The following is a 144,179-nucleotide window of genomic DNA, read 5'->3' as shown; positions in this document are numbered from 1 at the left end:
ATGCTCTCCTTAGTTGTGCTAATCTCCTTAGGAATTACAGAACTTTCCACCCCCTTCTCGTCTGTTACTTTAATCTTGCTCACTCTCCTTTTCTCTCCAAACTGCACATTTTTTTCATATCTTTCTACCCTCTCAGTGTAAATGTAGAAAGCACAGTAAGTGGTAACTGTACCACAGCCTGAATGCTGTGTACTGCAGCCTGAATGCTGTGTGCCGCAGCCTGAATGCTGTGCTGCCTTGGATTTCCTCCACCCAATAACTTGATCCATCACTTTTGAATTCAGGTTTGCTCAAGTTTTTAGGATATGGACAAAATGAGGTAAGTTCTCCAAAATGTAACAGAAATGACCTCTAGCTCAGTTCCAATATTGAATCCTTATTCTGCTCTGAGACATCGTGAGTAGTTTTTACTATCAGCCTTTTTGCCCACATTCTAGTTTTCCACAGTCCACTAGAATGGCCCATTAAGCTCCGCTAGAGTATTATGGGGTTTAGCTAGCCCACAGATCCAAGCTCTTCCACATCCCTTCCACAAACCAATTCCACAGGCCTACGAACCACTTGGTCAGGTTTATCATTTGAGGGTGCCACTTCTCAGTACAACTCACTGTATTCAGCCTTTTTCACATCGCTGCGACAATCCTGATAACAACTTATGGGAGAAAAGACCTCTTTTATTTATGGTTGGAGATATTACAGTCCATCACAGCAGAGAAGGCTTTGTGTTGGGGCATTTCCTCACATCTGGGCAAAGCAGGAAGTGGAAAGAGATACATGTTCTCATTCTCTGGGTTCTCACCTCCCTTCCTCTTTATTCAGGCTGGGCCATCAGCCTTTGGCATGGTGCTATCCACATGTGAGGAGAGTCTTCCCTCCTTAGTTAAACCACTCAGGAATCAGCCTCACAGACAATCCTGGAGGTTTATCTTCCAGACGATTCTAAATCTCATCAAGGTGACAGAGAAGATTAACCATCATAACCTCCGAGTGTACTTCAAAGACAAAAATAAAAATGACCTTGGTGAGCAAGTATTCAGAACATGTTTGTTTAGATACAATTCTATTCTCATTGACCTTTACAGTGTAACTCAGAAATACAAGGACAGAAATGTAATACAGAAATGTAGATAATTAAAAGATGCATTTTAAATCTTCTGTAAGTATACATTGATAGTATAATCAGAAAGATTATTCAGCTCTAAGGTCCCACTGTTCATGCTCACTTTTTTTTTTCTTTTCGAGACAGGGTTTCTCTGTGTAGCTTCAAGACAGGTTCTCTCTGTGTAGCTCTGGCTGTCCTGGAACTCAATTGTAGGCCAGCCTTGAACTCACAGAGATCCGCCTGTCTTTGCCTCCTGAGTGCTGTGATTAGAGATGTGTGCCACCATTAGCCAGTTTATGCTCACATCTTCATTCAACTAAAATCATATAACATCCCCAGCCACAAAAAACATAACAACGAGTAATGTAGTCTAAAGTTTGTGAGAAAGATTCTTTTGTGGAATAACCTGGCACTTGGAACCAAGCAGACTGCATTTCTGTGGTCAACTTAAAGCCTTTCCACTAACTAATCTCTAAATAATCAGTGAGATTATTTTTGCAGAACACTTGCATTCCACAGCAGCTTTGAGAAATGATGCTGTATATATAGAAATAGGTACCTACTACTGCTGACACATTTAGCAAGTTTGGCTATGTGTACTAGGTTTTAAAGAGAAAGATATGATAAAAAACCACAGACCTAAATCCATACTTGGTATTACATAGATTTGGATGACAAATCCTATGTTTGAGTCTAAACTATAACCTAAGTGATCAAAGCCTGCTACAGCATGATTTGCTTGTAAAGCAGGTACAAGATGTCCTACATCCAGTACAATGAAAGGAGCCTACTCCATTTCTTTCTGTAATATGACAGGAAATTCTGGCAGATTTCTATTTAAGGCCGCAGGCGGTATTGTCTCTTAACGGAAGACAGGAAGTTGACAGAAGCCACATATTCCTAAGAGTGAATAGTGTAATTCCCTCTGTGGTACAAATGGAAGAGGCTCAATGGAAAAGACCCCAGTTAACGGATAATAAAGTGTAAAGCACTCTGAGAAGTGTCGGAGGTAAGACCTCAACCCTACAAGCTGATAAGCCAGCCCTGACTTTTATTTAGTGACATGAGTGACATTTATCTGCCTTTCACTAGAACATCTAATCCACTTGTCAAGGTGTGACTTTAAACGGAGACCTGATTTCTGGTCAGAGTTGGCAGGCTTCGAATACAAATGGGACTGCCCTGGCTGAAATTTCTTATTGGAAAAAAGGGATCATGGAGACACGAAATCCTCCTGGAATTTACTACAGCAACACCAGTTTGCCTCTAAAAGATAGTCTCTGAAGAAATTCTGGGATAGTCTCTGGGTCCTGGGATTGAAATTATGTTTTTCCAGTTAAATAATGAATTACCAAAGGGCTTACAAATCTCACTACTCCCTCTTTGGTCCCTAAGTAGAATCATGATTGTAGATCTCTTCTCCTTATTTCCAAATTGTTTGCCCAAACCAGTTTTGGAAACTGAAAATCAAGGATGACTTAAGAACATCTAGACTTGCCTAGCTCTACATGAAGGAACTATGGGAGACCCAGGGTCCAATGTCACCATAAGGAGCTTATGTTCCAAGTGAGTAAGCATAAATACATTTAAAATTGAGTAACATTAAGCGGTTTGTGAAGGGGGAGACTACAAATATTTACAGATAAACACAACTTAGCATATGAGTTCAAGAGAGAGAAAAAGGCTTAATATGCATGCTGATGAAGTGAAGCAAGAATTGGTAGAGGAAGTGGGAGGTGAAATAGATCTTCTTGGAGTAGTGGGATAAGTGAGACTTCCATTAAAATGATGTATCATTAACTACAAGAAATGATGTTCTTTCTCTCCCATCTTCCTCTGCCTACTCTTCCCTTTTCTCTTTCTCTCCTCTGCTTCTTGTCCATGTTTTTCTGGTCACTTAATTCATTCTGTCCTACAATGACCCCGTGTCATGAGTTTGCCTAGCCTCATCCTAAGTCATAAACACGTCAACAAAGTCTCTTTTGTTTGTTTTGTTTTGAAACAGGTTTTCACTCTGTAGCCCAGGCTGACTTAAAACTCACAGCCATCTTTCTAACTCAGCTTTCCAAGTGCTAGGATTACAGAAGTGAGTAACTGTGAGCTTGCAAAGCCTCCTGTTTCCACTTCTGTTCTTTTGTTTAAATGTTTTATTTTAATTTTGTGTGTGTGTGTGTGTGTGTGTGTGTGTGTGTGTGTGTGTGTTGTGCACGTGCATGCACACACAAATATTGGTGCCCAAGAAGGTCAGAGGCATGGGATCTTACTGGAGCTGGGTTCTTGACTACCTATGTGGGTACTGGGAACTAAACTTGGGTTCCCTGGAAGACCAGGACATGTCTTAAGTGCTGAGCTATCTCTCCAACCTGTTTTGTTTTGTTGTTATGACAGGGTCTCACTATGTATCTCTAGTTGGCCTGGAACTTGCTGTGTATACCAAGCTAGCTTCAGATTCACAGAGTTCTGCCTGCCTCTGCCTTCTGAGTGCTGCAATTAAAGGTGCGCACTACCTTGCCTTGTGTCCAGCTATGCCCAGTTATGGTTCTTTTTATATTATAACATTTATTTATTTTTTTTTTCAGACAAGGTTTTTCTGTATAACTTCCCTGGCTGTCCTCAGAACTTGCTCTGTAGACCAGGATGAGCTCGAATTCAGAGATCCATCTGCTTCTGCCTCCCGAGTGCTGGGATTAAAGGCATGTGCTATCATCACCTAGCCATTTTTTTTTTGTTTTTGTTTTTAATTAACTTTAGGGAACAGAGAGATGGTTCAGCAGTTAAGAGTACCGGATGCTCTTCCAGAGGACATGGGACTTGATTTCTAGCACCCACGTGGGGACTAACAATTGTATCTCAAGCTTCATGGAATCCAGTGCCCTCTTCTGGCCTCTACGGGCATTGCATGTATGTAGTGCACAGACAAACATGTAGGCAAAACACCCACACACATAAATTAAAAATAAACAAATCTAAAATAATAATAATAAACTAGCTTATTGAGGTACTTGCATTACTTAGGTACAGCTACACACACGTTAAAATGTGTTTCAACTGCTAGGCCTGGCGGACTCTGGAAGACAAGCACATCTCTGGGGTGGGAAGAATTTCGCCCATGAATCGCTGGGCATTTCTAGGCCTGACGGACTCTGGAGGACAAGCACAAGGACAAGAATTTCACTTATGAGCCCACCTGGGCAGTCAGGCACCATTATGGTGAATAAGTACAGGGTAGCGAAATGGGAGAGAGAGGGGGGCAGAATGATTCATGTGCTGGAAGAGAGGCAGATATGTAGAGGCAAGGGTGGTGAGGAATGGGCTGAGGTAGATGTCCTGCTTGCCACCCAGGAGCATGGTGATGTCTGGGCATGGTCTGCTGCCAAGGTCCATGACTTGGTTCATGGCTGTGATGCAGCTGGGAGATTTGTATTGATGTCAGTGGCTCCTGTTACCTTTGAAAACCTGGTGTCTGGGCTGCCATCTGGGGAAATGTTGGTGTTTGGGGGCCACAACACCACTTGGGCCATGCTTATCTGGGCAGTCTGCAATACCAACTAGGGCCAGGATGACATCTGGGCCCAGGCTGTTGCCATGGACCATGTCCGTCCGGGTCCATGGTCCTACTACAGCCTGACTCTGTGCTGATGTCTGTGGCCCATGTGGCTATCAAAGACCACACTGATGCCTGGATGTGGGCCTCCACCTGTGGACTTCTTGGTGCCCAAGGGCTGTGCTACTTCCAGACCCATATAGACCTGAGTAACATGCGCTGCCATCCGGGGCCAGGATGTCATATGGCCTGAGCTGAACCTGTGCCATGTCTGGGTCTGTGGCCCTGCTGTAGACAGTACCTGCACTGATGTCCAAGGCTCCTGTCACCATCAAAGGCAGTGTGGATGCTGGGGTTTGGGTCCACACCTGGGGCCATGTGGAGGTTCAAGGGAGAAAAGGAAATGGGAGTCAGGATTAAATTTGCATTGAATAAGCTGGGGTGCAGAAAGGTTTAGGGCTCTCATTCTTGTAGACTTTCAAGCCTTGGAGGGAAATCAAGGGGAGCCCAATAGTTGTAGTTGAATTGGCACAGGACCGTCTGAGTGGGAGACTGACTGCAGTAAGAGGAGATTAAATTAAACTGTTAAGTGCACATGGTCCAACGATTAAAATTATAACAGACATAACCCATTTCCACATAAGAACCCAGAAATCTGTTTCCAAAGCTGTTTGCTAATAGAATGGTAGTGTTTGGTGTGGCCTTGGCCAGATTTTGTAGATCTTGTAAAACAAAGGGGATATTATCAGGAATGTTACAAATATCATTTTGTTTACAGTTAGGAAGGTCAAGAGAGTCATTAATCTGATTACATCTGGGGAGGCTGATAACTCTACCTGGCATGTCAGTAGCCCATACTCAGGGTTTAATGGGGAAGCCTTTAAGACATAGAGCATTGATTATGTGTAGTTGGACTTTCCTTGGACTGCCAGCCTGCAAATGACATGGAGACTTATTATTAATTATGAAAGCTTGGCCTTAGCTTAGGCTTGTTCTCAACTAGCCCTTATAATTTAAATTAACCCATTTATATTAATCTATGTTCTGCCATGTGATATTAGTTGCTTCATCTCTCTGATATGCCCATCCTGCTTCCTCCACATCTGGCTGGCAACTCCCATGTGCCTAGACTCATTTGTCTCTGATTTCCTCTCTGTGCCTGGAAGCCCCACCTATTCTCTCCTGCCTAGTTATTGGCTATTCAGCTTCTTATTACACTGATCACAGCAACACATTTTTACACAATATACAAATATCCCACAACAGTTATGTTTTTAAAAGTCTTTTTTAGATTTTGTTTGTATGTTTTATAATCTACCAATAATTTTAATCTTTGGTTATTTGGGTATTTAAAACCATGTGGGTGGCCAAAACTGACATTTTGTTTTGTTTTGTTTGGTTTGTTGGTTTGGTTTGGTTAAGGGCATTTAGGGTCTGGTCCTCAGTATAGGTGGAGTTTTTCTGTGTCCCAGCAGTTGCTCCCAAATAACCACAAGAGACTTAATATAAATTATAAATACTCAGCCTATATCTCATGCTTATTACTAACTAGCTCTTACAACTTAAATTAACCCATTTCTATTCATCTACATTCTGCCACGTGGCTTTTACCTCTATCCCATTTTGTGTGTCTGGCTGGCGACTCCTCTTGTTCTGCCCTTCTTCATCCCAGCATCCTTAGTCTGGTTGTCCTGCCTATACTTCCTGTCTGGCTACCAGCCAATCAGCATTTTGTTAAACCACTCGAGTGACAAATCTTTACAGTGTACAAAAGAATTATTCCCAGCACCTCAGGGGCTGCTTGGGCTTGGTAAGTGCCTCTGGCTGCTTTAATCTTTCTTTTGCTAATTGTGCCATCTGTTGGGATGGGTCAGGGCTTCGCTGTGGGAGACATTCCCCTCTGGGTTGTCTCTATCCTTCGCAGAATGTACATTGGTTACAGTCTCCTATCTGGATCTCCGTGCCATGGCTTCCCATTTCGGGAAAACAGGTGACTAGTTAGAGCTGTGTTACAGGACTTCTCAAGACATGCACCATGGTTCCCTGGAAACTGCTTGACCTTGGAGGGCAAGGAGCAAAATACTGGCTGTCCTGTTTGTCCTCTGTTCATATTGGTTTAGGCTTTCAAGTATGGTTATTAAATACCCATATGGTTAGTTACAATGGCATTGAAGAACAAATCATGCCTTAAAAACTAGCTGTTGTAGAACACGTAGATAAAACCTGATGGACACAGACTGTTAAGTAAACCTGACTTAAAACTCAGTTCTTAATAAGAAGCCTGACACATATGGTAGAAACTATAAGAAATTATGTTGATAAAATGTAAAACCTTTTTTAAAAAAGTGTTATTTAATGAAAGCTGAAAGCACAGGGCTAAGACATTTAATTTTTTTTTTTAAGATTCCAAGAACAGCAGAGCCTAAAAGTTTGTCCCACAGATGAAGACAATTGTCCATGAAGGTGAAGTTACACCCTGAAGCAAAAACCATCATGTTCTGAGAGCCAGTCTGCTTTTCCAAGTAATAGGAACATCTGCAGGCCTCTGTGAATATTAGTGTGTGAGTCTTTGTGACTGTGTTACCATGTCTTTCAGGCAAACACCTGGGAATAATGGTTGCATGGTAGGAATATGTTGAACTTCATAAGAACTACCGACTGGTTTCGAAAGGACTTGTCCCACTTTTTCTACATGTGATGTGTCGTATTTCTAGGGACATCGTTAGAGCCATGTTCAGGAACTGTGGAAGCCTCTGGTTTCTCTAGGGTTGAATTCACACTGCTGTGCTCAGCTCTTGGCTGTCCTCCATCTGCCCTATTTCCCTTTTCAGATTTTATCCTCTACTGTGCTTACTCCATTCACTCATACATCATTGGCCACTTGCTGGTCCACAGCTGAGCCATACCTCAGCACAGTGCTTCCACTAGCTGTACAGCTGCCCATGTGGTCATGACATAATTACTAGCCACAGGGGTCAGTAGAGTTCAACAGGGCCAGTGCTGCACACCACAGTGGAGGTATGACTCATCATGTTCTTATGCCAAATTTCACAGATATGATCACCATACCAAACCTGTTTCTTGGATTTTAGGCTCTCATTTTTCTAAGGGAGAAGAGTACAGAGTATTCATCCGTCTTTAGAGATTCAGTTACTCAACACTCAGGGAGCATCTACTACATGCGAAGCTTTGGGAAGGGGTAGCAGGGTTTACAAATGTGCAGCATCTCTGTCTGGTGGGACTCACTGCAGTACTTGGGAGAGCCTAGCAGATTACTGTTAGAGAGCCTGGGATGACCAAGTAGGTTGATGTGATTTTAGCTGAAACAGGAACTGGAGAATTGGAATGTATGGCTCATGACAATTACAGAGTGAAAGAAGATAGACAACCGCAACAACAATCCTGTCATGTTATTAATTTGCTGCTTAAGCGACTAATTATAAATCATAATTTAGGTGCTGCTGAGTATGCATGAAGTCTGTGCCTTCATCACGGGTGACATTTGGACCCAAATCTCTTGGGCTCAGTTAGTGGTGTCTTTAAGGTAATACTGAGGACGAAGTGGAAAACAAGGATGGGTGAGAAAAAAAATGTGCATTTTAAAAATCACCAGTAGCTTATTTTGCTTAGTAATATGATGCTATCAACTTGAAGGCTACAACTCACTAATAATTTAAGGCCATTTGTCATTTTTGCTGTTTCTCAAAACTGATGTATGCCATCCTGCAAATCTCTATACTTTTCTGAAATTAATCTTCCACGAGAACTAGTGTGTTTCTTTGTCCCAATGTGGGTTTCTTAAATAGAGTCATTCAAGAAACTTGAATAAGAACTAAAACACAGGATTGAACACTTGTGTTCTGCAAAGGCACGCCATTATCTGGCTTGTGCTGCACAATGCAGGAGCGCCTCACAATAGGAGAATGCCTGAAATTAATTAGTGTTTCCAGCATGCAACAAAGATAAGATCCAGAAGCTTTTCTTACAGTGAGTGGCAGGAACATGTTCATATCTTCCTATCATGGGATCAGTTGTTGAGCGAGAGCTGGCTTAGAAACCTTTACCTTTTACAGAGTGCACATCGGTTACAAGGGGACAGGAGGATGCAATGACACTGAGTGACCAAAAATATTTTTCCATGGCTGGTCTCACCACCAAAGGCAAATTAAATCACCCAAAACTAAAAATAATTTTAAAAATATATAAATAAATCATGTTCTCTCCATGTAGTGTAAAGTGTGAGCTTTACATTGATAGTGTGATTCAGTCTCATTTATTTCCTATCTAGCCGCAGGAGCAGACGAGAAGTCAACTTCCTGAGGAGGCTGCGTGGGGAGTAGTGCTGAGCCTGTCTCAGGACCCAGATCACATGGTCTGACTTTCAAACCTGCTGCTGTGTGCCCTATAACAAGCTCCTCATCTCTGTTAGATTCTCACAGTCCTCAAAAATGGAGGATCCAGGCTGGGTGGTGGCGCAATGTCTTTAATCCCAGTACTCCAGAGGCAGAGCCAGGAAGATCTCTGAGTTTGAGGCCAGCCTGGTCTACCAAGTGAGTTCCAGGACAGCCAGGGCTACATAGAGAAACCCTGTCTTGAAAAACCAAGATCAACAAACAATCAAACAAACAAACAAAGAGGAACCAAACCAATTTGCCTCCAAGGACCCTTCTAGACCTGGAGGTCCAAGGGAGATGCTCTCTCCCTTGTTCCATCTGAATGTGACATCTGAGACCTGCATTCAATACTGTTAGGGAGGACGCTAGTTCCAGGACATACAGAAAAACAGATTCCCCCCAAATAAGATGTAAAGAACAATGAGTGGACCAGCTCAATGGCCTGAAAAGGGTTGTAAAGATAACTGTGGTGGTCAACTTCAGCTGGGCCAGCTCAGAGCCTCAAAAACAAGATATAAAGGGCAAGAGCTGACAGTGGCCAGTGCAGCTTAAAGCAATTTCAAGACAACGATGATGGGGGAATGTCTTTCTGTAGGCTGCGCATATGTGTTACTCTGATTGGTTGATAAATAAAGCTGTTTGGCCTATGGCAAGGCAGCTTAGAGGCAGGCAGGAAATTCAAAGAGAGACAGGAAGAAGCCAGCGAGCTGCCCAGGGAGCTACATGTAATGGGATGTAGGCAAAGCCATGGAACATGCGGCAATACATAGATTAATAGTTATGGGCTAACTTAAGATATAAGAGCTAGCTAGCAAAAAGCTTGAGCCATGGCTATGCAGTTATAATTAATATAAGCCTCTGTGTGTTTACTTGGGGGATGTGAGTAGGAGAGATTTGTCCCAACATCTGGCAGGCTGAGACACAGGAAATCTTCCGGCTACACAACAACTCCAGGGAAGCATGTGGCCAAGTGTTGTTGCTCCTTACTCTACTAAAGTTTTCAGCTTTAGGGATACTTTAAGCCGTACATGTGCCTTGCATCTTATATATATTCATTTATAACAGCCTGAATTCTGGGCAAAATGGGCTTCTGGGAAAAAGCATGTCCCTTTCCCCAAAGTGATGACCCTGAGGGAGAAAAGGGAGGGGACAACAGGAAGAGTATAAGCCCGTAGACTGTCAGCATCCAGCAGATGCTTCTCTGCTCAGCCTACTCTTTTTCTGCAGTGTATTCTTAGTGGGGGGCTATAGGGTAGATTTTTCTGTCCCACCTGCCAGCTCCCAAATAACCACATGGAGACTTATTATTAATTATGAAAGCTGGCTTACATGTTATGCTTCCTCTGTGTCTCACTGGCAACTCCACCTTCTTCCCAGCATTCTCACTGCCCTGAAAATTGTGCCTAGATCTTGGCCATTTAGCTTTTTATTAAACCAATCACAGTGACGTATCTTCACACAGTGTAAAGGAATATTCCATAACAGAGTGCTCCCTGTGTCCTACCCGTAGCTGAGAGCTAGTGGCAATTGGTGACTGCCATAAAAAAAAAAAAAAAAGAGGATCTGAATTTGGAAGGGGAGAAGAGTGGGAGGGGGAAGTGTATGTATGTGGAGGGGATGTGGCCAAGATGTAGTGTATAACTATATGAAAATTTACAAAGAAAATAGAGTATATTCTTGCTTCCTTGCCGCTAGTTAAACTCTTGACTGTTTGACATACTGATGTGTTCTGTCTGAATCTATTCAGGAGCCCAAGAACCAAGAACATTGGGGTCAAGAGTGAAGGAAACTAGAGACCTGCTCATAATGAGTGATAAATGGATATAAACAGACTTACTATTGCTTGTTTTGCTTTTAGAATTGTGTGTGCACATGTGCACACATATGAATTTGTGTGTCATGTGGGTGCAAGAGGAAGTCAAAGAACCAATTCAGGTGTAAATCTCCAGGCACTGTCCACCTTTTAAAGATTTTGCTTTTATTTATGTGTATCTGTATGAATGCATGACATTCATACATTCATATGTAAATGTGCATGACCACAGAGGCCAGAAGCTCCTGTGGAGCTGGAGTTTCAGGTGGCTGGGAAACACCTGACGTGGATGCTGGGAACTGAACTCACATCCTCCAGGAGAGCAGGAAGGGCTCTAAACCACTGAGCAATCTCCCCAGCCTCTAGCTGCAATACACTTTTGAAGTTAACACACTCTTTTTCTTTTACATTTTTTTCCTTTACATTTTATAGGATCTCTCACCTGCCTGGAACTCCACAATTAGACTTGGTAGGCTGACCAGAGAGGCCCGGGGATCTGCTGAGCCTGGCTTTTTAACCGTGGGTTCTGGGGATTGAGCTTAGCTCCTCTTGTAAGCACTTTGTTGACTGAGCTATCTCAGGAGCCCAGGTTTGGTCTGGTCAGATGTTTTGTTTTGAGACTGTATCTTACTGTGTAACTCACTGGTTATTTTCACATTACTGCTGACTAAGCAGCAGTAAAGGCCCATTAAAGGACGGAGTGTCTGGCCTAGGTTATCCAAGACATAAAAGAATTAATCCAGACAGGCTGGCCAATCACCTGGCCAAGGGACCACCCCTCAGGAAGGCAGAGCCACCCCAGGAAAGTGGGCTCACCTTAAGTCATGCTACAGAGAGAGGCAGAATAATCCCTTTAAAGGGACAATGCGTTTTCCTTCCCAGAGTTCTTGCCCCCTAGTCCAGCCATGCAAGCTGCCATACGGTTGTGGTTCCACCTACCTCTCTGAGTCAGAAAGAGGCAACTTTTCCTTTCTCCCTCTTTATGTTTTTGCTTTGGATGGTGGCCTGAACGTTTGCTTTTTCCAGTCCTTTCGGCTTCCCTTACTCTTTCTCTAAAGCTCCTTTGCTCACGAAGTGGTTGCTTGTCCACCACAGAGCCCCTCCTTGCCAGCATAACTCACGTGACATGAGTTTTTAGTCCCCTTTCTTTGTTCTCCAGAGAGCTACAGCTTACCATGAGGTTTTTCCTTTTAAACTTAATAAAAATAGTTATTTTTAATAAACGTTGGCTGTGCTTGACTTTCAAACATTTCCTGCTTAATACTCCCTCACTTTCTCTTTTGTTACTTTTCATTCTGTCTGAAACTCTGGCCCATGGGACGGTGTCACCCACATGCAAAGTGGGTTCTCCTTCCTCCATTAACACTTTTTAGAAACATTCTTGCAGACGTGCCCAGAGGTTTATCTCCTCAGTGATGCTAAGTCCAGTGAAGTTGACAAGGCAGATGAACCATCCTGGGAGCCCAGGCTGAACTTGACCTGGAGATCCTCCTACTTTGCCTCCTCGGTGCTGGTGGTACAGGTGTGCACCTCCATGCCTACCTGACTCCTGTTTTCAATTGTGTAAGTCTCCACTTTCCTTCCTGGAGCCGTCCTGTGCATTCCATAAATGCTGACCGAGGAGCTGCCATGTTCAGGACCCAGGTTAGTATTTAGCATAAAATGCTCACTGTCCTAGACTTTATGATCATGTTGGGGTGGTGAGGGGGAGTGGGAGGCAGAGAGCAAATAAATGATGACATCAGTACGCAACACTGTGATGGATTGGGACAAGCGCTATGAAGTAAAATGAGGCAAAGAGACTATGGTGGTGGGGGTCTCATTTTAGGGTTTGGGGTTACCATGTTTGTTTCTACTTTTAAAAAATAGAGGCTGACTGGGGCTACATAGTGAGATCATATCTCAAAAAAAAAGTATAATTGGCATACTGCAAGATGCACACAGGTTAAGTGTTCAGTCAGGGAGCTCCGGCAATCGTATAGGCCTGAGGGGATTTAAAAGCTTGTTGAAGGGGAAGAGGGATGTCTCAGTGGTTAGAAGCAACTATTACTGTTCCAGATGAGCTGGGTTTGATTCCCACCACCCATGTGATGGCTCATACCTGTCTGTAACTCGGTTCTAAAAGGTCCAATGTCCTCTTCTATACCTGTCCTCTCCTGGGTACCAGGAACACACATGGTACGCAGGCATACATACAGGCATAACACACAAACACATAAAATAAAAATAAGTCTAAAAATATAAATAAAATAGATAAACATCTGCAAATTATATGCCACTCTCTCCATTCCTTTTTCTCAAATTTGAACTGGCATTAGTGACTTTCTTCCATTGATATGATTTCTAAAACTAAAACACCACGACATTGACTCCGCCTAGAAGTGTTTCTTATTCATGTCTTCTCTCTTCTGCCCCGAGTCTCTCTCTCTGTCCCTCCCTTCCCCTCTTTCCTCTCTCCCTTCTTCCTTCCTTTGCATCTCTCCTTCCCTCTTTCCATCCGTCTGTTCCTCAAAATCCATCCACTGCACTGTAGAGGAAATCAAGAAGCCACAAGGAGAAACCATGTGTAGATGATCTTGCTGACAGCTTGCTATACTTTGGTTCTGAAGTGCCCCAAAGGTCCACGTGTTAAAAGTTTTAATGTCCTGTCCATAACACCACTGAAAGATGCTTAAGAGGTGGGACCTACATAGAAGGCTCTTAAGAGGTGGTGCTTACAGGACCCTGGAGATGTGCCTTTGAAGAGGATGTTGAGATGCTTGCCCCTTACTCTCTCTTATTTGTTTAAATATTAAGGCCACTCCACGTAGTTAAAAGGGAGGTTTGTTTCGTGGGGTAACTTACAAGAGAAGGGATAGGTTACAGGGTCTGGGAAAGGTGAAGCGCAGTCCAGCAGTGTTCTCTGGAGAACTCTGCTCGGTCTACCTCCAGAGAGAGCTGGCCCATCCGGTCTTCAGGGGTCCTCTCTTGGCTCTGCCTTGTGGACATGACAGCTGCCTAAGCCTCAAAGGGGGTGGTACTTCCAGGTCAAAGCTGGAACAGCTACCCACTACACTCTCTCTTCCTATTGCTTCCTGGCCACCATAAGGTGAACAATCTTCTCCACTATGGGTTTCTACCATGATGTACTGTGCAGCCATAGGCCCAAAGCAACAGGACCAAGCACCATGTGTTGGAAACTCTGAAGCCGTGAGCCAACATCAACCCCTCTTCTTTGTAAGCTGATTATTCCAGGAACTTTGCTACAGTGGTGGGAAACTAATTAATGCATGGAGGCAGCCTAGGATGCAGGCAACAGCCAAAGTTGGGAGTAAGTCATCAGAAAATTTCAGCCCCAAGGCCTTTAAGATTTTCAGCCGAGGCCCCGGGCATCACAGACTTCAGTCTTTGTGGCACTCTGTCTAAGTTCCTCTTCCACAGGAATCCTAAGAATATAGTTGTTTTGAATAACTAAGTCTGAGGGCAATTTATATTTCAGCAATAGACAACAGAGACAATGCCCATGTAATTGTGATGGGACATTCAGAACATTTTCAGCATTCTAGAAAGTTCCTCTGGGCCTATCTCAGTCAGTTCCCCAGACAGCTCTTACTTTTTCTTTTACCAGTACAGTTTAATTTTGCTGATTACAGAGAAGAAAGAGCCTTTGAACAAAATATGTTTATAACTAGAGTTTTCCTGCCTTGCCCACAGTCAGGACAAATCTCTCTCACCCGCCAGTCCCACAGCCACTCAGACCCAACCAAGTAAACACAGAAACTTATATTGCTTACAAACTGTATGGCCGTGGCAGGCTTCTTGCTAACTGTTCTTTTAGCTTAAATTAATCCATTTCCATAAATCTATACCTTGCCACATGGCTCGTGGCTTACCGGCATCTTCACATGCTGCTTGTCATGGCGGTGGCTGGCAGTGACTCCTTCTGCCTTCCTGTTCTTTCTTTTCTCCTCTGTTAGTCCCGCCTATACTTCCTGCCTAGCCACTGGCCAATCAGTGTTTTATTTATTGACCAATTAGAGTAATTTGACATACAGACCATCCCACAGCATACGTTTTATTAGATGGCTTAAAAGAGTAAGAAGGCAATTGATCCATGCAAAAAGCCATGAGACAAACAGAGACAATATCCAAAGATCCATGAGATGGAACAGAGGCAACATCCAAAGCAAGGCTACAGGTGGGAGTGTGATTGGTGAGGGCAAAATAGACACCTAATATCAACCTTTAGACTCCAGAGCATGCATGGGTGCTACTGTGTGCACGAACACACACACCTACAAAAGTGAAAATGCACATGCCACACAGACATGCACAGGCAAAGAAAGAGGAGGAGGAAAAGAACTTACTGAAGAAAAAAAAATCAATAAGAAACACTGGAAATGAACAATGTGATTCATTAAATAAAACACACATCAGAACACTTCACTGACAGAATGAACTAAGGGCAGGGAAGAGTGTCCAAGGTTGAAGACAGTGGAAGAATTGACACATTTCGTTAAGGACTGGTACATTTTTCAAATACATAAACAGAACACATAAGATCTTTGAGATATCATGAGAAGATCAAATCCACAATTATGGCCATAGAAGGAGGAGAAGACCTCCCTACCAAAAGCATAGAAAACATATTAAATACAATTGAAGCAGAAAATTTCCCAAACCTAGGGTTAGAGGGGCCCATCCAGGTGTAAAAGGCACACAGAGCACCAAGTAGGCAGGACCAGAAAAGAAACACTCACATCATATTGAAGTGAAAAGTGCTAAATTTGCAGAACAAGAAAGTGTGTTGAAAGCTGCTAGGAAGGAACACCAAATCATGTATAAAGGTGGCACAATAAGACTCCACCAAAAAATTCTTCAATGACTAAAAACTTTCAGCAAAGTGGCAGGAATCAAAATTAACATGAGAAAAAGATGTCTAGAAAGAAATTAGGGGAACAATCCCGTTCATGATTGCCACATGCACAAAAACCTAAGTGGGGATGTGAAAGGGCTTTGCACTGAAAAATTTTAAAACAACTCAAGAGGAAAATGGAAGAAAACACTCAGAAGATGAAAAGACTTCCCATGCTCAGGGGTTGGGAGAATCAATATTGTGAAAACAGCTGTCTTACCAAAAGCCATCTGCAGACTCAGTGCAATCCGCCTCAAAATTCTAATGCCATCCTTTACAGAAACATACAAAATGAATCATTTTAAAGTTTTTTAAAGATTATATTAAAATTTAAATCTTGACAATCAGGTTCGTTTTGTGTAGTCTAGATGTTTATCCCCTTTCATGTGTATATCTGCTAAAGATTCTCTCCCATTCAGTAGACTTCCTCTTCACCCCATTAACCCTTTTCTTTGCTGTAAAGCCTTTTAATTTCATCAAGTCCCATTTGTCAATTGTTGGCAATATTTCCTGAGCGACTAGCATCTCATTCAGAAAGTCCTTACCTTTAAAGATTTATATTATATTAAAAATAAAAATACATTTATTTTTAATCATGTGGATTTGGGGGGGGAGGGTAGAGTCACGTGGAGTCCATAAGAGGATGTCAGATCCCCTGGAACTGGAGTTACAGACAGTTGTGAGCTGTAGGTACTGGGCACTGAACTTGGGTCCTCTGCAAGGGCAGTACATGCTCTTCACCACTCACTCATCTCTCCAGCTCCATTTTTTTCCAAACAGAGTTTCTCTGTGTAGCCCTGGCTGTCTTGGAACTCCCTCTGTACACAAGTCTGGTCTTGAACTCAGAGATCAGCCTGCTTCTGCCTCCCTAGTGTTAGGATTGAAGGAGTGAGCCACTCCTGCCTGGCTTCAAAATAATTTTAAAAGTCTCTTGGAACCACAATAAACATCAGAGATAAAAGGTAATCCTGAGGGGATGAGGGAAGTTTGGAGGTATCATCAAACCTAATTTCAAGGTATATTACAGAGCCACAGTAACAAAATAATCAAACAAACATGGTAATGGCACACACACACACACACACACACACACACACACACACACACACACCAATAAACCAAAAAGCAAAACAAAACAAACAAAAACTAGACACATAAATGAATGGAACAGAATAGAAAAAGCAAATAAAAACTCCTGTAGCTATAGCCATTTGGGTTTGAGAGCCAAAAAAAAAAAAAAAAAAAAAAAAAAAAATACTCACAGGAGAAAAGAGAGCCTCTTTACCAAATGTGCTGGGAAAAATGGGTTATCTATAATGTAGAAGATTGAAACTAGATACTCATCTCTCACACCACACAAAAATCAACTTCACATGCATTAAAGATCTTAATGCAACCTCTGAAACTCTGAAACTGCTAAAAGAAAACACTTCAAGATATAGACATAGGTGAGGACTTTCTGAATGAGATGCTAGTCGCTCAGGAAATATTGCCAACAATTGACAAATGGGACTTGATGAAATTAAAAGGCTTTACAGCAAAGAAAAGGGTTAATGGGGTGAAGAGGAAGTCTACTGAATGGGAGAGAATCTTTAGCAAATATACACATGAAAGGGGATAAATATCTAGACTACACAAAACGAACCTGATTGTCAAGAAAATAATCCAATCAAAAGATAGGCTGTGTAGCTGAACACAGAACTCCTAAAAGAATAAATACAAATGGCCAGTAAATAGTATTCAGTGTCCCTAGCCATCAGGGAAGTGCAAATTAAAATTGCTTTTAGATTCTAATTCACCCTAGTCAGACTGGTTATTCTCAAGAAAACAAAGGATAATAAATGCTGTTATAGACATGTGGGAAGGGAAATCATCATTCATTGTTGGTGGGATTACGAACTGGTGCAGCCACTACAGAAATCAGTGTGGAGGTTTCTCAAAAAAACTAAGAGAGGGGCTGGAGAAGTGGCTCAGAAGTTAAGAACACTGGCTGTTCTTCCAGAGGTCCTGAGTTCAATTCCCAGCACCTACATGGTGGCTCACAACCATCTGTAATGAGATCTAGCTCCCTCTTCTGGCCTGCAGGGATACATGCAAACAGAACACTGTATACATAATAAATAAATAAATCTTAAAAAAAAACTAAGAGAAATGCCACATGACCCAGGTATACCACTCCTAGACATGCACACAGTGGACTGTGCTGTGGAATAATCCTTTTGTGAAGATTTGTCACTTCAGATTGGTTTAATAAAGAAGCTGACTGACCAATAGCTGAGCAAATAAAGTTAGGTAGGAGAGCCAGACTACGAGAATTCTGGGAGGAAGAAGGGCAGAGTTGGAGGAGGGAGACATAGAGAGTAGCAAAATGGCCATGCCATGCTGAGAGAAGGTACCAAGCCACGTGGCAACGTGTAGATAAGAAATGTGGGTTAATTTAAATATAAGAGTTAGCTAGTAACAAGCCCGAGCTATTGGCCAAGCATTTGTAATAAATATAAGCCTCAGTGTGTTTTTATTTGGGAGCTGGTGGCAGGACAGAAACTTCAGCCTACAGGACTCTACATCCTAGCACAGAGTTACCTACTCATTCCTATTTGTTACAGCTCCTCACAATAGCTAGAAAATGGAATCAGCCGAGATTTCCAGAAACAGATGAGTGGATAACGAAAATGTTATACATATATATATTATTCTGCTGTAATGAAAAATGAAATTATAAACGTTGCAGAAGAATTGATGGAACTGGGAAATACACTAAACGAGGATCCAGGCTCAGAGAGACAGTCATTGCTTCTCTCTCATATGTGGATCAGAGGTTTGAAGTTTCAGATTTATATGTTTAAGTTGGAGTGACTGTAGGGCAAGGAGCCTAGATGGGGTGATGATGGGAGAAGGCACTAAGGAAGGGTATAGTAGAACATAATGTAATAGGAAAGTAGAGGGAAAGAATACTGGGGTGGAGATGTTTAAGTGAGGATGGGGTTAGGAGGGAAGAAGGAGATAAGGAGATGAGAGTTAACCAAAACAAGGATGCATGAAAGTGTTCTATGGAAACCTATTACTTTGTAAACTGTTAAAAATGAACTTAAATGGTGGGGTAAAGGACCACAGCTCTTGGTTGAGACAGCACCTCTCCTTATTCCAATGCTAGGGGCTCTTAAACGGGACCTGAGGAGTTAGTGTTTACCTCTTTCTTTTCAAAGAAACAGTTTTGCCAGAAAACTGGGGGAAGGCTTCATTGAAAGAGAAGACAGAAGAACAGCTCACTGCTCAATCTTCATGGCCTGTGGAAAGAACCATTGATTAAAAGCCACAAGGACAGTATTGTCCATGTTGAGCAGACTTGGGATCCTTGAAAAACCACTCAGCCTGGGAGGACTATCAAACCCAGATCTGGAGTGAACTGGAATAATGCGGTCTACATATTGAGGGGTTTTGTGTGATCTCAGGGTCTGTTTTGGCTGTTTTCCTAGCTCCCAGCTTGGACTGTCACCCACACTTCAGCTTCATAAAGAGACAGTCCACTAGCTTGTGGCATGAGAAAATTCTAATGGCTTATTGGAAAAAATGATGTACTAGTTATGTACATTCCATGGTTCACACATGCACAAGGTGACTCAACTCCCAGATGTCCTCTTGCTGAACTCTGGCCTTTTGAGATTCAGCCCAAAGGCTATGTCCTTATCTAAGCTTGATAATATCTATTATCAAGCAGCCTAGGCAATCTGTCAAGTATCTTCAGATGCTGGATAACACGCCTAGTTCTAGGATTCCAGTGTGTATGTTTGCATGGTCCTGAACCTGAACATTTAACCACTACATGGCTCAGCCTCTCTGGGGATGCTCCTCTTTCAATACTGAGCACATGGCATGGTATAGCAAACTATCAGTTGTCCTGCAAGGCTCCTTACTCTTCTTAGCAGCATGTGTCAAGATGGAGATGGTTTCCCAACATATTTTAAGCAAGCTGTTGCTACATAACAGAATATGAGAAGGAACTCTCCTTTCTAGGACTTCTACTTTTACTGCCTATGGGCCCAGCTTGGCCACACACACCAGTATGGTACCCTGGTGATGGTGGAAGAGCAAAATGGAAAGAACTCTGGCTTCTGAGTTCTGAAGTCAATCTAAACCAAGTGAACAGAGCCACCTGCTAACCCTGGGACTAATCTGTGGTTAGAGAACAAGTTTCAGGATTCCCCAAGTCACTGTATTTGACTGCCCATTTGTCCTGGCTGTTGAAACACCACTCTAAACAATTCACATTCAGGTGATCTATTCCTCCCCCCACCCCCATGAGACAGACAAGTCCATGAGGGCAGAGACCGAATCCATCTTTTTGTATCTGGCCTGGAGTAGAACCTGGCACAAGATAAGTCCTCTTTGATGGATGCACCTATGGAATGAGTGGTTGAATAAATGATTACTATACTGTTGCAGAAATGCCAACGAGAAGTGTTTGTGCATTAAGACTAGATGCAGGCATAGAAAGACTGGTCCTCAGCCAGATTCCAGACCACATGCGTAACTGGCAGCATCTTTGTGGGACTGGAGGGAGGGATGCAGCAGATTTTGGTGGATTTTGAAAGGTGGTAATGTGTGGACTTGCCAGTGCTAGGAAGGCCTGCCAGCAGAACACCCTGAGTGCTGTTTAGTGACCACTGTGGTGATTAAATACAGCATACTGCACAGTGGTTCCCTAGCTCTTTTTCCAACATGTTCTCCTGGTTGAGTAGCTTTGAATCCGGGAAAGCAAGAGATGGCAGAGGTACTGTCCATCAGTATCATCTGTAGCCATCTTCGAGCTGCCAGCATGACAGCTGGGGAAGAGTAGGATCAAGTTGACTGGCAGAATGCTTTAATCTAATGAGTTTGTGCACAATGATAGTATAATAAATAAGGCTCTAGAGGAACTTGGTTATCACTTGCATTCCAAAAGTGAGATATGGCCTTACCAGAAGCTCACAGAGCCATCTGTCATCAAATATCAGTCTCTGTGTCAATGGCTGGCCTGGCCTGGGAAATGGAAAACATCAGCAGAGGGAGGTACATGATGACACCATGTCTTTCAGAAAGACTTAAAGGGAGCTACCTCAAGGAGCCAGAGATTTCCAGATGATTTTGAAGTAAATATCTACAGCCACTACCTAAAGCAGTTGGACTTGAAATCTTAGCTGCTGAATGCCAATGAGCCTTTCCGTTGGACAAGTTCTGCCTGTCAGTTGGGTTAAGTTATTGAGTAATATCATTCTTATCTGCCTGGATTTGGGGCTGGAATTATTGCGATCATTTTTAATGTGTTTTTGCCAGCTTTATCCAACGGATCCGATGAAATCTGACTGTCACCAGAACACTTTGCTAAGGACACAACCATTGGTGACAGGAATATCGAAAGTGGACAGAAGCTTGAGAATTAAATAAAAGCTGTTAGGACGTTCAGTTGCTTGGCTTTTGTCTTTTTTGTTGTTTGGGGAAAAAGAAAGAAAGAAAACTGGAGCCAAAATGAATCTTGTCAGTCAATAACACAACTAAATGCTGAGCATAGCAAACCCAATGGTAATGAGGAAAGTCAGAGAGGAAAGGGTGGTACATTGATCATTTTAAAAGAATTTGAAAGTAAAATAACAATTGATTAAAAGGAAAAACATTCAAGAATAACCAAGATCTAGTGGCAGCAAATACAGGTGACTGTGTGGGGCTTAAGGTCTCCAGCCAAGACTCATCTTCTTAGGATTTATGCCTAGACAAAGTGGGGGCAGTTACAGGGATGGATTTCTAGGGACAGGATTCAATGAACTTAATTTTAGTGATTTATAGATTTCACTTTGGAATTGGTTTCTCTGTTGAGAACAACTGTTGTATGATACTATGCCTGAGAAGATGAAAACTAACGTCTATTCACTCAGACAGGAAATTAATGACAGGTAAAAGCCAGGATTGGTGAACCAATATTTTATTATGGAAAGTTTCTTATAAGAGTATGGGTGAGGGGTTACTTACAGGAGCAAGAATGACTCAAAGACAGTTGCATCACCAAAGCCCACCCATCATAACGGGTGACAGCTCACAGAAGCTGGAAATCTGGAGTTCACTGCACCACCTGCAGGCGGCATGGCGGGTTAGAGAGGTGACTCTTCAGGTAGTTTAGCTGGTCTGAGCCACTGTCAGGAGGCTCAGCAGGACTGAGACTCTCAGATTCTAGCTGCTTATATAACCTTGGGAGTAGAGGAGATTAGTGAATCTGCTCAGTTTCAGGGACTTTCTGAAGCTTTTGAGTTGTTCACCTACCCTGTAGGATGGAATGTTTCATCTCCCCCATCTCCCCCTTAACATAATTATATATATCCTTTTCTTCCCTCCAAACCCTCCCAGATACCCCTTCACACACACACACACACACACACACACACACACACACACACACTCCTAAATTTAACTTGTTGAATGTATATAATGTTATTTGCACATGTGTTTTCAGGGCTCTTTGACACTGAACACCCATCAGTGTGCTCTTCCTTGGAGAAGACCACTTCTCCTCCCAGCTTTCCTCAGTTTCCTATAGTTCTTTGTGTAGGGTTGAGGTTTTGTGAGTTTTTCCCCATCCACTTTGGTATGTTCATTAGTATCATCCACATCTGGGCAGCCATTTTGGTGAGACTTTATGGGTGTAGCTTCTCATGTTACTAAGTGATAACTATTAAAATCACCTTTAGGAAGGGAGATAGGAAGGAAGAAGCAGAGGGAAGTGAGGCAGGAGATGGTAGATAATGTACAGAAGCTGTGCATTCAGGGTTTTGATCACTTTTTCACAACATAGTTATTTCTTCTATATTTTACTAACTAGACAGTATAGTAAAAAGAGAGTGCTAAGCCAGTTTCATAAATACTGTATGTGTAGTTTGAATGTAATTGGCCCCCATAATCTCAGAGGGAGTGGCACTATTAGTAGGTGTGGCCTTGTTGAATTAGGTGTGGCCTTTTTGGAGGAAGTGTGTCACTGTGGGGGCAAGCTTTGAGGTCTCCTCAAGCTTCACTCAGTGTGATACTCAGTCTACTTCCTGTTACCTTCTAATAAAGATATAGCCAGCACCATGTCTGCCTAAATGCTGTCATGCTCCCCACCATGATGATAATGGACTGAACCTCTGAACTGTAAGTGAGCCACCCCAATTAAATGTTTTCCTTATAAGAGTTTCTGTGCCCATGGTGTCTCTTCACAGCAATAGTAATCCTAACTAAGAGACTGTAATTCTAATTATAAAGTCCCTACATCTGTACATTTTCATAGATTAACAAATCACACAAACTCAGGGAGTCTTCTGTTAGCAGTTAACAGTACCTAGATGTACTATCATCACAAATACTTTAGAAAGTAAACACAGATACTACAACTTTGGATCCTATCCAAGTTAAGAGAGAGAGAGAGAGAGAGAGAGAGAGAGAGAGAGAGAAGAGAGAGCAGCAACTCCACAGATGAACACTTTACTTTCTTTTTACTCTTGATATGTTTGATAAACAATACAAACAGACATGAGATTTTCTACATATTGTCTAAGAAATTTGTTTTCTGATTTTAGCTTCAGATTTTCTTAATTGCATCTACTCTCCAAGTGTACTGGAGTTTTGACACCTGGTTAATAAAGCAGCCTTTTTATTCCAGGTCCATCTGGTGTTCGGCATCACCTGCACCCATGTCAGCATCATCTTGGGAAACAAATTTTCAAGACTTGGATACAAAATCCTTCATGAATGATCTTCATCGGAGGCTCTGGGAGCAGCTGAGGTAGGCAGGACACCTCAGGTCAGGACTTTTCGTAATGTAATGTAAAAAAACTTGAAAAAGTCAACTCATAATCAAATTGTTAGATGATCCAGCAATCCTACTTCTGGATATGACCACCCGCTAGAGTGGGGGAAAAATCAGGAATAGCAAAGAGATATTTGTACGTTTACAGTCATAGCATCATTCTTCACAAGTCAAAATGTAGAAGGAGCTTGGCTGTTCATCCATGGACAAATGGCTACATACAATATGGTCTGCATGTGGGACAGAATGTTCTTCAGCCTCAGAAAGGCGATTCTGCTTCAACATAAATGAAACTTGAACACATTGTGCAGGGTGAAATAGGCCACAGAAAGGAACAGGTACTGGATAACTGTCAGATACCTAGGGTGGGAAGACTCAGAAAGACAGCAAGTTGTCAAGAGGTGAACAGAAGTTACAGCTGAACTCTGGTGAAAGTTCTGTAAAGTGAATGTCTCAACCCCGACTCTATACTTTGTAGTGGTTAAATAAGTAAAGTGTACATTTGATCAAAGTTTTTTTTTTTTTTTTTTTTTTTTATTGTTGTTGTTTTGAAACGGTTTCACATAGCCCAGGTTGGCCTCAAACTTACCATGTACCCAAGGATTCCTTTGAGTGCCTGGTGATACTGCCACTCCACCTCCCAAGTGCTGGGATTATAGGCATGTATCACCATGCCGGATTTATGTCACATTGAGGATTGAACCAGGGTGTCACGCATGCTGGGCAAGCAAGCACTCATCCAACCCCTCACGCCTTCAGGGCTGGCCTACCTGTGCCTCTGTCTACAGCGTTAACTCTCCTGTGCTGCCCAGGCAAGGCACAGGGCCCATTCTCCCGAGTGCTGCCGCTGGTTATCGGGTTGGATCAGGTCCCCCACCTGCTGCAGGTGCTGAGGTGCGATGGGAGGAGGGCATCTTTCCCTCACCCATGCCACCACATGGCAGACGAGAGGGGCATGACCTGTTCTCCAATTCTCACACCTTGAGGGCCGATGGCCCAGGCCCCTGAGAACAGGGTCAGCTCTATTGTGTTGCCCAGGTGAGGTGTAGGATCCGCTCTCCTGAGTTCTTCAGCTAGTGAGGGGCAGGCTCAGTTCTCCCTAGTGTTGCAGCCAGTGAGGGGCGGGGCCAACACTGTACAACCCTACCTCTCGGCCTTCGGTGGTATCGGAACCTCGGACCGTGACTGCATTCAGGGCTATGAACCCAGACATAGGCCCTGGCAGTAGCCTGGGCAAGACATCACCAAGGCCCTGGGTGGCAATCAAGCCACCCACTTCAGCCTGCTCTTCACCTTTTTCACCTCTTCAGATATGCCTCTGTCCACAGGACATGAACCATTCTCTTTCTCTACCATACCACTCCATACGTTTACTCACCATAATATTGCCCATCCTCCTCGTGCCACAAGGCACTGGGTAGGCCGTGTTTTCTCCTTGGAGCCCAGGACAGTCTGCCCCAGACCTGTGTGTGGGTCTTTTTGCTTCATTCAATCCATAATGTGGATTGATGGAAGTTGAATTTCTTAATGGAACTGCAAAAACAATGACTTTTTTTTTTTTTTTTTTTTTAAATAAAGGATCCAGTTCTTGTTTTAAAAGTTGTGTTCACAGGTTTGATAGTTGTTCAGTGAGGACTTAGGAAACTTTCAGTCTTACCACTCTAAATTTAAGTTGTACATGACAAGCTGACTATGCATAAAAGGAAGAGTACTGGTCAGGCTGGGCTAACATTTACTCTCTGTTACAGCCTTCCTGTTAAGTGGCTTGATTGTCTATCAGCAAGGGAGATCTGCTCATTCTGGTCACTTACGGCCAGGGCTGTCTCCATTTTGTTACACATGTCCATGACTAGTAATCTAGAACATGGAGACTCACACAGGGTTCTTAAAAATCTTAAATTTTAATTCACAGTTGTTGAAAGCGAGTTAAACATTTCCCTTCAATACTTGCCAACTCTTCCCACTTCCTTGTTTTCTTTTTGCATCTAAGCTGTTTTCTCTTGGATGCCTGTCTTAGGGTTTCTAAGTGTGATAAAACACCATGGCCAAAAGAAAGTTGCAGAGGAAGGAGTTCATCTGGCTGACTCTTCCACATCACAGTCCATCATCTAAGGAAGTCAGGGCAGGAACTCAAGCCAAGAACGTGGAGGCAGGAGCTGATGCAGAGACCATAAAGCAATGCTGCTTCCTGGCTTGCTTTCCGTGGTAACACTTATTCCACAGACTTTAAAAAATTCAAATAGTTAGAAAGTTGTATCTTTAAAGCATCTGAAGTCTCTTTCAACATTCAGTCTCTCTGAAAATCCAGTCTCTTTAAAAGTTCAAAGTCTCTCAACTGTGGGATCCTTAAAAAAAAAATAAGTTAGAAACTTTCTTATTCCGGGAGGGAATAACCAGGGCACAGTCACAGTCAAAGCAAAATCAAAATCCAACAGTGTGAAGCTCAGGTCAGACTTCTGGGACACTCACAGGCGTGGCCGTTCTGCTTCTCCAACTCTGCACACACAGCTCATCTCATTAGCTCAAGCTGGCTCTACGCCACACCTGCTGCTGTGTGGGGTCATTGTCTCATAACACTGGCATCTCCAACATGCTGTGGTCGCCGGCTCCAACTGGGCTGCACAGTCACCACCAGCCTCTTCTGAGTTCTCTTCAGAGACTCTGACCTTGCCACATGGTGCCAAAGCCTCAACTTCTCTCCATTCTGGAGCCTCTACTACACCTTTAGCAGTGGCTTCTCCTGATCTCTCCCTGTGTCAAACCTCAGCTGCTCTCCATGACCCATTCATGCTTTCAAAGCAGTACTACCTGGGAGTGAGTCTATTAGACATGACCACGTTTGACTGCCAGCACAAGGTACAGCTTTGACTCTCTCTGGATTACAGACTCTGTGTGCTGACTTTGAGGAAATAATTCCCAGAAGATTGTGCCTCAATAATGATGGTTGTAGCATGAATCTTAAAAGTTCTTATTAATAAAATCAGACCCGAGCCGAGTTATTGGGGTCCATGCTGGTAGATCAGAGAGACAGAACAAGCCACAGCTATGTCATCTCACCTCGCCGGATCCTCAGCTGGTCTTGTCTCCTCAGACTGGAGGCCTCTGAGTCCTCATCCGGAATGGCTCTCAGCTGAATTGCTGCTAGAAGCCTGAATGCTTAACCAGCCAAATGCTTAACCAGCCAAATGCTTCTAGTTTCTGGTTCTCACGCCTTATATACCTTATATACCACCACTCCCTGGGATTAAAGGCTGGCTTTCTGGGATTAAAGGCGTGTGTCACCATGTTTGGCTATTTCCAATGTGGCCTTGAACTCACAGAGATCCAGAGGGATTTCTATCTCTGGAATGCTAGGATTAAAGGTGTGAGTGCCACCATTTTCTAGCCTTTGTATCTAGTGGCTGTCTGTTCTCTGACCCCAGATAAATTTATTAGAGTACACAATATTTTGGAGAACATAATACCACCACAGATGGTCTCTTCTTAATCACAGATGATTCTTCAGGCTGAACTTACCAGCGTCCTCCATTGCAAAGGTTTCACTTTAGTGATTCTGCTCTCTTGTAATTCACAGCAGGTTATCCAACCCTAGCTGCCTAGAGCCACATGTTCTTAATGCAAAACACCACACAAATGGCTCCAGTAGTCTTTACTTCCCTCCAAAACATCATAAGCCAGGCCAGCGTCATCTGCATCACTCTGAACCTTTGTATCTTCTAAGCTCCCAGACTAGGCCATTAAACCCTGAGTGCTCAATGGCCTTTCTAGCTCTAAGTTTCACAATACTTCCACAGTCCTCCCCAAACATGGTCAGGTCTATCATAGCAATATCCCACAGATCTGGTGCCAATTTCTGTCTTAGAGATTCTATGGCTGTGATAGAACATCATGACCAAAAGCAACTTGGGAGGAAGGGATTTATTTCATCTTACGGCTTATAGCCCATCATCCAGGGAAGTCAGGGCAGGGATGTGGAGGCCAGGATGGAAGCAGACACCATGAAGGAATGATGCTGGGTTAAAGCACTCCCACTCTCCCCTCAACTTACTGCTCAGTTGCTCTACCATATGACACAATATAAAGACCTTACCATACGCTGACACCCACAAAGCTCTAAGAATTTCTGTTCTGCATGTTATTCCCCATAGTTTTCTCAGTAGACTTTCTTATATCACGCAGGACCATGTGGGATGCCACCTCTGTGGGATCCCAACCACAGTGGGATGTGCCCTCCCACGTCAATGTTAATAAAGAAAATGCCCCACAAGCTTGCCTACAGGCAATCCGATGGAGGTATTTTCTCAATTGATATTCTTCTTCCAAGATGACTCTAGTTTGTGACAAGGTGATAAAAACCTAGCCAAAGACTACTTTTGACCAATGTTCCTAAAATGAGAGACTTTGATGATGTGGTCCCCTTCTGACTCAAAACACTTGAGAAAGTAATGTCTAGAAAGCTTTTCCAGTTCTAAAACAATCCAATTCTTTCCATTGTGTTTGGTAGGCAGGCCATAATGTACTCTTATGTACTTTGTCTGTCTGTCTTAGGCCCTTTCTGCTGCTATCATAGAATACCTGACTCTAGGTAACATGTAGAACAGAAATTCTTACAGTTCTGCAGGGGCCAGCATCTGGCAAGGTCTTCATGCTGTAGAGCGACTAAATAGTCAGTCAGAGCGGTGTGGTCCAAACTTAATTCTTTAATTGAAAACTCATTTCCAAGAAAATGTCATTAATCTATGACCTGAGCTCTAATGGTTTCCATTCTTAAATCTATTTCAAAGATGTCAAATTTCAACGCAGGTTTTAGAGAGAGCATGCAAACTATAGCAACAATTAAAAAGACTTAACTCTCAGTTTCCCATGATAGTGAAAAGAAGGAAAAAAAAATGTTGGAGATGAAGCTAAAGTGTTCTGAAAAATAATAAGGTGCTGTGTAAGTCAGGGTCTCTGGATGAAAAGAACTGATAGAGTGAAGACACACACACACACACACACACACACACACACACACACACACACAGAGGATTTATTAGAGTGGTTTACAGGCTGTGGTCCAACTAGTCCAACAAAGGCTGTCTACCAACTGAAGGCCCAAGAATTCAGTATTTGCTCAGTTCACGAGGCTGGATGACTCAGCTGGTCTTCAGTATACACTAGAATCCCAAAGAAGTAGGTTTGAATGCCAGTGAAGGAATAGATTTGTTAATGAAAGCAAGCAGGTGAAGAGAGCTTCCTTCTTCCATGTCCTCTAGAGACTGCCTCAGGTGTGGCCCAGATCAAAGGTCTATCTTCTCACCTCACCTAGATTAAAAGTGGGTCATCCCACTTCCAATGACTTAATTAAAAATCCACACAAGTGTACCCAGCTGCTTGAAGTTTTAGTTAATTCTAGATATAGTCAAGGTGACAACTAAGAATAACCATCACAGATAATTTTTTAATATATGCCTCACTATATAGCCCAACCTAGCCAGGAATTGCCTATGTAGACCAGGGTAGCCTTGAATACATTTCATGTAAGCAAATTATAAACTATGCAGTCTTTTTTGGTGTGCTTTCATTTAGCATTGTATTTTTAAGGTTTACCCATGTAACACACATCAGTTTCCATTCCTTTTTATGGCATGCTGACATTTCATTTGTTGGATAGATCTCACTGTTTATTGCTGTGGATATCGTTCTGTATAAATAAAACACTGATTGGCCAGTGGCCAGGTAGGAAGTATAGGCGGGACAAGGAGAGAGGAGAAATCTGGCAAGTGGAAGGCTGAGTCAGGGAGTCATAGCCTGCCGCAGTCAGGACAAGCAGAATGTGAAGCTGCCGGTAAGCCACAAGCCGCGTGGCAGGGTATAGATTTGTGGAAATGGATTAATTTAAGCTATAAGAACAGTTAGCAAGAAGCCTGCCACGGCCATACAGTTTGTAAGAAATATAAGTCTCAGTGTTTACTTGGTTGAGTCTGAGCAGCTGTGGGACTGGTGGGTGACAGAGATTTGTCCTGACTGTGGGCCAGGCAGGAAAACTCTAGCTACAGTTTATCACTTACGAGGTGATGGGCATTTATTTCCACAATTTAGTTGCTATGATTAACACTTCTATGGACATTTTAAAACACATTTTGGGGTAGATATAATTTCTCTTGGAGTGAAATGGCTAGATGACAGGGCAGGTCTGTGTCTAACTCTTTGAGGGCTGTTTTCCAAAACTGCTCTACAATAGCCTATCCAACCCTACCAGCAGCCTGTGTGATTTCTTCACATCTAAACCAACACTTGTATTGTTTCTTTAGATCCCAGTGGTATCTCTCTGAGGTTTTGACTTGAGTTTTCCTAAAGACTGAAAGCTTTTTAGTGTGCTTACTGGCCAACTATATCTTCGGAGAGATGTCTAATCAAACCCTGTGTCCATCTGAGACAGGGTCTGTCTTAGTTACTTTTTTATTGCTATAACAAAACATAATGATCAAAGCAACTAATAAAAGAAAGCATTTAATTTGGGGCTCATGGTTCTAGAGGGTAGTAGAGTCTATGACCATCATGGCTGGAAGCATGGCAGCCAGCAGGCAGGCAGGGTGCTGGAGCAGTAGCTGAAAACTTACATAGTTGAGATAACAACCATGAAGGAGAGAGAGAGTGTGAGAGCAAGAACGAGAGTGAGTGAGTGTGAGCAAGCGAGAGAGAGAGAGACAGAGACAGAGACAGAGAAAACAGGGTCAAACACAAGCTAACTAGGAATGGCATGGACTTTAGAAACCTCATATCCCTACCACAGGAACATCATCTCCTCCAACAAGGCCACACCTTTCAACCCTTCCCAAACAGTTCCACCAACTAGGGACCAAGCATTCAAATATATTAGCTTATGGGAGTCATTCTCTTTCACTACAGGGTCTTATGTAGCTGATCCTGGCCTTGAACTTCCGATCCTCTTACCTCCATCTCCCAAGTGCTGAAATGACAGGGTGGCTGGACAGCTCAGGATGGCCGGGAAACCACCATCCTGCTTTTGCCATGCGCCATTACACTGGCTCCCCATAGCACTCCCTGGTGCTGGGGTTAAGGCTCCTGAGCTTCTCTCAGCTAGGCAAGTGCTGTACTACTCAACTACTCCCCAGCCCATGTTCACATTTCTATCACGCAATTTCACTTGAATAATAGTCTCCGTTTTCCCCTTTAATGATGAGCAAACTTAGAAGGGTATTTTTATGTTGGAATTTATAAATACACAGTGACAATTTGTTTAAAGACTTTATTTCCAGCATGTAACAGCTTATGTGTCATAAAAATCATCGAAGTCATCAGACATGTTATGGTCTCTAGGACGAAGAGCAGCTTCGATTTCAGAGTTACTGTCATCAGACTCCCCCCAGAAGGCTGGAAGAGAAAAATCCATGGCTCATTAACGGTTTTGCACTCTAATAGAGGGTCTTCAAAACAGCAAGGTAACTGCTTAGTTGGAGCACTGGCCTGCCGAAGGCCTGACTACACCGCGTCACCTGCACAAATGTACACACTGCATGCTGTGCTCTTCACATTATTCCAGAGCAATCCTTGAAGACTCTTTTTTTAACCTTCGTTATGTCCGACTATTATGGCATAGACATTAAAACCTAGGCTCCCTGGAATGACACCGACCCACTGCGGCTGCTGCTTCACTTTGATCTCCCTGGTTTTGTTTTTGTAAGAGTAGATTAGAAAAGGGGAAGACTTGGAAAAACAAAAATAAGCAGTAGTGATTGGTTGATCTGAACACTTATCATTTATTTGGGAGGAGATCTTAGTAACCTTGGTGAGGAGAATGGGAGAGTGACCCAGGAAGAGTGGAAGCTGGTGAAAGGTATGGGTGCTGGCAGTGGACAACTGGGATTCACTCCTTTTGAGGATCCTCTGGAAGACTGTATAGAGCTTTCCTCACAGTGTTTACTGACCCATTATCTCCTAACCCTAGCTGCGAACTCTCTGGTCCTCTGTAAGGGCTTCACATGTTTGTATTGCCAACAAAAGCCCTGGGTCAGAGATACAACTGTCTTATGTAGAAGGCCACAGGCACACCTGTCTGTTGGAGCTGACAGGGTGTGGTAGGGCATCATCAGCATCTTCTGCCTTGCAATCAGATAATTGACATCTACAGAGAATAACCAGGCAGCTTTGAGATGGCTTCTTTTAGAGGACCCCAGTTGATCCTTTCACCAAGCTGGTTAGAACACTATTAATGTCTGTACATTACTGAGCAAACCGAAGCTCAAAAAGGGTAAGCATCTGGCTACAATCATAGCATCAGTGGTGGTCCAGCTCAGTTATACCCAGGCCATCTGATTCATACCTGTGCTCTCCATCATCCAGTGGGTGATGAGAGGAAAGGAGACCAGAGAACAGAGCCCAGGCATGGGAGGGAAGTGTCCCACTGTATTATGGGAAGAGGGCTAGAGCACCACTGTAGGTTGGGTGTTGAAGGATGAAGAGGAGTATTATAACTGTAATTCTTGCTACATAACTGTTTTGTTATATGTAATTTTACTATGTTAAAGTTAAAATTTTCCTTTTATTTAGACAGAAAAGGGGAAGTGATAGGGGAATGTCTCTTTGTATGCTGTGAATATGTGTTGCTCTGACTGACTGATAAATAAAAATGCTGATTGGCCAGTAGCCAGGCAGGAAGTATAGGCGGGACAAGAGATGAAGAGAATTCTGCGAAGAGGAAGGCTGAGTCAGTAGATGCCAGCCTGCCATCCAGGGAGCAGCATGTAACTGCACACAGGTAAAGTCACAGAACACGTGGCAACATATAGATTAACAGAAATGAGCTGAGTTTAAATGTAAGAGCTAGTCAGTGGTAGGCCTGAGCTAATGGCCGAGCAGTTTTAATTAATATAAGCTTCTGAGTGATTATTTTACAAGTGGCTGCAGGATCTGTGGGGCTGGGCAGGACAGGAGAAAACATCAGCTACAGAGGAGCTCAGAGTTTAAGAGGAAAGAAAAAGAACTTCATATAAAGGAATAGCATGAGCAAAGGCATAGAGGCAGGGGCATAACAAAGTCAGAAGCAGGTGTGGTCTTGTAAGGAAAGAACTGGCACCAGGATACCATGGGAGGAAATTATAATTATGTGCCACTGCAATTTGTGAGAGATGGTGGAATTGGTAAGTAGCAAGTGAAGAGAGTAAATCCAGGTTAAATGCTAGTGGCCAAGTAGGGACAGGAGGGACTGGGTGTGGAGAAGTCAGCTAAGGTTACTGCAAGAGTCCTACAATAGATGCTCATGGACCCTGCCTTGGGGGCAGGGAAAGAGAGGTAAAACACTCCGTAGGCAGAAAGCACCAATTCTGACAATCAATCCCAAATAAACTGTACTACCATGTGACTCATGGCACTTCCACGATCCTTGCACTGAAAACCTTGTTCATGGGCAGCTGTATGGGCTGTCCCTGAACTCACAGGACATGTCACAGTCTTCACACAAGGACACAGAAGACAAATACACAACACAACTCTTTTGGTTAAGATGAGAAATGGCAATTGGTGTCTGTTTATTTCTTACCATTCGACTTTATAGTGGTTACTGGGTCCCTTTTGCTTTCATGCCTATAAAAGAAGAAAGTGAAAATTGACAGCCGGTCTAACAGTTTCACAGGGAGCTGTTTGGGAAGAAGCAGTGGTGGTTATGGTAAGAAGAGAAGTTTTATACTTCCTTCCCAGGCTTGAAAAGCATAAAAGTGTCAAAGCTCAGAGTGGCCAGAGGCATCTGCTGGGGGAGCACTGAATTGCCAGCCTCCCCAGCCTCCAGGGTGCTCCTCTTGGCAGCCCTGCCCTGGGGGAGCCCTGCGTGCTGTGGGTCCTGCTGGAGGGTGATCACAACAGCATGAGGCAGAGGGTGATATCTGTTCGACAGTCCTCTGGGAAACACTATGTATGAAGTATCAGTGCTTCTGAGCAGACTCAAAGTGGAATAGCTGAAGAGAATTCAAGATGTTGGGGAGGATGTTATATAATACCTCAGTCAAATCAGCAACAACAACGCTAACAGCTTAACAAAAGCAGTCACAGTAAACACTGTGGGAAACAGCAAGTGCTTTGGGCATCCAAGTTTAGGTTTCTGAGTATCCACTGAGACAAATGCTTGCATCTATGGCTTTTGGTACCTACTGGCCTCCTCTGATGAATATAAGAGGGCAAGATAGTGGCTCCCTGGAATGGGATTTCTCAGTGTGCCTTTCCAGGGATGTATGCTATTTAATGAATGTAAAGAGCCTTTCTGGGAGCATCACTTACGTTCTGTATTGTACCTAGCAAGTGTCATGCCAAGAGACAAATGGTCAATGGAGACATTAGGGGAGAAATTTACCTTTTCTATACAAACTATCACCATTGCCCTCTCATGGCCAGGGCCCTGTTCACCTTGATGGGAGAACTTTTCAAATTCATTCCCACTTGGTCCAAGTCTTGACAACTACAGCTTATACATATGCTTTCCAACACAGCCACCACAGCAAAACGGGCTCCACTAAAGGTCCATTTTCCATGCTCTACAATACCATATAACACTAGCTTGGCATTTGGTGCCTGCTGCTGACCAGGATCTAGCAGTAGAGCCCATGGCCATTCTCTACAAAGAGCACAACACCCTTGTGACCATTAGAAAGGGGCCACCAGGTAGTTAATAGTCAAGCTACCATGGGGGCTGGATCAACAAAGTGAGCCTCAAGAATATCCTTTTTATGTAAGGTATGTACACACACAATGAATCCAACGTGTGCTGTGATACTGTTTACCTACTCCCATTACCTAAGTGCTAGCTAGATAGCTGGGCTAGGTGCCGGGAGGCAGAGGTAGATTGTACAAACTCTGGGAGACAGACAGGCTTCAGACAGTTGTGGTATGAATAATAAGGGGAATAGGAAGAGGGTCACGCCTCTTGCTGGATGGGACTGAGAGGACAGAGAGCTGTAGGGTCCCCAGAGGGCAAGAAAGCCCAGACTGCAGGCCTGGACTGAGGAATGGGATGTGGTGGGATGTGGCAGCTGAATGTCTAATGCAGGGACAAAAGTATAGAGGCAGGCAAGCCCAGGCCAGGTCCCCACAGCTTCGGTGACTACTCTAAGTTCCAGAAACATGTCCAGTGTACATTTGGCAGCTCTACTTGCCCGCCTCCAAAGTAATTTGTAGTCAAACTCATCATCATTCTAGTGTGGACTTGAGACAGTCCTTTCCCCTGCCTCAGCAAGTGGCAACCCCAACTTTCTGATTCCCCCCAGTGTCCCTTAACAAATACAGTCAATAACTACATCCTGCCAACTTGACCTCCTAGTAATTCCCAAGCCCTTACCAATTCCTTACGTACTTTCGCCACACCTGCAAGCAAACTAACAACTCCTATCCAGATGTTTGCAACGGCTTCCCTGATGACACTGCAGCTGATTTGTTCCTCTATCGTCCACCTTCTGCTTGTGAGATGCTGGACACACAAAGCTTATATTTTCTGATGAAAAACGCTTTAATGTCTTCCCACTGGTTTTGGCATAAAGACCAACATGCTGAATGGTACTTCCTAAGGTGAGCTCCCAAACAATGTTGGGCTTCCTGATTCTGTATCCCCATCCACTTGTACTGCAGTCCTCATCAAAGTTGCTGTCTTCCATCCATTCCCTCTGCTAACTGATAATAAGCTGCTCCTTACCTTCTAGGCTGCAAGCAGAGACCATATCTGTTCCAGCTCACTTGGATAACCCAATGCTTAGCAATCAGCAGTTGCTCAGGGTAGAATGAATAAATGACCTTTATTAAGCACTAGGCCCAACTGAAAGGCTCATGATCAACATTCAATGATACAAAATGTGATCTACATGTTATGATTTGCATGTGACTCCAGTATCAGGTTGAGTTTCTTTGTCTTCTCAACAAAGGGGGAAATATCCAGGAGAGGAAAAAGAAGAAAGAAAAGAAAAAAAATGCCTCACACAATGCTGCTAATGTGGCCATGGCCATGTCAATATCCTCCATGTAAGTAAGTGTTTGTAATCACCCAACTCATCAAGAGCAAGTGAACTGAGCCAGCAGTAAGGTCAGGTCCCACCACAATGAGGTGACCCACTGAGCATGCCAGGGACCCTCTTACTTTGTGCAAAGTTTTCTAGGCATGTTATGTCTCCATGAGGCCATTTGAACTTACTCTTTCTGCTGGATCAGTGGCCATGCTGTGTGACTTTGAATCATTTAAATGATTGGGAGCAGAAAACAACATCAATGAAATATGAATTAATTGTACAGTGGTTCTTGATTGTCAGTTTTATTAGACTTCTTACAAGAAATCTATTTCAGAACTACATATACCACAGTTCATCATTGAGAAAGATGGAGGATGTTTTCAAGTGCTCTCCACTCTACCTTGAGATCTTAGGAACAATCTTTTTTTTTTTTTTTTGAATCCATCTCTAAAAATTGATGTGATACTATAATTCAAGGTCAACTTTTATTACGTACAGTTCTCAGGGTCAACATTTCTTTCATGGGTCTCACCAAACATGCAAAGAAAGCTGACAGACACAGAGGAATGACTGTCCATGGAGTGCTGAGCAGAGTCAACTAGTTTAGTTGTACAGGGAAAGGTGGATATGAACTCCCCTTTCAGAGTAAGAAATTGAGTTTTAAGTTCGAGGCCACACACTTGGGACATCACTCCATCAAAGTGCTTGGAAGTGAACTGACTAATCTCCAAAGGTGTGAAAGGAATGCTTCTAACTTGTCAGGCTAAGGTTGGCCAAGGATTTCTGTAAGGCACTAGACAGTGAAAAGTTCAGGCTGTGAGGGCCATGTGGCCTTTTACAACTACTTAGTCTGTGGCCATAGATGGACATAAATGAATGGATACGGCTGTACCTCAATGAAACTTCATGTAGAGACAATGGCACTCCAATCTCATGCACTTTCATATGTCATCAAACAGAACTCTTCTTTGGGCTCTTTTTACAACCAATCAGAAGTATAAAAACTACTGGGTATGGTGGTTAATCCCAGCACTTGGGAGGCAGAGGCAGGCAGATCTCTGTGAGTTCAAGCCTAGCCTGATCTACATAGTGAGTTCTAGGACAGCCAGGGCTACAGAGAGAAATCCTGTCTCAACAAGAACAAATGAAGCAAAAAGGAGAAGTATAAAATCCACTCAGCTCATAGGACAGAACCACTCCTGCCTGTCTTTTACATATCTGAGGCATATCAGCTTAGAGGTTCCAACACCCAACTCTGCTCACCATGTGCCTGGGCCAGTTCCCTACCCTTCTGAGAATCAGTCTGGTTGTCTATAAAATGGGTCAGCAATGCCGTCCTTCTAGTATTCTGGCAAGTTTACAGATGATCCTACATGAGAGCCTGTATAAGGTGGACTTTAGCAAGCAGAGGCAGGGCATTTGGCACATGTGGATGAACAAAAGCCCCTGGTCATACTGGTGTGCAGGGATGAATTCTAAATAGAGATGACACATCAGGCCCAGAGCAAAGGAAAACTAAGGTTTGGGATAGACTGAGAGGAGACAGGCTTGACACAGATTTCCTTCTTAAGTTGCCCAATATGTAAGAGCACTGAAGGTGACCTGTTAGACTTCCTCCAAGAGGTGGAAAACTGCTCCAGCTTCTCTCCTCCAGCAGCGCTGGACATGACATCTAGTCTGAGTTTGTGCACTGATTCTGTCATTCTCTAAGCAAGAACAAATAAATCAAATGTTCTGAGCTTGGGCCACAGGGAACAAAATCCCAGGCACCTTCCAAGAAGAGAATGAGACTCATTGGGAACTAGTCCACAGAGGAATAATGAAGACTACCGTTTTGCTGTTATTGAAAGTTGCAGTGTGAGGATTCTGAGAGAATAGTCCTAGCACCATTGCAATTACATGCAGACTGTCTCTTTAAGTAAAGGTGTAAGTTGTAATACTAAAGCAGGAAAGACGGTGGAAGCAACATCCATAAGGATCCACATGAGTAAGATCTCACCTAGCACTTCACATTACCTCCTGAATTTTATAAACACTCACCACTGTAAGATGCTACAAATGTACAAGCATGTGATCTAAAGAAGACAGGTCAAAACCAGAAGCAATAAAGTGTAAGAGTACACAGTGACACAAAGCCCAGGCAAGAGAGTGCCTCCTGGTAAAAGAGGACTCCTACTAGATTACAGATGACCTTAATCAGCCATTACTGGTCAGCCCAGAAAGCAATGTTTGCAGAGATAGTCCATCTCCCAAAATAAGCTGTCCTGCTTGAAGCAGACAATTCCAGGAAAGAGACTGTGAACACACACAGTTACAACACTTTCCTCATTTCCAAGCAGCCCCCCTCCCCCCCGTCCAAATCCCTTGCTGGGTGCTAATACACAGTCTGTTGAAAGTCAGCCTCTGGTCTTGTTCTGACCAGTGGCTGCAGACTGGGGGTGAGAACAAGGTGGTGAGTTCAAGGGCCTGTAGGCAAGTCTGTGGGGGCATTTTCTCTCTTTTTCTTTATTAAGAAACCTTCCATTCATTTTACATACCAATCACAGATCCCCCTCTTCCTTCCTCCCGCCCCTCCAGCCTTCCCTCCCAACCCACCCTATAAGAAGGTAAGGCCTCCCATGGGGAGTCAGCAGAGTACATTTAGTAGAGGCAGGTCCAAGCCCCTCCCCCTGCCTCAAGGCTGTGGGAGGTGTCCCACCATAGGCAGTGGGCTCAAAAAGTCAGCTCATGTACCAGGGATGAACTCCAATCCCACTGCCAGGGGGCCGCGCAAGCAGATCAAGCTACACAACTGTCTCATCCACACAGAGGGCCCAGTCGAGTCCTGTGGAGGCTCCACAGGTGTTGTCTGAACTTCCTGAGTCCCCACTAGTTTGGTCTATTTTCTTGATTAGGGACTGATGTGGGAGGGCCCAACCTACTGTGGGCAGTACCACCCCTGGACAAGTGCTTACAGTTGCATAAGAAAGCAGGGCAAGCCCTGGAAAGCAACCCACTAAGCTGCATTTCCCATGGCCTCTGCTTCAGTGTTGTCTCCGGGTTCCTGCTGTGAGCTTCAGCCCTGATTTCCTTAAGTGATAGACTGTGGTTTTATTTGGATGTGTAACCAAATAAACCCTTTCTTTCCCAAGTTGCTTTTGGTCATGGTGTTTATCAAAGCAAACTAGGACACTCGCTAGGCTGGAAAAACCTAACAGAAATAGATGAGTTTCTCAATATATGTGGCCTACTAAAATTGACTAGTCATGTGGTTGTGGTTATTAGTGGTCACTTTTATGCAGATCTTCAATGAAAGGGAGCAAGTGAAATAAGGAGAAATACAAAATGTACTATGTGAGGAGAAAAGAAGAGAAGGATGCTGGAGTCAAGTCCTGTACTCAAAGAGACAAAAAGTTTAAAGAAAAGACTAATGCGAAATGGAATAAAGGGAATGGTGACCCCAGGGCAAGACCCGACCTAGCTAACTTGTGAGAAGAAATGAAAGGAGCACTGAAGCAGTGAAGGGAACCATCCACAAAAGAAAGCTGGTGCAAAGGTAACTGAAAGAGGGGACAAGTTCCAGCCCCAGCAAGCAGGAGAACTTGGCAGCTTCCGGTGTGTGGCTCTGGCTTTAGAAATCTCCCTCTACAGCAAGGAAAGCCCCTGAGGCCAGGTGTGTGTCAGGGGTGTCCCTGAATGGAGACTGGGAGAGGCCACTGCATGAAGCTGTGAAGGTGAAGTCTGGATTGTGTTGGAGACGCCTAAGATGTTGGAGATGCCAGATTTGTGAGATATTTGTCAAGGAGAGCTGCAGACTGGGTGTGGGACCAGCCCAAGAGAGGAGCATGTTACAGTCAACAAAGATGAAAAGAGTTTTACATCACACATGAAGATACAGAATCTGGAGTCTGCCCAGATGGCTTTTGGTCTTGCTTTGGTCCAGTATTTCCTCACTATGCTCCCTCACTTCCTTTTGCAATGGCAATGTATATTCTGTGCCATTATATGCTGGAAGTATGTGATCTGCTTTTTGATTTTGATTTACAGGAGTTACAGCAAAGAGATTGCCATGAGTCTCAAAAGAGACTTTGGACTTTTAAACAGAATTGAGACTGGGGTAGACTATGGGGGCTTCTGTAGTTGGACTGAATGCATTTTTTTGCATTATAATATGGCTATAAGCCTATGGAGGCCAGGGAGTAGAAGGTAGTAGTTGAATAAGAATGCCCCCATTGGCTCATATATTTGAATGCTTAGTAACTTGGGAGTGGAATGGTTTGAAAGGATTAGAAGGATTAGGGGATATGGCCTTGTTGGAGTAGGTATGGCCTTGTTGGCAGGAATGTGTCACTGGGGTTGGCTTTGAAGTTTCAAAAGACCACGCCGGGACCAGTTTCCTTTCTTGTACTCTGCTTTCAGATCAAGAAGCATTGACACTATACTCTGCCATGATCATAATGGACTAAACCTCTGAAACTGTAAGCAAACCCCCGATTAAATGCTTTCTTTTAACATTTGCCTTGGTCACTGTGTCTCTTCACAGAAATAGAACAGTGACTAAGACAGTGAGACTGACTGAAACAAAACAAAACAAAACCCCTGAGCAGCTGCAGAGACTGGTCATCAGTTAAGAGCACTTGCTGCTCTTGCAAAGGAGCAGGGTATCACTCTCAGCTCCTGCAAGGTACTCACAAACATATATAATTCCACTTCCAGAGGACCTGACACCCTCTTCTGACCTCTGAAGGCACCAGGCACACATATGGTACACATACATACATGAAAGCAAACACTCACACACACACACAAAAAAAAAAAACATAATAAACACATCTAAAAAATCTGATTTAACAATGGCCAGGCCCAAATGGAGTCATTACCACTTTCAAAGGAGAACTCACACCAATGCATCTCAAACTATTCCAAAAAAAACAGGAGGGAGCACTTCCAAACTCTAAGATGCCATTATTCTCCTGGAACCAAAATCAATAAAGCTACAACAACAAAATGAAATGATAGACCAGTCTCCCTGAACGCAGGCAATGAAATGCTTGTGAACCAAATTCAATAGAATGTCAAAAGAAATACAAAACCAAAACATTCAGCCCAATAAAGCTCAACATATATAAAACAATAAATTTAACTTATCAATAAATAGACTCAAAAGACACAAATCACATGGTAACCTTGGTAGATACAGAAAAGGCTTTTGACAAAAATCCACCATCCTTTCATGACAAAAGTGCCGCAGACCCAGAAACAGAAGGAATGCATTTCAATCCAATAAAGGCTGTTCCACATCCCTGACATGTGCTAAGAGTCTACACATCCTCATCCAGGTCAAAACGAAGACAAGTCTTCCATCAGTAGACAGGAAGGGAGTCAGGAAGGATCCCATCAGGCTTTCTGTAAACCTGCTCACCTAGTTCCTGTTTCTTGAGACTGAATGCAGATGGTATTGGGACAGTCTGGGAAGAGGACCTAGCCTGAGGTGAGGTAATATTTCCCTTTGCAAATGTAAACATATCCCTTGCAGATAATTGTATAGAATGCACACTGCCCTTTAGCTCAGAAATGTGATGCCAGACTGAGGTGAGGCACTTTTGCTTAAAGAAGGTTGAGTGAATGGTAGAGCACACTCTCAGAAAAGTTCAGCAGTTATCTGGCTCTGCGGATAAACCTGCCATGCCAGTAAGAAGCTCATGTGGGGAAGGGAGACAAGGTACACGAACAGCTTTCATACCTAGCTAGGTGGTGACAGAAATACCATAGGGCCTCTGGAGGGGCAACTGGCACAGGCACCCTCCGCTCAGAAAGCATTTGAAAGAGCTATCAACAAAAACACCCAACATTAACCTCTGTTCCCCCTCCACACACATAAGCATGTCCCCCTCTGACAAACACAGAGTGAGGGGACATTAAAAAACTAGCTATGAGAAGATGTGGTATCAGTCTGCGAATCACAAAAATTTCTGTGGATTTGAAATCAGTATCAAAATTTTTCAAATAGCATCTTTAGCTGGATTTTTCTTCAAAATAGACATATTTCTGGAAAAATGTAGGGCAAAAAGCATTCCAGAAAGAAAGAAAAATAAGTACAAATGACCATACCAACCAATCTCCATGAATACCAATTTTAAGTTTTAAAAGGCCACTGAAGTCCAAGGCTGTTTGAATTTGACAAAGTCTGAGCGCCCCCTGATGGCTAGTTGGAGCTCCTACAGCACATGCTGTAATTTTAGCTGACCTGGGGTCAATTTATTTACATCTTTCCTTCAAATAATCAAGTGATTATTCTTAAACAAAAGTGTTGTGTGCAAGAAAAAACAAAGTGTATGGGTTTATGACAGTAAATAGGGATTGTTTAAGACGCTTCTAATTTAGTAAAATTTAAGGTCAACGCAGATTTCCTAAGCTAGAGATGAATCGTGCACTTTTATAAGGGTACATAAAGGACTGCCAGGCAATTTTTGTTTTTATTTCACGGAACTAGTGTCTAAGTATCTTTATACCATTCCAGGGAAATAACACAAATGATCAGCCGAGAAAGAAAAGCTGCGGCCACCATCTGAGCATCAGCTGCAGGCTGGCGCCCTCCGCTGGCCGCTCCCATGGCTGCAGGGCTGGCAAGGAATGCCACCCACGGCGGCCCTGCTAAGGGGTGCGGGTGGCCTGGTGACTTTTAGTACCTTTCCCCCAGGCAATTGTGTCGCAAGCACATACTCTTTTCTTTCGACAAAAATCTTATCTCGATTCAACCCGAAGGCTGGCGTCACAAGGGAATTGGTAAGCCGAAGTTATAAGGGAGCTGTGAAGATAGATTCTCCATTGAATAAATGGATCCTGGAGAATGAAACCGCTTCCTGGGGAAGGTAAAGAGAGACAATGTTTGCAGAGGAGAGGAAGCTCTGGCATGCACCCCGGAACAAAAGGGAACAAGTGGTCTTTACTCAGAGAACAGCTTCCTATTAGGACTCACTCCTTCGTACATCATGCCTTTCATCCCCACTCAAGCACAAAATGATTTTACTGAAGCAAATACAATGGTAGAAAAAGATTTACACTGAAAGAATCTTTAATAATAAACTGTTGCCGATCGGCCTACTTGCCCGTGATTTATAATACAATAAACATCGGATTCTATTACGGCTCATGCACTGAAGCCTCTGCTCTGAAAAACGGAATATGAAAGCGCGGGGACCCCACCATCATCACAATGAAATGAGCATGTATAAATGTGCTAAGAGTATCTCTTTGCATCTTTTATAGCTTGTGTGTATTAATCTGTAACGCTTATTAAGAGAGTCATTGCTATGCAAAGCAGCACCCAATCCCTTTCTCTGGCTTTTCAACAGTGTGCACTGTTTAGCCAATAGGAGGGACCCTCTGGCCCTCATTCTGCATTCATCACAGGCAACATTTGCACAATGTATCTCTCAAAGGCGGCTGAAAAGAAGGCCTTAATACTCATGTAAACAACTGCAAACCAATTACTTAATGAATCAGGCCCACACATAATGAGGTGCAGACAAAGAGCTATAAATGCATTTTTGCGCCCAAGCCCCTGCTTTAAAGTAAAATCCCTCAGCTGTAGTTTGGGCTTAACTAGCACATCATAATTATTGTCTCTGGGACATCAGAGGAAGCCATTTTTTTTAAGGTCCAACAGGGTCTTTTTTTTTTTTTTTTTTTTTTTGAGGTTGCTCATCAGCTCACTGACAAAATAGAGCAAAGAAGAATTTTTAAAAGTGCTACAGCAGCACAGCACTGTTATGTTTATTCTCAAGTACTGGGTTTCAAGACCACTTGTAAAAGCAATAAAGCACAAGGAGTGACTGCAGTAAGTGGGATCCTTAAATGTAAGCCTCTAAGAAATTTCAGGGAAGCCAGGCACAACGGCAAACCTGAGCTCTCCAAAGCCCAGGGTGGGGTATTAACAACAACAGACCCAACACAAGAACCAAACTGTGCCCAACAGCACACCAAGCTGGACACGCACTGTTCCAAGCCTTTTAAGCTAGATTACCATCAAGTGTCTAGAACCAAGGGTTCCTAGAAGACCTGTGAGTGGGTTTATCGTTCTTAAAGGGGGGTGATGAGATTATTTATAATTTATTAGGAAATTAATTTCATAGAGAAATACAATTACAAGAGGCTCCTTTTTTAAATTTGTAGGAAAACAAAGTTTAATTTTAATCTGGTGAAATGTGGTCAAGTGTGAATGACCAGGCTGAGAAAATGTCCTACATAATCCTATTGCTTTCTAAAGAATTTTCCAAAGAACACACAAAAAGAACTTGTTTTATGTCTTTAAAATATAATGGGGACAAATACTTCTAACAATCTTAAAAACTGAAGGGATATATTTTTAAGCCAAATGGTAACATTAAGCCTGGGAAGTATCTATAGAATTTACTGACCTTTAACAATTCTCTTAAAAGACCCAGAACTTGAATTTATAGCATAACCCTAACGATACAGTATTCAACACTCCTCCAAACCCAGTTAGCTCCTGTTTTCTCCAATAATATGAACAAAAAACAGGGATTAAAGGTAAATTCTGATAAACAAGGAAGCATCTTGAATACTCGGTAAGTTTCTAAAAGCAAGAGTTTTAGAAAATTAACCCATCCAAATAGCCCGGGCCCTAAAAGACCGTAATGCTTTTGTAAAACACAAATGAATAGATTTTTTTTTTCCATTTTCATTTCCTTTAATATGACATTTCTGGATCAGATCATTTTGTTATTTGGACATTACACACAGCGGTAGAAATGTAAAGGTCATGTTTTAACATTTTAGCAGGGTCAAGTAGTAAATTCAAAGGTAATGCAATCATCTAGAGGACACCTTTTTAATGAGTGTGCTATTACAAAGGAAACTTGCTAGGCCGTGTGAAATAGTATTTAGCCAAAGTAAAAGAGTAGGCACTGCATTAGGCAATTGCTTAGATTCACACTATACGCTTCCTAAGTGACTGGAAGTCACTGTATGATTAGTATTGGATGCTGATGGCAAATTCAGCACACAACTCACTTATTAGAGCTCACAAGACTTGTCAGGACTGTTACATTTTAACGAATGTAAAAAGATAAATTCTGTTCTTTAAGGGGAATAGGCAAGAGCACATCAGAAAAGGATGTGCTCCTTTTTGGTTTAAAAAAAAAAAAAGAAACCACACACAAAAACTAATACACAGCAATTGCCTATTCGTCTATCAGTTGCCTCAGAAAGAAGAACATGCCACTTTATTTCTTTTAAGGCCTGATGTTTTCTCCCTGCCCTTTTCCTGACAACCTCCTTTGTGTGGTCTCTAAGCAGTCCCACTGCGAGCAGCTGTAGACGCTAATTTGTGGTTCACTGAGGTGTCAATTGAGTCTTAAACCAAGGCAACAACAGCTGCAAAACAATACTTGGCTCTGGTGCAAATATTTTCAAAGGTAGACTAAAGTTTCAACGGTTATTTTAGATAAACAAAACCCCACACCATCACCCTCCATCAAGTCACACAACAAAACAACACACAGCCAGGGCTGAATTCGTTGCGTAGTGACATTTCTCATCTTGTTACTGCTATTCAGAAAGGCTTTCCCGACTTTACCTTGACAAAGGACTTCCTTTACTAGATGAAAAACTAGCTTCCGAAGCGATTTTGTGGGCCGTCTTTGTCTTGAATGCGCTGCTGCCGATATCCAAACCTGTGGCGAGCACAAACAAGGGGAGTGAGAGTTAGCCACCACACAGCCACCAGCGCAGACCGGCACAGCCTCCTGGGAAGTTTGGGAAATCGAGAGGAAGGTTTCGTTCAAGCCATAGAAGGTTTCTAAACTTCTAAGGGCCAGGGCAAAATACCCATAGAACGCTGAAAAGAAATGAAAAAAATATAATAAACAAACAAACAAAACAAACCCACCAAAACAACCCAAAGAGTTCTGCTTTATGCTTTATTTTAATTACTCCTTTTTTTGTGTTATAGGGGGATGAACCCAGGGACTCCTCAAATGTGCTTGGCAACCATGTGACCTAGAGCTAAGTCCCCAGCAAGCTCTGCTTTAAATGGCCAAGATGTACACATAAGAACATGGGTTGAATGATTCACTTCGTTAGTACTCAGGCTGGGTGGCTCACCAAGACAGCAAGTACTGGGAACCAGTCTCAGACGTAACTGACACTCCTGGATGACAAGCACCCACGCTATCTACTCTTAAGCCCCTTTGCTAAATCCTGTTTCTCATCCACAAAGAAGAATATATTTCCACTAAAAGCCACCAAAGCCACTCTTTCAACCTGTGTTGAGGACACCTTTTTCCCTAGGGATGGAGGCTGGGCTGTCCTCACTGTTCTCAGCCTTGGATATTTCTGCTGCACATATGGGCAGTCCCCTCAGATCCCAGACTGAGAGTACACAGGAAGCCTTGCCACAGGCTAGCTGACTTTCTAGCCTGTGGATGGCTTGCCTGTATGTAATCTCTGAAGCACAGTAGCTCTTTCAGTACCACGTCCACATTCAACTCAATAGGGTCTCCATTTTCATACAGGACAGGACTTTGGGTTATGAAAAGTGGGGTTCGAAACTTAAGTGGCTTTCCTCTGTATCAGATCTGGAGACAGAGTCCTACACCATCTAACTCAGAAAGTAACTGAAACATGACTGCTCCTTCAGGAGTGGGAAGTGAGTTTGGGAGTCCTATCCCCACAGCTTTTAAGTGCTGGGACGTTTCCCTTTGCCCTCACAGATGGTCACCTGCTCTCTGCAGCTCATGGGACCTGGGGACAAGAGCTGTGAGACAACAATGCACAGTCAGTGGAAAGTGGATGCAAGGCACCATCACTTCGAAGGGCAGCCAACAGCATGAGAAGCTCCCGCTCAATACTACCATCAAACTACTGGAGTCTTTCAAGGCTTACAGGGTCACTGTGAGATAGCCCAAGGAAACTGAACCTGTCTGTACTTAGTTGTACAGCCTGTGAAGTGCATTTCACACATGACAAGTTTAACAGGATATGAACAAAATACATTGTCTAAGTATATGAACTCTTCAAAGAGTATTGTTTGAAATGTTATTAATATATTTAATAGTATAATTTTTATAGACAGCCAAGAGATGGCAATTTATGGCGAATACTCATCTTTTGCACGTCCTCATTAGGGATCAAAGCATTCACCAAAACATCGTGGCACTGTCTTCTCAGCTATGTGCACCTGCCAAGCAGCTATGTTCCGAGCAAGGCCTGGCTCTCTTGGGACCTTAGTTAGGAAATGAGGGGTTGGACAAACATCTTCTAAGACTGGTCTCCACTCAGACTGTATGACTCAATGTGAACAGAAAGATGACAATCATTAAGATTTTCCCAAAGCAGGAAAGACCTCCTTCAGGACAGAGGACCTGCTTTATACTTCAAGAGACTGTGATTTCTATATTTTCAGAGTTAAATCATAGCTACTAAAAGCTCTACTCAGGAGCTTTTCACTGTCAGGCCCAGGCTGGGTCTTCAACCAAACTAAATGACACTACCACTAACATCACCTAGAAATGTATTCTTCAAATACAGCTAGTTCTGATGCAGCTTAAACATGTGTCTTGAAAAAGTGTCTGTCTGAGGAAGACATGCTCGAGACAACTGGAAATCTGAATACAGTCCAAGAATTATATGACACTAAGAAATCACTGTACAAAAAATTAAAGCCACTCTGAGCTGGAAAGATGCCTCAGTGGTTAAGAGCACTGGTTGCTTTTCCAGAGGACATGGGGTTCAATTCCCAGTACTCCCATGGTGGTTCACAATCAACTGTAACTATGGTTCTAGAGCATCCAACACTCTCTTCTGATATCCATGGGCACCAAGAATGTACATGATGTACATTCATACATGCAGGCAAAACACTCATGTACATAAAATTAAACATACAAATCTAAAATTAATAAAACAAAACCACTCATACACTTTCTCCTGTATTATATACTTCTTATAAGTGCTAAATTGAGTAATACCTAAAAAAGAAGATATAATAAAATGAAAATCACTAAAATAATAAATGTAAAATTGGAAAATATAAGAAAACTAAAATAGAAACAAAATCCTAGATTAAAGGAACTATATTTTAAGCCTACATTTTAGCTTTATAGGGATTTAGTCCTTTCATTGTAAGAGAGGAGAATTTCCCAGCATTCCCACAGAGTGGACATATAGCACAAAACTGCTCATTTGATGATTAAGAAATGAGACGTGGGGAAGAGAAACTTGGGGCATCTTTTGTGATAGCTGGTGAAAAGACACCACCATGAAACACCAAGTAGAATCGGAGAGTCTGTAAGAACTATTACCATGCGGGGCCCCATGTATCCAAGAAGGGAGGGTCCCTCCAAATGCTTGTCTGCTAAGGATGGAAACGTTCTTGCTCTCTCAGACTCAGTAGCACTCCTTACAAAGCCAACTCTAAAACCACACGTCTCTCAGCACAGTGCTGGCTGTTGTCCTGAGCCCCGTCACAGGAGTCAAGTGTTGAATCTGTCCCTACTTACTTGAAGATTGACTTTCAAACCTCTCCTCAGGTTGATTCAAATTATCCTGAAGGGTAGACTTCTTCAGTAACTGGTAAGCTTTTGTCTCTATAAATGAAGAAAAGCACAGAAATATTCTACTTACAACTGTTCATAACTGTTTCTTAAACTCCTCTTATGTGGTTAACACTTCTCAGATGCATGGTCTCCCTAATTAGGTCTCCCTATGGAGCCCAAGTGATGGGATAAAAGGTGTGTGCCACAATTTTAAGACTCAGGGATGAATTTTAAAGAGTTTATTTGAAACTGCAAATTCCATTTAGCCTTTCAATGGATCTATGTACAGATTTACTATAAAAATGAATAGCTTCTCTCCATTCCAAGCTCTACAGATGCATCCTGGGTAGGCAGGTAACTCCAGAGCACTCTAGGCCCTGGTTCTTAGGTTCTTCAGCTAGAGTGTGGGGCTCAGAGAGAGGGGAGGGAGAATGCAAAAATCTTAGGACAGGCAGAAGTAGTCAGATAGGTTCAGTGAACAATCTGACTCCAAGGGCTAAGGAGAAGGAGGCTGCCTGCAGAAAGCAAAGCCAGGTGCACAGAGGGATCAGCAAAGCTGCAGGTCCAAGTCAGGTTCTAGAGAAAGCCTCCCTGAAAGGGCGAGGACCTGAACATGATCCAGAGAGGCTGTGTCAGCTATGGTAAGTGGTTGTGGACCAGCTTCAGACTCTTTTCAGGCAAATGTACTTTTTTCAAGAGGCTCTCAAAGAATGCAGATGCCCTCCTGTAACAGTCTAGAAGATTTAGTCAGGAAGCCAACTTCACAGTGCAAAAAGGCCAAAGAACGCATGTGAGTTTTTTGGCAATGTGGGCCCAGGTCCTCTGGAAGGAAAAAAGAGAGCAAGAAATGAAGCATTTAAAGCTGCAGTGTGCAGCTTCCTTGCAATGCAGTTATAAAGTTCTGGAGAAGTGAATAAGGAGAACACAGAGAAAGAAAAGCCAGCCTGCTCTAAACAAAGGGGAAAGAATTGGCTGCAAGTAAGATGTATCTGAAAATCTGAGGACCGGTAGCTGTGAAAGGCTTGATGTACACTGTAGCTTGTGCCCTGAACTCCAGGGAAACAACTTCTCTCATTTGTAAAGTTAACTACTCAGAAAATTATGGAGTAGTAAAAATTATTAGATGAAACTAACATTTTAAAAGAAGCCAATTCTTTTCATACACAGATTTGTATGAAATCCTACAGCCAAGCACTAGTATATATTCAACTCTATGTCAAATTTTAGCTTAAAAAGTAGAAAACATTGCAGTTTAAAACATATAACAAGGCAAGGGATCTACATCGCATGTAGTATCCAGCCCCCAAGAGATTAAAATCTGTCCTATTTATTAATTCCAGGCTGAGGACACAATGAGATAAATATTTTTCCTCCACTTTGTTACATAAGCTGGAACCCAATCATCCATCTCCCTGCAAGTGCTGAGGGATCACTAAGGCGATTTTTTTCTTTTTGATATGCATTTTGGGTCTAGAAAAATAGAAGCAGCTACAGAGAATAAAGGTGCAAACATGCTGAATAAAGGGGGTAAAGAGAGATGACGCTGAGTAGAGGAGAAAGAAAAGCCTCAACTTCTTATCTTTTCTTCTCTTTTATATGCAAATGTACACCTGCTAAAATACTCCTAGATCTACAAATAAACAGAAAATATCTGATGAACAAGTGCTTTTAACAGCCCATTACAAGATACACATGTGTTTCACCAGTCTCTAAGGGGTGTATGGAGGCAAGGGATCTATCTGCCCATTGCTTGTGCAGAAATCCTTAATGAAAAAAAAAAAAAGAGTTGGACCTGGAAAGGAATAACAAAGCGAGTCACAAACAATACTATCACCGCGGTAAGGGAACCAGACCTTGAACTCACAAAGAACTGGGGTGTTCAACTAAGGGCATGTAAGTACTGTTCCTGTATGAAGTGGATAGAAATTCTAAAATTAAAATGGAAAAACGCTTTCTGTATAAAGGATGCTAAGGTTCTATTTATTACCTTTCATGTATTTCTACACATTAAAAATGTTTTTTTTCATGTTATATTAGATGCATTGCTGATGAATCAAACTCAGTTGCTTTTGCAAAATAAAATTAAAAGCAAAACATAAATTTCTAAAATTAATTCAAAAGACACATATTATCACTTTAAGCCCATAAATCAGTAATCTGATCAAATAAAAGTGGGAAAAAAATCTGAATATGGATGCTTTTACAATTCAGAAAATATAGAAAACGTTTGTATATTTAAGACTCCAGAGGAAGAGGCCACAAGTCTAGAGTGTGGGCAGCACCAGCCCGGGGAGAATCTTCACATCTGGACTTCGGTGCTAAAGTCACCCCCAGGAGACCTAGGTCGGCAAGTCCACTGTGAGGTATCTCTATCTGCTGATGCACAGGGCCACCCTAAGTCACAGCGGCTGCCTGGGGCAGTGTCAGAAAAAAAGATTTACATTCTTGTTTTTATTTGTGTGAAGCAACTCAACAATTAAGCCTGAAAATAAATGCCAGGCTTGTAACTGACCTTTCATGGCTGCTCCCAAGCTGAACTGGAACAGTTCTGAGGGTGCTATATCCACCTCTCTGTGTCCTTCAGGTCCACATCCACAGATCCAAAAACCAAATACAAATTAAAAACATTTTGGAAAAAAATGTATTAGTATTGGGTATTACAAACTTCTTTTCCTGTCATTACTCCCTAAATGACATGCTATTATGTAGCATTTACATCATATTAAGTGCTAAAAGTATCTAGATATGATTTAAAATATGTGGAAGGATGTATGTAGACTATACAGAAATACCACACAATTTTATATACAGGAGTAGAGCATTTGTGCACTTTCATATTCCAAGGGTCCTGGAACCCATCCCCTTTGTACACTGAGAGACAACTGTACTTCCTACAAAACTTAACCAACATACTGCTTGCTGCTTACCACTGTTTAATCATAGGAAGCAAATTTTCAGCTCTCAAACTCAGGGAACCTTTAACTTACCAAAGCTTGAGTGATCTCTGTGAAAAGCTGCATTTTAATGGTATACTCCAGTGCTTTTCATTTTTTCCCAGTGCTGGTAACTGAACTCATGGGCTCATGCAAGCCAAGTTGGTGCTCTACCACTGAGCTACACTCCCAGCTCCAAACAGTCTTGTAAAAATCACTTTTAACAATTGATACTTAATAATTTATATGATGGGAGGAATGAGAAATACTGACATTATCATTGTTCCAGGAATAATGGATATGATGTGACTCAAATGCTAGAAATATAAAATGTGAAGAATATCCTTTTCACATCCTATCTATAGTGGGTTAAATACTGCCTTCCTCATCCCCAAATTCAAATCCACTCAAACCTCAGATCGTAATCTTATTGGTAATAGATTATTGTAGACACATTAGCTAAGGAGAGCGGGACAAAATCTCCCTGCATTTTCACTGGACCTAAGCTAACAAGTGGTGTCTACTTGGTGAGAAGAGCCGACAGAGACACAGAAAAGAAAGTAAGAAAGCAGAGGCAAACACTGAAGACACCACCACAAACCAGAACCTCAGAAGCTGGGAAGAACTCTTCTTTTTTGTATCCTGAATTGTTACAGAATAAGTTCTACAATTTTAAGTTAGTGGCATTTTGTTTTCATGTTTGAATTTTCGTTGCTCAGGGAAGCTTCCCATTAGCAGCCCTGCTGCAGCCTGTTGAGGATCTGGGACTACAAGTGCAGGTCACCGCACCTGGTAAGCTTATAGCACCATCACAGCGGCTGGAGGAAATAACGCTCTCTCCAACTCCTGATTTCATGAAAATGTCTAAATCTTGACCTCTTCTCTCAATCTGAATTGCCTGTGTAAAATAAAGGTCCTTTAACAATCTAAACTAGAGGTGCTCCCAGCATTGAGACCCCTATTGCACAATTCTGAACCTGGAGACTGACTTGGATGTCTCATAAAATGCTTATGCATGGGACCTACACTGAGTTCTGATGTAGCAGAGCACAGAAAGCCACATGGAATTTTACTGCACATTCACTGGGAGAATCTCTCCTGAATTATGAGTTCTTGTCTTCAAATGCAACACACTAATCAGTAGCACTAATCAGAAAGATCTTTTTATTCTTTCACATCTATGTTAAATGCTTCTGTGCCCCCAGCTGCAAGCAGCAGGTAATAGACTCAATGGCAGAAGTACTGGCAGGCTCTCTGCCTAGAGACAGAGGTGCTGAGTACCACGGACAACACCACAGCAAACGAGGTCCCACTTTCACATTCTTTGGAAGTTCCCTGACACAGGCACAGCAGATAACTTGTCTCTACTAATTCTTCTGAGTAAAGCTCTTCTGGGACAAGGCAAGAAAAAAAGCATTCTCAGTGAACTTGCAGTCCCGGAGGTTATATGCCATTACACTTGGGTGGCCTAAACTTGTCACTGCATTCTTTTCTCCTGGGGTAAATCCAGTCACCAATGACAACCTGGCCATTGTATGTGTCCAGCTCCCTTTCAGCTTGGTATAAAACAGAAGCTGTAATGTTTGGGGAGGTGGTGTCCAGAACTCCAAGCAGCACCCTGCAAGTAGATGCTGGCCTGGAAAGCTTCTCATGGATGCTTCAGTGTGACGACAGAGAGGATCTCAGCTGGCCAAAGAATATTGGGGAGGAATGGCACAGAGAAGCAACACTTTTAACACAGCTTGACCAACAGAATTGGTGTTAAAAGAATGAGAGGCTGAATGGACATTCTTGGAGCTTAATCCTCTTGAGATAAAAGCTGACAGCCCTTTTCACATGCAGCTTAAGGAGATGAGTTTTGCCAGGATGGGCACGTGGGCTGGGAAAGTGGTGTTGGAGTGAATGACTGAAAGAGATAGTGTTCTGGCCTGAATCAACAAGCGTTTAAGGGAACTCCTTAATTCCCCATTTTTATTCATTAGTTTGACAAATTAAGGGCCCACTGTGTGGCACATACTATGTAAGGTGCTGGTTTTCATGATTTACTAGAAATTGTATCATTTTCTTAAACTAAAGCTCGGTACTGAAAGGGACATTAGTGTGAATACAAATTAAAATGCCATCACTGTGGATGTGAGTACTTCAGAGGGACATGTTCTCTCAAAATCTTACTAAGTGTCACTTTCTTCCTGGCTTGAGTGTTTCCAGGGAAACTGACCAGAACATCCTGTATCCTTCACATGGTTTCAGAGGTCCAGCTGTGCTCAGGCCTGTCCCACTTTAGAATAGGCAAGCCTCTTAGAAATTTTTGCAAGCTGCTCACTTCTTTAGGTGTAGCCAAAGAGACAGGAAAGGTATGACTGCTCAACATCGCTCCCCAGAACTTCCTTGTTAAGCTCATCTTTTGCTATGGTATATACTGAGATCTAATTGACTCAGTTGCCATGATACAGCTATCTTTCTGCTGCTGTAACAAAAGAGTCATGATGGAGGAATGAAAACACTGAATCCTCAAGTCTGACTTGGAGTCCACATCCATTGAGCTGGCCCCAACCTTCCTATGTTTCTGTGTGACAGCAGATGAGTTACTCTAATTGAGTCCTGTAGGACTATGTGAAGATCAGAAATGCTGAGGACTACTGAGGGCAGAGGCAGTCTTTTCTGACCTTGGTATCCCAAGATTCAGTCCAAGTAATAGGCTAATATATTAAACAAGTAAATGCTATATTACCTAGCACAAAAAGAAACAACATGTTCATAAATATAACATTAATCTGTTTTATCTGGATTATTTTTAAAACAAATGAAAAGGGGTAGACTGTGTTAACAACAGACTAGTCTGTAGAAATGTTTGATCTTGTTGACTGCGGAATGTGTGCTGTATGAGGGGCATTCTATATAAATCTTGGTGAAGAAAACTCACTTTTTCTATGATGACTAACAAAGCAGATGACTTTGGAGGGATAGTAAACTCTTTAAAGATGAACTTCTCTGCTAAGAGGGCTTAAGTTTGGGAGGGCATAAGCAAGAAGGAGAAATAAAGACATCAGAATATTGGCACGGTGTAGGCAGACTTTGATTTGGGCCACCAACTCACAAATAGTGACACCAGACTTATGAATTATAAAAGCTTAGCCTTAGCTTAGGTTTGTTTTTAACTAGCTCTTATAACTTAAATTAACCTGTTTCTATCAGTCTACATTCTTCCTGCTTCCTCTGTGTTTCCTCACATCTCTGGCTGGAAACTCCCTCAAGCACCTAGATTCCTCCTCCTACTTCCTCTCTCTGCCCGGAAGTCTTGCCTATACCTCCTGACTAGCTATTGGCCATTCAGCTTTTTATTATCCCAATCACAGCAATACACCTTCACACAGTGTACAACTATCCCACAGCAGCACATTGATTCCCTTGGTGTACAGTGAGAATCACAGCCTTGTATAAAGGAATGGCAGGTTCTATAAATAAGAAATCCATCTACAGGGCCTGCTGTGGTTCAGGTTCCCAGCCCAGAATCTCATACCTACAAGACTGACCTTGTTTTATGAAATGAAGAGCTAGAAAGTGCCTTTGTTACTGATCTACACTTCAGTTATGCTCAGTAAATGATCTACTTTGTGTATGTATACACACACACACACACACACACACACACACACACACAAAGAGAGAGAGAGCAGGTGTGCCCTTCTCATGTCTCAGGACTCTTAGTCTGAGAACGTTGTAAATTCAGAGCTTTGCACCCAGTCTGGAACCTGCCCTGGATTTCACCTTGCTCTCTTGCTTTCCTACTTCTTTCTAAAATGGATGCAAAGTAAATAGGTACACAGAGAGAGAGCCACACTGAAGAGTCTTTCTGGACACCAAAGTTACTACTATCATCTTCTGGTCAACCTGAGGGACAGTTTTATCAGTAGTTTTCAATCCTAACATCCCAATGTGATTTAATTAGAGTTGCCCCAGGTCCCATTAGAAAGCGGTTTCATCTAGTAGGAAGGTCCCACAAATGGCATGCAGAAAAACAATGAAGATAATTTTACTGTACCGAGAAAGCTGACATCCCAATTGGACCTGCTATTTAAGGAAAGGTCCCATGCATGTACATATATGTGTTCCAAGGCATGTTTCAAAAAAAAAAAAGTTAATGTTTTTGTCCATTAAGGACTTCATCCAGACTGGTCTACACAGCAAGTTCCAGGACATTCAGTGCTACACAGAAAAACCAAAAACCAAAAAGGAAAAAAAAAGGAGAAGAAGAAGAAAAGAAAAAAAATTTCAACTACATAATACACTTGTGAAATGGCGGCTCACATTTTTTTTTTTTCCTTCAAAGTTTTCTGAGTCTTCATCATGGTCCTGTACATTATATATACTACAGAAAGCCAAAGAGACCACATGAGTTGACCTCAAAACATGTTATTCATTGAAGTTTTTTCTGCACAGAGTGCATTTTGGGTAACGCTATATTGTTCATCAATGCTTATGAGACAGTGCATTAGGGAAGGCCTGCTGCATGGCCATCAACTGCCTTGCAGTACTTTCATCTCTGAAAATAGAGTCACTAGAGGCTTCTAGGTACACAGAGCCAGACACCTCCAGCCTGATCAGTAAGATCCCAGGAGCTAGCTTGCAATTCAACTATGAGGGCTTCCCTTACTCACTGGAATTTCCAAAAGTATCCAGAAATTCTTCAGATTTTTTCTTGATGAGTTAAAAATATCTTTCTGGAGTCAAATCATTGGTTGTTTTCTCAAGTGGCATTTTCTTAAAAGAGCTAATGCAGCAGTACTGCTGGGAAGTTACTGTCCCTGAGGAGTCACAGCTACACCATGCTGAGGCTGATCTTGGTCCTCAGTCACGTCATAACTTAGGGAGGGTGAGCATGACAGGCTAACACACTGGAGCGGCCAGCTATCCAGGAGGCCCACCTAGGGGCTTCTTTTTCTGAGCACTGCATTCTCACCCCTCTACTCAGTTTTCCTCTTTGAGCTTGTTTTGTAAGATTTCTTTTGACTGGGTGCTAGTGATTTGTGAATGTTAGGGGTTGTGAGATCCAGCACAGAAGACCTTTGCTGCTGCTACCGTTTGGACAGATATTAATTATCACTGCCTATCAGACAGCAGGGCTCGGGCACCTAATATCCCGTCTATTTGGCACTTTCACATACTTGACCCATCTCATTTAAACTTTTTTTTTTTTTTAAAGACAGGGCTTTATTATGTAGAGCTGACTGCCCTTGAACTTGCAATAATCCCCCTGACTCTGCCTTTCATGTACTAGATTACAAGTTTATACACCATACCTGGCTGATTTCATTTAAACTTTAAGGCAATTTGTTAAGTAGCTTTCCCTACTTAGAGACCCAGAACTACGTAAAAACAGTAGAGAGTGAAAGACACTGATGCCCAACCCAGGCTCAACTGCCAGTTTCTTCAGTGTCCAGAGGACAGATGCTGGAGAATGTTCCAGATGGAATGCAGTGCATATAAACAAAGCCATCACACACATACACAAACATGAAACTTCAACAGACTACTACAAAGGGTAGGCACAATGAATCATCTTCTTCATCTTCTTCTTCTTCTTCTTCTTCTTCTTCTTCTTCTTCTTCTTCTTCTTCTTCTTCTTCTTCTTCTTGTTCTTGTTCTTCTACTTCTTCTTGTTCTTCTTCTTTTTTTTTGGTTTTTTGAGACAGGGTTTCTCTGTATAGCTTTGCACCTTTCCTGGAACTCACTCTGTAGCCCAGGCTGGCCTCAAACTCACAGAGATCCACCTGGCTCTGCCTCCCGAGTGCTGGGATTAAAGGCATGCGCCACCACCGCCCGGCCTGAATCTTCTTAAATTGAAATCTAGTTGCTTGCCTTACTCTACAAACAATCAAATCTCCAAATAATTATGATAGAAGATAAAGAAAATTTTTAAACGTGATAATGATCAAGAGTTTAAGAGATCAAGTAGTTATGACGATAAACACACAAGAACATAGCAGCCGAGGTACAGAGGCATTTAGACACGAACAGCGTGAGGGCGGGAGGTGGGGTTAGGAGGACATAGGCATGAGTAGTGAGGACAAAGCAGCAATGTTCTAGTAAAAACAACTTGACAAAGTTTTCCAGGACTCCTATACTATTTATTTATTTATTTATAGACAGAGTTTTTCTCTCTCTGTGTATTCCTGGCTGTCCTAGAACTAGCTCTTTAGATCAGCCTGGCCTCAAACTCAGAGATCTGCTTGCCTCTGCCTCCATCAGACCCAGCTCTCCTGTGCTATTTTATAATGGCCAATACCTTAGCAGGCTATGGCATGGTATTCTCTGTCAACTATTGATAGATGGAGGGTGGGCTGTTAAAATTACAACTTATTTTAAATAAGTTTACAGATGATTCTTTGTAAACATCACAGTTTATAATCCTAATTGAAATACATTCAGAGGCCATTAAATACTTCTGCACTCAAAGGTAAATATATTAAAAAGATAACTAAATAACTTCATGAATATCTGCAGCTTAGGATCATCTATACTTCTAGTAACAACAACAAAAACAAAAAAAAAATCAGAGGAAACCCTATCAGAATTTTCTTAAAATGACAAATAAGAACACAATGAACATCATTGGGAAAAAATATTTAAAACTGAAGAAAATCTCTGTATTTGGAGTGAAATGTTACATATACACATAGTAACTGCTCTGCTATAAACTCCATTTTCAAAACAAGAGTTCATAACAGAAACTTGAGTTTAAAAATCATCATGCCGTGAATTATATTACCATAAAAGCAAGCCATTCATTTTTGCTTGTAAGCGAAAACAAAACTATCTCATATGCAGATGCATGCTCAGTACCTCAGCAATGGTGTGTTTACTTGTATAAATATTTAAAGTCAGACCTTGGAATTTATAATGAAGCAACATACCACTTCACAAAATAAGGATCTAGAAAATTTAGATGTACAACAAATAAGGTTCTGTTCAGAATACTAATTGCTGCTTGCTGATATTTTAAGCCTAAAAACTGTAATGATACAATTCAGATTCCACCTATAAACACAGTTCATACATGTGCAGAAGTCTTAGTATGTCTTGATAGATGAAGCATGATTAGTGAGAATTTTAAATTTCCAGACAGGCTTTTGTATCTGAGGCATGAGCAAATTTCCTACCTTGAACATTTTTAAAACATTGGTTTCAGGCAATTTAATTACTACAGGAGAGAAAAAGAGTAAAATCGTAAAATCAGAAACATCTATAGCTTGTCATCTAGTAACTGGGCATTCACCCCAGCCAACTCACTGTTCTCAAATGGCTACAGGTGCTGAAAAGCTGTATGATGGCGGACACTAACAGGCTGACTGTTCAAAATCAAGATGAAGAGCTCAGTGGACAGAGCTGTAACCCTCTGGGTTACACTGGCTTACATGCAGTTACACAGCTTACATACTGGCTTACTGGGCTACAAAGCTTGCATGCACTATACTACTGCATGCAAGCTATGTCACCCACTCTCTCTCCACCTCACTAAGTCATCGGACCCACCAGTGACTAGCCCTCAGTCAGACTGCATTCTGGGGCTGAAACTGGAGGGAACTTGCAGCTTTACCTGTGGCTGGGGTTGCAGCTATGCTTTCCTCCTTGCTCTCATCTCCACAGCCACTTGAAACTTCTAAAAATTAAAAACATAACAAAACATAAGTTTCAAATTTACGGAACAGATTTGTTCTTCCATGCTGGGGGTGGAACCCACGGCCTCACACATGACAGGCAAACTCTCTACCACTGAGCTTCACTCCCAGCCTTACATGTGTTTTGTCTTGTTAAGGTTTATTTTATGCGCAAGAATGTTTTGCCTGCATGGATATAAGTGCACCATGTGTATGTTGTGCCTCATGCCTGCTGGAGGCCAGGAGAGAGCTGGGGTTAACGGACAGTTGTGAACTGCCATATGGATGCTGGGAACCAAACCTGAGGTTCCCCTGCCCCCCGACCAAGAGCAGTCAGTGCTCTTAATCTCATCTCTCCAGCCCCTGTATGTGGAGCTTCAATAATGTTTCTTCTCTTTTTCACTGTCGCTTCAGTTACAATTTTGTTCTTTTATTTCTTGTCTAAAAGGTGCTATACGTGATTGGTTTAAGATTTCCTAACCTGTAAGCATTTTATTTCACTAGAAGCTCAATAGAACTACACTTAGGTTTCCCACTCCTGCCTGAGAACACACATAATTAACTGGAAGGTACCATAAAACAAACAACGTACCACACACTTAAAACCCGAGATAGGCTTTAGTTAGTGGTATTTTATAGGTATGCCTCGAGCAAGAGGATGCTGCATTGACTCTGAATGCCTTTTTGCTGTGGACACTGTTTAACAATAGTTACCTTGTTCCCTTGTAAGAACACTGTTGAGCCGCAGAGCGGGTTTTGCTTCCTTTATTCCATTATTGTCATTCAGAATAGATGGCATGCTGCAAGATGATTCATTGCTGTGAATAGCTGACCTATGGTCACATTCTTCTGTAAGGACTTTTTTCAATAATGCTGTGGCCTACAGCGTTTCAAAGAAAGCACACACACAAAAAAAATATCAAAACAAACTGGAACCCCATTCCCTTTGCTCTCAAAGACTCAGACTTAAAATATAATTTTAGGTTAAGCTTTACTTAGAATTTAAATTGTTTCCTGACACTAAAATGTCCTCAAGATCAAAAGAACAGAGAAGGGGAAGGGAAAAAAGAGAACCTACATGAAGTTGATGGGTGGGGAGGTGGGGAGAATCTGGGAAGAGTTGAGGAAAGAGAAAAACATGATCAAAATATATGAAAATTTTTAATTAAAAATAATCTCGTTCTTTTTCCAGTAAAATTTGATTCTATGCAACAATTTTCATTCACAATAATATGTTTCTGAAGACTGAACCTTATGTACTACACAAATGTTCTTGAGAAGTAGGCACATGAGATGAGATCACTTCTGTTTATCTGAGCTAGCCTGTTTTCCCTTTGGTATCGACAGGAGCAGACCCTCAGCCCTCCTTTCTGAAGGAAAGAGTGATTCTTTCATTGCATGAATCCTGTTTTCTAGACTTGTAACCAGAGTTGGTTTAGGGCTGGAGTTGGCTCAGCAGTTAAAAATCACTTGCTGTTCTGGCAGTGGACTCGGGTTTGGTTCCCTGTAATTTCAGTTCCCGAGGATCTGATGCCCTCTTCGGACCATTGTAGAAGTTGCATGCATGTGATGCACATATAGACAAATAGGCACACATACCTATGTAAAAATGAATTAAAAGAAATGCACCAAGCAAAAAGATAACCAACTTCATTGGGAGTCTTAATGTTTAGCCAAGGATAAAAGTCTACACTTGTCTTTGAGTCTCCTGAGCAGCTGGGGAAACTTACCTGCCTACCCTGCATATTTTTTTTTAAAGGATACTAACTAGCCTGTCTGTATAAGGAAATTGATTTTTAATCACAACCTACCTGAGAAGCAAGGTGAAGAAAAATGGAAATTAACAGGATCTGAGATAACTAAGTCTTTTAATTTCCAGTTAAGCACTTTGTTCCTAAGACATAAAACTGTGCTAATAACAAGAGTTCGGTATCTAGCAGACAACCTCTGTCCCACTGTCCCACTGTCCCACTGTCCCACTGCTAGAGTACACACTCTATTAGGAAGTGGTGATTTGCTCCATCCTGGTGATAGTGGTGGTGACCTGTTGATTGACGGTTATAGAAAATATGGGGCAGCATCCAAACTGCAAGAAATGGGTCTAAAACATCACAAGCCAATATGATTAGTAGAACAGGAGCAAGGTCCTCAGGTTCTATGTAATTGAGTGTCTAGGTAACAAGCCATTGTTCAGTGAACAAGGAAGAAGTCACAGTTCTTCATGATCAGCATAGCAGAAGGAAAAGATGCTCCAATGTGAGCCACTGAAGCAGAACACGGGAGACCCAGCCCTGAGCATTCAGCTCAGCTTGCCTTCAAGACCATTGCCTTTGGCTCTAACATCACTGCAAGGCTCTTTCCTTCTGACTTCCTTTGGGCTGGCTGATCTCCTGGACCCAGGACTTATGACAGAAGCTAGGGAAACTGGTCTGGGGTGGTGTGTTAAGGAGTTGTAATTCTTGGCCTTGGAGCCGGGACCTTGTGCTGCAGTGCTCATCACTAGGCTCTTTGCCTCTATTTGTATGAACTATCCCTGGGTCTTACTGTCCTTCTGACAAGTCTATGTAGATGAACTGCTCAGGACTTCTACTGTAGGCTGGGGTGCAGACATGGAGCCTTGCCCCTGAAGCTGGGCCCAGAAGGGCTCCTATCATTAGCTGTCATTCTGACAGCCCAGCAGCCTATATACACCTCTTCCACTGTGTATGCTCCTTAGGTCTGAAAGGAAGAAAGCCTCTTGAACTGCATTCCTTACACTGCCCATAGTGCTTTTTAGACCCATCCTGGTTCTAGCTGCCTGTGCCCAGAAATCCTAGATATAAGCAAAGCATCTTAAAGTATGAATAAAAAACAAACCTCACCTTAGAAATCTTGCAGTGAAATCTGTAACTTTTTATTTTCTCAGGCTTAAAATAATCTATAAATTCTAATAGAACTTTGAGTGTGTATTTCTAAATTATAATATGTAATATAATTGATAATAATTTTTAACTTCTTAAGAATACTGTATATGTTTGCCGGGCGGTGGTGGCGCATGCCTTTAATCCCAGCACTCGGGAGGCAGAGCCAGACGGATCTCTGAGTTCGAGGCCAGCCTGGGCTACCAAGTGAGTTCCAGGAAAGGCGCAAAGCTACACAAAGAAACCCTGTCTCGAAAAACCAAAAAAAAAAAAAAAAAAAAAAATACTGTATATGTTTAAAAACCAAATTGCTAAAGTTAAATATACATTTTAAACAACCAAATTATTGAAGTTTTGGTGCATTTTACAATGGAATTTGCAGACTGTAAAGATTAATAGGTTTTCACACAATTTAAAATAAGCACCTTTATAACATCTTTCCTCCCCTGAATGCCGACACTGTTTTGGACCATCAGTGTTTCAGATTACTTCTGTCTTGTCCCCTAATGCTAGTTATCAGGATCAAAGTGGAGTCATTATGTCAACAAAATGAAGGAAAGAAACCATGAAAGACAAACCCTCTTGCACATATGCCTGTAACAGGGTCTATGCAAAGAACTCCTCAAAACTGCAGTATTATAGATTAACTACCTCAATATTCCAGCTAAGCTGCTTCCATAAGATCACTTGATTAACAATGGCTGTCTCCACCAATGAGCCAACCACAAGCTCTTATTACCAATGGTCTTTATTTCAAGATAGCTAAAGTAGATTATGCCATTTTTCCTTTCTTTTTTTTTTTCTCTCAAAAACTTCTCTTTTAAAACTTCCTTTTACCCTAATCCGTTCAGAAACATCTGTAGTCTACCACAGCATGCCAGGGCTGCAAGCCCCTCTAGACCCAAATAAACTCTGCTTTGGAGAACTGGTCTCCCTGCTGCTCATGTAGAGTTTAGACACCTCCAAGGATGACACACATCAATCTGCTTTGGTATAAATTTAAAACACAACTTTCCTTTGTTTGAGCTGAGTTTGAATTGGGCTTCAAAAGAATATAGAATAAAATGCTATAATAATACTACAAACATCTGTCCAGTAAGTCCCCATGTGCTTGATAAAAACACCACTGCCACTGTGTAGACCTCTTTTTCACACAGCATGGCTGGCTTAATTTACTTTGTATATTTTATCTCATTTACCTTCATTACTCACTATTCATCTCTAAGATTTCTTAGCTTTTTTTTTTTAATGTTCAAGAACTGATCTTTGAAGACAATTTTGTAAATAATAATTTCTCAAAAATGAGTGTCTTCTATCTATGGAAATTTAGGTGGATGGTCAAACTGTAACATGAAAATAGATGGTATAACTCTACCAGATCATGGAGATAACAGAGACAGTGGTAGGTCTGCCCAGGGTCACCTGCAAAGGAATCTATCTACACTGTAAGACGCCTCTAAAAAGTAGGGAACAAAAAACTGACAGAGACAAATGTCAGACCTCAGCAAAGGGCCAGTCAAAAGCTTTCTAATTAAAAACATCTGCTGAGTCATCAAAAATATCTGCAATACAGTGTGTGTGTATGCACACACATGCATGAACAAGTGTAATGTACGTGCACATGTACATCAGAAGACAACCTGGGTCATTCCTCAAACTTTGTGTATTTTTTTTTTGGTAGAGTTTGCTAAGTAGACTGGAGTGGTTATCAGCAGTCCCAGTGATCCACATATCTCACCACCCTGAGACTGCAAGTGTACAGCCTCATTCTCCAATTGTTTTTGTTTGTTTGTTTGTTTTGTTTTGACATGGGTTCTGGAGATGAAACGTGCGTTGTCTTTACTAACTGAGCTGGCTCCAGCTCTGTAACACATTCTTAAGGCATGTCTTTGGCAGATGTTCCAGAAATGTGTACTTTCTGAGGAACTCCCAATTCAAAGGAACTTATCTATTAGTGAGAAGACTCTCTCATCAGTGCAAAGGAGCAAAGGCCCAGAGCAAAGTTAGAACAACAAGCTGTCTTGCACATCTCACACTAGGATTAAATGGGCTCTGCAGTCTGGAGAACTCGCCTTCTAAAACAAGTTTTGCATTGGCCTTTCTTTTCCATTGGTCATGCTTATGAACAGACCATGCACAGGTTTAAGCTTGTCTGCTACTAAAAAAAGCTCTCTTTTATTTAGATACTATGGAGTCCATGAAGGAAACTGGGGAGTGGGCCACTGCTCTCAGCAGTCTGAAGACTTAGTCAATACCATCAAGTGGGTCCCTGGTCTTCCTAGGGCCAGGAGACAGGGTTTGGAAATGAAATGCCAGGACACACATCACCTGTAAAATGACTGGTACTGACACTTCCATACTTCAGAGCTAATGGTATATAAACTTTTCTGAGTTTCACTGAGTAGTATTCCTAAACTTACTGGCTCAATTCTTCTAAAATTTAATCAGAGTTCAGTTTAAATATGGATCCTGTTATGTGTGGAACTAAAAGAGTCATGACTCCTGATGCATATCCCCAAGTTTATCAATTACTATTTTTAAATACATATAATCAGATAGATGAAACTATTAGTAAAAAAGACATCATATCTAAAACACCCTTAACGAAAAGCAAAGATCAAGCTACCAAAAATATTGGAACAAAATGTACAAACTTATATTTTAAAACTTCTTATAAATCAATAAGGAAAAACCATTATTCACCTAGTAGAAAAATGAACAATGAGCAAGTAGGAAAAGGGCTGACCACATCGCAGCAAGAAGGTCAAGTGAACACAACAGAAATAGATCATCATTTTCACCTCTCAAAATGGTTCCCCAACAGGACCTGATTATTTAATTTTAGAAAGAACTCAAATATATACTTTATTCATCCATTATTTTTAACTTCATGATCCTTCCAGAGTTAAGATCTGGTAATGCATAGCAAAAATCTAAAAGGTGTGTGTGTGTGTGTGTGTGTGTGTGTGTGTGTGTTTGTGTGTGTGTGTGTGTGTGTGTATACCTTTTATACATAGGAGTTCATTCTAATGAATATTTAAAAACTTGAATTGTATAGATATTCTATGAACCTTTCTTAGTGGGGGAAAAGAATAAATTTAAATGTTCAACAGGAACTAAAAGAAAACAGAGGACTATGTAAACTGGACAGGGACTGTGTATAGTAGATAGGGACTGTGTATAGTGGACAAGGACTGTATTTTGTGGGCAGGTGACTGTGTAAAGTGGACAGGGACTGTGTATAGTGGGCAGGGGACTGTGTAAAGTGGATAGGGAATTGTGTAAAGTGAATAGGGAACTGTGTAAAGTGCATAGAGAGTGTGTAAAGTGAAGAGCGACTGTGTATAGTGGACAGGGACTGTGTATAGTGGATAAGGACTGTGTATAGTGGACAGAGACTGTGTATAGTGGATAAGGACTGTGTATAGTGGACAGAGACTGTGTATAGTGGATAAGGACTGTGTATAGTGGACAGAGACTGTGTATAGTGGATAAGGACTGTATTTTGTGGTCAGGGCACCGTGTAAAGTGGACAAAGACTATGTAAAGTGAACAGCGACTGTGTATAGACGACAAGGACTGTGTATAGTGGACAAGTGACTGAGTATAGTGACAAGAGCTATGTAAAGCCATTCAAAATGAAACAAAACAGAAGACTATGTGATGCTATTAAAGAAAGTTCACTTTGTGGCAAGCAGGAAAAGGAGATTCATACCCAGACAGTGCAACACATGCGTGTGTGCGTGAGTGTGTGTGTGTGTGTGTGTGTGTGTGTGTGTGTGTGTGTGTGTGTGTGTGTGTTACTGGGGAGTGAAACCAGACCCTGAGTGTGCTAGGCAAGTGCTCTACCACTAAATTATAATACTCCTAGTCCTATTTGTAAACACTTTAAATATAAAGGCCATACCTCATGTCAACAGTATTATTTATGGACAGTAACAATATAGGCACTTTTCTGTTTGACATTTCAAAGTCGTTTTATTTTTCTGCTTGTTTATTCAAAGAAATCACAGCCACCTCTAAAGAATCAGATTTTTATGAGGACAACATGAATCCACAGAGAAACTAAGTGTGAATGCACTTAGTGGAATTCGGTTCTCTTCTCTATGCAAACAGTGCCACTCACACAGCCACTGAGGCGCAACGGCAGCGGATGACAGCTCCCAAATTTAACTACCACTTCCTCAAAAGCCTTCCTCTTGGTTATGGAGAAATAATTTTCAGTGTTTGAAGAAAAACACATGCACCAGTACCAGTTATATCCGAGTCAAAGCAAGGGATTTTATTTATGCAGCATTTAAAAAATGGAGAAAAAAAATCATAAGAGCCGGAAAATGAATATGTAGGAGACATCAGAAAACAATCCATTATTTAGGGAACATGTCTTCTGGTAAATAAAATCTGTGTGGGGGCAGGACCAGACCAATTCTGAGTGACATCAGTAAGTTGTTCCTCTGTGTCAAAGTTCTCCCATGTGGAAACAGACATCACTTGGGAGAAAAGTATTAAGCCACTTTGTATTTTAATGACACTCCCAATTCATTTTCCCCCCACATAAAGTAATTACAAATTCCTCTGAATTAAAAGCATGTAGCTCAATTATGTAATTGCCTATGAGATTCTGCGGGTGCTGACAGATCTTATCTGGTCTCTAGGGGACAGTGGATTTCTATGGCTTTGGTCATGTGTTTACTCAAGAGAAGGGACTGACTGCAGCTGACAGCACAGGGACCCACAGGTAAACATCATTTACATGTGGCTGTTTAATTAGCCATTCCCAAGAGAGCAAAGGAAATACTTCTGGGCTTCAATAGACTTTACATTTCCTAATGGAGCATTCTTAAATTTTCAAAATTACTTAAGTTTAAGATTTTCTCTAGAGAGAGATATTGAACCCATTGTATCTACTAAATATCTATCCTGTTTCAATACAGACACAACTCCAATACTCTATTTAGCTAATCATGGAAGGAGGAAGAGGGCTGGGGGTGGGGTACAGAGTAATGAAAAACATGTGTTTAACATGAACAAGACTCTGGGTTCAATTCCCAGCATCACATACACTACACTACACACACACACACACACACACACACACACACACACACAGAACAGCTTCAGAAACTACAAAAGCATTTTGTATTGAAGCTTATGGACATGCCATCATTTTGGTACTAACACTGTTCCTTGGAATTGTAAATTTCTTCAGCTACATCTACATGTTTGAGAAACTGCTTGTTTACTCCAATTTTTAGGGAAAAACCATCTTAGCCCTGCTCAAAGGCCTGCAGCAGTGTTCCAAACACCAGGAGATATGGAACCCTCTTCTGGCTTCCACAAGTACCTGCATTCACTTGCACATACAAACAATTAAAAATAAAATAAATCTTACAAAAAAAAATGGTTCTATTGCCTCATGTGTGTTGGGTTTCCTCTGTTCATTGGTTCCTACAACTCTTCCCTGTCACCCCAAACATCTTCTCCAGTCTCACTCTGTCAAAAGCTAATTTCTAAAGGGTCACACCTTACATGTTCCTATACTCCTTCCATCAAAAGCTCATTTTCACTGCTTCTCCAGGTAGCTCAGCTCCCTTTCTGAAGGCACACATCTTTGCCACTTTATTATGTGCATCCTGGTAACCAGCCCTTAGAAGGAGAGGGTCGCATTGCACATATTTCTTTTCTTCCAATGGATCTGGTCTAGTACTTGTGTATAATATGGATCAAAAACATAATTGTTGGCTTAACATTAATGAGTTTATAATATTTTAAAGTATGGCATACAGACAGAAAACCAGAATGTTACAGATGCTTCTAAACTCTGAAAATGTTATGGTAGATATACTTAAGCTACCTCTGGGAATTAGCATTAAGTCAGTTAGGTCCTTCCACAAAACATGTAAAAGGTCAAAGATCAGAAAGTTCATGAAACCCCCCTTACCACTGTTACCATTTTTTCAAATATGTTTTTCGTTCAGAATATGCTATTTCCCCAAACAAATAGCTTGTATACTTTTGGAACTTATCTAAATAAAAGTTACCACTAACCCTAGCCCTTGGTTATGACTAAGAAAATAGCCTCACTACGTACCTCTTCTTTAGAAGAATTATCACGTTCCTTCATACACTGTCCTTGTGTCTTCAATAAGTGCCAATCTGGTACTTGTTCAGATCTGTAAAATAGAAATGGGAGACACACTGTAGATCTTTAAACATGTTGAAATGGGTGAATTAGAAGATTCCCATAATCAGAAATGGGAGACACACTGTAGATCTTTAAACATGCTGAAATGGGTGAATTAGAAGATTCCCATATTTTTGTTCTTGTTTTTTGTCTTGGTTTTTCAAGACATAATTTCTCTGTGTAACAGCTTTACCTGTTCTGGAACTCTTTGTAGATCAGACTGGCCTTGAACTCACAGAGATCCACCTGCCTCTACCTCCCGAGTGCCACTATATCCCAGCTATGATTTTTTTTTTCTTTTAATTTTCAAGACAGGGTTTCTCTGTGTAGTTTTTGGTGCCTGTCCTGGAACTCACTCTGTAGATCAGGCTGGCCTGGAACTCACAGAGATCCACCTGGCTCTACCCCCCAGTGCTGGGATTAAAGGCATGCGTCACCACTGCCCGGCCTGATTTCCATATTTTTAAAGGCCTTTAAAGTCAAGTTACTAGAACATTTATCAAGAAAAGTCTGAAACCTAACATATTCGAGACAAAAACAAACAAACAAACAAACAAAAACCTGTGTCCAAATCCCCCTGTGGGGTGTGTGTGTGTGTGTGTGTGTGTGTGTGTGTGTGTGTGTGTCTTATGTCCAGTTGTGCTCACTTGTGTGTGCACATGTGGAGGTCATTGGCCATCGGTTGTCTTTTATTATTCTCTATGCTAATTTCTGAGGCGAGGTCTCTCAGTCTGTTCCAGCTAGACTGGCTCTCTGGTGAGTCCCCAGGATCCACATATATCTTTACCTGATCCCATTAAGTTATCTTTCCAAGACCCTCTTTAAAAAAAAAAAAAAAAAAAAAAAGAATGATTTCATTGCTAACAAGCATTCTCAACTTGGACTGCACATAGAACTAGCCAAGAAGCTTTGCAAGTCTAGCTACCTAACGCCAATCCTACTGAGTCTCACAAAATGGTCTATACTGCAACCTAGACACAGTGTATTTTAAGACTCACTGTATAATTATAAAGCACAGCCACATACCCTAGAAGTATGATATAATCTGTAAATGACATCAGTCACATCTCTATCTCAACAACAGCTTTTCGTGACTTACTTACAATTTTTATGACTTACTTACAATTAAAATAATGAAGGTACTGGCCCTCTGAATAGGTGAGACAGTTGATTGGCTTGATCTGTTTGGGAGGCATCCAGGCAGTGGGACTGGGTCCTGTGCTCAGTGCATGAGCTGGCTGTTTGAAACCTGGGGTTTATGCAGGAACACTTGGCTCAGCCTGGGAGGAGGGGACTGGACCTGCCTGGACTGAGTCTACCAGGTTGATCTCAATCCTCAGGGGGAGTCTTTGCCCTGGGGGTGATGGGAATGGGGGTGCACTGGGGAAGGGGAGGGCGGCGGGAGGGGGGAGAACAAGGGAATCCGTGGCTGATATGTAGAATTAAATTATATTGTAAAATAAAATAATAAAAAATAATAATAATTAAGGTACTATTATGGAAGAGTTAAGGAGGAAGTGTGAGCTGCAACAGCACCAGTTGCTATACTAAAAGGCAGCTCCTTAAAGAGAGGCTCTCTTTCAGTCTGGTTGCAAGAAACTCATCAGATAACCCAAACCATCATGCAGTAACAGAAACTAAGAATGTTCCCAACAATCACTGAGGAGTGTCAAAGGACTCAGCCTGTTCTGAAGGGGTTCCCACAAGCTGACGGAGGGAGAACTTGAGCAGCAAAAGGGATACTGACTACAATGCACTAAAAACACAATAAATTCATAAAAACTCATGGGTTCATTTAAAAATAAATATAAACAAAATTAAAAAAAAACTTTTGGACTACACACACACACACACACACACACACACACACACAAGGATGTGGAGGGGGTATTATTTGAAGTAGCTATAAATAATCTAGGGTACAGTAGTGGATCCAGAAGTGAGAGAAAGCATGTACTATTTTTCTGAGTCTGGCTATTTTGAGTAATAAGATGATCTCCACCTGTATTTATTTCCCATCAAAGAACATAATCATTTCATTCTTTATGGTGGAATAAAACTCCACTGCATATATATTACATTTCGTTTATCCATTATCTGTTGTCAGACACCTACGCTGATTTCATAACAGTGACTATGAAGTGCTGAGGCGAACATTCACACACAAGCGCCTGGGTGGTATGTTGACAAGAGTCCTTTGGACACATACCCAGGAATGGTGTAACAGGGCCCTACGGTAGTTCTATCTCTAGTGTTTTGAGGAACTTCCATAGTGGCTGGACCAATTTTCATTTCTACCAGTAGTATAAGAGTTCTTCTTCCTTCCAACCTTCCCCATGCCCTACATCCTTGCATTTGTTGTTTGCTCAGTGACAGCCAATCTCACCGGGTGAGATGGACGCTCAGTATAGTTTTAATTGCATTTCCCTAATGGCTAAATATGCTGAACTGTTCTTCATGTGTGTACTGGCCCTCTGTACTTCGTCTTTTGAGAATCTTCTATTGTGTTTTTAATGACTGTTTTTTTAAGCAGTTCTCTGGAGTTCTTTACATATCTTAAATGTTAACTTGGTCAGCTGATAGCCAGCAAAGTTTCTCCTGTTCTGCAGATACTTCTTTACTTGATAATTTCCTTTGGTGTGTAGCTTTTTTCATGCAGTAACATTAATGAGTCACGAGTGTCCTTTTCAGAGAGTCCTTGCTTTGGCCTACACCTTGAGGTTTCCCCTCCCTATATAGTTTTCTCTAACAGTTTCCGACTTTCAGGTGTTACACTGAAACACTTAAATTGATTTTTTTTTCTTTATGGTGAGAGAGAGGACTCAGGTTTCACTGTCTATATACAGATATCCAGTTTTCTAGAACCATTTGTTGAAGCAGCTGTCTTTTCTCCAATGTACATTTTTGGATCAAACAGACTCCATGAAATTATTTTGATTTGCTTGTATTTGTTAAGAATTGCTTTGTGTTTGCCAATGTCTTCAGTTTTATGGGCCGTTGTATTCTACAGTATCAGAATGGGATGCTATAAAGAGTTCTGTTAAGTCATTTGATATGTAATGTCATTTAGCTATGCTATCTATTTGCTAAATTTTCAAAGATCAGAAAAATTAATTTTGGGTGTGTTCATGAACGTGCATGCATGTACAGGTACTTATGAGGCCAGAGGTGTCAGATCCTCTGGAACTAGAGTTACAGATGGCTGTGAGCCACCATGTGGGTACTGAGAACACCTAAGTTAGATTGTCTAGAATAGCACAAAGTGCCACTGAGCCATATCTTTGTTAATTTTTCTGGTCTATATGGCCTGTCTATTGGTAAGGGTGGGGTACTGAAGTACCTATAATTAGTGTTGAGGACAATTTTGACTACATCCTATAGGCTACAAGCACAGAGGTCAAGCCTGGTGAGCCTCAGGGTTGTAGACATAGAAGGCAGGGAGGTATGCAGCAGCCAGGACCTCACACAGAACCTGTTCCTGGATGCTCTGCATAGCTGCAGCATTACCCTGACTCTGGGCAATAGCAGAATATCCACAATTCTTGGCAATAGTGCAGTATTTATAGGGCTTCAGAAACTAGAAACCTTGAATCAGACCAATGACTCATTGCAATGAGTATTTGCATACAAAGCTGTCTGGGCAAACATATATACACACAATGTGACACACTAGTTTCCAATGCCACTACGAAGAACAAATATTTGATGGAGAGTTGGGAAAAGTAGAGGAGCAGTGAGTGAATGGTGGAGAGAGGCAGAACTAGAGACTCAATGGAGGCGATAGGTCTGATAGAAGGCTGCGGTGGACAAGGGAACACGTCCTTGCCACATAGGGCCAACAGGGTGGTGTGCAGCAGGCTGGAGCTTGCAGTACAACTTAGCTCCCCTGAACACACTGCCCAGCTGCACCATCACCCTGGTTCTTAGCAACAACAGGATGTCCAAATGAAGAAAGGTTCATTTTCTGGATTGGACCTCCTCAAACGACCTCTATGGTCCGTGCTTCCACTGGAGGTCACTTTGGAATCTGTGGTTCACTGCCACATGTTGAATCCAGGGGTTCATGAGGATGTCCATGGTCCTACTGCAGCTAGGAGCCCTGTTGATGCCCCTGGCTGAAGTTACCATGTTGATGTAAGTAACCTGTGCAGCCAGCTGAGGCCATGTTGACATCCGTGGTCTTTGCTATCACGAAGGGCCATGTCTAGGTCCACGGTCCTACTGTAGCCAGGGTCTGTGTTGATGTCCAAGGCTCATGTTATCATTGAAGGTCTATGCTACAGCATAAAGCCATATTGATGTGAGTGGCCTGTACTGCCATCTGAGATCATGTCCTTGGCCTGTGCTGCTGCTGAGGGCTATGATGGGGTCCATGCTGTCCAGCCCATGCAGCAGCAGAAGGCTGTATCGATGTCCGTGGTCTATACTGCCACTAGAGACCATGTGGATGTTCGTGGTCCATGCTGTCATCAGAAACTATGTGTAAGTTCATGATCCATGTTCCTGCTAACTGTAAAGGGCAAGGAAGCTACTTCTGCCATGGTACTGATGACTGCAGACTCATAATTGAGAAGGAGGTACACAGGTTTCTGTGACAAGTTCTAATCCCACACACCCTCCAAAAAATAATAGCCTAGACAGAAAGCCATCAAACTCTTTAAAATTGTGATAAAGATGCTGAAACATAGCTCTTCACAGCTGACGCCTTCTGGTAGGAGGTGTAGGTAGGGAAGGACTCAGTTTTCTTAAAGGGGCTGGCCACTGAGAGTTTAGCCATGCTCCAGTGGGTATATGGGCAACACAAATTGGACTTTTCTTTTTCTTCTTTTTTTGAGGGGGAAATATCCCAACGGTGGGGGAATTGGTCAGAATTAGGAGGACTGGGAAGTGAGTGTGCTCAGGGTTCATGATATGAAATTCCCAAATAATCAGTAAAAGTATTATGAAAAAAAAAACTGTATTGAGAGAAATGCACAGAACAAAGTAACCTACAGCATTCACATTAGCTATTAAATGGTATCTGGTCTATGGGGTCACTGAGTACAGACACGGACTATTTCTAGCCATCTTGCTTTTCCTTTTCTGGCTATGTGTCAGAACCTCTGCGGTACTATACTTCCTCTGCTGATCTTTGTGTTGTTGGCCCCTAAATCACAGGGTAGGGTACATAGGCTGGGCAGTGGGCATCGTAACTAGAGGCGTCTTTCCGTCTCTAGGACCTGAAAGGCTGTAAGTGAACTTTCTGCTGGCATTCCTTAGGTCGTAGCACCGGTAACCCCTGTCACTGCTGGTCCCTTTTCTAGAGACCTAGTGGGTTTCACCATAGTCTATGGCCTGTGGTTTGGACCAGACTTCCACATGGAACACTGTGCAGTTGTGACTTGGGGTTTTTCCTATCTAGCCAGAGGTACTGTGCATGCTAAGACACAGAAGAGCCTCCTAGTCTCCTGAGACCAGCTTGGCTTCCCAGAGTGGGCTTTCTTTTTTATTTTGTTCTAATTTTCTCTAATTCATGTTCATAGTCTCTGCCTCTGCTTCCTCCCCTACCCCCCTTTCCCTTTCTCTCTAGTATCTCATTATGTAGCCCGGGTTGGCCTGAATTACATCAAATTTCCTGCATCAGTCTCCCAAGTCCTGGGATTACAGGTATATGCTACCATGTCTGGCTGTATTTGAAAATTTTCATGATAAAATGTAGAAGAAGAGAAATTCAAGGTTTAATTCAGAATTTTTGTTGTTATTTTTGTTTTGTTTTGTTTTGAGATAGACTCATCATTTCATCTTGGTTGATCTAGAATGCACTATGTAGACCAGACTGGCCTCAAACTTACAGAATCTACCTGCTCTGCCTCCTGAGTGCTGGCATTAAAGGTGTGCGCCAACACACCTGGCCCAGAATCTTCTTTAACATGTCTTTCCTGACCCAACACAAGTTTTCCGAAATTGGCATAAAATGGGGTGAGTTTTTAGAATCCATTTAAAACTCCCAAGACTGATTCTAAGACTTCCCACTCATTTGGCAGAAAGCACCTTTGGCAATGTGGTTCCTATCACAAATCAATGATGCCCCTTTCCTGACTCTATGAAAGGAAGCAACCTTTACTTCTGTTTCTTACTAGATTTTCCTACTGGAAAATGAACTGACTTTTCATCTACAAATTCTAGGCCACTCATGAAGTATCTTTGTTTTAAGAAGTAAGTCAGTCATTTCTAGCTGAAAGCAAGTTTAATAGAGTGGACTACATTTACAATTAGGTAAATTAAATTATGAGAGAACGCTTTCTCTGATGACTACACCATATGATTTTCCACAGAAGCAAAGCCAAGGTGTGAGATGTTGGTTACTATTACTCCAAGCCAGTTGCAGCCTCCCTGAGGCCAGCCTAGTTAAAGTTCCTTGCATTTATTTATTTATTATTTAATAATGTATTTATTTGTTACAAAAAGACAAAGCCAATTAACTGGGTTGTGCAGGGCCAAACAGCATCTGAGATTTGACTTCTGAAAAGCTAATCTAACTGTCGAGCTTTCCTGAAGATTTGTTTCAGGACACCTGGGGCAAGGAATGTATGAGCCACAGCTGTCCTTGAATAGAGTCTTTCCCGTGTCTCTACATGAACATGCTAAGTGTGAAAATTTGCAAGGTAGTACAAAGAATTGAAAGGAATTTTATTTAGTATATATTGTGAAAATTGAAACATCAACACCATGGAGAATAAAGAAAGTTGGATGTCGGAACAAATATATCAGCTTTTCCTTAACTACAACTGACTTACTACAGATTGACAATTAGACCAATGTTTTAAATGCACAGTAATAACTAGCCTGTGTTATATTCTGAATCTAAGTAGAATAAAACAAAGAAAATTTTGCATTCTTTACAAGTAATGTAAAGCTCACTCCCTGAGCTTAAAAGAATAATTATATTTGAAAGTAGATACTAAGAGAGAGTTAGTTGCACCTGGAGAAAATACAACAAATGATAGAAGTCTTACTACATTTTCATATATGATAAAACTCCTTAAAGTGTTTTATTAAAAAAATTTAAACAATTCAAAATCCAAATGATGTGAATCATATTAATTCATAGTTGTCTAAAATAAGAACATGGTCCTCTAACTACTAACGCTAAGTTTTGCATATGAAGCTCTTGGCATAACATAAAATCAATCCTTGGCTTAACAGAAACCAACCATGATGAGCAGTGGTTTCATCTGTTTTTCTTCTTCTTTTTAATTTGTTTCATTTGGTGAGTAGGATTCCAAATCTTCACACTATCTTCTGGAGTATGTTCTAGGGTATGTGTCCTACTTTATGGTAGGATTAAAAGACATTTATGAGTGCCATGTTTGCCAGGAGTGAGGCAGGGCACAGCCATAGCAACTTCATCTATTCAATAGGCTTTAAGAATTTCATACCTTGCTAAGCCCTGTGACTTCCTGCCTTAGAATTCTATGAGATTTGAGTCATTAACTGTTGGACAACAGAAGTAAACCATTCTCTCCAAATCTGAATTTCTGGAATGGCTCATCAAACTGGCCTGCTGACTATTTGGACCCTGGGAAGATCACAGAGGAGTACTTCATTCTTGGACGTTCCCTGCTAGAACTCTTGGGTGCTAGGGGGTGCAGCAAAGTCGGTGCAAGGAAGGCAGAGGGAAGCCTGATGGTTCAAATTCATCAAAAGAATCTGTGTTTCAGTATCTGACTGCTTGTCTCCCACAGGCCACAAACACTTCACTTTTTTCCAAGGCTAGAGAATGAGCCGGTGACAATCAGTGTTTTAAAAAAGCATCTCTGGTAACAACATACACAGCAACTCTAACTGTAACAGAGCATAGTGTCAACAGCAGGCCCTTCTGACTTCATCTGTTTTTTATAAATGATCAATCACAGCAAAGAAAAGTCTTGAAGACTATTAATTTTACAATTTGTGTTGGTCATAAAGGATTATATCTTATGGAGGGCTGATGTATATATAACTGCAGTTTGAAGGCCATATGAAATGAAAATTTTCATAATGGAAATCAATGCTCTTTTATGGATGAACAATCCTTAGTGTAGTCAATATAGACCCATCTTATCACCACATTCTCAGTTAGGTTTAAGAGTTACATGATGCATCATTTATTATAAATGCAAATACACTTTCCATATCACAACTGTGGGTATGTCAAATAGTATATAAACATATAAAAGGCAGTAAGAAAAAGCCACAAGATTTGCTAAAGAGCCTTGTAACCTGTAATCACCAAACGACCCACAAAGCTCAGATAGATCCCACAAGCCCTTCCCATCACCTTGTAAAGCAGAATTTTAAGACAGCTGGTTTTATTCTGCATGATAAAAATGTGATAGAAGATGAAAAGCTACCAAACAGGAAGGTCACTTCCAGCCTCCTCTAGTTCAGAGATCATAAATGGAAATGTAGAAGTATTATAAACTGGGGCCACCTAATTCACTGAAGTTTTCTGTGTCAAGAGATGGTAATTCCAACTTCTACCTAGCCCATGTATACTAGATGTAAGTTGAATTCTACTCTAAGGAAATGAACTTCTCTTCCTATTAGTTATTTCACTAACATAAAACATCCTAAGTGACCCCTGAAAGAGAGAAGACAGCATTAGATGGAAACCATATAGATACAAAGTTGCTCTCTCTTAGTTCACTGGGTCCCACCTTTCATGCTTTGAATAAGAATGGTCCCTATACACTTGTGTGTTTGAATACTTGGTCCCCAGATGACAGAACTATCTGGGAAGGATTAGTTGGTGTGGCCTTGATGGAGGAAGTGTGTCACTGGGCATGGACTTTGAGGTGTCAAAGTCTCACCATTCATACTGTCTGTAGATCTGGCCATGAACTCTTAGCTGCTGCTCCCTGCCTGCTGCTGTGCTCCCTGCCATGAGGGCTCCTACCCCTCTGGAAATGTAAGTACCAAATAAAGCCATCCTTATAGAAGTTGTCCTTGTTCTAGTGTTTCACAAAACATTTCTATTATCACAATAGGAAAGTAATTAAGATAGTATCCATTGATGGTCTTTAACAAGCAAGCACTGATAATTCTTGTGTAATTATTTGTTCTCTACCAGTAAACAGTGAGGATATAGTCTAAGAGGAGATATAAGCATCCCTCACCCCAAAAGCAGAGTTGTGACATCAGTAACACTTAGGCAAATGCATTAGGTACTTACTACATATCACATGTTATACACGAATCTATAACGCAAACAGTCCAGATGCTACAGAACTTCTAAGACCATAAAGAGAAACTGAGACCAGCTAAAAGTGGGTGGAGGGTGTGGAATAGGTTTCTGACACAGCAAAGAGGTGTACAAATCTTGGCTCAAGTTTCAGCCAATCTAGAAACCAACTAGTAGGCCCCTCTCTCATCCCAGCTTTACACTCATTTAAAGTTCTTAAACTGGAGGGCTTTAAATAAGGGCTCATTTAGGCTGAGATGGCTGGGCCCCACCCTCAGAGTTCCTGAGTCATTGGGTTTAGGGTAGAACTAAATAGTGAGCCTTTTCAAAAGAAGTTCCCAGATCCTGTTGATGCTGCTCGTCCTGAGATCACATTTCAAGAAACAGCTTTAGACTAAGGGGTCTACATTTAGAGTGAACTTGGAAATCTGGGAACCCACCTAGTGCTTAAACCTGCTGAGGACTTGTTGGTAGCTATGGTGGATAAATCCTGGGCTGCTCACCTGACTGTGCATCAGTCAAAGCTTACACCTCCCTCCCCTGCCCACCAAAGTAAACATCTGTATATTTATGGACAAACGTCATCTCAGAAACACTGCTACAAGAAAGCACTGAGCATAAGAAGTTCACTAATAATAAGAAACAAATACATCTGTAGACAAATAGATGAGGTTGTCCATCAAAAGGTTAAACTGATAGCTACAAGGCATGGGCAGTGTGTACTAGTTTCACCACTTGTCAATCTTTTGATTTTGATACACTGGAACAAGACGGATGCCTCATCACAGCAGCCATTTCTTGCCAGATACCTGACTTCCTGTTCTGCATTGTTGCCCCAGCTTCAAATCTGGGAAGTTGTGAAGGACAGCTGTTCTGTAAGCTTCAAGGTCTTCCTTCAGAATGTCACTGTGATTACAGAGCCTATAAAATAAAACAGGTACGCCCGAGATGTTTATTTAAGCACAGACCGCCTGTTTCTAGAGGCTCCGGTGGTTCTCCCATGGTTTATTGAAATATATCTGTAATATAATCGAGACATAAAAATGCAGCAACTATACTGTCTCTCTACAACGATGTAAAATGGGGCAATTTGAAAAACTTGTTTGTATATTTGTAGCAGTTTTATATCCACTGGAGGAAGTAACTTTTAGCCCTTTGATGACTTTAATGGTGTTTAAATCCACAGCTGGGCAAGCTCATTCCACATTCTATAAGACTGATGAGAATATTGATGACCCTAACAGCAGAAAAGGCTAATTTTTTATTGTCAATCATTATAAAGTCAGATCTCTACAGCCTATGAAATTTATTTAAATTGTCACTGCTAAGAAATTGTAATTTTCTGGCTAAAGTGTGGGTTATATCTTCTACTCCTAAATGCAGAAAATGACTATTATTTTCCATTCAGATCCCACTGCAGTAAAGTTTCCTGAGTTTTAATAAGAACTGGAGGTATAGAAGAGTAAAGGTAGTCTCTTTGCTCATTGGGAGAATCTAACAATTTAGTCACTGTTTTACATTAACTCACTGTACCAAGAAACCTCCAAAAAGGCTGGGTACTTATTACCTCATAAAATGTGTACTGGTGGGAAGCATAATTCTGAACTAATATGGGAGAAAATATTAAAGCCAAAATAGTATTTCTGCTTAGAAGCAGCTAATCACATTGTGAGTTGGGAATATCCAATACATATACACAGAAAAGAAAATGAAGATTATTTATAAAACCACTTATTAAGCAATATGCTAACCTGCTTGTTGGTAATTAGTGGAGTATTCAGGCATGTTACTGAATGGATGTGGTGGTCATATGCCTGATCTCACAGAAATAAAGAATAATGCAGGCTGACTGCTAGAGGGTGAGGAACGAGTGCAGACTCAGACTACCCCAACTCTGAAGCAGGTCTTTACAGAACAGGAAATACAAACGAGCCACTGGCTTCAAGCCCCTCTTGACTGTCATCTACGACACTGGTGCTCTAATTGCAGCCAAGTTCCAAATTTTCAGCCTGGGTTTCTTGGTCCCTGTGTTGGGTCCTGGGCTAGGTCCTGTGTCAGGTCCTGTGTCACTGAGGTCTGCTGCCCTAGCCTTCCAGACTCCAGACCAATCTGATTTACTGTACTCAAACTTCTTGCTGCCCAGGCAGAATCTGGCTCCTGGCTCCTCATGGAAGGTTCATCAAGTAGTCACTTCATCAAGAATACCTGCCCTATTCTTCTGGAAGAGGAGGATCCCCAGAAGTAAGCCAGTTCCAGAGCAGTAAGGGGAGCCCAGAGTCAATGGTGTCACCAGGCAGGTGAATGAACTATCAGGAGCTATGAGGTAAAATCAAGATCCCTGGAGACAACTGGAAAGAAAACAATGCCAATTCAGGCTGTTCTGAACACATGAATTAAGGAAAATTTTTTTTTAATAGTAGAAAAGAAAAAAAGTACTATTTTTTCATTTCAGCTAGAAATGAAAATATTAAACTCCCATGTGAAGGGCTACAGAAATGAAGCCTTTTCTCATCTCTGCCTGATGACTTCTTCATGTCTCTGTGAGTGTTATCTTTTGGAAGACTTCAGTTTTGTGTTTCAGGTGCTGTGAGCTATGCTTGGCCTGGTAGTTTTATTTTCCATGGGGAAAAAGCAGTCTCAAATGGTCATACATAGTGTTGAGCTCAACTACATAATGCTATTTGTTTAAAGTTTTAAATAATATTTTACTGTATTTTAAATAAGACAAAATAACCATAAAACACTATATTTGTTTATACCTACAGTAAAATTTTAGGTAAGAGCAGGTTTTGCCAGCCAGAAGAACAGATTGGTGCCTGCCCACTCATCATCAGAGAGGCTCCATCCAGCAACTGATGGGAGCAGATGCAGAGACCCACAACCAAACATTAGGCAGAGCTCAGGGAACCCTGAGGAAGGAGGAGAGGAAAGACTGTAGGAGCCAGAGTGTAGGGAGCCGCTATTCAAAGATGGCGCTGGCTTCCTGGTAGCCTAGCTGTAAACAACTCCATATTTGGCTATGATGCATGAGTATGGTAATTGGCCTTATGTCCTCAGCCTATCCCGTGGCTCCCCGTGTTCGCATTCTGGCGGGACCCAATCACAATACGGCACGTTTGCCTGATTCCCTATATAAGCAGCTGCAGTTTAGTCCTCGGGCCCCTCACCTCCCGCTCTCCCTTAATCAAGAGGCGCTCCAATAAAGTGTGTTCTGAGAAGGATCCTCGCATGGTGGTCGTTCTTCCTCGCTGGCCGAGGAGCACGCCGCACCAGAGGACACTGTGAGAACATGGCCCACAGAATCAACTAAGCAGGGCTGACTGGGGCTTTCAGCGACTGAAGTGACAATCACAGAGCCTGCCTGCATGGGTCTGCACAAGATCCCTGCTTATATGCTATGGTTGTATAGCTTGGTGTTCTTGTGGGACTTTTAACAGTGGGAGTTGGCTGTATCTCTGACTCTTTTGCCTGCTCTTTGGACGACCCTTTTCCTCCCACTGGGTTGCCTTGTCCAGCATTGATATGAGGGCTTGTGCCTAGTCTTATTGTAACTTGTTATGTGTAGTTGATATCTCTGGGAGGCCTGCTCTTTTCTGAAGGGAAATGGAAGAGGAATGGACCTTGAGGGGGAGTTGGAAGGAGTGGAGGGAGGGGGAGAGAAGTGTCTTAGCCAGTGTTCTACTGCTATGAGGGGACATCATGACCAAAACAACTCTTACAAAAGAGAGCATTTAATTGGAGGCTTGGTTACAGTTTCAGAGACTTAATTTATTCTCATCATGGCAGGTAGCCTGGCAGCAGGCAGGAGTAGTGCTGAAAACATAGCAATAGAAAGAGAGAGAGAGAGAGAAAAAAAAAAAAAAGAGAGAGAGAGAGAGAGACAGAGAAAGAAAGAGAAAGAGAGAACCAGCACCAGGATCTGGTGTGGACTTTTGAAACCTCAAAGCCCGCCCCCAGTGACAAACTTCCTTCAATGAGGCCACACCAACTCCAACAAGACCATACCTCCTAATCCTTCTCCCAGGTAAAGAAGCATTCAAATATATGAGCCTATGGGGGCCATTCTTATTCAAACACCTCAAGAAGGAAACTCAATTTCCAAATGAACAACAACAAAAGGCATCATTCCAAGAGGAGATACCAAGTGATGAGTGAGTTATTTAGGAACAACCAACATCCACAGAGGTAAGAGGAGAAAGGCAACTGGTCTTCCTATCCCAGTGTCTGGTGAAAATTTCCATCACTCATGAGTTTGGCCCTATCTTCCTTCCTGGTGAGGGTTCTAGGAGCCCTGGCCTCCCTTCCTCCAATAATGGTTTTCCTCCCTTTACCCGCCATAGCTTCCACATCCACTAGCAGGCAAAGCTATGAGGAAAGAGGGTGCTCTGCTTTGGGACTGAGGTAGAATGGTTCCTGATGCAGTTTGAATGTGAAATGTCCTCACAGGTGGTGCTGCTCTGGGATCTAGCTATGGGACATAGGCCACTAAGGGTGGACCTTAAGGGTTAAAATCTGGCCTTACTTCTGGTCCTTTCTGCATCCTGTTCACCGTGACCTGAGCAGTTCAGCTACAGACTACCGTGATGACCTGAAATTATAAACCAAAAAGTCAGTGTTCCATCCCTTAAGCTGTCTCTGTCAGAGGACAAAAAAGTAAGCACAGCTCTCCACAGAAGGGAGGTGAGGGATGGAAAACGAGCATATTCTCTGAAAGAGCTCTGGGCAGCCTTTCTGCTTTTCTGCACTAAACTTCATTCATCCTCACAGAGGCAAAAAGACCAAAAGCCTGTTGAGAAGCTTTGTCCAAGTTTTCTGTTTTTGTTCTTAAATAAATAAATAAGTTTAAAATAAACTTGCTGGGCAAACTCATACACTAGAAGTTCCTTTTAAGTAGAAATCAAAGATGGGTTCTTTTCTGGATGTTCTGTTCTCAATTAGTGTATATGCACAGATATATAAAAGCAAAATGAGCAGATAGTCTCTCTTTATAATTATTTCACTTCTAAAATATAATCTCTTGCCTTGTGAGGCTGAATGAACAGATCCAGTCATTGTCTCACAAACTCTGAAAGTTAAAAATACATAAAAAAATAAATAAAACGAACTTAATTTTGGTTGTTTCCTTGAACCTCAATAAGCTCTCAGCCTGGCCCAACTCTCTTGGAATACTCAGACTCAACTTTCACCAAGGTTCAATGGACCACGACACTGTTTTCACTTCCAAATATCCTTAAGCTCTCTAATATCCTTTAGCTTCATGCATTCAATTCCAGACCAGCCTGGAACTAGTATTGCTCCTGCCTCAGTTTCCCTAGTGCTGGGATGAGTAGGCAAGTGCCACCATGTCCCACAATGCTCTTAGCACTTAGTGAAATGGTGATATTTACTTAGAAACAACTCTGTGTACTCTCCTTCTGTCTGGCATGTGTTTCTGGGAAGTGTAGAGTGCAGGAGCCTTTTCATCAGTTCTCAACCTGTGGGTCTCGACCCCTATGGATGTCAACAGACCCTTTCACAAAAGTCATTTAAGACCATCAGAAAACACAGATATTTACATTACAATTCATAACCACAGCAGAATTATAGTTATGAATTGGAACAAAATAATTTTATGGTTTGGGGTCACCACAACACGAGGAACTGTATTAAAGGGTTGCAGTATTAGAAAGGTTGAGAACCACTGTTTTAAAATTATATTTTCTATCCTGAACACTATACTATCAACAATCCATACAATTCTTTTTGCTTCAGTGACTTCAGTAGCTAGAACAGGGTGTCTGTCCTGTGGGCACAATTACAAGTTTGGTGAATAATGACCAATTGTTTTATGATGGAGAAACAGTGGCATTGGTGATAAGGTAGCCATTAACATATCCCATGTTTTCTATTTTCATTCCCACCACGTATCTTTTCTGTTTCAATTATTGGATCCAGTTAAATCCTAACCTCCTCTCCCCACTATATTCACGACCTAGCTTCATTTGCACCCTTGGGCACTCAGAATCACTGCAGGTCAATGCAGAGCCACTGCTTCGTGCTGGTGAGAAGACAATTTCACCTGCTGCCTAGACAGCAACCTAAACCAGGGGCACCTTTAACACAGGGCAATATAAGTGAGGGGCACTTTTCAAATGAAACCAAATGATTTGGACAGAAAGGATTAGTTTTTAAAACTACCATGCCATCAAGTTCTGTCTCTTTTTTCTTAACCTTCTGTCCCAAAGAAATTTGATTTCAACTCACAACATTTAAAATCCTCCTAAGATCATGAAAGTTCTTAGGTTTAAATACTTGTATTAAATGCATCCATATAGCAAACACACATGGGCCCCACCTGCTGTAACATATAACTAATGAGCCAAAGCAAGTCTGCGTCACTAATTCAATCTGTGTGGCATCATACTATCTTCCGAAACTGTTTGGCACCTTCACTAGTCAGAGAAAGGTCTGGTGACCTCCCACCCACAGGTATACAAACACAACAGAGAGGTCTGTAAAGTGCTACCTCCATAAGGATGCAAATTAAGATTTAAACAGTGGAACAATTGCCTGGAGCTAATCCTTTTACAGAGGTGTAAATGGCCATTGAGAACTGAATTCCAGGCTGGCTTTTGTTAAGTAGTATCACAGACAAATTTAACCAGAGAATGGTGTTCAGCTGCCAGCTCTGAGGACTACTAATAAAAGTTAAATAAAGCTAATGCAACTTGTTCGTTTTGATATCAAATTTCCTGGCCATAAATCCCAAAACATTTAAAACAAAAAAACAAAAAACCAGCAAGAATTAGTGCCCTGGGAAAATAAACTGGTTGTGACTCTCTCAAGGCTGACACCCGATGCCACTGTGAAGTTTGTATACCGGGTTTTGTTGGCTACACAAAACGATTGTGGAAAGACAAACACATACATAGTTAAACAGTATTTTCCTTTTGACGGCTGTCTTACAAAACCTATGTTTTGGTGGCTACCTCAGCCCCCATTGTGCAGCCCCCTGGGTGGTCCCTTCCAGGGGGCCACTTGAAGGGAGCACAATGCCCAGAAGGAGAGAAGGAGGGGCCCGCAACACAAAGGCCAACAGAGCAGGGCGGTCTGCGGCAGGCTGGGGAGCAGGGGTCAGCAAACAAGGCTGCCTCTCTTTACCCAGGAAACAAGGGGTCCTTCTCTTTACCTGGAAGCACTGTGATTAAGCTGACAGCTCGAATTATGGGCTACCTTTTGTAGGGTGCCGTCCGGCTGTGCTAAGGTCCCCTTCATTGTCACGGAAACTGCACAAGCAACACTCTTGCCTTTACCCGCCTTTGGCCTCCCAACAGACCTCATCATTCTGTTCCATTTCCATCCTCAAAACCAGGCCCCTCCTGTTACCGCATTTTTAAAAAAGTTTCTTAATGAGGAGCTGCAAGGCCTGGGAGAATTTATAATAGAAGTTTCCCTCCACCCCAGAGCAGAGATAACCAGCCTGAACCTGTCACTGTTTCTAGTAGCCAAGAATCATTAGTGACAGCTGTAGATGTCTTTTAAGAAAAAGATAAGTGTTTGCAGTCCATTCTCTCTTTGATAACTATGGATGCCACGCTTAATATACAGGTTGACAAAATCCTCCTAGTTGCAGATAGGTAAGGGATGAAGATTATAAAAAAATGTATTCTTATTTTCCTAGATTTCTTTGAAATCAGCACTGACTCATTGGCAAAACTGTTTAATTATAAGGGTGTTAGTTGAGCTTTCCATCAGGGAAGTACAAATGGACTTCCAAATGGATCTCCAGGGCATACAGAGGCTAAGCTACTATCTGACGAAAAACAGAGAGTCTAGGATAAATGTCTTATAATCATACAACTTCATACCTTTCCCAAATTTAACATAATTGGATCCTGTATTCTGGAAGTCATAAAATACTATAGGCAATATTACTTTTAGGTATTTATTACATACTATTTTAAGTGGTTCCATAAGTAAGCACTAGATCAGTGAGTGGTTCTCAACCTTCCTAATGTTGCAGCCCTTTAATACAACTCCTCAAGTTGTGGTGACCCCCAACCATAAAATATATTATTTTCACTGATACTTCATAATTGCAATTTTTGAAATTGTATATATTGTGTTTTCTGATGGTCTTAGGTGACCCCTGTGAAAGGGTCATTCAACCCCCAAAGGCGTCAGTATCCACAGGTTGAGAACTGCTGCTCTAGAAGGTACTTATGGGGAAAAGACAACTGATATGGTCAAGGTAGAATCATCTTTTCTGGGGCCTAAAAGCAGCAAAAAGGAAAGCAACAGACTGTTGTGTTGTTACAGTTCTGTGTCCGTGTCTACAAACACATATATACCTGTGTACATATGTATATGGAAGGCGATGTATAAGTACATATGTAAAGGAAGGAAGTGCGTATATATGTGTATGTATGTACATATGTATGCATGTATATATATGGATGTATAAGGAAGCAGACATGAAGGTTATGCCCTCTGACTGGGAAAGGAGAATTGCAGGTAGGCTTGCTGAAGTCTCAGGCAACATTCACAACTCAAAAATAAGATGGGCATAATGATACATGTCCACAATCCTGGCATTTCAAAGGCTGAGGCAGGAGGACAGTGAGTTTAATGCCTGCCTGGGTTAGACAGTGAGACTGTCTCAAACAAAACAAAACGACAGAACAAAGTCAAAACCCGCCAGTCCTGGAAATATGTCACTTTTCCAGGATAAATGTGTCTCTATGTAGGCCAACTAACTCCAAGGACGAGAATGAGGTCCAGCAAAGAGTCTCCTCTTCCACTGAGGGTTGGGGGATCGTGATAAGAAAAGTGGGGCAATGATTACCCATCTGTCTGGCGGTGGCAGAGGCAGGGAAGAGCTCCGCACCCCGAGTCCAGCAACGCCTGGGGCAGGTGGAAGAGCTGGCCCTGTGGTCATAAGAGCAGGAGAGCTCTTCTTGACCCCCACCAGCTGCAACACTCTCAAGTGCAGGCCCTGCACCTTGCCAGAACAGCACAGTAGAGCCAACCTTGTTAGCACAGGTATGGGTAAGCCAGTCCCGAAATTGTGAGCATGGGAGAGCTGCCTCATTTCTCATGTCTTGTGGTGGCGGCATAGGTGGAGGACAGCTGCCCTCCTCCCCCATGCCCATCAACATCTGGGACAGTTGGGAGAGCTGGCCCTATGGTCATAAGAGCAGGAACGCTGTCCCTGACCTCCACCAGCTGCAACACGCAGGAGAGCAGGTCTTGCGCCTGGACAGGACAACAGGATAGAACTAACCTGTTAGTGCAGGTGCAGGTGAGCCAGCCCCAAAGCTGTAAGCATGGGAGAGTTGTCTCCATTTCACATCTGGTGGACCAACCCTACAGCTGCCCAGGCCTAGACCCAAGGATATGACTTGGCCTGCCCCATCATCCACTCCATGTATGATCTGCTGGAGCATGTGAAGGGACCTGACCTGCAGACCCAAAGCTGCAGGATCTCTACAACACAGGACAACAACAGGATATCCAGAAGGAGCCCTAGTGGGGGCCCAGCATCGATAGTGCAGTAGAAACCAGAGGCCTCGAACCAGATCAATGACTCTTTGCCATGAACACTTGCAAGTAAAGATACATGGACAAAAGGGTTCATGGCATGACTCACTGTGACACACTGCAGCTTTCACAAAGAGATTGTTAAGTTTTTCCCCCTTTTTTCTTTTCTTTTTTTCTCTTAAGTTTTGTTTTATTTGAGGGGTGTGCAGGGGCGGAGGGTGGATGGATGCAAAGGGACAGGTAAATGAATGGGATCAAGATACATGATGTAAAAGACACAGAATGAATGAATAAATAAATAAATAAATAAATAAATAAATAAATAAATAACAGAAAAAGAAAAGCGGGACCAGTCCCTCCCGATGCTCCGACTCTGTTCTAGGTCCACCTTTAAGATGACAGGGAAGTGAGAGCAGCTGGGGAAAGCACCTTCCAAAGTAATACATGCCTGGCCATACGCTTGCCTCCTGCTGGTGAGTATGGTAGGAGCGAAGCAGGCCTGCTGTAGAGACTGGGCTCCAGCTGAACCCTTCAAAGAGTCAGCACTATATTAAACTGAAGGAGTGGAGTCAATTTATGATTCAGATACTCATTCTCCTAAGAAGCTGCTGAAAGGAGCCATCAACAAAACGATAAGATAAGGAACAAGTGGGGAAAACCCACATCATTACGAATAAACAATCTGTAAAAGGCAGCAGGCCGAATGTTGTAAGAAAACAACAAAAGCTACTGGCTCTCCTAGGTAGAGCCCAGGAACCAGGTGAACACACTTCTCCTGTCAGTGTCAGAGTTTAGGGAATGGAAACACAGCCCAAATGTTTTCATTTTCCAAAATGGCAGACACCAATTTTAAGTGGGCTCTCAGCTGAAGACGGGATGATGGTTCTGAAGCTCCCCTGACCAGCATATGCCCAACACACCAGTAAGACTGTCAAGGTTCCAGACCCAACCCTGGAAGGAGATTTGATTGAAGCAGTGGCTTTGAATCACTGAGATGAAGAACACTCGAATTCACAGAAATTTTGCAAAATACCACCGAATACACAAATTAGGAAAAGATTTGCTAACAGGCAATGAATGTACATATAATATGAAAATCAAACCACTGGCAATATGCCCATGATTTCTTAAAAAAGAAAATCCATCAATGCCAACAAAATCATCTATTTCCATAATACTATCCTTTTTCATTTTTCCATTTATTTTGTTATCTTCTAGTAAACAACTAGAACAGGTACCAAAATTTTAGTAAAAATATTTTTTTCAGATGACTGAAGTGAGAAGCTCTTCACGGGCTAGGCAAGTACTCTTCTAGTACTGTTGTGTGGCACTGTCCTCATGATCCCCAGGACATCACAATACTGTTACCACCCTGCAATCAGAGTGGCGGTGCTTATCCACAATTGACCCTCACAAAATTGGGTCTATTAACATTCCCTTCTAGAAGACCAAGGAAGTCATTAGACATTCACCCGAGACCACAACCACTCCCTCCTTCCTGTCCCACATGCAACAGGCCTGTGGGAGATGCTCGAGTATACAGGACATAGGTTTACTGAAGAGGGCACTTTACTTTATGAAGCCTATGGGACATTTTCACCCATTTTTTTTTTCAATGACACAGGGGGTCACTCCTATTCCTGTAACTAAGCCCAATAAACTCACTGGTTCATTGTTGGGGCCATTTAGGTTCCCTCGTGGCTTTACCCAGCAGGTCTGCAGAAAGAGGATGATTGAACCATGGGCCTGAGTACCAGAGATGTCTGCACTTGGCTGTGCTGGGGGGAATGTCTTTTGCTCCACCCTTTGGCATTCCTTTAAAAACCCTAGGGTAGAGACAGTCAGGGACGATGGATTAGGATCCAGGCCCTCCTGAGTCTATCCTGTATTTTCTATCTGTTTCTCTCCCCTCTATACTTCTAACTAATATTTCCTGCCGCTTCTACTGAAGAGTACTCTGGGGAAATGTGAGCCCCCCACAGTTCATGAAGTTAGATGTAGATGGAATAATTTCTTTGGTCTACGTTGGTGCCTTAACTGGGGTTTATAGATATTTGTTCACAACTCCTCAGGAAGTCATGCCAAGAACTACTGACCAATGATTCCAATTCTAGTAAGGTGATTTTGACAAAAATCTCCCAAATTACAAAGATTCATTTCCTTTAAAATTTAGGACTTTATTTAAGACTCACCACAAAAAAAAAAAAAAAAAAGGAACCAAGTTCAAATATAGCATTCTTCTTACCACATTCAATCATATAGACTATTAAAATGACAGCCAGACTGACTGATTTACATTGGCAGAAGAAAAAGAAAAATCTAGACAGCCTTTGAAAGCCAAGAAGGACAGGGCTTCAGAACTGCTCATCCTATCTCCCCTGCGGGTCAGAGCAATGCTCTACCCCTACCAGGATTCACAACAGTAAGATTCAGTATAAAAGTGAAGACACAAGAGGCCTCACTCTTTCCTCTGTGTTCCCTGTCCACCTGGCCTATCTGCATACACTCGCCTCTCACTGAGGGACAGCACTCCCATTCTAGTTATCAAGTTTGAATATTCTTTTCCCCTTCTTCCCTCCAAACCCTCCCATATACCCCACCTTACTCTCTTTCAAACTCATGGACTCATTTTTCATTGTTATTGCGTGTGTGTGCACGTACACATATAAATTCCTAAATACACTTAGTCTGTATGTTACTTGTATGTATGTTTTCAGGGCCGATCATTTGGTATTATACAACCAATTGTGTGCTCTTCCCTGGAGATCTCAGCATTCCTTAGTTGCCTGTTGTTCTTTGTGTAGAGTGAAGGCCTAGTGGGCTTTTCCCATCCACTCTGGCATGCCATCCTGTTCAATTCACATTTGGGTAGTCATGTTGGTGAGGCTTTATGGGTATAGTTCCTGACATTAACTAGGAGACATCAAATTCTTTCTTAAAATGAATGTTTTTTTTTTTTTTTAAAACTGAAGTCTGTCACCAATAGCTGCAAAGACTTTTCTTTAAAAGTGATAAATTAAAAAGAGAATAAAAGGGAAGGCGGACCATGTGGAACTGAAGGAGGATGGCAATGAAAAGGAGAAGTGAAGTCAATGATGAAGGGTGATGTCCTTCTTTCTGTATGCTGCGAATACGTGTTGCTCTGATTGGTTGATAAATAAAGCTGTTTGGCCAATAGTGAGGCAGAATAAGGTTAGGCAGGACATTCTAACTAGAGAGATGCCAGCTGCCACCAAAGGAACAACATGCCAGCAGACCAGTAAGCCACGGCCACATGGTAACTTACAGATTAATAGAAATGGGTTAATTTAAGAAATAAGAGGTAGCTAGCAAGAAGCTTGAACCATAGGCCATGGCCATACAATGTGTAATTGATATAAGCCTCTGTGTGTTTACTTGGGTCTGAGTGGCTGAGGACCAGGCAAGACACAGGAAAAATCCCAACTACAAGGGACAAAGTGCTACAACTTGTCATCCAGCCACTAGGAACAGAACTCAAGTTCTGATGAGCTACCACTCCCCCTCCAGCCCATGTGAACCATGGCTCAAGGTGAACCATGGGGTCCAGGCAGAAACTGATGATACACTCCTCTTGCTAGTGTGGTTAAGAAGGAAATGGGCATGTGATACCATCACAGTCAAGGAGAGATTCTGATTTAGCATGCCAGGACAAAGACCTCAGGTAACAGTGCCCGACAGCTGACCAAATCCAGGAAGAAGGGAGCCAAGAGACAGACAGGAAGCTGAGCCCACTGGTACTAGCTGGGCCTTGAGCAAAGGTAGTCTGAACACTGGACTGTTGGCCTCACTGATGCTCTTAGCTTTGTCCACGTGCCCCTCTCCCCACCTCACTTAAACCAGCTGAAAAGAGATTCTCTACTACATATAACAGAAAGAGCCGTAATGGACCCATAGAGGAAACAAATTTTAAAAAGATATCAAAAGATAAAAATATATAATAATTTACTGTGTTTTCATCAGTTTTACTTTTATAGTATGCATGCTAAACACTCGACTATAAACTATGGCACAGTTTAGACAGCATGAAGAATATTTGGTTTTGGTGTGTGTGTGTCTGTGTTTTAAATGGTCATTAAAAGCATCTCCATTACATGATGATTTCTAAGGTCACAATGAAAGCTGTGATATGTGACAGCAACATAGAACGGAAGGTGCTTTTGCCTTCATGGGCAAACACCTCATAGCTGTGGTCTATGTATTTAAGTTTTAGGTTCCAGAGACAGTTTTTTTAAAAACATTTGTTTTATGTGTATGAATGGTTTTTTGCCCCATATATATATATATATGCACACCGTGTATGTCCCATGCCTATGGAGGTCAGAAGAGGACATTGGATCCCCTGGAACTAGAGATATAGATAACTGTGAATTGAACCTGGGTCCTCTGCAGGAGCAACAAGTACTCTTAGCTGCTGAACCACTTCTCCAGCCCCAAAAGAAACTGTTTTTATTAAGCAGTTTTATTAAGATATAATTTACATATTATCAAATTCACTAATTTAAAGTGTACATGCCAGCAATTTTCATCAATAACTTACTGAGTTTGTGCATCTACCACACAATTTCAACTTAGAACATCAAAAACATGATTTTGAGGACTTATTCTTCTTATTATTTTTCCTCTGATTATAAAAGTAGTATCCTTTCACTATAAAATAGTTGAATGTGGCACTCTGACTATAAAGCCACCAGAGTCACATGTCAAAATCTTCCTAGAGCTGAGGCTGGTGGCACAGGCCTGTAATCAAGGTGCTCTGGAGGCTGAGACAATAGGACCAGAGTTCCAGGGCTGACTGGGCTATAGTGAGTCTAGGGCTGGCCTAAGCAATTCATGCAAGACCAGGCTCTAGCTTCAATCCCCAGTACCAAAAGCCAAGTAAAACTTCCTGAGTGGCATTCTATCTCCATACGGAGCTCCTCTGTCTGCCAGTTTCTTGCAGCCACACCTCTTTTTCTTCCTCAATGCTTCCCCAGGGCCTCACGTGTGCTAGGTACACACTCTGTCACTGAACTACACCCTTGCCCTACAAGCTCCTCTTCTGAGTAACTTCAGTGACAGTGTAAGTGTCTACTCAATGTCCCTTCCCCTTCTTCCTTTTCATGGAACCTCATCTTTGTTTAGTAACCAAACTCTGCTCATATAACTCAGAGGGAAAAGCTCCATGCCTGAGTCAGGAGTAGAACCTGAAAAATCTAGGCCAGGGGTCAGGAAACTATTAGAATAAACCTGGGTTGTCAAATCTAGACATAGCCTGTTGTATGGCTATGTCTACGTATAAGTTACAGTGAGGGAGGTAAGAGGAAGAAGAGGACGATAAAGAGAAAGATAGTCCAATCACCTTGATATTATCTTAACATGCTACACATATTCAAATATCATACCACACCCAATAAAATATTTACAATTATACACCAACAAAAAGTAAAAGTATTGAAAATCAGTTGTAGTGTATGCCTGTGAAGCCAGTCCCTGGGAGTCTAAGGAAGGAAGATTTGGAAGTTCAAGTCTAACCTGTGCTATATAATGAGATGCTGTCTAAAATTAATAAACAGAAATATTTTAAGATTATTATTAATAATTTGGATGTTAAATTTATTAAAATATTTTAAATAAAATAATGGTACCATATTGAAAAAGTCTCAAGTAAAGTTAGAAATAAAGGAGGGAGGATGAAAACTTACTAATATCATATGAAGGACATAAAGTCTGGCTAGCTGTATCTGGTAAAGAGACTGCATCAGTACTCACAACTTCCCACTAGAGCTCAGGACCTGATGCCTCACTGGTAGTTTCTACAACATTTTTAACAGTGATCTTTCTCATACTCTTATAAAAATTCAATTTTGAAATTCATTTTATTAGCCAGCATTACCTTGACGCCAACACCAGATAAAGATACAACAAAAAGGAAAAATACAAACTGATATTCCTAATGCAGAACTGTCAGTAGTGAGGTGTGGTGTTGCACACCTTTAATCCCAGCACTCAGGAAACAGAGGCAGAGACAGGTGGACCTCAATGAGTTCAAGGCCAGCCTGGTCTACATAATGAGCTCCAGTCTAGCCAAGACTACACAGAGAGATCCTGTCTCAAAATGCCAAAACAAATAAAAAACAAAACAAAAACACATCCCAAAACCAAACCAAACAAACAAAAAACCTCCCACTGTCAGTAACACAATGTCAATAATATATGAAAAAGAACATATACCAGTACTAAATGGAATTTATTCAAGGGTTGATCAACATACAAAAATCAAGCCACGGGACGAGGAAGATGGGGGCAGTGGCTCATTGAGTAAACTGCTTGCTATACAAGCCTGGGAACTTGGGTTATCCCAGCACCATGTAAAAAACGCCAGGTGTGATGACATGCACTTGCAATCTCAGTGCTGGAGACAGAGACAGAATTCTACTGCTGCCACCCTAGTCCAAGATATCAGCATCTCTTCCTGGACCACGGGGCTCCCTGCCTGCACCCTTTTCTTCAGGGGACTGTCTAATAAGCAGCCACAGTGATCCTTCATTTCCACTCAAGTGCAATCCAAAATTCTGCCTATGGCCCATTAAGACCCTTCAGACGGGGCTGTCTCCTGCTCTGCTTCCTTCTGCTCTCACCTTTTCTGGACCAGCTACAGGCCTCTACTCTTCTTGGAAACCCCAAATACACTTCTATTTCACCACCTCTGTGCTGTGTGGTTCCCTTTACTTGGTGTGTTCTTCTTTGAGATATATTCCTTCCCTTCTCAGATACGCTTGGAGGAAGGACTACAAATGAAGAAGGAAACAAATACAATAGGGCAAAAATAAAATGACCAAGCACAGAGCAGATTAAACGGACAGAGAATATATGAGCACAAGTAATGTGACTCTCCTATATACTTCAGGTCTCTACTCAAATTTCACCTTAACAGAAGGACTTTCTCTTACTATAATCTGTTAAAAGTGCCCATGTCTCCTCTAGCCACTCAACATCCTTATTATTTTCATAATACTTTTCATGCAGAATGTTCATCAGTTTATATTTCTTTCCTTCCCATTTCTTTCTACACATGCATGATCAATGATACCACAGGCGCAGGAACAATCCTAGTATACATCAGGGGCCCAAAGAGTACTGTTCAATTAATATATTATCTTCTCAGTTACTTACAAGTCTATAACTAGCTACACTGAAAACTTAGTAGCTTTAAACTACAACTTATTGTATCTCATGATTTTATACGTTAGAAGCCAGGCAAAGCTTGGCTGAATGAACTTCTGCATCACATTATCAGGAGACATCATTTGGTGATACTGTAGAAAGAAGACCTATTAAACAAGTCCGAGAGGGCTTCCCCTAAGTGTCGGGCACTTTGGTGGGACAGCTGGAAGGGGCAGGCTCAGCTGGTGATACAGAGCATCCACACATCATTCCTTCAGCACAGCAGCCTCAGAAGTCAGATTTCTTTCTAATAGGAGGGCTCATGGCTCCAAGACTGAGCGTTCTGGCAAATATGGTAGAAAGGTGCATGTCCTGTTATAATTTAGCTGCTGCCTATTATAACATGGTTGTTATAAGCCATGTAGTAGCTATTCCATCATGCTCTATTTGCCTGAAGCAGACATAAGCCGTCCCAGACTCAAAAGAACACTGAAGAATCTGCAGCTAGTTTAAACTGTCACAAAATCCCATAGCTCACAGTACAGAGCTTTGGGCTTAGCAACGGATGGAAATTTTGGTTAGATCAAAGTGGGAACTTAAATTAATGGGATTTTCAATTATGATAGTGTAACTAAAGGAGAGAATAATTTAATTTTAATACATTGGCATAGAAAGTATAAATTTTAAATGATCTATCTTCTCCTCAACACAGTTGTGTTTTTGTTATAGTTTGTTATTTATTGGGACATGGCCTCACTCTGTAGCCTAGGTAGCCCTCTACCTCCTTTTTATCCTAGGCTGGCTCAGTTTTCCTGCTTCAGCCTCACAAGTACTGACAGGGAAGGGCTACCATGTCCATCCCATCAACATAATTCAAAAGAAAAAAAGCTACGAGTCAAACTCAATATAGAATGTCTGTGGTGCACCTGAGCGTATCTTATCCTATCCCTGAGCACTTTTCTATACATGTCCATGCTTAAATCTATGTTAAATCTTCGTGATAATCTCCGACTCTGCTTTTAAGAATGTCTGTGGTGATGAATGGACTGCTACTCACATCACCAGTGAGGCTACCTGAAAAACAGGACCCCAAGAAAGACACAAGGATCGCCCAATGATGGAGAAATGGCTGAGATCTACATGAACAACCTGGACATGAGTGGGAGCAATGAAGGGTGAGGGTCGAGGGAAAGAGAGTGGGAGATCCCACCTGGATCAAGAACAGAGAGGGAGAACAGGAATAGGAGACCATGGAAAATGAAGACCACATGAGAAAAGGAAGAAACAAAGTGCTAAAGAGGCCCACAGAAATCCACAAAGATACCCCCACAAAAAACTGCTGGCAATGGCCGAGAGACAGCTGGGACCGACCTACTCTGGTAATGGGATGGTCAAACACCCTAATAGTTGTGCCAGAAACCCCATCCAAGGACTGAGGAATCTGGATGCAGACATCCACGGCTAGGCCCCGGGTGGAGCTCCGGGAGTCTAATTAGTGAGAAAGAGGAGGGTTTATATGAGCGAGAATTGTTGAAACCAAGGTTGGATAAAGCACAGGGACAAATAGCCAAACGAATGGAAACACATGAACTATGAACCAAAGGCTGAGGGGCCCCCAACTGGATCAGGCCCTCTGAATAGGTGAGACAGTTGATTGGCTTGATCTGCTTGGGAGGCATCTAGGCAGTGGTACCAGGTCCGGGGCTTGTTGCATGAGTTAGCTGTTTGAAACCTGGGACTTAGGCAGGGACTCTTGGCTCAGTCTGGGAGGAGGGGACTGGACCTGCCTAGATTGAGTCTATCAGGTCAATCCCAGTCCTCAGGGGAGCCTTGCTCTGGAGGAGGTGGAATGGGAGTTGGGCTGGGGGAAGGGGAGGGGGCAGGAAGGGGAGAACAAGGGAATCTGTGGCTGTTATGTAGAACTGAATAGTATTGTAAAATAATAATAATAATAATAATAATAAAAAGAAATATTAAAAAAAATCTGTGGTGAAGTTTCTTGTAGAAAGGAGAAAATTTAAAGAAGAATTGGAGAAGAGGGGGCAGCAAGATGGCCTGAGCTCAATCCTTGAATCCCATGGTAGAAGAGAGAACTGACCCCCGAAAGTTGTCCTTTGATCTGCATAGGTATGCAGTGGCACTGGTACACACCTACATGCCTGTGCATGTGTGCACATACACACACACACACTCACATGAGAGAGAGAGAGAGAGAGAGAGAGAGAGAGAGAGAGAGAGAGAGAGAGAGAGAGAATAGTTTTAAACATGTTTTTAAAGAGAAAATAACCAAAGTGGCTGAGGATGTAGTTCAATGGCAGTTTACCTAGAATGCAAAATGTCCAGGTTTGATTCCTATCATTACAGAAATAATTAGAAAGAAAGAAAACAATCAGTAACCAGGTGAGATGTCAAGATAAAGGTATTTTTTTTTCTTCCTTAAGCATAGGAGTTTGTAATCAACATGGGCAAAATAGAGAAGAAAAGCATGAGATTCAGTGAACTTGAAGATTATCAATAAATCCAAAATTGACATGTAAAGAGAAAGAAGGGGAAAAAGTAACTGGATATCCAAGTACTGTGAAAATACCACAGAGGATACAACTGTATACTGTGGGGAGACCAGGAGACCAAACAAGCAAAGGAATAGAGAAAACAGTTAAAGCAACAAGGGCTGAGAATTCCAAAATAACAAGCATATCCCAAACCAAAAAATGGGAAAGTCAGAGAATGTTCAAAATGTCTTCACCTAGGAATGTGTACATTCTTAATGAAATCAGAATGCATAGATTAAAACTGGTAGACTCTTAGCAATAAATCCACTCTCACAGTTTGAGACCTAAACCTACCTCTATCAGTAGCTGACTGACTCAAGGAGCAGTCAATCATGAAGGGTGCAGACAGCAGCATCACTTAGACGGAACTGGAACGTGTGGACCACTGCATCTGACACCACCACAATCCATTCTTTTCAAACTCACATAGAGCATATACCAAGAACATCACATACCCTGACAAATGTAAAATAGTAAAATAATAATTGTGATTAAGAAGTATGATTTTAGACCATGTGTGAAATACTATAGACTTGGTAGGTAAAATAATTCAAGTGTAATTCTCAGAGTTTTGGGGGATGGGAAGTCCAAGATTAGGGTGACCAATTCACTTCCTGAGAAGGCCTGCAGGTGGCCACCTTCTATCTGTGTCCTCAAGTATAGAGGAGAGCTCTAGTGTTCTTTTAAAGGCACCAGCCCTCTGAGATTAAGGTGCCTCTTTTAAGACCTTAGGTAACCATTGGTACCTTCTCACAGGCCTTATTCCATATATAGTCACATTGGTAGTCAGAGTTTCAACACAGGAATTGCTGTGAGCAGGTGGACGGATAAGTACTTATTTAGTCCACTACAGGCTAGCAGAGGGTGAGAAGACACAAAATTCAGCAATGACAGCTCTTCATTACTGATGTTACACATACCAAATGGTGAATAAAAGAACAGTGTGAACAAGTATATGTCTACGAATATGATAATTCAATGAAATGGACAGATTACTTGAAGGACAGGATCTATCACATACAAAGAGAAATCTACATAGGCCTACAGCAATTGAATAAGCTGAATCAATGTTAACCTTCCAAATGGCTTCATGAGTTCTACCAAGTCTCTGTAATTTTTTCTCTGCAAACAAAACAAAACACAACAACAAACAAAAATAAGTCATAGGCCAAAAGAAGACATAATAACCCTTTCCATAAAGAACTAGAACTTAAAATGTAAAGCTAGTACTCAAAATAGAGACATTTTAATTAAAATTCAACAATAAGAAAAATACACAATCAGAATTAAAAATGGACAAGAGATAGCTGGAGAGATGGTGCAGTGGTTAAGAGCAGTTGCTACTCTTCCAGAAGACCTGGGTTCAATTCTCAGCACCGACAGATGACTGAAATTCCAGTTCCAGGGACTCCAATGCTCTCTTCTAGCCTCTGTTCACACTGATATGCATGTGATACAGAGTCATACATGTAGCAAAACACCCATACACATAAGATGTTTTTTTTTAAATTAAAAACAAGCAATCTATATAGATTCTTCAAAGATACTTAGATATGGAATAAGTATATGAAAAGAATCTCAGTATCATTTCACAATAATAAACTGCAAATTAAGCAATGAGATACTACACACTTATTTAATGACTAAAATTAAAAACAGAATAAACAAAATAAAATAAAGAAAACCAAATGTAGATGCTGATACAAATTGGAGCAACAAGAATTCTCATTCGCTGTTGGCAATAATGTGAAATGGTACAGTAATCTGGGAGTTTCTTTTAAAGCTTAACGGAGTTTGTGATATGGCCCAGCAATTGCTCTATTGATTCCCCAATTGGGTTGAAAGAGTGTGGACCTAGAAAAAAAAACTGTACATAGACTTTTACAGTAGTTTTCTTTATAACTGATAAAACCTGGAAGCCACCAAAATGTCCAGTAATAAGTAAATGGACACATAAATTGTGATATATCCAGATATTAGAACATAATTCATTGTTAGAAAGAAAATAAGCCAGCAAGCCACAGAATGACAAGAAGAAACGTAAGACGAATGCTGCTCCAAAAGAGCCAGTCTGAAAGGCTGCATGCCACGCTTCCACCTCTGGTGTAGCGGAAAGCCAAAGCGACAGTGAGAGTAAAAAGACCAGTGCTGAAAACCACACTGATCAGAACGCAGAGATGAGGAGTCTGCTCTCCCACCCAACTCCCACACCTAAGGCTCAGGGAGCACTGAGAAGAGAGGCAGGAAGACTGTAACAGCCACGGGAACAGGGAGCTTGCTATGAGATGGTGTCTCTTCGGAATGTCAGAAGCTACACCCAAAGTCTCACTGACATGAAGGCTGAAATATGACCTGGACAAGAACAATAACAGACAAGCCCAAGATGAGATGAAAGCCCATGAAGTCTCAACCCTCGACAAAAAACTACAGGCAACTAAGGAATACTGAGAGCGGAAAAATAGTCTTCCCCAGGAAGAGCACACCTTTGGTTATCCAACACCAAATGGTCACCCAGAAAATACACACGCAAGCAACATTACACAGACTAAGCAGGGTGCTTTTAGGAATATATATGTGTATGTATGTATATACAAATGTAACAAAAAAAGAGGTCCTGAATTTGAAAGAGAGCAAGGGGAGGGCCATATGGGAGATGCAGGAAAGGAAGAAGAAGGGAATAATATAGTTATAGTCTCAAAAAGTAAGATAAATAAACATTTAAGAATGGATAGTGCTTGCCAATGATTCAGGTTCAAGGGGGAGAAAAGGGCTGTGTAGAGGGAGCACAGGAGAGTCTAGAGAGTGAAACTATTCTATCCCATTCTGCACGGAACTGTGATGTGGACATGTGCGTTCGTAAGTAGGACAAAAGACAAAAACCCTAATACATGCTGCATCACCTAGAGAAGAATCAGGAAAACACAACATGACAGAGATGTGCACAACTACCTTTCTGGTCTCTATCCATCTACCATGTTCTACTCACTTAGATCAGCTGATGGGGTGAAAGGTGAGGGAAAGCCCAGCTTACCTTGGCTACTGAGCTCCACTTGCTCCACTTACTGGTGACTGTGTACATTGTCACCATGTGTTCTCACATTGAACTCTAAACATACGTACTCAACCTTCTCACTGCCATTATGGACAGATGCGTCTACTCACATAATCCTTGCAGAGATGCAAACCTCGCTGCCAATCTTCTATCCACCTTCCACTGCTGCATAGCAAATCACAACTCTGGCACCTAACACAAATGCATTATCTCAGTGTCTATGGATCAGGATCTTGATATGGGTGAATGGGGTCCTTTACTCAAGTCTCACCAGCCTGGGACTAAGGCATCTGCTGGGGCTGCCATCTCACCTAAGGTCCAATTCCATGAATTCCTTTTCTTGCCTCTGGAGAAATGAAATGTTCAGTCCCTGGCAAGTATAAAAACTATTCTTTGCCACAAGATGACATTTTGCTTCTTTGAGTCTATCTCATCTGCTCACAATCCCTCTGACCTCAGTAAGGGCCCAATCTCTTTTAAAGCTTCATCTGATTAAGTCAGGCCCACCTGGATAGTCTTGATTAGCCCAAAGTCAATTGACTCAGGACCTTCATGATATCTGCAGAACCCTTTATCTGCCATATAAAATAGAATAGTCAGAGGAATGAAATCAGATGTGCAACAGAGGGCAGAAATCTTGGATCCACCTCGGAATTCTGCCTACCGCGTGGAGAATTCATCCTGCAGAAGTCAATGCTGTTACATTAATCCTTGTAAAGTAGAGCACTCCTCACACTGCCCTTCTCTTAAAATCATCTTCAAAAGTCCCACATCACACAGAAAATGAACTCCAAATTAATTGTTCAAGGTCCTTCTCCACTTGCCCTAGTAGACACTGGAACCCTTAACTCCCAGAATCCTTCCTCAATGAGTAAGGGGTAGGACTCATCCCATACTCTGTGCCCTTTGTATCTGAATACCTGCTTCCTCCAGACCTAATGTGTCCTTTCCCTCCTAAGTTAAAGGCTATCCAGACTTCAAGAAGCTGCACTGGGCCTCCAACAAAAGCCTCCAAAGAATGGGTCCTTATTCTTTGGACCCATGTTGAATTTTTTCTTCATCTGAATTTCTCCAGAAATACTAGAGTAGACTGCAAAAGATGACCATATACTTCCCATCTCATGTGTACATCCCTTTGCAATGCAACTTGAGAGCCTAAGAGATGGACTGGGTCCTGTGACTCTCTTTATCCAATGGAATGTCAGCAAACATGATGCAAGGAGACACCTCACAGCCCTCGTGTACGGAGGGCTGGGCGCACCTCTCGGGCAGAGCACTTGTCTAGTATGGGGAGGCCAGGACTCTAGCCCAATACCACAGAACAAAGCCAAAGCAAGCACTAGGGAAACAGGGCTTGCCTTCACACTGTCTTGAGGCCCCATCACCACTAGTGACAGGCCATACTGACCTTCCAAATGACAAGAGACATGAGACCAAGTCACTCCTGTGGCCCCCCAAATGACAATGGACCACCACCTGTCACATGGAAAATAGCAAAAGTAGTGCTTCAAACCATGAGGCTATATGCCAACTTGTATTTCAATTTATTTATTTATTCTTTAAAATAAGGAGATTCAAAATCACCCTTTTCAGTAACATTTCTTTACTGTTTCATTTTAGTACACATTTTTTTAAAGATGTATTTACTCTGTGTGTTTATACACACAAGCACACAGAGTGCACGCAGAGGTAAGAGGACAACTTTGTGAAGTTGATTCTCTCCTTCCATCTTTATGTAGGTTTCAAGGATCAGGCTTGTGCTGAGCTATTTGTCCAGCCCTTGGCATGTTTTCTTATAAGAGTTCATTATACTTACGATGGAGAAATTGTATGAACTGGTTTTCAATATCTGAAAGCATTTATGGGAGTGGGTCTGGAAACTTACACAAACACTTGGCTTCAAAACAGAGAGAGATTGTATTTGTTTATTATTTATTTGTGAGACAGGGTTTCACTATGTCGCTCCCACTGGCCTGGAACTCACTGTGTAGAATGGGATGGCCTCTAACTTAGAGATCCACCTGCCTCTGTCTCCAGAATGCTGTATTTAAAGGTGGACACCACCATACCCAGCAAGATTTTATTTTATTTTTCTACTTACATGTAGATGTATGCCTATGTATTGGTTTGTGTCTTTGGAGACCAGAAGAGGGTGCTGGATGCCCTGGAGCTGGAGTTACGGGGAGTTGTGAGCTGCCTAAAGTAGGGGCTAGAAACTGAACTCAGGTCCTTTGCAAGAGCATTATGTGTTCTTAACTACAGAACCATCTCTCCAGATTCTTAAATGACCAACCCAAGTACCATTAACAGGTAAATGTACAAATGATTTGTGGTATATCCATATACAGAAATACTATTTAACCAAAAAATAAATGAGATTTTGATACATGATATAACATGGATAAACCTCAAAGCCATACGCTTAACTGAAATTAGCTAGACATAAAAAGGGCATGTATGACTCCACTTGCAAGAATTATTTAGAGTATGAATTTTATGCATATCATGAATGTAATTAGTGTCATTGAATTATGTATTTTATAATAGCAAATTTCATGTTATATATTTATTATAGGATTTAAAATTAATGGTGTAATATAATCAAATTCATTGAATTGGATACTCTAAACAGAAAACTTGATTAGCATGTGAACTATATCTTAATAAAGCTATTTTTTATTAAAAACATAAAAATCAGAACACCATGCTCAGTGGGTAAAGGTGCTTGCAGTCAAACCTGATGACCTGAGTTCATCCCCAGGACCCACATGACAGAAGGAAAGAACTGACTCTGGCAAGCTGTCCTTTGACATCCATATTTATACCATGACATATGCAAGCCCTTGCCAAGTGCACACTAAATAAATGAGCAATAAAAAGAAAACCCCTTCAACCTAATTTCTAGAGAGTGTTTTCACCACAGAAAATCAACAGGCTCAAATTTAACAACATAGACAGCAAATAACCTGCTGTGGGATGGTCTTTTGGTGCACTGTGAAAATGTGTTGCTACCATTGGTTAATAAAGAAGCTGTTCTAGCCTATGACAAGACAGATTACAACCAGGCAGGAAATCCAAGCAGAGAGACAGGGAGAAGAAGGGTGGAGTCAGGGCAGATGCCATCCAGCTGCCCAAGGAAAAAGATGCCAGCAGACCTGTAATGCCACAGCCAGGTGTCAAAACATAGATTAATAGAAATGGGTTAATTTAAGATGTCAGAGCTAGCTAGCAAGAAGCCTGAGCCATAGACCAAACAGTTTGTAATTAATACAAGCCTCTGTGTATTTATTTGGGACTGAATAGCTGCGGCACACAGGAAAACTTCCGTCTACAATAACCACTGTTGACTGACTTTTCATTTGGGGGGGGGGAGGTTATCAGTATGAATATTGAAAATATTCTAAATGCCCATATTTTCCATTGAATATTTGAAAACCATATTTGAAAATTCAAAGGCACTTAGATTTAGGGTTATAGGAAAAAGTCATTCATGTAAATTTTACCTCAGAAAACCACCAAGTCTTAGGTAAATACACTGGTCCTTAGCTTACAGAGGTACCACCTTGTTCAGCATATTGCCATAAAAATAAGCCTACTGCCTTAGTTAAGGTTTCTTTTGCTGCAACCAAATAAAAAGCAAGTTGGGGAGGAAAGGGTTTATTTGGCTTATACTTTAGCCTTGCTGTTCATCACTGAAGGAAGTCAGGACAGGAACTCAAACAGGGCAGGGTCCCAGAGGCAGGAGCTCATCAGAGGCCATGGAGAGGTGCTGCTCACTGACTTGCTCCTTATGGCTTGCTCAGCCCACCGTCTTATAGAACCCAGGACCAGTAGCCCAGGGATAGCACCACCCAACATGAGATGGGCTCTCCCCATTGATCACTAAATGAGAAAACGCCTTACGGCTGATCTCATAGAGGCATTTCCTCAACTGAGGCTCTTTCTTCTGATGACTCTAGCTTGTGTCAAGTTGACAAAACTAGCCAGCACATCTACAAACACAAATAGACACATTCCACCTCTAGTCCAAGTTTCTGATGTACTTCTATATGATGGACACATGCAGCTCTTTGATGAGTGAAGCATGATAACAGAAAACCCTCCAGGCTTCCCGCTCCCAGGCATCCAATTTCCAATGAGCAATCAGCCGTTTCTGTGCACAGGGCATGCACTCTGCACTGTGCACAGGTGCAGAACACCCACTCTGCATTCGCTGCCCTACACTGCTGGAATGAAAGGCAGTCAGCATGTTGGTGCAACTGAAAGTTTTGGAGCATCAGAAGTTAGGGGGGCAAGCTCCATGTTCATACACGCGCACATGTGCACACTGTCCCAAAGGTCTGTGTGACACTACTGTGCTCCTGGTCTTAGTTTACTCACTTATAAAGGTAAAGCCCACCTTAAGCTATTTACTTAGGCTTCTCCTCCTAAAAGAGATTTAATATTACTAGTATGATTTGATTGGTTTGTTTAACCAGAGAATCTGTTTTGTTTTTTTTTTTTTTTTTTTTTTTTTTTGGTTTTTCCAGACAGGGTTTCTCTGTGTAGTTTTGCGCCTTTCCTGGGACTCACTTGGTAGCCCAGGCTGGCCTCGAACTCACAGAGATCCGCCTGGCTCTGCCTCCCAAGTGCTGGGATTAAAGGCGTGTGCCACCACCGCCCGGCTCAGAGAATCTGTTTTTAATACCTAAGTTTTCTACTCAGGGGACACAGAAAAACTTCTAGTTGGCCCCAAATTTCCAATCAATTGCAAAACATATACCTTAGCTTTTATGAGGAGAACAATGCTAAGTGCTCAAAATGTACCTCACAGATGCTCTATTGAACACCAAGGATTCCAGTGTTCTCAAGTTTACACCCAGAAAAGGAAATCTGGCTTAGAGAAGTGAGGGGAAGTATTAGCTCATTTAATGGCATGAGAAAAAAATGACACTATATGGAAAGCAATGCAAGGATTAAGTGTGTACTTATAAGATACAAAGTCCTGAGTTCCCAAATTTGAATTTCTAGTAAGTTTGGCTACTTCTCTCTTCCATGGGAGCAAAATGTCAAAATCATTTTTTTAAAAGAATAATGGTAGGGGGCTGAAGAAAATGAGAGTAAGGTTGGGTTGAATAATTTATACATTTACTAGGGATTGCCTGGGTATAACTATAAACTGCCAATCACCATAGTTCAATGACCCTCCAACTTTCAAAAGCTACCTTAAAATTTACAAAAAGGAAAGGAAAAAGAAGGGAAGAGAGCAAGTGAGAGTTTACTTAAAAGCCTACTTACAAGACTAGGCAGCTTACACTGCTGGATGCTCAATGATATTGTCCAAGTGGAATAGACTCTCAAAACCATGAGCAACTAAAAACAGAATGATTGTGAAAAAGAACTGCTTACTGTCTCGGTGAGTCTGGGGAGGACTCCCTTTCTGAATCAGGAAAGCTTTGGGTGTGCAAACCGTAATCAGTGAAGAGTAGATCTCTTTGCTGCTCGGTGTAGCCTGATCGTGAGGCCTGCCTTCCATCTTCACCCTCCATCTTGGCTCCTGGATTTGGCAAGGACTCCAGATTCTCCAAAATGAGATCATCTTCACTGACAGAAACTGTGAGGTCACTGCTGCTGCATGAACTTTCCTCCTCCTCCTGCTGCTCCTCCTGCATTTTCAGAAAGGCCTTTTGTGACTTTGGGTCCCCATGAGCAAGAGCATCTGCGAGAGGAAAATGAATGCATTGTGGTTGCAAAGTTTGGAGAATCCAAGTAACAGAGAACATGTATAGAAATCCCTTAAAAATCCCTTTACAAATATATATAAAACTCCTGGTGTTTCTGTGGTGTGGTGATGCATGCCTGTAATCTCAGCAGAGGCAGGAGGATCTCTATGAGTTCAAGGTCAACTTGGTCCACACAGAGGATTCCAGGCCTACCAGGGCTACACAGTGAGACTGTTTCCAGAACAAAACAGAGACAAAACAAAAGCGGCAAACACGTAGACGCACAGGTCGGGGAGATAGCTCAGTCAATGAAGTGCCTGCCTCAGCAGATGACGACCTGAGTTCAACGCCCTGCATGGCACACAGCTGCAGGCTGGAGTGGGGTGCTTACAGTCCCAGGGCTGGGAGGCAGAGACAGGGCATTCCTGTGGTTCCCTGGCTGGTCAGTCTACACACACTGGTGAAATCCAGGCTGATGAGAAGCCCCGTCTCAAAGAAAGTAGGTAGCCTTTCTAAAGTTGACAGCCAGACTTGTCCTCTAGTTTCCCTCTGTATGCATACACATGTACCCCCACCAAGATAAATATGCTCATATGCACACATACAAATGCATTAAAAATGTAGAAACAATCCCCAATTATAGTACTGAAATCTTTCAAAAATTTATTTCTTTAAAATATATATAAACTTAGTGGTGCTGAGGCTCAAACAAACCAGGACCTCCTATATAAGTGCACATCTGCCACTGAGCTGATCACCCTCAACCCTAAAAATACTTTAAACATTTGACTTTAAAAATCAGTGAATTCATCTTCTGAAACATTTCCTTGAACATGTTAAAAAATTATTAGAATGGAATTCACTAATAAAGTCATTTCTTTGTTTTTAGGCAAAGAGATAAAATTACAGACCACGACCAGAAATGCTAGGCACTAAGAGAAATCAGCAAACAAATGTGGTCTCTCATCTCACCTGAGAAACCTTCCCAAGCAGAATGCCTCTCTCCAGCCCACTTATTTGCAGATGCACGGTGTTCTGAAACTGATAGCATGGGGACCGGCGGCCTAGCTCTTTCTTCCCCGACTTCAATATGTTCTTGTGTCAGTATTTCTCCGTCTGATCCCTCTGATCTGCTGGAACTGTCACACTTTAAATCAGTGGTTCTGTTCTCTGGACTTAATCTTTCCTGTAACGAGGAATGGAGTTCAGCAGACTTTCTGCCTTCAGATAAATTACTCTTGCTGTGACGTGTGCTGCTCCCTATCTCCAAGCAATGAGTTTGTTCTTCCTCAGACAATACATGGCTTGTGACTGGCGTTTGCTCACCAATCTGAAGAGATGTCTTTCCATCTATTTTGTCAGACTTATTTAAGCACTGTGTGTCACTATTAGTTTGTACTACACAGCTGTCTGTCACACAGCTGCTCTGGGCTGTCTGTTGGTGTGAATGTGGGTCAGGAATTGAACAGTTCTTTGTGGGCTGGTTAGATTTCTGCTGTGTACTGAAATCGTCAATGCTTGAGATGGCTGACATCTGGCGGCCCATAAAGATTGTTGCTGGTTGATACAATCCTCTTGACATGGCTGTCCCTGAGTTAATTCCTGCCTGCACTGCATCCTGCAAACAGAGATGTGAGTTAAACACGTTGCATATGAACAATTAAGTAGAAAGGGAAGGAGGTAAAGGAAGCCTGAACATGGAAATCAACACCTATGACCCATAAAACATGTCTTCCCACTTAATGAATTCGCAAACTCTACTACAGCCCAGATTATTATTGTAGTAACCATATCACTGGACAAAGCAACTATTGCCAAAGAACTATAGAATTCATTTCTGAAAAATGAAGTGCATGCATTTAATCCAGCTGAAGTGCATGGCTAAGACAAAATGAAATTAGTAAATTTTAGGTTATGAATCTTTTACCCCATTGACATTCCCTGGAAAGTGGTGAGTTCTAAAAGCACTCCATACAGAGCTCATTTAGAACTACTCTAAAGGGACATGATCAAAGAATAAAGAGAAAAAGCAAACCAGGGGATACATAGGACAGACAATGAAAGGGTTCAACTCTATTTCTAATGCTATGTCTAGAATAAAAACTTTCAGTGGTGACCTTCACAATGGCATTGAAGCACAGAATAGTCATACTTTGTAATCAATTAACATCAAAATTTCCTCAACATCTTTAAGGAACTTTTAAGTAATTTAAATTTACTAGCATGCTTATAGGAAATCTGAGCCTGGTCTTTGAAGGGAAAAGGAGAGAAAAGAGAGGAAAAGCTGAGCAGAGACCTGGCTTGAACAGGGGTGCATGGGGCCAAGCAGAACTACAAGTAAGAAGCATGAAGCCTTCCAGAAGCTAAGTGCTTTTCTTCACAAAGGACCAGAGCACTCTCACAGTCAAGAGAGTACTCACTTCCTAGAGGCTTACATTGTGGATGGGGAGAAACAAAATGTATCTACACCCTTGTACCAACATCCAAATTACAAAACAAGAAATGTCAGAGACAACAGAATCCAGGCTATATTTCTCTTCAAACATTGTCTCTTCTAATCCTGGAATAATGAAACAAAAACCACAACCCACTCCCCAAACTCTGAAGTCAGCAAATCAAGGATGCCAGGGAAAGGTGATGGGATAAAGAGCACTACATGGTCTCTGTCCCTCAACAGAGGTGACAACCCTGAAAAGCTCTTCAGATCTCTGAGACTTAATCAGCTTTCTAGGAATCTGGAGAGCATTCACTTAGGAGAACCAGTTAGATCTTGAAAAGAACAGTAAGCTTCTGAGTTGCCAGGTGCTGGCCAAGTTGACAACCTGTAGTCACAGTGACAACCAGCCAAGCAGCCACTGGAAGAGGAATGGGGTGGGGGGATATTCTTTCAAGGGCCCCATTTCCAGACAACAGTCACCATTGGACTATCTGGTATCTCCTTGGGGGACTCCAAACAAAAGACTATTTTTTTTTTATTTTTTATTTTTTTTTGGTTTTTCGAGACAGGGTTTCTCTGTGTAGCTTTGCGCCTTTCCTGGAGCTCACTTGGTAGCCCAGGCTGGCCTCGAACTCACAGAGATCCGCCTGGCTCTGCCTCCCAAGTGCTGGGATTAAAGGCGTGCGCCACCACCGCCCGGCTAAAAGACTATTTTGACTTGAACTAGCTTCGAACTGACAAACAGCCTTGTTCCCAAGCTGAGTTTGCTGAAAATAATCAGAAGTAGTTGTTTAATGTGGAAGCTGCCTAAGACAGTAGACAGCACTTAGAATAAACAAAAGGCTATACACATTTTAAAGAATAGCTGGTCAAAGAGCTGCCTGTGGGGGTGGGAGGACTCTGGAAGGTTCTAGAATACTCCTGGGAATCTAGATGACCACCTGCATGCTCTGGGCTGGAGGAATGCTCAAGAAACACTTCTAGGAAGTAAACACCTGAGCTCTCACCTCAAGCTCACTTTGAGGCTCGAAGCAAGAAGTGAAGGCCAAGCAAAGGCAGTGAGAATCCCAGTCCCAGGCATTAAAGAAAGATGATGGTTACTAAGTAAATGTAATAGAAACCTCAGTGGCCACACATGAGAAATAATACACATTCCACATAACTAAGTCACATAATGGCTAAACAAACAGAAATTAATGACAAATTCTGGGAGAGTAGAGTTTTCAGAGTTGCCACATTTAATTACTTACAAATGAAAAGAAAAGAAATAATAAACATTGTATCATATAGACAGTGAGCATATACAATCAGTAAAAACTATCTCTAAGGAAGTCCAGGTATTAAACTGACTAGATAAAGGCATTAAATTAGCTATAATTAGCTAAATATGTTTAAACAGTTAAAAAAGAACTAGAGTATTCCAATCTTCAGAGGCTGACTCTTCAGGCACCCAGGTGAATGACTTTGAAGCCAGTGGGTATGTCTACTGAGACCACTCTCAAAAGTGGAAAGGGCAGGGGAGGGAGAGGAGGAGGGAGAGAGAGAGAGAAAGAGATTTTAAATGTGAGAATAATGTCTAAATAGAGAATATTATAAAGACATATAAACTATAGGACTGAAGCCAAATACACCTGTAATCCCAGAAGTTGGGAGGTAGAGGCAGAGAATAAGGAGTTCAAAGCCAGTCTTGATCTATAGAGAATTCAAAGTCAACCTGAGATGCATGAGATACTATCTCAAAAGAATTAACAAAAAGTATAGGGCTAGCTTGATGGGATGATGCATTCCTTTAATCCCAGTACTCTGGCAGAAACAGGCAGATCCCCATGAGTTCGAGGACAGCCTGGTCTACATGGAGAATTCTGGGCCAGCAAGGCCTACATAGTGAGATCCTGTCTCAAAACGAACAAATTATAAAACTAAAGGTGTAGCTCACTTGCCAACTATAAGTAAAACCTAGGTTTAAACCACAGCACAAGAGATATAAATTATTAAAAAGGACCAAGTGGGAATTCTTCAGCTGAAAAGTACAATTATTGGAATGAAGAAGGGCTTAGCAGCAGATCTAAACAGACAGAAGAATGAATTAGCAATGCTGAGATAGGTACATTGGGATTGTGCAATCTGAGAGAAAAAAAAGAATGAAGAAAACCGTGAGCCTCAGATAAAATACCATTTACTATATCAAATGCATTAAAGTCCCAGATGAAAGGAGAGGACAGAAAAAGGCTATTGGGGGGGGGGATCTTTATAGCTTTGTAATAAGCACATTTTAAGGGTACCAGAAACGTAAAAATAAGTGAAAGGGTGTTATTCTCTATATCCCCTAAGCTTGACTTAGATACAAATCCTGTCAAAAAAAAAGGTTTATTTTTCAGTCTGGTTTGAATCTGGAACACAATTCCATACTGATTGCAAAATGGTAGGTATTTCTGAATCTGTATTAGCACTTGACTACAAAAACAAACTTGCACTAACACCTAAGCTGTCTTCTCACTCTCATACAACTTAGAGCTTCAGCCTCCAGATGTGGAAATCTCAAATAGCCTTTGGAGTTAAGTGTGCACAATCACTGCACAGATGATCAAAGGGGTCTAGGGATCTTTGTTCGATGGTGATGAAAGTTACAGTTGAATGGTGATCCTTTTATGCACCCGAAGTAAGCTCTACGGAGAACTATAAAATCTGAAAACTAGAAGATACCAGGATAAGGACAGAGCAAGCTCCACCACTGCACTGGAACATACCTCTGGACTTCAGGAAGAGTACAGCAGTCAAAATCAGTCACTACTCTCCTTACTCACAGGAACAAACAGTATCTTTTACTCCAAAAAAGTCTTGTCAATGCTTATCTTTTGCTGTTAATTTAAAAAATCGTCTGCCCTCATGATGGGGTCATCACAGTTTTTTTGTTTGTTTGTTTTTGTTTTTTCAGAATGCTATACACATGCACTCAGAATCACTGGCTGCTTTTTCTCTTGTCTCTGTTTCCCTGAGTGGATAGGTGTTGGAGCCTCTTGAACGCTTTCTTTTACAATGGACACAGGCTGTTTAAAAACAATCCCATTATCTTTATCATCATTAATTTAACCACTTCTGATTTCCATCTTTCCAAAAATGGTATACAAACTGGAGTGAGGCTCTGGGTGGCCCCAGACTTCTCTGGAGTGTTAAGAGTGCCCCATGAAGCTCTTTTCTTTCTTCTTCTTCTATAAGCCTGAAACCTTCTTTTTCATATAACATAAAGCAGAAGGTGGGAAACTATAATGAATTCTTCCTTCAGCTAATCTCTTCCGGAGTAACTTTTGTTTCCTTTTAAATCACTCTTCTATCTGTGTCTACATTTCCAATTCTGATTATCCTGTTTCACTGCTGGATATGATGGCTAAGGAAATGGAACATTCTACTCTTCAAAAAGCTCTACATGTACTTTTTCTGTTGGCATAACACAACACAGCTCCAGTCTTTGACCAAATGGTGGTGTTCATTATTTCCACAACCATCTTGGCAACATCCTCATTCTCAAACTCCAAGGCACAGCTACAGCTACTTCCAAATCCTTTCACTTCTAGACAGTCTGAATCTTGTAATAGTGACAAACCAGGAGAAATATGCATGGATCTGGCTTTTAAAAAGTGCTGGAGGTAGGTGGCCCCAAAGATTGCTCCAGAAATGGGGAAGGGGTAATGTGTATATATGTACATGCTTGTGCATATGTATGTATGTATGCATGGAGGTCAGAGGTCAATGTCAGATGTCTTCCTCAGTTTTTTCTTATGTTTTGAGACAAGGTCTGTCTGAACCTGGGGCTGTCTGGTCGGCAAACCCCAGGGATGTGTGTTGTCTCTGCTTCACTAGTGTTGGGATTACACACATGTATCACTGCGCTGGCTTTTTTATATTAGATGCTGGGGATCTGAGCTCATGCCCTCATGTCTGCATAGCCAAGTGTTCTGACTCAGCCATCTCTGTAGGCGGAAGATTGTTCTTCTTTGTTCCATGTTGGCAAACCCATGCCATCCCCCTCTGAAACTGAGTCTTCTTGCAGATTCAGCAAAAGACTTGGCTTAGCTAGGCCAGGAAAACCCACCATGCTGAAGGTAACCAAGCAGCACAGCACCACACAATGCTTTCCAACAATAAAAATTCTGAAAAACTTCCCAAATTAGATGAAAAACATGAACTTACATAATAGAGCTGAACAAAGTAAAGTAGGATTAAACTACTCATTAGTTTTAAAAGGAAAACTAAATCCAAAGCTGACAGAGGCAAGAAATAATAGAGATTACAGCAAAGATAACATTGGAGAACAGAGACACAGAAGGGGAAGCAACAGACTAAAGGATGATTCTTTGAAAAGATCAACAAATTGCTGGGCAGTAGTGGTGCCCAGCACTCGGGAGGCAGAGCCAGGCGAATCTCTGTGAGTTTGAGGCCAGCCTGGTCTACAGAGTGAGACCTGGACAGGCGGACAGGCAACAAAACTACACACACACACACACACACACACACACACACACACACACACACACACACACACAAATATCAACAAATTTTTTAAAAACCTTTAAAACAGACTCATCAAGAAAAAAAGAGCAATGGCTCAGTTCATTAAAACCAGAAATGTAAGTGGGTAAGTAATGTGTTAATAGTTCATTAAAAAATTAAAAGTGCAATCCAAGAGTAAGTTTACACTAATAAACAGAAATACTCCAGTGAATTGGATAAATTCTTAGAAAAGTACTACAATATCTGACTCACAAAGAAGTAGAAAATCTGAAGAGATCTGCAAGTCAAGCACTTTACTTAGTGATCACAACTTTCCACAAAGAGAAGTTCAGGAACAGTCGATTCTAGCACTTTAAAGAAGGGTCTATGCCAATCATTTCCAAACTCTTCTAAAAGTAGACAAGGAAGAAATATTCATCCTCTGAGACTGATTCTTCACACTAAAATGAGGCAAAGACATCACAAGGAAACTACAGATCACTACCATGCTTGTAGGGGAGAAAGTCTCAGTGGAATAGAGCAAACTGAACCATGCAACACATGAAGAAGATGGGGAGTTCACAATATCAGATATCTACCCTCAGTCCTAGAGGGTGGAAAGAGCAAGATCAAACAGCAGCAGCAGATTTAGAGTCCGGTAACAGTTTCCTTTTTCATGGACTGTGTCTTTTCACCACGTCTTCACATAGTGAAAGGCTCAAACTCCCAAGGGACCTTTTCAAGAGAGCACTAATATCATTAATGAGAGCTCTGCACTGCTGACTTAACCACTTCTCCAACACCGTCATCTGGAGAATTAGGTTCTCAGAATATGCACTGGGGGAAGGACACAAAGATTCAGATCATAGTAACTGCTACAGTAAGAAGGGGGATGCTGGTGCACCCCTTTAATCCCAGCACTCAGGAGGCAAAGGCAGGTGGATCTCTGTGAGTTCGAGGCCAGCCTGGTCTACAGAGTGAGTTCCAGGACAGCCAGGGCGACACAAAGAAACTCTGTCTGAAAAAAACCAAAAGAAGAACAGGAAAAAGAGGAGGAAGAAGTAAGAGGAAGAGGAAGAGAATAGTAGTCGTCGTCGTCATCATCATCATCAAGAAATAACAAGTGTGGCTAAGGATGTGAAAGCAGTAGACTCACTCTCACTGTGTGGAATATAAGAAGATGCAGCCACTTTAGATAAAAAGTTTTGGGGGATGGTAAACAAAAGAAATCTTACCAAAAATAAGTTCTGTGTCTAATTTCAGATTAGGGCAAGTATGATTGTGCCTACTGAGGTGTTGAAGAATATGAAGACACAGTGGAACAGACAAGCTGTCTAGAGGAAAGAGAGAAACCTTCCTCTGTGTCCCATTTGAATTTCAGTTCAGTTTTCACTCCAGAGATGGTATGACTGGTAAGGAAAAATCACCTGTTACTAGTCCTCTAGTTCAACAAATACTTTCCTACTTCCAAATAAACAATTGTGCAAATAGATGGTCCCAAGGAACAAGCTACTACTATGGCGTGCTTTAGCTGACTCTGCCAAGGCCTTCAACTGGAAACCTAACATGTGATCTGAGGCAAATTATTGATGACAAATCTAAGTCTCAGAGGCCTTTGGTTTTTCACTTTCAAGACCAATTGAGGGAGTTACCAGACTGGTTACTAACCCAGCACACAGAGAATACAGCAGTTCTAATGCTCTCTCTCTCTTTTTGTTCTAAGAAAGACCAAGACACAAAACAAAAGGCTAACTACATCTCAGGTGGAAAAGTCACATGACAAAGACCAAATGAAGTGTCACTGAGTTACACCAGTAGTTCTCAGATCTCTCTGACCCACTAAAAGAAACAAAAGACTTCAAGTTCATCCCCACTAGACAAAACTCAGAGAACCAAATGCCAGAAACAAGTTAAGGTATCTTATTGTACAATAAGGCAAAGTAGCACATGATGGGATTTTACTTACACTAATGCTTCAGACACACAGGAAGTAGAAGCAATGCCCTGTTAACAGAAGTTTGCTTTATCTGGCTCATGATAGCAAGTAGTTCAGTGCTCTCTGATTCTGCCAAGCATGGCCACAACTCTCAGAATACTGGATTCTTAGTTCTCTACAAACTCAAAGCAACACACTAATGAATGAGGACATTAGATTTTTAGGGGCCTGTAGTAAGTCAAGAGTTACGATACCATGGCCCTAACTGCATATATAAATGAAAGTCCACAGTGGGACATCACTCACTAACGCCCAAACAGACAACTCTAGAGGATCCATGAAGATTCAAGAAGGAGTTCCTAAGTCTTCAGTTTGGTCTGTTCAATGGCTAGCTGTCACTGCTTATTATTTGAAGTGATGTGTGCCCCTGTGTCTGAGAATTTGGAATTTGATACAATTTCATGCTTATAGAAAAGTTGCAAGAACCATAGGAAAAAAGTAGCTTACCACTCTTGAGCAAGGTTGACCAATTGTTTGCATTTCCCCACTTCTCTGCCACTCTTCCCTGTTCTATACACGTGCCTTTGTACACTTACTTATATATGTATACGAGTTCTGTGTGTTTCCTCTTTGTTCCAGTGGGTCAGCTTCATTATTATAATCAGGAAATTTAATGAGGATATAATTTTGTTCTCTATTTTGTAGTTCATAGTTTTTGTCAATTGCCCATATATCGTCCTTTATAGCTAGTTACTTTTGTTCTAGGTTTAAGATTCAGTTTAGGTTTGTGTTTCCTGAGGCTCCATTAATCTGCAGCAGATGGCTAGCCTTTCTTTCTCATTCTTGACCTTGACATTTTTTAAGAATATAGGTTATCTGCCTGCACATGTTGTCTCTCAATGTATCTATCTGACTGATGCTTCCTTAAGAATCCATTCACATTATTCATTTATAGTAGTATAATCATAAAAGAGTGTTTCTACTTTCTAAGGGGAAAGAAGAATGTGTGTGTATGTGTGTGTGTGTGTGTGTGTGTGTGTGTGTGAGAGAGAGAGAGAGAGAGAGAGAGAGAGAGAGAGAGAGAGAGAGAGAATTAGAAATTTTCCCTTAAAGTATGGTTTCTTTAAAATCAAGACTGAAAACAATGTAATACCATTTTATATATGTTACATTAAATTTTTTTAAAAAAATCATACTGAGAAAAAGAGCCTGCAAGCAAACCTGATGGCCTGAGTTCAATCCCTGGGACTCACTCTATGGAAGGAGAGAACCAATTCCCACAGGTTATCCTCTGACTCCCACATGTGTATCATGGCATATGCATGCCTACACACATAAACACATGTTGGGGACAGGCAAAAAGCACCTTGTCCTAAATGCTGACATTTTGACTTCAGACTCCATTTTATCTGCAGGGTTAAACGAAGTTTAGGTTCCCAAGCCCTTTGGAGAGCTGGGAACCTTCCATTAGCTGACCCTCCTCCTCCTTAAATCATAGAAATAGTCATTATGCAGCTTTAGTTCCCTAGAAACATCATGGCTATTCCTAACAACAGAAAGAACAGATGAATCTGATTGGGTAGACTGAAAAGCTTGAATTGTATAATGATGGAACATTTAAGGAAAGCCCCTAATCTTTGAATTCTAATTGGTAAAAAAAAATTATAACTGTAACTTTGCAACAGATGTTTGATTTTTGTGCTTAAATACTTGCTTCAACTGACATTTGGGGTCACAGTTCAGTTCCTGAGTCTGTTCTGTGTCCCTGACTGATCAGTACCAACCCAAACCCTTCTTTCATGCTGTCCTGCATTAAATCTTGCTTTGTGGTAACCTCTTGTGTCTGCTTGGTTGATTCGGAGCCTTGGACTACAATATACACATACAAAATAAAGAGAAAGAGAGAAAGAGAGAGGGAGGGAGGAAGGGAGGAAGGGAGGGAGGGAGGGAGGGAGAGAGAGGGAGGGAGGGAGGGGGGGAGGGAGGGAGGGAGAGAGAGGGAGAGAGAGAAAAGAGAGAGAGAAAGAGAGAAAGAGAAAGAAAGAAAGAAAGAAAGAGAGAGAGAGAAAAAAGAAAAGAAAAAAGAAGAAGAAAGAAAGAAAGAAAGAAAGAAAGAAAGAAAGAAAGAAAGAAAGAAAGAAAGAAAGAAAGAAAGAGAAAGAAAGAAAAGTATAGTATTAAATTATTAAATCCTGGACTGGGTTCATGGATATTAATAGAAAACCTGGTAAAAAGCTAAATGAAGTCAGAAGTTTCCTTATTAGCAAACCATGTACCTGTATTTGTTTCTTGGATATGCAGCTTCTGCCTCCATAACATAAGATGCTAACAGTGGGGAGAACAGGGTGTGAGGTCCAGAGGACATCCTCACAGTAGGTCTGTAACTTTTTTGCCAATTTTAAATTTATTTTAAAAATTATAAGCTGAACATAATCATGCATGCTTTGTAATCCCAGCACTTGGGAAGTAGAGGCAGGAAGATGGTAAATTTGAGGCCGCCACCACCATATATGTTTATATTTGAAAAAAAATCTAGCATTGAAAGTCTTACATATACTTCCCTTTGATTTAGTAACTGTGTGGACAAATTCATCTTAAGGAAATAAACCTAACAGTAAAAAAGGATACTACCCAAGTTCATGTATAGATCATTTATAACCAAGAAAAGTTGAAAACAACCTATACATACAAAATCAGGAAGCACCATGAAGCATCAAAATGAGGCATATAAGGCCGGGCATGGTGGCACACACCTTTAATCCTTGCACTCAGGAGGTAGAGACAGTCGGATCTCTGAGTTCAACAACAGCCTGTTTCATAGAGCAAGTTACAGTACAGCCAGGGATACACAGTGAAACAGTATCTTAAAAAAAAAAAAAAAAAAAAAAAAAGAGGCACATGAAGGTTAATGAAATAAGGGAAATGCTCAGATGTGAATGAAAACCAGAAAGTAAAGCTATACCTAGGTAAAGATCATTCAAAACACAGTAATAAAATGTGCTTGTGTAAGACTATGTCAGGAATGTAAATATAGTCAGTCATTGTCTTGTTCTTTTAATTTAGCAAATTCAACTTGATTTGAACTTTAAAAACTATTTTTATCAAAATATAACTTATATATCATGAAATTTACTTTTTCAAAGCATACAATTAAGCAGTTTATAGTATTTAGTGTTTTCATGAAATTATATAACCATTGCTATAATTTTATAACCTTTTGTATCACTCCAAGAAGAAACTCCACACTTTTTAGGCAACTTCCTCAATGCTTTCCACCCAGCTTCCCACCTTGACAACAGCTAATTTTTCTAACTTTATGGATTAGTCTACAGTGGGTAATTTGTATAAATGGAATTATACAGTATGTGAACTTTTTGACTGGCCTTTTTTCACTTAGCATAATGTTTTCAAGGTTCATTCATGGTGCAACATGTATCAGTATTTCATTCATTTCCATAGATTTCCATATATATGTATATATACATATAAACAAAATGACATATATATATATATATATACATATAATGTCAACAAATGACAGACATTTGAGTTATTTCTATTTTGCCTATTGGATACGCTGCTGCTGCTATGAACAAGAGTTTGGGAAGATACGTTTTTGAGTAAATAAGTATGTAATTTCTGGCTAAATAATTCTATCTTTAGGGGTTGTTAAACTGTTTTCTAAAGTGACTGCATCATTTTACATTCCTACCAGCAACTGTTTAAACTTCTTTAACAAAAATAACATGAGAAACTTGCAAGGAACTGCTACTGGCTATAGGGTTATTCGATACTTAAACTGACTTAACACTTGCAAAATAAAACACTCTCTGGTGAAGGACAAGGTGGACTTCTGTTGTTTGGCAGCTTTCCCATTTGCTATAATCAGGTTCTAAGACACATATTTCTTTAAAAAAAAAATAATAATCTTCAAAACAGGAAAAACCTCAAGTTCTGAGTCTTCTCAGATAGTTCCCGAGCCAGGGAGAACTTCTGACACTTCATTAGGGTTGATACTGCACCAGCATTAGGCATTCGAAGGCTTCTAAGAGACAATATACTGCCAAAGGAAGGCGCATGCGTCGGGACTCAAGGACCTGACACCAGCCTGTCCGGGCCCTTCCACTGCTTCTTGGTATGACCTGTCAGTAAATCCATCCTCTGAGATTTCCACTTTGCTCTCCCTTTCCTGTGCCTGTTCCCCACCTTCCACCTCTTAAAAATTTGGGGAGCTGGGGAGAGTAAGAGCAAAGCAAGTGAACACAGTTGAATATACTTACTGGTGACCACAGTCTCCTTAACAGCTACTCTTACTGAGGGACAGAAAAAGGACCTGGTACAGACAACAGTTTAGAACTGAAGGACATAGGAACTACAGTTTCCAAGTAGGTAAGTCTTGGTCCTTGTTCTACTTTAAGCCATGTCGCATTCATGTTTTGAAAACCAATAGGAACACTTTAATTTTTCTTAATGATTTTCCCTCTGCAGCCAGGGAATGAGAAGCAGCAAGCTGAATGCAGAATGGAAAAGGAGCTGTCCAAGCAAGCTTTCAGCTGCATGAAGACCGGCTTTTCTAATGATACAGCATTTTACTGAATATCAACACATGAGATTTGCAGAGGATCCCAAAATGACCAAAAAAAAAAAAAGGCAGTATGTTTTCCTCTGGAGCTTCCGTTGTGCCCTGTCACAGGAGGAAAGAATCCATTTCCCACAAAACATACCTGTCTTGGCTAAACTAGCTCCCGCTTTTCCTGGCCTCGTTCACTGCTTCACCTGCTCCTCCCTCCAGAAGACATGCCCCTGTATCTGTGAGCACAAGTTTCCCACGTGTAAGAGTCGCTGCACCTTAACACGCTTTCACATAATCCCACCACAGAGGCGAACGAAGGAAGGTAACTGTCTAGCGGAAAGTTCCCACAAAAAGTGTTTGCACTATGGGAAAGAGGTTCCTTTAAGAGCAGCCCTTTCTCACCATTTTCTCATGCATATTAGTTTATACTGTTAACTAAAAGTAGGTTAATAGACATATTAAGACTTGACCAAAATAAACTTTAAAAACAACAACAAAAAAAATAAAAACGAAAGTCTTGTTTGTTTTTTAAGACTCCAAGACGAATCTGTTCTGTTAGGATCTGGATTCAGGCTTTAGCGCTCATCAGTGTGGGGGCTGGAGAAAGACACAGAACTTCTTTGAGTACTCCTTTCCTAATTTGCAAAGCAGACCGTAAAATATTTTGAATTTTGTAAGTCTGTCTGCAGGGATGTGTGCACACACACACACACACACACACACACACACACACACATCCCTGGAATGAGAGCAGGAATACAGTAAGAGCAAATGCCAGCTACGAATAGACCCATCCTCCCACTGGACACTTAGAATGCACACCTAAAAGGAATCACGACACCCACAGTGCAGGCTCCATCTGGCCTGTACTGCAGAGGAAATATAGCACGTCTTTCACATAAAGAGAAAGGCTCTCTGAGCTTTCTCCTGTGCTCTGAGCAGGCTGTTAGCACCCTGTCGGTCTGTGAGCTGAGAGAAAAGAGCATTCCCACACAACTTGGAAAAATGGGTCTGTGGACCTAGTTTGTAGACGGCTTTGAACTTGTTTAAATAACTCAACCCTCTTGAGAAATTACTATAATCCAGTTTAGTTTCTAATTGTTTTCTGAATTAAAAAGCCATAGAAAGGACTGGGGATATGACTCAATGGTACAGAGCTTGCAAAACATTTGTAAGGGCTCAGCACTGAAAAACATATTAACAGAAAAGACACCATGCTGAACAGAATGACTATCTGTTTACTTTTCATGGCTCAGAGTCGAATTTTATCATAACTTAGAGGATGACAGAAGTTAAGGTCACCATCCTCCAAAGGCAACTGCTCAGAGCCTCCTTCTGGGAAGAGTCTGTATGTTTCCATTTGAGCAGTGACTCAAGGAAGCTATTGGTGAAGGCAGCACCGTGAACTGGGATGGAAAGGAACTGACCTTGTAAGAATCTGTTGATAGTAACCTCTGCTTATTTCCCACGGCAGCTGGAAGAGGCCAGGCCCAAATTCCTGGGACCTCATTATCCTGCCACATACCGAGTATTCTCTACCACACCTGGTCCTCTTCGTCCATGAACTTCTGTTGACAGCCACAGAGCAGCCAGAAGCGGAGCCAGGCATAAGGCTCAGTGGCTAAGCTGGAGGACGAACACCTTCCTTCCCTTCCCCTAGGGCAGGATACTTCTGGAATATGTTCTGTACAGTCTTCTGAGAGTCCCCAGTGGGGCCGAGTGCCAGGTGCTCACAGCACTAACCATTCAATCACACACTCACTGGCTGAGGTCCCTTCTCCATCATCTCCTCGCTCCCTGATCGTGCTTCTGGGACTACCTCTTGAGTAACTACTTGCAATAAGTCTTTGTCTTGGGATTTGTTTCCAGAGGATTCCCAAGTCATTTGCTCTTTTAAGAGGGGCACTTCAGCTTTAGGATTTAGTTTCCCTTCTACCTGGTGTCTGTTCCTTAACCTCTTGGTGATGACCTTGGCCCTGCAGAGGCTGTCCTGGTTTTATGAATACTGCTCGGATGCTGAGAACAGCTGTCACTCGGCTTGAGCAAGGAAGAACCATCTTCACCATCTAACACTAGGGCTGCTCCAAGTCTGCTGACCTTCCTCCAGTCAGTGGCTAAAGCTGCTTCAATGCTTTTTCCTGACCAGCAGGCTCACACTGACTCTGGTGTCTGTCTGTGCAGGCTTTCTCCATTCAAACTCTTCTGTGCAACCAAGCCAGCTGGAACAGAGGTACCTATTACTGAAACATCAACAGTTTGGAGATGGAGCCTCTGCATACCATGGTTCATCTTATTCAACTGAACACTTACAGCATTAAGATAGACCAGTTCATTCCCAAGGTAAAAACGCAGCACTGAAAGCTTCTTTCAGCTCACTGAGAATCTGTCCTAACCTCGATGAGCACTTCCCCCAAGCTATGTTGGAAGACAAAATGGCAAGGTGGTCTGGGTTTGAATTCGGGCTCCAACTGTATAGCCCGGGGTGAGTTAACTGACATTTCTTAGCCTTACTATAAAATGGGACAACAATCACATCTAAGACCAGGGCTGCTGAAAGGATGAAATGAACTGATACATAGAAAATGCTACTGCAGCACCTGGCATAGAAGTAGAGCAATGACTGATATTAGAAATGGGAATAGCAACCTGCAGAGCTGTCCACCCCATGATCCCTGCAAAAGCAGGGGTGACATCTCCAAGTAACCTTTAGTCCTGTGATGAGTTTCCCTGGTTCTTCACATTCTCCAGCATGGGAGAGTACCATCAGTTTCACCTTGAACTTCTGATTTTCCTACTCTACCTCCCAAGTACAGGGATTTCAAGTATGTCCCACACCTAATTGATGGGGGTACTGGTAGATTGAAATCAGGGCCTAACACATGCTGGGAAGTACTCTAACAATGAGCTACATCCCTAAAGCCATCTATTTATGATCTAGCCTTATTGCTTTGATCTAGCCTCTCTCCTCCATCAATGATTTCTTCTGCAATGGCTACCCTGACCCTGGTTAACCCAGGTAAATCCTGGCCAGCTTCACTCCTGTGATATAATAATCTATGCATCTTCATCTGTCCCAACACACAGGTATGCACACAGGCACAAGTTATCATTCTGGGAGGAAAGCTCAGTTCTTGGGCACAGAGCCTTAGTTCTGGGTTCCTGAATCTTGTGATACACCTGTCCAAGTTCATTTTCTGGTGTGTCCCACAATCTCTTTAGATTTCAGCCTCACTAGGCAATGACCTCCCAGGCTTCCCGGCTCCTACTCCTTTACTGATAGTGCTACCACTACCAACAGTGTCCACACATTGCCGAAGACCGTCGTCCTACTCATCCTTCAGTGCCTGGCAAGCACCATTTCCTCCACTAAGGCCTGTGTTGTGCACTGCAGAGAAAGCAGCCTCATCTTCCTCCTGTATCTCAAGTTCATCCCCGTAACTAACTGGAACTTACTGCACACGACCCTTTGCCTCAGAAAGAACACTGCTTTGTGAGAAATATCTCGAGAACAAGAATTAAGACATTCTTGGAGAGGCCTACTGTGGCTTCTCAACAGAACAGTTACTCAACGACTGTACTATGCATTAGAAAGTGCCAGACACCAGTGACTGGGCACGGAGACAAATTCCTGTGACTATCTAAAGAACAGGAGCTTGGATTTCAATAAGACGTACAACATAATTCATAAGATAAGGACTTGTTCAGGAATTAGCATTTAATGAGGATTAACTAAGCCATGATTTTGCTGCAGCGTGTTTACCTTTCAATTGATTAGATATCAAGAGAAAATTAGAAAAGGCAAGATACAAGTTCCTCAAAATGTTAGCTAATTGATTTGTATTGCAGTCAATAGTCAAAGCTTTTGAGGAGATGACAGCTTTCAGTGCAAAGAAAATACCCTGTTCTAATTATCAAGTGGGGACTCTATAACTAAAGGCAAGGTAAGGAGTTGGTAGTGCAGACGGGGTTCAAACTCTCCATTTTACTTAAGTGTTATTGATACAGCCACACTAAGAATGTGTCCATCAGGAACAGCGGAGAAAGAACAAACTGGAATATGTCTATCAAGAACAGTGGAGAAAGAACAAACTGGTTTGGAGATTAAAAGTATGTCAATTATTCCCTGACCAAACGTCAAACAGAAACGTCGGTCTGGTCTGGAAGTCTATCACGCCATACCACATTTGCCCTACATCTAATGGTGTATAAATCACTTATCATTAAAGGCCTTTTATATAGGTCAAGGTTGCTGGATCTTGGTGTTTTGTATCTTACTGTTTAAAGAATACTCTAAATTCTAGCTTTTTAACTTTTTAATCTATGGGAAAAGAAAACTAAAACTTCCTGTAAACTCAGATTAATGCCTGCTAATGCAAGGAAGAAAGAAAAACTAAAACCTTCCTCCTACCATAAAAACAAAATAGTGTGGCCTCTGTTTCTTTTCTGATAAGAGTCTTAAATACCAAACAGTTAACTGCATAATAACATTCACTGGCAGCCAGGCAGCCTGCTTAGCAGATATATAAAGCAGGTAAAAGGAGAAAAAGTTAATTTCTTGGCTGAATGATTCCATCGGTAGCTATAGGGCAAACCTGAAAGTCTTTTAGTAAAGTAGCAGTTGATTCTTCTATCAATCTGTAGCACACATACTCTTCCAAGGAAAGCATTAAATATGAAAATCATATCCCGTTATCATCTGTTTCCAGCTTTCAGCCCAGTAAGCTTTTCTTAATGAATGCTGCAGCCTAAGGAACAAGCACGCTGTTGGCTTTTCTGAATAATGGAGTGATGCTACCATTTTTGCTTATTACAATATCGACTGGCTGAGGGGGTTTCACACATAGTCACAAGTGACTACTCTTGCCAGCATGCTCCAAGTTATTACAAGATGTTTTTAGACATTTCATCTAAAAGAGCTTTACTGCTTTTAGTGAAGAAAACATCTATGGTCTTGAGCAGAATCATTTATATGGAGATAGGCAGAAGGATTAGAAGCCTGTATTACTGCAGATACATAGCAGAATTTATTTAAGTATTCCTTGCCAGTCTTTTTGTCTATTGCTTAGATATGCAATCTTTTCTTTCCACTTTGTCTGTGAAAAGGTTCAAATGTACAAAATTATACATACAAAGGAAAGAATCAAAGCACCATACTTAGTTTATTTTCATTTAAAACATTTTTCAATCCAATAAAAAGTAGCTACAAAACACTAATGATGAAAATACAATTTTACTTTTTGCAACCCCAAGGTTTTCTTTGAAATCTTAAGTCCAAGTGACTACCTTTTGGCAAATTTAATTAAATTAGACATTAAAACAATAATTGTTGAAGCAAAATCTTTATATATAAAATCATGGTTCCATCAAAAAATCCTTATAATAAGATGATTTTATTTAAAAATCTCAACATATGAGCATTCTAAAAATTGTCTAGAACATAAAATTCATTGCCTTACTGTGATACCTTTTCTCTGTCTTCATCTTTCATTCCCAGGCTGTCTTTTAACAGTAGGTGCATCTTCTTTATTTCAGCCTCATATTCAGTCTAAATATAAACAAAGTTTGATTTTATGGCAGATGCTATTACAAATAAAAGACACCTATATCTTGCCATCTTTGCAACATAAAAGGAACAATGGAGTAGAAAGAAGCTGACGTTGCTGAGAAATTCAGCTTATCTTAGAAAACAGGCAATTTCACAAATAATATGTATCAAAATTTGAACTCTATAAAATGTTACATACATTTTAAAGTAAAACAAGACAGTGGATTTTTTTTAGTCTCCCGTCTTTTTATGGACTAAAACCTCAATCCTCAATACATACACCCCAACAGCATTTTCTTTAAGCTATCACGAAAATCCAGTTACTTGATTATAAAAGTTAGATATTAGGTGTCTATTTTCAAAGCCTAAAAAAGAGAAAAATAAGTCCTACAGATTTGTTGTATTATTACGTATTATATCTTATATTATCATGATCCTCAAAGTCACAGAATATTCAATACATTATGTACTAGATCATCAATTTAAATCAGTTTTCTTTTCTAGGAATAAGATTATACTATGGGCAGTCACCAGTACCATCAGAATCAAGTTTGCTCTGGCATCAGTAACTTCATCAAGAGGTCTGCATCATTACCCCACTATAACTGATGGAAATGATTCAATTCAAAATGTCTTTCTCTAAAATGCACAGCATGAAGTACTTTGATTTGGTATATTCCTACTCAAAGCCTTAAAAAGTGCTGATTGCAGTCCATCACAGGTAAATATCACAGGATGTTTCTGAATTAAGCAGTTATACAACAGTTAGAACCTACCTATGAGGTAACGAATTAAAGGCTGTTTCCTTAGCTCTCAGTCTGAACAAAAATAGGCCTGAAATTTGTTATGACAGACAAAAAAATGCATAAGCAGTAATAACCCAAACTGAACATTTGCCTTAACATTTTTAAAGATATTATACATTTCCACCTTTTTAATAACACTTTTTCTTCTAACAGGTGCTATTAACATGACAGATCAAGTAAATATGCAGCTAAAGTTTATATAAGATCAGTGCAAATGATACAATAAGATGATAAAGTAAACGAAGATAGTGGAATAAGGCAGTTATCAAAATGCAGTTTCCACATTTCTGCTCTATGTCTACACTTTTGAATTCAGACAGACTCAATTCCTAAGTCCAAAAGCTTTAAAAGTGCAAACTTGTCAGATACCAGAAGTATCTTTAAAAGAGATGAGAGATAGATTGCAATAGACAAAAAAAATATAAACACATAAAACTGTTCCTGTGATATGACTATAATTTTTTGCTTTGATCGGGAAGTACTGGACCAGTCTGGTTATTAGGGAATCATTTCAGTACCACCTCCCAAACACAGAGCACTTTCTCACAGAAGCACAAGGGTTTTACTCAATTTATTATGTTGAAGCATATTGCAAGTGATAATTGCATAAACGTTTCAAAAGAACAGTAAGAAATATATCCTCAAGAGCCTGACCTAGACTGTTCCAACACACTGAAAATTTTACTAAACTATAAGGTACTCTTTCTAAATTATGGATCAAAGAAAATTTGTTTAATAAATTTTGAAACCAGAATGATGCTACCATAAATTGATAATAAATACAAACTATAGCTCTGTAGCCTTTAGAAGGATCACCACCTAGAACATTCTGCTCTTTTTCTTTGCCCTTTATAGGACATTTAGTAACTATCATATCTATCTTCTGAATGCTAGAAAGTTTCCAATTGCAGGACTATTAGCTCCCTAGTTCCACCTTCTCTCCAGCTGCAATTAAGCAAAAGATTCTACTACTTTTAAAAGTTCATTTAAGGATGGATGTACATCAGCACATCCTAGCACTCGATGGGAGGCAGGGGCAGGAGAATGGTGAATTCAAGTGTACCTGGGCTGCACAAGAATGGCCTTGAAAAGTTTTTTTTTTTTTTTAAGTTTGGTTCTGAAATATTATACAGATTAATTTTCTGCTATGGGCCGCAGGAAAATATTATAAGAACTCAGCTGGTTATGGCAAAGCCACTACCTGAAGAGATGAAGGAATTCCTTCAGAGGAAGCCAAATTCCAAGGAGCTTTTGGTGTTATTTGGCTTGTTAGATATCAGCTGTCTTCTGTTATGAAAATCATGTGTGCCTTCATAGTTTTCCCAATTGATTTTTCCCTAAGAAGTGCTAACAGTGTGGACTGATCACTCTCTGGACATACTTTCAAGGTATTTGGAAAACAGCCTCAGGAAAGGCTTCCTTCCCCCCCAGCCCATCCATTTCTCCCCTTTCAGCACTGGAATCAGTTATCTCCCTTAGCCACTTTCAAGGACTAACAGAAATAACAGTCCAGACGACCACATGCTAGTCTCCTGATTTAAGGTAAATTCCACAAGGAAACACCGCCTAGGTGAGGTGGACCTTAAGTAATAGCTTTACACAATTTAGCTTGGAACCTCCTTTCTTACAGCCTTACTAACTTTATAGACCCCTAACTTCTTACCTAACCACTTCTCGGAATGTGGACTGAGCACACAGACCCCCCTTTTCATACACTAACGGTCATCAGCACTCAGGTGACCTCCTCTTTCACCACTCCCGTTTTGGGTTGTAAAAGAAAGCCTGGTGGTCACTGCCTGAGGAAAATTCTTAACCTGCCTTTATGACCCCAGAGAATTCAAGCCTGGTGACCTTCCTCGACCAGGGGATTGCTATTGCTTGGATTTATAACTGGACTCCTGAGAGACTTGGGGAGAACTTAGAGATGGAGAACGGAGAGGGTTAAGGAGGATTTTGACGAGAGAGAACGTGTGGACAAGATTGAAGATGAGGAAGATGGGGTAGTACTAGCTGGGTAAGAACGAGATGAAAAGGACCTCGATGAGGCAGAATTAAGATGAGAGAATTAAGATAGAACTTAAAGGGAGCAGTAGATAAATATAGAGAGAAATCAGGCAGGAAAGAAGCTAGGCACGAGAACAGAACTGAAGCTGTGTAAATAGGATGTTATCCCAGAGGAATTAAAGCAGTGGACTAGAGAGCTTAGTGTGCTGAGATGCTATTTCCCAAAAATAGTTCCCACCGTTCTTAGTTTTCTCTCCTGAGCCCCCAGGAAGTATTAATATTAAGGGTGGTCCTTTAAATATTATACAAGAATTTTCCTAAGACTGTTCTTGCTACAAATGTCTAGCACAACATGAGAGGACATGTCTTTGCGTCTGCATGCTCGTTTCAACCTTAATCTTTTCTCTGATCAGGCTCATGTGTTTCTTCTGTTTCCTTAGAACATCAGGGCTTGGAACATCTTCCTGTCTCTCTAGTGTACACCCCTCCAGTCTTCATTTCCTTTCCGACACATGGACTTTTCATGGTTAGATTTGTTGATTTGAGGGACAGGGTAACTCATGTCCCAGTAGCATCACCTAATCCAGAATCCCTAGGATGGACCCCTTATCATTTTCCCCGACCTGGGAAACCCATTTTAATAAACAAACAGCACTGAGTTAACCCATGTGATAACACATTCTGTCAGCAACAGTACTGCTTCATGGCACTGGTGATGCTGCCCACCTAAATTTAAGAGGACCTCTCCATTCTCTCCCTTATGTTTAAAAGCAATTGATTTCAGCTGAATCACCAGGCGCTGTTAACAATAAGCTGGGCCATGGGAAGAGGAGACAAGGAATCTGACAGAGAGTTCAGGTCTCTGGGCTCTTTTTCCACCTCACAATACATCTCACTTTCCACTATGCTTCCTCTGTATTCTCACTTTCACTCCCTCAGTTTCCCTTCCCATGCTGTTATCTGCCCCACAATGTCACCACCACCCTTTTGCTCTACTATTTCTTGGCCTCCCTGGTTTCTGGAAGTACACAGCTGATTCTCACTTACAGACTAGGGAAAGAGCTGAACTAAACAGATAGTTACAGTCAGCAGCCCCACTTCCACATGTCAGAACTGAAGACAGGCACAGTGACACACTGTTCAATTTGATTCTCAGGTCAATCTTTGGTTTTCTTTTCCCCTTTTTCCCCCATATGCGTGCTTCTTCCTAGATAGTGGAATCTCACTAAATACATAGGAGAACATGCATTTACTCAACTAACACATATACTAACAAGAAGGACATTCTGGTGGTTGAAAAAGAGATTTGCCACATATTTTGCCTTTCAGGAACCTTAAGATCATAGCTTGAGCACAGTACTTGTCACATGCTTAGTAGGACTCTAAATAAGAACTCAAAAGATTTGTTCTCAAACGTTATCCCCCTTCAGCACATAAAGACAACTGTCCAGGGAAATCACATCTCTAAACAATGAAACTGTACTTTCAGGATGACTTTGCTATTAAACATAAATGCTTCCTGGGAAGGTATATATAAGATATAATTAACACCACGTTAGTTCTCACATAGGTGGTTATAATCCATAAGAGAACCAGCCCCCAAATATGGAAGAATTAACTTTCAACCAAGTCTCAGTGCCTACTGGCATCACAGTCTGGGTGGGACACAGAGCACTGGCATACTAAGACAAGGGGCCCAGAGTGAAATAAAAACAGTTGATACATAAACAATTAGACTAGCATGAAGAAAATGCAGAGGTGATTAGGACACAGACTTAAGGCAGGGCAGAGGGACAAAGGCAGGTGTGAGATATTATGGGGCATTCAGGGAAATGTAGTTTGTTCAGCAGGTTAACGCACTGTTGGCTATGTGTGACCATGAGAGAAAGGGTGCATGTGTCCAGTGGATAAAGATGTAGAGAAACAGTGGGAAGACACAGGAATGGGAGAGGTAGAGGGAGGAAGAGAAGGGAGAGATAATACATGTATGTAAGTATGGGGGTGCATCATAGGACTGAGGCTGGAGGTAGTGAGCAGGTAGAGAACAGCACCTGGGCTCTGTCCTAAGGTGCCTGGACTACCACCTCATAATCGGGTGAGGCTTGCCCTGGTGATGACCCTTTCTGAATTCTGACATGCTAGTGCCATGCCTGGCACAGTGTGGGAGGCTGCACATATATTAGCAAGTAAATATTCTATACATGTCTCTGAGGCCTTTCTCAGTGCTCCAAAGTTCCAGTACCCGGCTATCTGTGTCTAGGGCTTCTCAAAGCCCCCGGAGGCTTGTCTGTCTATAGGAGTACATGACTAAGTCTCCAGCATCATGTGCACCCCTGCTTATTCATTCTCAACCCACACTGCTCCAGAGCCACTGCAGAAAATCATAAACCGAGTCATGAGATCAGTAAATTCTTTTTCTGAAAGACTTTAGCATTATATATACAATAAGGTGGGACAGGCTCATCTCTACAAAGGAGAAGAAACTGACTGAATGTAATTTGAGAAAAAAATCTCCATCTCTCAAAAATTGTTTCAACTTGTTCTCCTTCCTGGAATTCTACAGATTTGAAATTCACGTGCATTAACTGTGCTCTATTCCAGGACAAAGTCTGTGGCATCTGGAGGCATGGACAGCGCACTCTGAACATCTTTCTCTTAAAGTAATTTACCCAAGGTCCTTAGCAAAGGAGGTAAAGATCTGGCATCAAAGTGGAAAAGCATTAAGAGGGAACAGAAGGCTCCATCATAACTAAGGCCAACGCTGGACACCAGCATAAAAGATCAACATCTCCTATGACAAACCTCTGCTTACAGCTAAAGTGACGGTGTCACAAGCTGGGTTTCTGACATTAGTGTTGGGTTCCATGGGCATGAGGCAAGCAAGCAGCTTTAGATTCAGAGCGACTGCTAAATCCAAGTGCTACATGGATCTCATATCCTTCCGACTGTAGCTGCATAGTCTATTTTATTTCATCAACAGAATTGTTTCAAAACAGGAATTTTTACCCAAAATCCAAAGCAGCATAATCTATGCGATTTTTGAAGCATATTGTAAATAAAACTTTCCATATTCTTATAAAGTTTGTTCTTTTCGGAAAAAAATGATCCCTTATATTCTTTCCTAGCTCATTATACAAGTTTCTAAAACATATCAGTTATATATAACTAATACTCTCAATTAAATTATTTACAAGGATGATTCCAATTCATTCCTCCAACATTTAATTATAAGGAGAAATCAATCACTGGATAAGGCCACACATGATATAAAAATAAGAGGGAAATTTCTATTTATTTCCTTTATTCCTGCTTTGTCCTCTGCTTTATTTTCTATGTAAAATCTCTGAGTAGTTTACAATGTGGATAATAGCACTGCTTCTGGACCTTAAGCACCTGACTGGAATACTTAAAAAAAGCTTAAACACAACTAGTCCCAGAACTTGGTTTCTGCATTCTGTTCCCCACTTAAAGCCAGCACAACTCCTTGAGTAAAGGGCTACAGGCAGAGAAGACATGACACTTGCAGCCTCCTGCTGTGGCCCGAAGGAAGGAAAAAGGCTCAGAATCCAAAGGGTCCTGGAGAAAGAACACAGGAGCCATCTAACGACACCCAGTGGCTGCAGGTGTAGCTCAGTATATGTGGTGAGCATGTTTAAGGTACTAGTTTCAATCCCTAGCACCCAAAAATAGAGACTTCCACTGGCTATTTTTGTAAAAACAAGAACAAAAGTAACTATTGATAATATACTAATTAAATAAAAACCCATATGTTCATCATGCTATTGAGAAAGAGAGAGGGGTCGAGGGGGAAATTCCTTTGTTATGGAAGTCAGTTAATGGGAGATATAACTGAAACTGACATTCTGAACAACCTCCATTATGATAATTCTCCCAAGAAGGCTCATCTACAGATCCCAAACCAGTGGGTAAAAGGCTAGTGAAGAATATGATCTTCAGTGATGCCAAGCCATCACTCCACATATGATTTCCTTCTAGAGGGAGGGGTTAAAATACCTTAAAACAAGTCTCTGGAGATTACCATCGAAACCAACAGCTCAAAGACTTCCTCACTCATGTGGGACCACTTGACATGAGGGACTGCTTTATTGGAGACTACAGGAAACATGATTCGCCTGTGGCTATTAACAAATACCAACTAAAACTTCGGCACAGTGTTGAGCCACATTGTCAGGACTCCCTAGCCATGTATCAGAACACTGCACAGACAGGGCATTCTCAGGACTGCACAAAGTGCTGCCGGGCAGTGCTGGTCCAAACCACAGTTCCAGTTCACAGGAGATGGGGTGGGAGGTGGGGGCAGATTCTGCATAAGGAAACCAAAACTCTAACTTCAAGTGACCAGCAATTGGCTGCCTTTGTCAAAACAGCCAATGCAGAAGAAGAAGAAAAGAAGGAGGAGGAAGAAGAGGAGGAGGAGGAGTAGAAGGAGAAGAAAACATTTGAAATTAGATTAAAATAGACTTTAAAGGTTATGATGATAATATATATCCAAATAACATGTAAACTCTAGTGGCTCATGGTCTAGAAATAGAAGACACTTTTTAGGGAAACTGAAAAAATTCAAATATGAGCTGAATATACTGATACTGTGGATTAGTTATTTAGTTTTAAGAATGATAAGAATATAATTATATAAAAGACCACTCTTGTGCTTAAGAGCTTAGGAGGCAAGTGTCATGATGTAATCAGGAGATTTGACTGCTCAGAAAGAAAAGCCCATCTGCACATACAAAGCACACACTGCAGAATAGTTAGAACTGTTATATCTAGTGGAGAATGTGTCCACTAGAATAATTCCTTTCATTTTTCTGTATATTTGAAATTTTTGCAATAAAATTAGGCTAGAGAATAACTGCTAGAGCACACGGGAAAAAACACTAAAAGTAACTTCCCCTACACCCACTATTCTGTTGGGTTAATCTGGGCAACGGCCCCTGCCATTGCAAATAGCAAGGAAGAAAGCCAAGCTTGGGGCCCTCCAACTTTGGCGTAAGTTTAAAAGCACCATGTAGGCATGCACTAGAAGTGGCTATGGTGCCAGAATAAAAGGAAGCCTTGAACAGCAGTCACTGTACCACAGAGGCCAGGCGCATGAAGGTAAACTTCCAGGGAGCACTCCCTGGTGCTCCCCACCCCTAATGGACTCTTGATGAGGAGAGCAGCCCAGACCAAAAGGACAAAAAAACAGAAAACAAAAAACAAAAAAAACAAGGAGTTGACCAAGAGGGAATTGGCTTCTAAAAGGAGCCTTATTGTTGCTTAAGTTCACACATTACCAACAAATAACCCCACGCAGACAACTGAAAGTGGCTGCCACTGATCCAGGAAAGCTCTTCACAATACACTGTAGAAAACAAGGTGTCACCTTCAGTTTTTGAAGCTTCTCTGTATTTGTGGTCAAGTGTTCAACATAAGTCTGGACACATTCGAACTTCTTTAAATATCCTTGGTTTCGGACATGAGCCCTCCTTTCAGATTCACATATTTCCTTCAGGTATTTCTTTAGTTTTGCACATTTCAGCTTAGCTCTTAAGAAAAAAAAAAAGGTAGATCTTTAATAATGTAACTCAAATTTAACAAATTTAAGAATAAATTTCTTTAACAAAAGTGTTAACAGGACAATAAAAATCTAAGAAATTGTACTCAAAGCATTGAAGCCCAGGGGACAGAATGCATATATAGTATTAGAGAAAGAGAACTATTATGGTATCACTACGGTATGGAATTGGTCACAGCATGACACACCTCTCCTGAGAAACGCAACAGTACCACTTGACACCACAGTAAAGACATATGCTGCTGAGACAGGTCTCACTGTACAGCCTAGGATGGGTGGGAACCTGCAGTTCTCCTTCCTTGGTTTCCCCAGTGTGAATAGTACAGGTATGCAGCGCCATGCCCAACTGCACCATGCCCAGCTACATGGATAGCTTTCTTTCTTTGTTTCTGTCCTTTGTTTTGTTTTGTTTCCTGCCTCTGCTTCCTGAGTGCTAATATTAAAGGTGTGCACCACCACACCCAGCTCTGGATTTATTTCTTAAACTGAAATATGGTTTTAAGAGCAGTGTCTCTTTAGTCATATTCATATGCACACATAGCCAAGTTTTTATGCGACAAGCAATTTTCAAATTAAATGCTCATATAAAAGCAGAATCAACCTGGCGGTGGTGGCGTATGCCTTTAATCCCAGCACTCAGGAGGCAGAGCCAGGCGGATCTCTGTGAGTTCGAGGCCAGCCTGGTCTCCAAAGTGAGTTCCAAGAAAGGCGCAAAGCTACACAGAGAAACCCTGTCTTGAAAAACCAAAAAAAAAAAAAAAAAAAAAAAAAAAAAGCAGAATCAAAATATAAACTATAGTACATAAAATTAGGAAAATTTAAAATACAAAAGCTATCATTGAAATAATGTAAAAATGTGTTAGTCATTACAACAACATATTAGTGAAATATTTTGTAGTAATATATAAACTGTGAGAAAACTTTTGGAGACTCTTATCCAAATTGTAATACTAAAAGACATACTAGATAGCTCAAAGTACACAACCTTCTCTTGTCATAGACCAATATGCTAAATTTCTTCCTTCTTTACAACTATCTGAACAATAAATGAGTACCTTATGGAGCATTTATATTTTTAGTCCAGTAAGGTATTTTATATTCTCTCATCCACATATGTATTTACCTTCCCAGTACAGATTTTCAAAGATGCTAGAAATATTCAAAATTAATCAACATCAGATCTTAAACCTCTAACTCTAGGCCAACAAGCTTTCAGAAATCCCCGCCCCACCCGTCCCATCTCTGGGGCAGTGGTGGGGAGTGTTTAGGTATGAATGTGTGTTCCAGTGTAAGTCAGAGGACAAGCTCAGCTGTCAGTCCTCACCTTCTACCATGTTTGAGGCAGGGTCTCTTGTTGTTCACCACCACATATACCAGACTAGCTGGCTCACAAATTCCTGGGAGCTCTGGTCTCTGCCTACCATCTTCATGTGGGATTTCAGACATGCACCACCATGTTTGGCTTTATGTGGACTCTGAACTTAAGTCCTCAGGCTTGCCTGGCCAGGGTTTACTCACTGAGCCATCTCCCCAGCCCAGAAGATTATCATACTAATGATACCATGCTTTAACTATGATTGGCTGGCTTCATTTTTCCTTCTGAATAAAACAATCTACCACTGTTTTGACTGCCCATATCTGCATTTTTGACACAAATGATAGTCATGGAGGAAGACCCAACATACTCTTATCTAGAGACTTAATAAAGCTACTTAATAGCCATGCTTTCTCCACCCAAATCCTAGTCCTCATTCTTGCTATTAACCTTCAAAGCTGATCGTGTAAGTCATCCATCCACCCAAGCAATAACTCATGTACTTAGTAGTGCAAACATGAAAACTTCTAGATACAGTCAACAGAGAAACAAGCAGGTAATTACTGCATGCTGAAAGCTATGAGGGAAGGGAAGGAACTTTTCAGAACAGCCTGCAAGGAGGCCCTCCCAGGGGCAACAATTTTTCAGGTAAGGGTTGAGAGATGGATAAAAGCTAGCAGATCAGCTGTAATAATTACATGCCTTAACCACTACAGAAGCTAAATATGTTTAAATAAGAACCAAAAAGACTATACTGCTTTATTTTTCCAACCCCCAAGTACTGCCTTATTTTGAAATATTTAAGCAAAACCATATTCTGAGCTAACACAAAAACTAAATAATGAAAAATGTTTATTTATAATATATAAAATTAATAGCATTTAATTCAAATTACCATGCAATGCATTAAAAATAAAATAATAAAAAATAGCCGGGCGGTGGTGGCGAACGCCTTTAATCCCAGCACTCGGGAGGCAGAGCCAGGCGGATCTCTGTGAGTTCTAGGCCAGCCTGGTCTACAGAGTGAGTTCCAGGAAAGGCGCAAAGCTACACAGAGAAATCCTGTCTCGAAAAACAAAACAAAAAAAAAAAATTCTAACTATAAAAACTATAACATAATAGTAGGGGTTAATTAGGCATTTTTTTAAACAGGGTCTAAGTAGTCCTAGATGGCCTGGAACTCACTATGTAGACCAGGCTGGCCTCAAACTCATAGAGACAGGGATCCGCCTGCTTCTTCCTCCAGAGAGCTGAGAGTAAAGGCATGTGCTTCCACCACAAGCTGTAGGGATTACATATTGACTACAAACAAGCTGGACAATCATCACTGTCATCTCTTACCTGCACTTATCAGACTTATTGTATTCATAAAGCTTGTCTTCCAGGTCAAATCTCTTCTTTTCACTGTAATATAAAAACAAAACAAAACAAAAGTCACTGTATCGTATAAGTTAATGTATTTACACCATGATGTCTTTGAAATTGCACCTTTGTGAGACTTGTTCCATCAATCTATTTAAAAAGGAGACAATGTCATGGGTGGCTGAATCAAAGACCCATCTCCAAGGAAGTAGAAGAAACAAGATGGTGCAGTGTAGCAGGAATCTTACAAGTTCTTATTAATGAAAATAAACCTGGAGCAGGTATTGGGGTGAATGCTGGCACATCAGAGAAGCAGAACAAGCCATAGCCACCTCACCTCCCCAGTTCCTCAGCTGATCCTGTTTCCTCAGGCTTGAAGCCTTTGAGTCCTCATCCAAATGGATCTCAGCTGAACTGCTTCTCTAAAGCCTGAAAGCTTAACCAGCTCTAGTTCCTGGTCCTCACACCTTATATACCTTTCTGCTTCCTGCCATCACTTCCTGGGATTAAAGGCGTGAGTGCTACCATTTTCTAGCCTCTGTATCTAGTGGCTGTTCTGTTCTCTGACCCCAGATAAGTTTATTGAGGTGCACATTTTGGGGAACACAATACCACCACAGTACAGGGAATTTGCATTTAAATTACAAGGAGAAACAGATCTTTAAGTACATCTAGGACGCTATGCTGCCATGGTATTATGGCCAAGATGAATGACTGAAGTCTGATCATGAGGAATCATCTAAAGGACCCAGTTTGGGAGTTACCGTCTAGAAAACTCAAGAAATTGTCAGGAACATGACCAACAAGGACAGATGAAAAGAAACAAAATCACTCCAAAAAGACAGAAGAGATATGGCACACAAAATGCAAACCATGTTTCCCAATGAAACCCTAGACCAGAAAGGACCAGAAAGAAAAGGGGACACTTCTGGGACAGCTGGTGTCCGGCATGAGTGTGTGGGCTGACACAGCAAGGCTGGGTACCTGTGAGAGCTGTACTGTGCTTATATAAAAGAGCATTCTTATTTTTTTAAGTACATTAAAGAGTTTAGTGGTGATGGGCGATCACACCTGCAGTTTCAAATATTTCAGAGGAGCACTGATTTTAAATATGTGTATGGGAAGAGAAAATTACATTATCAGCACTTCAGGAGAATCTGGGTGAGGAAAACACTGGAGGTCTTTGCCCCATATTTGCGACTTTGCTATAAGCCTGGCTTTTTAAAGATAATTTTTAAAATGAATCTGTGGTATCTAGTGAAAAATGGCCACCATTTCTTCAAAAGTCCATCATCACCTCCCAAATTGCAAATTCTTTTTAATAATGATGTAAAAATCTTTGTTCTCAGTTCCCTCTTCAGAGGATGCAGACACCTGCTAATCACACTTCCTCTCTCCAAACGCTTCATATCTTAGCAACCACAGTCAGACACACTATGGCTCTCTATTTCGTGCAAAAATGGTGCTGATCTTGCCAACTCCTCGTCTCCTAACTCCCTCCTCCACGCTGCTGCATCTCTGAATGATAATCCTTCATATGAGTTTTAAACATAAGGCTTAAAAACTAGATATTTACCTCAATGAAAGTCAGAGGGTAGGCTTATTGGTAGGATCACTATGCTATGCCTACATATCAAATCTCTATTTCAGAATCTCTGAAATGCCCAAACCTGAGATGCTTACACAGCCCATGCTTCAGTCACTTATACCCCTCATCTGGGTTTTCACAGCTAGGCTGTTCTACACGGCTGTATGTTCTGCATTTTAAGGCACTTGTTCTGTCTGTGCCTCAATACTACAATTTTCCATCACCCTCATCTCTACTCAACTAATATGTCAGTGTCAATTTCTGGACCATTATGATAGGTTACCCTGAATCAATATCACCATTGAAAATAACTGGGGCTGGTTAATGGACCTTTCAAAGGATGTTTTTATATACAATAATTGTTAAGCATCAGTCCCACTTATATGTTTCTACCACACTTGTGGGCACTATACACTGCAACATGTCACTCCATTAGACTCTTTTAGATTCAATTATTGACTTTCACAATGCAGAGAAAGCACTACATACAAACGGAAAAACATTCAAGCTATAAAATTACACCTATGTGTGAATACAGAGAAGATGATTGAGGATCAAAATATGGCAGTTTCAAAGAAAAAGCCTAGCTATCAGATCAGCTAACATTTCAATGACTGCCTCTAAAAGGGTTGAGAAGAGTGAACTGTGTGTATTGTTGCCGTTAATCTCCTGCTTCTCCAAAGTTTCCAAATTGATAAAGCATTTCCAAGCATTCCTACTGCTATTCAGATCGCAACATTTGAGATGACCATGGACTTTCAGGAGACAGTGCTCCCTATGTGGAGACTGGCTTTTAATTTTTGAAATGTTTTTACATTTATTTGTGTGTATGTGTGTGCGTGCATGTGTGTGTGCTCACACACATTCATGTGTGGCAGTCAGAGGACAACTTTCATGAGTCATTTCTCCCCTCCCACCTTATAGGTGGGATCAAACTCAGGTCATTAAGTTTGGTGGCATGCACCTTTACTTGCCCATCCATTTCACCAGCCTAGCTTTAATTTTTTTTAAAGCCCACTAATCTAGTTTTTTTTTTTAAGTGAGTCTTTATTTTATATATTAATCTAGTTCCCTCATCCTGCTGAAGAACCAAGGTTCAAAAAGGACAGATCACCCTTTTCAAGCTCTCGGGACTTGTCACGGCCAGAACTCATGTTCTTACTGTAGTGCTGCTCTCTCTAAAGTTATTTGCTTCTCTGTCTTGTGTAAAGCATGCATTAATTAGAATTACTTACAGATTCTTAAAATGAAAAATGATCACCCATGGCAACAGATTTACACTGACTTAAAAATAAAACAAATCTTCAAATGCAGGACCATGAACGGGCCATAAAATGTGACTCCAATTTCTTCTGTAACTTCAACAACCTTACCTTGCTTAGTAATTAAAGTAAGAAGTGCTAAACATAAAGTGGATAATCATTACATGGTTATTGTACCATAAGGACCATAAACAGCCAGGTGTTTCTAGCACAGGAGGCAAAAATAACTCACCATTAACTTAGTTCAAAAAGAATGTCATTTAAATCAGCAATATTTTAAGAGCAGATCTTTGGCTATGAAACACAAGTAAGTAAAGACCCAAGGTAACTACACCACTCTGCAACTACAGCAGTGAGCTGAAGGCCCTGAGACAGACAGTCCTGTTGTTTAATTACACAGTATGTAAAGACACTTACTATCACCTTGGATGACTAGAGAAGGACCATTATTTAGTGACAACATGAGGCCCCTGGGCTCCACAGAAGCCATTCATAACACCTAGACACTAGCTAATTGACTCTTGGATTCCACTCATAAATTCAAATATTTCACAAAACACCTCTCTCGTCACATGTGCTACACTGCAAGCCTAAGGGTCTGCTGGGTGTCGTTTCTTCCCTCCCAGAATTCCCAATGTAGGCAAAATTTAAAAAAAAAAAAAAAAAAAAAGTAAAAAGTCACCTGTACTCTCCCCGGAAGTGTGTGAGCCAAGCAGAAGGTACAAACATTAGGGAAAGTGTTTGGAAAAGAAGAGCTCTGAAAGGAATGATACACACTTTTTTAAAGACAGGATCTCACTATGCTGCCCTGGCTGACCTGGAACTCATGATGTAGCTTAGGCTGGCCTTGAACCTGTAGTCCTCCTATTTCTGCCTCTTCAGCATACACGACCACCAGCATACCCTTAACTGGTTAACTTTTTTTTTAAGTGGGTGATTAAGAGATCCCTAGGGTAGGACAACAGGGCTGTGTCAGAAAGAAAACAGGATGTAGGAAGGAGATAAACCATGGAAAGGACAGTTAAGGCCTGTGGTAAATAGTTTACAAATAACTGACAAAAATTAAGTCTAGCATAAGATGCAGTTCCCTTGGGGGAAAAAAAAAATCACTTACTTTACCTCACCTGCAATTACTGTTATCATCTTAGAACTGTTACAGCCCTCCTGGACCATCTGAATGATTCTGTAACTTTAACACTCATTAAATGTTTTATTTATCAAGAGATCCAAAAATCTATTTCCTTTCTTGTCAACTAATGAGATTTCTAAGCCCAATTAATTTGGCAGCTAAAATAAGCGTTCCAAAAACTTATCTTTCATGTGGTTATTTATAGTCGATTGCTTTATAATTTTCTCTATTTATGCATTCTTAGATCTAGCTGTCTCCAGTGGTTCTCATCTTTCATGTCTTAATCAAAGGCAATCCCAAGCCTCAAAGCTGAACTCGTTGAAAATTTCATCCCTTCACTATAAATTTAGGGAGCCCCAGACACCTCCAAATGACTCCAGCATTTTAACAGGACATGGGTTTTAAACATACACACACATCACCTCACTCCAGCCTGTGTTCCTGGACCTGGCATCATTGATGCAGTGTGTGTGTCAAACTAGGGTGACAATCTGAAGAGAGAGTGGGGAGGGGGCTGTAGAAGAGGACTAGAGAAATTCACAAGGCTTGATGGAGACTGGCAGGCAAAAGAACTACTCACTTCCGGCCGCATCCTCAGGCTGAGGGACCCGGCTTTAGTTGCCATGGGAGATTATAGTCTCTCTCTGCACCTAACTCAAACATAGGGTCATTTGTGGTGAACTTTATGCTCCGGACCCCATCCGGAACTAGTGGTAGGACGCAAGCGGGTCCCGGGCCTGGGGAATCATTGGCGGGGAATGGGAAGAAACGCCAGACAGGGTACCCAAAGCTCTCAGTGGCGCACTGACTCCCCGCCCCGTCCCGCGGCCGTACCTGTCCCGCAGCGCCTGCTGGAGCTGGCCCACCCTTTCGTAGTAGCTGGGACTCGCCAAGGGCGCGGACGCGGCGGGGATCTGGCGCACGCCACCGCCACCGCGCCCTCGCGGCATCGCCCCGGGGCAGCGCGAGGGCCTGCGTTGCCAAAGGAGACCGCCCCGACATGCACCGCGGGTAAACAAGGAGCCAGGCCGCCTGAAGAGGGCGGGGCAGAGGCGGGGCGCCGAGGAGGCGGGGCAAGATGCCGTGCGGGGGCGGGACCGAGGTTGAGATCCAGGCCGGGCGGCGAACCCTGGTGTTACAGGCTACAAAGGGACCAGAAGCCCAGAGAGCTGAGTCACCTTCACTCTGCTGCAGCTGGGTTTCTCTTCCCTGCTCCTGCTATGGAATCCCTTCCAACTGTACTCATCAGATGCGGTTTCTTGCTTCCCACCCCTTTCCCTACCTCTTTTCTTCTTAGAATTTGCAGAGACACCCAGTGGCAAGGTTGTTTTGCTACCAGCACTTAAAGAAGCAAAACAAAAAGCCAGAAAAAAAAAAAAAAATACTCAGCAGATGTATGCAGTGCCGTGCTGTCCTTAGAACGTGATGGCTCCATTTGCCATCAACCTTTACAGGAGACAAAGATTTGGTTTCTAACTAGTTACTTGTGAGTCAGACAATTTACTTCTGCAGACAATCTTCCAACAAGGCCTGGAGCCAGACTGCTGCGAATAAATCCTCTCTCCCACTGCTCAGCTGTGACCATGGAAAAGCCAAGGCACACCAGAGTGAATTAGGCAGGCGTTGACAGCAAGATTAACCTAACCTTAGATCAATCAAAATGAATTAGTGGTTATAAAGGCCCAGAACATAGTATCAGTTTTTATCATTGTCTCCACGAATATGGCAAAAGGCTTCCGGAAGAAAGACAACTGTATTCTAAAACCCATTTGGAAGGGAAAAATAAAAATAAAAAAATGTTATACACACATATACAGAGTCACTGTGTAGTTTCTTATTGTACATTTTTTTTGGATTACTTTTCCCAAATCAGTAGTTCATTTATATGCAAAGTGTCACTTAAATCAAGGCTTCTTTAATAGTAAATCTGTGGGGCTTGTCCAGTATGGGGGTGGGGCTGTGTGTTAAAAAGTTTGCAACAGTCAACCATTCCTCAATGTACAAAGACCAAAACAATTGAAAATTAAGGCATAATAAATCCCAGGTGTTTCTGGAAGCATTTGTCCATGTTTCATACCTTGACATAGCATGTTCACTATGCACTGTGTATGTCCATCACACTCTGACTTAAAATACTAAATTGGTCATTAGGGAAAGCAATGAAATGCTCAAAGGTCAACAACATACAATTATGATTTTACTGAGCCTTCCTTCCCCATACTGTCTGCCTAAATGTTGAAAGGTACAAATTAAACTGGACTGGACAATATATCCATGTAATCTCAGCACTCAGTGAGGGAGGCAGGAGGATCTCTAATTCCAGACAGGCCTTACAGACCCTGCCTTTAAAAAAAAAAAAAAAAAAAAAAAAAAAAAAAAAAAAAAAAAAAAAAAAAAAAAAAACACTTGGGCCAGGGAGGCAACTCAGCAATCCAAGGATGCTTGTTCTGCAGGTGTGACAACATGCATTTAATTTATTCCCCAAAGTTGTCCTCTGACCTCCATTTGTGCACTCTAACACACACGCATCCACACTCATGCACACACACAATATTCATCTAATTAAAATGTCGTATATCAGGATAACAAGCTATAAGTAAAATAGGGTCTCTCCTGTCTTTACCACTATATCTTTATAAGAATGTGGACATCAAGGGTAGAATTCTGACCCCTTTCCTAATCCAATTTCCCATGCCAGGTTCAGGGTTGCATGATGAGATGCCTTAACCACAGTAGGGCTGGATGTACCCTACTTTCTCTCCATTCAACAAATCCCATCTGCATCCATAAGCCTATCTCAGCCTCCTTTTGCCCTAAAGCTAAACACTAGTGTTGGCTCCTTGTAAGAATGGCCCAGAAAAGAGGTCTCTGATGGCCCTGTAAAGCAATTTGGGACTCTTTGAACAGGAAATGCTAGGGTTCCGGGTACCTGGGACTGTGTTCTAGGAGATGTGTGTTTGTGCACCCCCATGGGCATGTGCTTGACTTTGGGGCCTCCTTTCCTCACGTGAAATGACCAGAGAAGGACCAGAACAGATCTGTGATATTCAGAGCTAGTACAGGACCTTCCTGTCCCACAGTTAGGTTACCATGAATGTGATTTATACTTAGTTAATCTATCAGCTCATTATATCAAGTTGATCCAAGCTTGTGTGCTGAGGTTTACTTTACTAATTATAGTGTGTGATGATTCATCTTCATTGTCAACTTGATTATATTTGGAATCACCTAGGAGACACACATCTCTGGGATGGGGATATTTCCAGAGAGATTTAACTGAAGGGAAAGATCCATCCCAAATGTAGCCTGCAGCATCCCACAGGCTGCAGGGCCAGACTGCATAGAAACAGAATTCCCTGTTCCTTATTTCCTGGCCCTACCCAGATGTGAGGAGTTACAGCTGCACACTTTTGCAGTCATGAACTCTGCCATCCCTTTCTTACCATAGCGGACTCTTCCCTCTTAACCCGGGAACCAGAACAAATCCTTCTTAAGTTGCTTCTCTCAGTATTTGGTCACAGCTATGAGAAAAGTAATCTATACATAGATAATCAAAGTTTTACTACAATCCTGACAAAAATAAACACCTTTTGTAAGCCCCTCAAGGCATATGAGTAAACAGACCCCAACCCCCAGAGTACTCTAATGTCCAAATTGGCTGTTTTTAGCCCCTTAAGACACAGGCAGCCAAGCTCCACTCTCAAGAAGAAAAGCCCAAGATCAGGCCACAAAAGCCCACCAATCCCTGGACTTGCCCCAAGATAAGACCACAAAATCCCACCAATCCCAGGCTACCCTAGAAAGCGTGCACCTCCAAGAAGTCCTCCATAAAGCATGTCTCCTGCTCAGCTCTTTGCTGCTTCTCTCCTAAGCAGAGGCAGACATCCTCTTCTGTCTTTCCAATAAATCACTTGTGTGAGGTTTGTTGTGTGGCGTGACTTTGTGGTATTCCTTGGCTCCTGACTGCCAGGATACCTTTCTCCTCAGAGCTGTAACACTTATGCCTTTCATTTTTTTAAAACATTTTATTTAGGTCTGCACATTCTTCCAAGATAACAATTTTATAATTATGTTCAGAAAATAGCACAGAGTAAGCAGGTAGGACAGCCCTTTAGGAAAACCATTTTTCCAGACATGGTTTCTGAGAACTCACTCTGTATACTAGGCTGGTCTCAAACTCAGAGATCCACCTGTCTCTGCCTCCTGAGTGCTGGTATTAAAGATGTGCACCACCACACCTAGCTAATATCCCCATTTTTATCAGGTCAGTTTAGAAGAATCTAAAATTAAATATAGTTAAACAATAAATATTCAAAATAATTAAAATGCTCAGACTATGATTGACACTTTAATGACATAATAATTCTAGATGGACAGCCTTCTTTATCAGCAGTAACACATAGCAAATGGAAAGACTATTTCTAAAGTATTTATGCCAAAAGTATACATTTAGAATAATGATAAACATTTAATGAATGCAGGATTCTTCACTTTAAATATTTAATTAGGGACAGACTCTCTTTTAATATTTTTCTTTAGTTCCTCTAGTAGCCTGCCTGGACTATAAACCACTGAGATGCTTGGGTTGTCAAATGTTACTGCAAGTATAAAGATGAACTAGAAGTAAGAAGGACTCTGACTTCAGCCCCTTATTTAATTTAATTTAATTAATTTTTTGTTGTTTAAAAAAGGCTCTTGCTGGGCAGTGGTGGCACACGCCTTTAATCCCAGCACCCGGGAGGCAGAGCCAGACGGATCTCTGTGAGTTTGAGGCCAGCCTGGGCTGCCTAGTGAGCTCCAGGAAAGGCGCAAAGCTACACAGAGAAACGCTGTCTCGAAAAACCAAAAAAAAAAAGGCTCTTGTTATGTAGCGCAGGTGGCCTACAACGCACTACATAGACCATACTGGCCTGGAACTCATGACAATGCTCTTGCCTCTGCCTCCTGGATACTGGAATTACAGGTTCATTCTATCACTTTAGACTTTGGTTCCCTCATTTTAAAGATGAAGAAAAAAGTCATGTAGCTGGTAATCTGTGTAATTTAGTTCAAAATATGTGTCCCCAGTAAGCCAACAGCATCGGAAAGTCAGTGTGTCTCAGCCCAGCATTCATATGGGTCTTTGGATAAGCTACATGAAACTGTTATGTCTGTTAATTAAAGCAATTGAATGAAATGGTGACATGTCTTTCAGAAATGTGTTGAAATTA

The 144,179-nt window shown here is 41.6% G+C and overlaps 1 protein-coding gene across 4 annotated transcripts; it reads right to left on the bottom strand.

Moving 5' to 3' along the window:
* Positions 1-30,792: 30,792 nt before the first annotated feature.
* On the bottom strand, positions 30,793-139,988 carry Kiz (kizuna centrosomal protein). Of its 4 annotated transcripts, XM_028881847.2 has the most exons (14): positions 139,804-139,984; positions 134,970-135,032; positions 132,122-132,284; positions 123,845-123,925; positions 105,919-106,564; positions 104,633-104,942; positions 67,663-67,744; positions 59,386-59,551; positions 58,611-58,673; positions 50,593-50,658; positions 48,045-48,131; positions 45,122-45,218; positions 33,099-33,142; positions 30,793-30,934 (listed from the first exon to the last, which is right to left on the bottom strand). In XM_028881847.2, exons 1-14 carry the CDS (start codon positions 139,917-139,919, stop codon positions 30,831-30,833), a joined length of 2,088 nt encoding a protein of 695 aa, XP_028737680.1. In that variant the 5' UTR covers positions 139,920-139,984; the 3' UTR covers positions 30,793-30,830. The 4 variants fall into 4 exon arrangements, with proteins under 4 accessions (XP_028737680.1, XP_028737681.1, XP_028737685.1 ...); XM_028881848.2 differs by lacking the exon at positions 123,845-123,925 and having other exon boundaries at positions 139,804-139,985; XM_028881852.2 differs by lacking the exons at positions 132,122-132,284; positions 139,804-139,984 and having other exon boundaries at positions 134,970-135,014.
* Between the last annotated feature and the right edge of the window lie 4,191 nt (positions 139,989-144,179).

Source organism: Peromyscus leucopus, chromosome 4 (assembly GCF_004664715.2).
Source record: "Peromyscus leucopus breed LL Stock chromosome 4, UCI_PerLeu_2.1, whole genome shotgun sequence".
NCBI classification, from domain to species: domain Eukaryota; kingdom Metazoa; phylum Chordata; class Mammalia; order Rodentia; family Cricetidae; genus Peromyscus; species Peromyscus leucopus.
The sequence above is the reverse complement of the archived record's forward strand: the minus strand, read 5'-3'. Positions and strand labels throughout refer to the sequence as shown.

What these genes read in the sequence shown, in the direction of transcription:
- Kiz (XM_028881847.2), bottom strand. Translation starts at nt 139,919, where the DNA reads ATGCCGCGAGGGCGCGGTGGCGGTGGCGTGCGCCAGATCCCCGCCGCG. An exon ending in CTTGGGAGCAGCCATGAAAG is followed by an intron (nt 48,132 to 50,592) that starts GTCAGTTACAAG and finishes CTTCATTTATAG; the next exon opens with AGACAAAAGCTTACCAGTTA. An exon ending in AACCACTATAAAGTCGAATG is followed by an intron (nt 30,935 to 33,098) that starts GTAAGAAATAAA and finishes TTTCTCTTCCAG; the next exon opens with CCTTCTGGGGGGAGTCTGAT.